Below are 144179 nucleotides of genomic sequence, written 5' to 3' on the forward strand. Positions count from 1 at the left end.
ATTGGAGCCGTTTTCTGCGTTTCCGCGTCCCTATGAAGTTCTAAACACATCACATCAAAGCGGACGCCTTATCATGTAATGATATGCTCTATATAGCTGAGACGCTGTGTCTCAGGGACCCCCCCTGAGTCATGAGAGACGGAAAACATCATCCCACGAAAGACACCCTTCCTCTAATGTGAAAGCAAAAAAAAAAAAAAAAAACATAGACGAAATAAAAGAATGCAAAAGCAATCACTTGCTGCTAAATGAACTATACATAGCAGCACAAGTTGCAGTCTCTCAGGAGGCAGTCCCATTTTACCTCAGTGAATCATGGAGTGCAAGTAAATCTGTTGTGTGTCAAGGGAAATAAACTAGTCAAGTCAAATGATGCTATTGCTTCAGTTTTAAAGTCATCCCTTTTCCTGATAAATAGGGCGATGAGACGCGGGAGCATTTGACCTTAGAATTTAAACTGGCACATCACACTACACACATTTTGCAAACAAACGAACACACGCACATGCCAGTAGAATCACCTTGTTCCCACTCATTCCACTCACATATATTCCCTTGTCAGAAAAACAGGTCCGAATTGAAAATTTCAATCACGATACATAAATTGGACATAAATATTGCTATATAGGCAGATCTTTCTTTGAGGTGATTGTTTCCTATTTCCTAACCTTTACCTCAATCACCACGATTGACAAGTATATTTGTCAATTCTGTTTTTTTTTTCCACGAGGGTGGGTGTTTCTGTTCCTCTGTGGCTGTCTAACATAGAAACAACTTTGCTGATGTGCAACTGCCAGTAGATGACAACAATGCCCCAATTTAGATATGAGAGAAACACAGTTTGAGAGTCCACTGGGAGTAACAGTAGGATTTTATAAATCTACCTTTTTTCTGCACTCTACAGCAACTGGTTCAATTAAGAGTGGCAAAGTATGGAGACATCATAACTTTTACATGATCCTCTCTCTCGGATTTAGTAACGTTCCTTTGTGTGAGCAAGGATAGAATCGGATGTTGGTTCAGCCTGCTCGCATCTTTTATTGAAAATAATGCCATAACAACCTCAGCTAACACGAGCTGCTGTTAGCGGCAATAGACACTTGATGCTAACAGTCAATTGATGCCCGCTTCCTCTAGTTCGTGCCATTACGGTATTGCAAGTAAGAATTGCAAATAAGAAAACTCACCTTATATGGCTGACAGATCAATCTTCCTCGAATGTTAAAAACATAAAAATCTAATGCTTATGTTACCGTTTATAAGAAGCACCCATACTGTTGGCCTTCATTTTCTGTAAAAAAAAAAAAAAAAAAAAAAAAGTGTGTCTTGTATTTGGGGAATTACAGTCGCTAAATATTTAAAAGAAAAGCATTATTTTTCAGACAAATTTCCAAGTACGTTTTCAGTCTAGTTTCCGAGTCTAGTTTCTGATTCTAGTTTCCCTTGCTTGCTGTGGTTATGTGTGTATTTTTGTGTATAAACACTTTCTACTTTTCCACAGCTATCTGCCTCTGGGTCCAAACTCTGCTCTTCACCTGATAGTAACCAATCAATATAACCCGATACAGTATCTGTCATCATTTGAAGAAGTTTTGATCAGTTTTGCTTGAACATTCCCAAGAGCGTCTAGGATTGATCCTCCTTTGAAAAAGAGGCTTTGGGGATTATTTAATGATGACCCATATAGAACCATCAGCCTCTTTACAGGCATTTTGGTTAAAAGACAGATTCCTGTGCTATTTGAGGGGAGTTTGAGGCTGAGCTGCGAAGAGCGGGACAGAACTTCCATGCTCTAACAGTACTGGCAGGTCAATGCTGCTTAAGTAGTGCTAATTCCCAGTGACATGTGGACATGTTTGGTACAAACCACAGACATTTATTCTTGGATAGGCACAGTGCTGACAGCTGAGTTATTAGCGTGGCTAGCATCACATCGGATAGAAAGCACTTCCCTTCTGGAAACATAAAATCAAAACAACCTCCAACTCATCAAACAAAATGGGATCACTGTAACTTGATGGGTGTACCTATTATAGTGGCTTGTAAGTTTAAATGACGAGGAGTTACTTTACAGTTTCCAAAAAATCTCTATGGCAACTGTGTGGCCTGGACATTGCCCTTTCTACAACACACGTGGAATAGATGGTCAGCGCAGTGATGGGCCGGTCTCCTTGGCAACATTGTACTATCCCACTAAATAACAACAATGAGGAGGGAACTATTTGCCTTCACCCCAACAACTTTACTTCCCAAGTGAAACAAGTAGCAAATATGTTGCTATTCTCTTCAATGACTACACAATGCCACAGGGTGCTAGTGGCAAAAATATTGGAAATAAAACTTTTCAATTGAAATGAATTCATCTGTAGCAGCAGGGGAAAAAAAGGTGAAGGGGGATAATAGCAACACATACATATATATATATATATATATATATATATATATATATATATATATATATATATATATATATATATATATATATATATATATATATATATATATATATATATATATATATATATATATATATATATACATACATACATACATATAAAGGAGGAGAACGCAACATGCAATTAGATGTTGGTCAAGCAGTTAAGAAAGAATTAATTTCTAAAAAAAAAAAAAACAGCTTTTAAAAAAAAACAATAAATTAAAAAATCATGCTGGGTGATGGAGATGCATATTGCTTGGAGTGCCAAAGGAAAAAGTGGAATCACAATAAAACGAGAACATTTTGAGGAACTCAGTAGAATATGACCGATACAATAATTTAACATCAATTATGAATGTGCACATAGTATTAAATGGTGTTTCTCAATCTTTATTCAATGATGCATCATCTATGAAATATTTGTTTAGCCCAGTACCCCTACCCAGTGCAAAGCCTTTTTGTATTTAAAAAAAAAAAAAAAAAAGGGTTGTACCATCTGTTTCTCATTTAATAAACTTTGGAACCTGCATATCATTTATTCAGTAAATGCAGCAGATAGAACATGTAACAGCATTTGTTACACCACTGTAGTATGCATACAGTGTTTTACAAAGAAGTTGCTATAATACAATTTAACAACAAGTTGCTTCACTTTGAAATTAATTTTCTCTTACTTTGAAAAGAAAAGTGTACTTTTACTGTTGTAGCAGTAAAAAATATTTAAAAGGCTGTATTATGGTAATTATTTTTTGGGGAGTTTTTAAATCATGTTACAATTTTAATTACTCACCATAAACACCCCCAAAGTGTTATTTTGCTTTGTTTACCCATCATACCTGCTCATTGTTTTGCTCTTAGCACCAGCCACATCCAATTGAAGAAAAGGAAAGGGTTAATGGTTAGATATAAAGCCGCTAAAAAAACAACAACAAAAAACTCATATTTCATAAGAGTGCAATAGGTAAAAATGTCCTCATTTGTGCATATACTTTACTATGAGACTCTTAAAATGCCATGATATAGCTCCTTCAAATCTGATGAGTTTATACTTAAAGAAACCCTGTTAAAATCTGCTTTCATTTACCCCCATTTGAGAACCACTGGTATATCGTACAAGAAAATGAAAAAAATATTTGTGCATACACATGATTTCATCAGTAAATACATAACGTTCATAAAACTCAAGAGTTCACTTCATGTTATTTGAAATGAGAAAAACACCTTTCATAAGAACTTAATGTAAACAAGCATCAATGAATGCAATGATTTTCAAATTGAACGGCTCCAAAGAAAATGCATGCAGGCACGCTCGGGATTTTTTATATAATTTTGGAGCATTACACACATACACACCAACTGCTAAATGTCTTTTGTATTTTCTATTTTACAAAAGTCAGCTTTGAGTTCAGGTAAAACAAGTCTAATGCTAATGTACCATATGAAATGTTGAAAAGTTGAAAACAAAGCTTCTTAGGGCAGCGATAACCTAGAAATGTGCAAGTATGTGTTTGTACTGTAGATTTAAAAGTAGCCCAAAGCCCCATGGTGCATATGTCAGATAAATAAGCCACCAAAAGGCTTTAAAAGAAGAGTGACGGGGCCAGAGGGTAATGACTGTTTAGTTTACATGTGCATGATAATGCATGGCCACTTTCACTCCCAGTGGGACGTTGCCCCCCCACCCACCCCCCTACCCCCGCCCGCCCCCCGAGGGAAGCCATATCACAAAGGTCAGCGACAATAGCCTCGTCATTCATGTGGTTGTCATAGCGACCGCACAGCCCGTTTAGGCCGCAAGGGTCATTGTTATCAAGGAATTCTCTGGGCGAAACTAATTGCTGCGTTTGTGGGTCTGGACTCAAATTTCCATCACGCTGATTAGGCACGATGTAAAGGAATGTGAAGCTGGAATGATCATCACAATCATCCTGGAACGCACGTTGATTTGACGTCTTTCATTTGGTGCCTTCACACTCACTCCACATTTTTTCATTTCTTTCCCCAGATAATTTAAGCATTTAATAAAGACCAGAATACTCGAAAGCCCAAAGAAATTCCACCATCTGGATGTCGGTCTTGTGTATCCTCTCGGATCTGAGTTTAGTATTGGCGCCAGCTGACTGTCACTAGCACGGCAAGGACAATGGAAAAAGTATGTGACGTTTGACAAAAATAGATCTGCAAAAGTTTCTTTTAATAGATGGATGAGACCGAAACAGCCGTGCAGTGTGTGGTCCTTCCTGTGATTTGCCCAGCTTCGTATGTTCAGCCATTCGGATCAATTAGGTTGTCGAAGACTCAGTGTTGTTTTTAAAGAGGCAAACTGGGCAGCAAGCATTATGGCACAATGGGAAAGACTCAGTAATTGATTATGTGTATCTGTGAATGTGTATCTCCTTAAGCATGGAATCTAAAAAAACAGTTGTGTCAAAAATAACCCAAATTAAAGCAATATGTTGCTTTGTGGGTTGGACATTTTTAACTTTTTGGTATAAATGAATAACCCGCTAAATTGTATCAGTCTTTTCTTAATTGACTCATTGTGGGTTATTTTTTGACTCATGATTTAAAAGTTGACCTCTTGATAAAGTGCTTAGATAGATAGATAGATAGATAGATAGATAGATAGATAGATAGATAGATAGATAGATAGATAGATAGATAGATAGATAGATAGATAGATAGATAGATAGATAGATAGATAGATAGATAGATAGATAGATAGATAGATAGATAGATAGACAGCAGAGAAAAATGAGTTTGCAATTACATTTTTGAAATGTCAACCACATTCTACTTGAAAGGTTACAAATTACGCTTCTTGTATTTCATGAAGAAACAGCTGCATTTTTGCATGTATAAAAAATAGTAAAACAAACACCGAACACTGATAAGGCGAATTAAAAGTAATGCAGCGCTTCAAAACAAAATAGGCCACAAAGCTGTCAAAATTACGATCAAAAGTAGGACATGTTTATCGAGCAATACTTTAATATACCTCTCAGGTGATTATATCCCTACACTGCTGTCATAAGGTAAAAAGGAGCCAAAGCCAAACGCAATTTGTTGAAACGTCCAAACATGCTGGCGGAGCTTACACTCTGCCAGCGCCACCAAGCGGCCACAGGTGGCGAAGCATTGTTTAAAAACTTACAAAAAACTGACTTGAAGCAATCTGTGTTTAGTGCGCCGAATGAATGCATGTCATTTTTCGACTCGCGTGAACGCAACTGTTGGATAACAGAATAGAAGCGAATTTCGGCAGCAATGTGTTAGGAAAAAGCGCAAAGGACGCAAAAGCATTCCAAAATTGCTTTTCTTACCTGGCGAGGTGGTCAACTCGCAGTCATTTAGGTGCGATCCACGCTGCGTGTCTTGTCACTCGAGCAGTGAAGAAGAACGAAGATGAATATGCATAAATCCTCAGTTGGTGTGGTGCTCGGGTCAGGAGCTCAGCCTCAGACAAAGTGTCTCTCAGCAGCAGAACCTCCTCCCGGACCACTTTGCTTCTATTTCTGACCCACGCAGGAGAGCGCTCCGCGCAGCATGACTTGAAACCGGACACTGCGCCGCAGACAATGTGCCTCCCCCCGGGGAGGGAAGGAAAGGGGAGGAGGGAGCCAAAAAGCGAGAGGAAGACAACTTTCCTTCAGCTGAGAGCTGGTGTGAGAGTGTAGTGCGCGAGGATCTGTGGGTGGATGATGGGTTCCTCCTCCTCTCCTCAGCAAGAAGGCGCAAGATCGAGAAACGTGGCAGCGGCGGACAGCTGTCCTGCAGGTGGACAAAGGAGGGCAGCTAACAGCCAACGGGAACCGCTGGAGCAACTGGTGGTCAGATGAATGTAATTTAGAAATATGACTCATAAAATGCAGCTCACACTGAAAATATAACACGAGCATTTTTTTCCCCACTTTTAGCTTCAGACAATGTTCTGAAAAAAACTTTTCGCACGTTCAAATTTTTTTTCAGCGAAAAATTCACGTGGTATTTTGTCCATTCCTTTGATCTTTACATCAAAGGCATTTCACATTAAAGGAAAAACATTGAAAGAACACACTAGGAAGCTGAAATTTCACCCAAATAGTGACAACAAGTTCAACATGGTGCTTTCACTAACTTATCACACTACCAGGATTGTGCTATCCCTTTTGAAAATACTGCAAGAATGATGTGGAAGAAAATGCCACCGCCCCCAAATTCAAAATACTCGCAGCCATGTATAAAACATACCCTAAATGTTAGGATCGAAGCCAGGAATTTTCAAACTCAACTTTTTGCGGCTGATGGATACAAATAAAATATATGTTTTCTAATACGTTTTAAAAAAAAAATGATAATCTTTGTTCCCGCGTGTAGAACACACCCACTTATGGTCTTTATTGATTTAAGAGTGTGTCATATATGAAAAATATGGTAAATGTTACAATATGTTGAATGGAAATGGAAATGCTAAATCTGAAATGTAAGAAATCTTGACTATTAATCATACTGTTCACAATAAAGGTGAAAAAAAATATGCCATCCGTGTCTGGTTTAATTATCTTATTGTATCTCAATGCACATTTTAGTCAGCAATTCCTGAACACAGATTGTGTAACATTATTTGTTTTATTTCTGTCTTGCCTGCTGAATAATTGCACCAATAATGACAATGCGCATCCATGTAAAACTTTATAAAGTAAAAGTGGAACACATTTTGCAAAGGAGTCACGACGGCAATTTTTTTGCAATAAGTTGGTTCCAATTAATTTGCTTTTAATTGGAAAATAAACAATTTCTCTTGCTGTCATAGCATCAAAAAGACTTGAATCAGACTTGCTGAAACCTGCAGAAATCATGTCAAATGTCTGCATGTCTGCCTTGTACCATAAACATCCAAAACATGTGTTAGACTTGCTCAAACCTGCAGAAAGCATGTCTGCATGTCTGCCCTGCACCATAAAAATCCAAAACATGTTGGTCATTAATGTAATCTAAAACAACTAAAATGAAAAACAAAGACTTTGGATTTTTTTGCTATTATTGGAAAATGGTGAAGTAGAAAAGACATGACTTGAGGGGAACGAAAACACCTAATGAGTTGAACCACACACTGCAGAATTTTTGAAAGGCAATGAGAATACATGAGAATGGCCGCTCACAGAGTGCAGACCTTCACCAAGGCCAATCACAAATCTCTTTCATTTTTGACAGTAACACAGAGAAATGAAAGTGCGTGTTGATCTTGCCATGTGAAACGTTTATTTTTCTATTCTGATCTTCACCAGTGTCTCGCACCTCAAGCCAGATTTGTGAAAATCACATAGCATTATTTTGATTTCTAACAACAAAAAACACAATATGCTAACAACCTCCATGCTGGCTCACTGGAAGCCAACCTTGAACCCTTTGTATAACTACCTTTTCTTTTTTCTTCTTTCTTTTTTTACAGAGTAGTTTTATCATCAAAACATTGGAGTCACTTGAGGAAAAAAAGGACAAATGATTGACAGCAGAGTGGTTTTTCCTTTTGTGTGACTTAATCATCACATCCTCCGTTCAATTACCTGTTTATCCCTCAGTGAATGGACTGCCATCAGGTTCCACAATCCAAAAGAGTCATACACACAGCTTTAGGGCTGCAACGCAGTGTGTGTGTGTGTGTGTGTACGTGTCATGCTGTGCACACCAGCCCGTTAATACGCTTCTTTGTTGGAGAAAGCAGTGCAAGCTGTATAGGCTACTTGGTATACACATATAAATTCAAATCAGGTCATTTTCAGTGGCAACTTCTTACATTATAGTAGAGCGGCAAAGTGAACAGCCTCCCCTGCAGTGTTCAGGTGTGGGTGAGCCACCCCCCACCCTCTCCCCTGCCGTGGGGCACAAGAGCGACGTAGAAATGCAAAATAATAAACATGTATGGTAAAATGCAAGGTGGATTTTAATATTTTAAAATAAACCTAACCTTTCATACATTTGTATTGGAAACATGTTACAGAGGCCTGAAGTTGAAACAGAACAAACAGGTATGAGCTCAGCAGTGGGTGAGTGGATTAGTCAATTAGTCCAGAGGTCCCCAACAGCAGGTCTGCGATCCGATGCCGGTCTGTCTTTTGAAATTGAAAATTGTTCAATTCAAGGATAACAAAGGAATGTAACATGTCCACTTAATAATCCACATTGATGGTGACTGATAGTGCTTCTTCATCAAAAAATAAAAATAATGTCAGATTATCCCATGTAATAAAACAGCATAAAATACACGATTGCAGAGCTTCTAAATTATATTTTGCCCCCCCCCCCAAAAAAAAGAGAAACTTTTCACCTTGCCCCACTCAACGTGCTATTTATAAAAATCATTTAAGTAGACCTCAACCTGTATTCATTTTAACATTAACAAAAGAAAAAGGTCATATAAATTAACTTTCAGCAACTGTAAATTATTTTTACAGCGTTTATATAGGTTATAGCTTACTCTAAAACAGAAAAAAATAACCAAGTGCATCAAAGTGCATCAAAGTGCCTGAAAAAAAAATCTTATTTTATAACAATTACATTTCACATGAAAAAAACAAAGCCTTTTCCCTGGGGTCATCCCCCGCCATCGAAAGAACGTCATTAAAAAAAAAAAATCTAAAATTCCATCATTAGTTCCTAAATGGCACATTTTAAGGTTTGAATTACTCTGAACGCGATATTTTTTGTCCATCACTCTTGGTTTTATGGGATTGTTAAAAGGTTCTCTTTTTTTGGTCACCCTGTGTGAATTGTTCTTTGACTGGGTTAACCCTTCCAGCAAAGGTCCCTGTGTCAGCTTAAATGGTCTGACAATCAATCAAGCAGAGTTTACAGATTTTGGAAATCAGAGCACACATGAGATGCACGGTTTTATAAAGCGCACTGTAACGTTTTCAGGTGTGTGGAATATATGGTACTTGCAAAAACACTGAAACACTTGCAGCTGTTTAAATGTACTGTTTATTTGTTGTGTCGTGTTTTGTTTTCAGCCAATGGCAATGGTCAAAAAGAGTTTTAAAAATCTATTATTAAATATATAAAAGTTATGTCTAAAATGAAAAAGTTCTTGCATAAAAGTTTGTGACGTGTAAATTTGATGAACTGTACTATAGCTAGCTAGCTAGCCAGATAGTACCGTGTGTATATTATTATATTCTGTAAATATGTTAGTGCTAAACATGCAGGCATGTTCAGTCCGTTACATACCAGTGCGGCTTATGGTCCGGAAAATATGTTATTTTAATATGTCAGATGTATTAGTCAAAAGTTATAAAATGTTTGCGTTGGCAGTTCCACGCCTCTGAAAACTTGACAAAACTATTATTCTAACATTAAGAATTTGTTGAAGAATAGTTGACAAAGTGGAACCATTTTCAAAATGTTTCGTAAATGAGTACCGTATTTTCCGCACTATAAGGCGCACCGGATTATAAGGTGCACCCTCAACCAATGACTTATTTTAAAACTTTTTCCATAAATAAGGCACACCGGATTATAAGGCGCACCCTCAATTAATGACATATTTTAAAACTTTTTCAATCACAAAATGGTAATACTCGAAGTAATAACAATAATAACTCAAATAATAACTCTCAAGAGCATAATAACTCAATGACAATATGACCAACCTTGTTCAACTGTAAACACACAACAGGTAAATCTTACTTTATCAGTTCATTCCCCATCTATGAATCCCAATCTCAATATTGATCCATATGTAAGGTGCACCTGATTATAAGGCGCACCATCAGCTTTAAAAAAAAAAAAAAAAAAAAAAAAAAAAAAAAGAGTCTTTTAGGTGCGCCTTTTAGTGCGGAAAATCCGGTACTTATTTTCTGAAAATACGATTCCATCCACATAAAATGATTTTGTTTGTGACAAAAAAAAGAAAAAAAATCACAGTAGGTTGAGCTTTGTGAACTGTAACTGCTCCCTTTAAGACAGGCCATTCGTCATGCAGCCTCTTCTCGACTTGTTCAAGCCTTGGGTCATCTCACAACTTGGAAACAACCGCTAGAGACATGAGAAACTCACCTTTGCTGACACATAGCAGTAAGTAAAATACACTCCCTTTCACGCATACTGTATGTTGACCTGCTGGGAGTGCTGAAGTTGATAAATGGGAGAAGAAAAGTAGTAGGAGGAGTGAGAATTGGGATGAATGAAGCAAGTGAAAACAAGGAAAATGATAAAGGCTATTCCAGCTGTGAAAGTGCACGGCCATATCTCATCCTCAGCTAACACGTTCAATGAACCATCCTAGCCACTACGCCGGGTCATCCCTCAGCCTCACCGTGGCCCTCCTGCAGCATCGGCCACGGCCTTGAGGGGTCCACACAGTCTACTTCCACTGTCACGCTCTGTTGAAGAAGAATTTGACAATGAGGCCATAACTGTCACTGAGTGGGAGAAAGGATGTGTGCCACCAGGGAAATGTTAAGCTCAGCGTAAAAAAGTGATTTAGTTAATTCATCAGAAAATTAAAAAAACGGCCATGTTGAAAGGAAAATTGGCCATATTCAAAACTTACAACAAATAATTGACACATTATTATCAATAGAATGTCAAATAAGTGTGAGACTGCCAGAAGTGTTTTCTGCATATGGACCACAGTACACTGGCGTTGCCTTTAAATATGTCATGCTTCTCCTGTTGGGTCATTGCTATACATCGCTCTACAAAACTACATTCAATCCATTAGTAAACAGTATCCAATGGTACGGTGTGCCAAACACATTTTAATCGTGGACCAACTTGTACTTGTAGTTTCTGACGGAGGGCCGTTATAGCTGTGAAGTCAAATAAATTTGAAGTGTGATCACGCATTTATCTAGTATTGAAATCAGATGCCAGTAAAATTGTTTAAAAGGGGGATTGGTAACAAAAAAGGATTGTTGTTTCCTAAAAAAATCTTTTTGAACTTGAAGACAACTTGCGAAGTTGGTATTTTAGTCAGAAACAAAGTCGTAATTAGCTTTTCAAGGGCCACATAAAATGATGTAGCAGGCCACTCCATCGAGTCCATCGTGGTGGAAATCATCTGATTGCTCCTGCTCACCGGGGTCAAGGTTCACTGATGATTTTTTTTTTTTCCCCCACAACCACATTCCTCAGAAAATAGTAGACATTCAATGTGCGTGTGGGAATTCAGAATCAACCTAAATTGCTTAATAACATTTACAGGTGTTATTGATTTGACCTTCTCTGAACTTTTGAATACATGTCCAACTTGCACTTCTCTAACAAGGAGCCTAACTGCAAAAATCGCAACATCCATCAGATAATACGTTTGCTGCTTCATCTCATATTTGCATCTAAAAGGCCATCTTTATCACGCTATTCTCTTTTTGACAATTTGCTTTTGGTCAATAGCAACTTATGCAACAAATACTAAAACACTAATATGTGCCTTCAAAAGTTCAGAGGTCAACTTTTGCATTCTGGCACATTTTAGGATTTCCTCAATTTCACCGCAAGTCTTAAACGTTTTTGTGAGTAGCGTAAAGTAGTAGTAGTAGTAAAGTAGATTTTTTTTTTAAATTTGTGCCACAATTGCGAGCGAGCAAAAATAGGTTTTGAGCACAGAAAAAAATATTGAGAGCGCAATGATAAGAGTTTGAGTAAGCAATGATGGATTTTGAGCTTGGAAAAAAAATCAAAATCTTAAAATCACTTGTTCGAGTTGTGTCTCCTCTGCAAGCTCAGTTCTACACACACGTTACAAAACTAGCCAATCAGAGCCCATAAAAGCATATTGACTGACAGCTTGGTATCCAATTTGATTGCTTTTTATGTTCACCCGGACAGAGCAAATGAGATCCTGTCAACATGGACTTGGGTAGGAGAAGGTGGACTTCTTTGGAAACAATGTATGGGCATTATTATTGTTATTATTATTGTATCAATTGATACCTTGACCTTGTTAGTTTTTGTACTTTAATGATATAAGCCCACCTTCTCCCGCTTGAGTCGATGTGACGCAATCCCATTTGTTGTTTCCGGGTGAAAACGACAAGATACTGTATATACATATTAGCCTTTGCCAGTCAGCCCCTACCCCCGCTTCCCAAAGAAAAAAGATTTTATGAATAGAAATTCAATTTAGTATTGTTGTTCTGCCCACAGTAATATTTGTTCAGAAATGTTTCCAAATGTTGTAGTTCTTTTGTTCTGTTTACAAGATAGTTCTGTTTACAATCACGTGCTTGTTCCATGTAGTTAGCTTCCGTTTTCTATTCTATTTTGAAGGCGCAAACAGGAAGTCGCCGTGTGTAACGGTAGCATATAGGCTGTGCTTAGAAAACAACGTGCGCAACTTACCTACCTCCGGCTGGACATCGTGTTTGTCTTAGTGCTTTCTTGTACCTCCGAACGCAATGGCTGTAAGTCTTGTATTTTGCAGTGTTATAGACATTGTTTTGGTTGAATGTATATGAATGTTAATGGATAATTAGCATATTAAAAGATCACAAACGTGTTCGTTTAGCATCGCTAATTGCTAGCTGACGTTAGCATCTATGCTAATTCATTTTCTATGGAAGTCATTTGTGACGCATTTATTTCGTTAGCAAAAGGCCAATGCTAATTTTGGTTGTTTTCAGTTTCACTCTGAATGTTCATGAACCCCCCCCCCCCCCCCACCCCCCAGTCACCCCAATTGTAATAAAAGGAGCAAGACGTTCAGCTACCTGGCTCATGAAACGAACGAGTTTGGCTTGCTGTAGAACAACGTTCACATACCACGTATATCCAACACGTTGCGATAAAAGTACAATTGTATTAAGTACACCAAAGCTTAAGTACAAAAATAATTGGGGTAGAAGTTAATCAACTTTGACTATAGTACTTCAGTAAAAGTGTTCATGTTTCTGACACTTGGGTGGAACGATAACAGTGAAAAGTCCTGTAACTCACTTGACAAACCCCCAAATAGCGGAAGATATTTGAGGAAATATGCTATTCATGATCACGAAGCTCTCCTCAAGGTTCTGACAACTATGAAAGTGTTAGAATGCACCCTGACTGTGTGACAAAGTGTTTGAGGGGCCTAGTCTTTCAGAAACAATGAATGAATTGACTGAATGACACAATGAACTTAGTCCCAGGGTGTCATCTTTCTCATTTTCTTTTTTGTTTTGTTCCTGCTAAAACTCTAGCTTGGTTATTTGTCTTTGTCCGTCCCCTTTTGCCCTGTGATGTAAACCTAAAAGAAGAGTCCCTTCGTTTTTCCATCAACATTGGTGAGAGGGCAACATTAAGGTCCAGAGAGAGAGAAAGATGAACTCGAAAACGTGAAATTCAATCATGTGAATTGAACGTTTGAAGGCGTGAGGTCTCTGCCTCAAGGGCAGTTTGGAGATTTAATTAATGTCAAAATGAGGAAGCATCCTACACAGGACAATCACATATGGGAACGCTTGAAACCCGTACAGGCTTTCGCAGTTCAACATAGAGTGCTGCCTTCTGATTTGTCTGTTTTAAGATAGCACATTAGTCATTTTAGCTTTATTGAGACAAAAGTCAGTTTAAGTGAACGCCAAATCGAACCATGGTTGAATAAGCAAAAATTAAAGCAAGTTCCCAAGACTTTTGAAACTCACAGTGAGGGAGAACTGGCACCATCCTGAGCATTGTAATCTTCTCAAAGCACATGCAGTTTAAAGGGCAGCAGCACTCAATTAAAAAATGTATACATTATTCATCAGCCCGATATTACTTGTGCCAATGTTTGAGTTTAAAATTATCATTTTGAAGACGATAATCTTAAATAATTTTTTCATGACAGGCCATCACAACCATATTTTTCTCCTTAACCTATGCAAGACTTCAAATGTTGTACCAGGCGGGGAGAGATAAAAGTAGTATGATGTGTAATAAATTCCTCACCTGTGTCTGTCTACACCTGCAAAAAGCAATTTATTCATTTCAGTGCCATTTTTAGTTTCATTGCAACATCATCTTTACATTGGGTTACTGGACCTTATTACATGTCGGTGTCATAACAAATTAATGACTTATGTTAAACCACATTTCTTATACAATGTATGTGAATTACATATGAAAGAGAGATAATTTGAAGTATGTACAATACTATCTTTCTATTTAAAAGTGTTTTTCTTTTTTAATCAAAATGACTTAACTCATTTCGTGTTATCTATTTTGGGATTCAACTTTACTAACATTTTAAAAAAGAAAGAAAAAAAACAACAGCAAATATGCACCTGTGTTTGAATGTGAGGACACGGTAATAACGTATAAATACGTTTTTGGAAGTGGATGAATTATTGATATCGCATGTTTAGCAGGTGTATAAAGAGAGATAGCTGATTGCAGAGCATACTCTGTTGCACAATAACTTTTCTGTGAATCCATAATACTACTTTTCTGGCTTGGTGACATGAGTAACAACAAAATATGCATACATTGGTTTAATAAGTCTCTTTAGATAGCACAGAAATGACCCTTGTATGTCAGGAGTTTACTGCCAAATAAAGAAAAACATAAAAAGAACCACCAAGACAGAAATAGTACACAGAATGTGCATTAAAGGACAATTATCACAGTCATTACCGGGGTATTATCATTTCCTATTATTCTCAGTAACGCAGATATCCCCTTTCTCCAAATGAGCCTGCAATATGGAAGAGGAACTCATTAGAAAGAATTGGAAATTCAGACATCCATCATTTGCACGCTCATTCCGTAGGGGCCAGCAGCAAAAGACGGTGACAGTTTTTGCCATTTTTCTCCTGAGAAACAAGCCACGTGGACAAGAGAAGGGGACATTTGGGTGATTGTTTTTGCACCACAACAGCTAAGTTCATTAAGTTTAATTAACACCGGTTTCAAGGTTAGAAGCCAGTGCTGCGGCAAGCAGTGAAGTCGAAGAAGTTGATTTGGCTTTTGAAGTAAACTAATATCTGTACTTTGGGGTGAGACAACTTCAATGACTCAGGAGGGAAAAATATTTCAGCATAGTCTACAACATTATTGCCCAAACCACAATCCTTGCAAAATTGGCTTCAGTTGGTTTGGTTGACCAACTACTAGACCAGAGGTTGACAACCTTGAAAATTCAGAAATGCATTTTGATCCGGATTGCCGCAAACACTTACATTACATCTGAAATGAAAATGCTTCTCATATGTATTGTGAACCTTTAGACATGACAAGATGCCTAATATTTATATGTATTTTAATCCCTTTCTTATTTACTTTAGCCTCACAGATAGCGATGCATTGTTTATGCTTTAGGCAAAAACAGTTAGTGCATTCCACAATTTCAATGTTAATACTCAAATTGAAGGTCAGACGGCTAGTTTAGGGACAGCCAGTTCAAAAATAAATGGTTTCCGTGGGACTAATGTTAGCACTTGGCCCACAACAAGATTATTGTTTTAAATGCACTGTTTAATATAAGTTTTGTATGCTTCATCTTGATACACATTAATCATAACTATTTACAGACTATTATTAACAGAAATTGTACAATGAAAAGTAGCTTGAGCTTACCTTGTCTTTATTGTTAGTTGCGACAGGGATCTTGCAGACAAGGTTTCCGAATGCTGGTGAACCGTTTTAGATGTCCCTCACAAAGTGCACCTAACTATTAAATTCTTCTTTCCTTTATTTCCAACGAACTGAAAGTAATGGACGCCTGTCCGTCTTGTGTACGGGTTGTCCATATTCAGCCTTTTGACTGCTGCATTCATCTCTGCTGTAGTAGATACTTACAACAGCAAGTAAATGTTTTGCCCCAGACCTTTCTCATCTGATAAAAATTTCAGGCTAAAAATGCATTGAAATGCACTTTACTCTCATTTTAACGTGTAAAATATTACTATTTTTAATAATTATATGTCTTTACAGTCCAGTCATTTAATCACATGACCTTGTTTACAGTAGAGCTCTGCTATCTCTTTTCAAATATTACAGTAAAACAGAGTGTGAAAAGAATGAGTTAAATGCAACTGTAAAAATGGAGGTGAAATCTCTTCGTCTTTGAACATGACCTTCGTAAGACACATCCTCCATTTCCAGGCTCTGCATGCTTGTCATCATTGGATAGGATGAAAGTAAATAGCCCGACACTTCCATCAGGGAGTGCTATATGGATAAATGGAAAGACTTCATGTGAAGTAAAAACGCCTATGAAAGCAAAAGGGTCCGTGCGTCATTGAAGATTCTTTTCTGTTTGACTTCAGAATGACATGCAATATTTATACATTAAATTAACAAAACAGCAATTTCTACACTGAGCCCTTAATTCTTTAAGGAATAGGCATTGAACTCCACTAATTGTACTGCATGTTTTACGGTTTTCCTGCCTCAACACACCTGATTCAACTGATTGGCTCATTAGGTAAATCAAATGACAATGGATAGTGAGACCTTTTATCACAAAAAACGACAGTGTATAGTAAGGCCTTTTGATTTCGCAAAAATTGACTATGTGAAGTTGTTTTTTGTTTTTTGCAAAATACGACCATGTATAGCTTTTTTTTTTCAAAGCAAAAAACGACCATGAGGGTTAAGGTTAAGGGTTAAAAAAGGGGTCAGTGTTAGAGGGTGAAGGTTTTCCAACAGTAAGGCTTGTATAGTAAGACTTTTCTTGTATAGTAAGACTTTTCTTTCGCAAAAAAACAGATGGTAGGTTTTTTTTTTCTTCGCAAAAAATGACTATGTATAATAAGGCTGGTTATTCGTAAAACCTTTTGATTCTTACAAAAAGAGCATGTGTAGTAAGGCTTTTTTTTTTTTTGCAAAAAAAAAAACAATCATAGAAAGGCAAATGACCATTTATAGTAAAGCTTTTTTTCACAAAAAAATTAGGATCTTCTTTCACAAAAAATCATCATGAAAAATATTTTTTTCTTAAAGAGACAGTGTGTAAGAATTTGACTTTTTTTTTCAATTTAAGAGGAATACATTAAATGATAGTAAATTTCAAAATCTTGCAAATGATTGTGTTCTTAATGACAACAGTATGTTTTACATATAATCATAGGTCTTGGGGGTAGCGCTTCTCTGGAGGCAGCCATGTTTGTTATAGTTACAGACAATGCTAAATGCAGCACTTGCAACACCTCCTGTGTAAATCTTACACACTTTCCCTTTAATCGCAAAAAACAATCATGTATACTGTACAAAAAAAGGTTTGCTAAATTATAGCAAGATTTTTTTTTTTTTTTCCTCATTAGGTAGCTCAGCAGAATTTTGAACATGAACCTAATCATTCGAATCAGGTGTGCTGAAGAGAGAAAATCGCAAAACATGCAGGACAGCGGCTGTCGGGGACTGAAAGGTGACACCTTTGCTATAAGGTTTAAGGTGAATTCTAATCGTTTGCATTTGAAATTAACCAATGACAATAATTTTGATTTGTGAATCACATTTCACATCACAAAAGGAGAGGGCGCTCGCGAGCATGTATGATTTTGCTGTTATGTTACAACGAACACTACCGTAAGACATGATGAGCTGTCAGGATAATGGCTTGACGTCATTATTGATTCTGCTCACAGCACAAATAAAATTATTGCTCAGTAAACGCACATATGGACGTCAAAGCAACTCCACGTGACAACCGCTTTGGTGTGAGGGACAATTTTATTTGGAGTCCAACAAATGTCAATCAATAAACAGCTTATTGGCACTCGGGCCTTCCAGCGCACACCAGACGCCACGGAGGAGCTCTGTCTCGACAGCTTTTGGTGAAAAAAGGAGGAGTATGCCCCTCCTGCAAAATCTTCAATGTCGACTCCCGTCATGTCAAGTACTCTCAAGTGTGACCAAGCCACTGGCTAAGCTAAAGAGTTCCGCAATATGTGTGTGTTTTTTTCTTTTTTTTAAAGTGACAATTGTGTATCTATGGTTCACTTATTAAAACAAACGTAGGCAGCCATTTATTTTTAAGGGTAAAAGTAAGATGGGTTTCTCAAAGGACTTTGAGATCATATTAAAGTATTAAAATAGTTAGTTCCTCCTCGCGTCGAGTGAGGTATCAGGTAGCGATAGATGCTGATAGTTGAATTTTTTCCAACCAAGTGACATGGTGGTTCAGACTGAAGTCCTATGACAACAGAATGGATATAGATCCATTTTAAGAGCCACATAACCAAATGGCCTGGGTAATTTCCGTAACCATTTGAAGTTTCAGGCAATTGAGTGGGTGACCCAATGCATTGAGTGTATTAATATAGATAATTATAAAATAAATACAATTTTAAAAAAACAGAAATTCACTATTTAGTGAATATCGAAATAGTGATATAGGTGGTTAGCATATCCACCTCAGAGTTAAAGGGACCGGAGTTCAAATCCACCCCGCTCCTTCCTGTGTGGAGGTTGCATTTTCTCCCCATGGGTTCTCTCTGGGCACTCTGGCTTTCTCCCACATAACAAAAACATGCATGCCAGGTGTATTGGACATATTAAGTTGTCTATTGGTGTGATTGGGTGCGAGATTTGTTGTTCGTCTCTTTGTGCCCAGCAATTAGTTGGCAACCTGTTGAGGGTCTCCCCCGCCTACTGCCCAAAGTTAGCTGGGATAGGCACCAGCAAGCCTAACACCCTTGTGAGGATAAGCGGCTATAGAAAATGGATGGATGGATATTTACTATATCACCCTGAAGTGAAAATCACAAAATAAATAGCAAAAAGTAAAAGCACATAAAAATAGCACAAAGATTTACAGCCACAAAAAAGAAAGCAAAAACACATTACGAAAGTAAAAAAAAAAAAAAAAAAAAAATGAAAAGCTTTTCTCTCTTTCCGATTTGCAACTCACTGCCGCCTAAATGTGCCAATAGGGGGTGCTCGGTGTCCACACGGCATCCATTATAGCACCTTCCTCTTAAAGGGACAACGTGCAATATTTAGAGGGGTGCATGCACTCTTCCGTGTCGGGGATGGACCGTACTTTGCAAGCGAGAGAGCGCACAAACACCCTGCCCACATAGGGCGCAATCTACTGTACAAACTTGGGCAAATGTGTGTCAACATCGGTTCGTTATCGCGGGCTACTAAATAAGGAAGCCATATATATATATATATATATATATATATATATATATATATATATATATATATACATATACATACATATATATATATATATATACACATACATACATATATATATATATATACACATACATACATATATATATATATATATATATATATATATATATATATATATATATATATATATATACACATATATGTATACATATATATACATACATATATATATATATATATATATAAATTTAAAAAAAAAATCATATTTCCACTTGGATTATTTCACTCTCTTCCAAGTGTATTTTTTTTTTTTTTTTTTTTTCAAAATTACACTGATTAGACTGGGATCAAAAAAAAGTCTTTGTGAGTAAGCGGTACTCCAAAAATTCCTGTGTTGGTGATATTAGATGAAAGTCATTGTAACACCTTTTGAAGCAGGCAGCTGTAAGTAAACATGGCACACTTCTACATATGTGAAGAATGATTAAATATTAAATACCTGGGGAAAAAAATCATTATTAATTTACATTTGAAGGAGATGTGATGAAAGACTCTCTGAAGATGAATTCGCAGGCTGACCATGTCCACATTTCACCTGCGTTTTACCATACCGAGGAACGTTTCTTATTACTTTTATTGAGCTTATTTAGCAACAGTTCCCAACCGCAAGCCGCTGTGAAGCCAACAAACGAATTAAATATGCTGAAGTCATTTTTATTTTGCAAAATGTTGTTCTTGTATTGCATCTTTTAGATTGTGCTGGTGTGTCAAGTCCTTTGTGTATAGTGCAATCACAGAATTTGTTTCCACACTTTGGTGTCCCTTTTGTCTAGAGAAAAATGAACTTTTAATGAATAGGGTAATTGCTGAAAATCCCTCCGCTCTCCCTGCCAGTGACCCATCGGCATTGAGGAAGTTGGCATTTTTTACCCATACCAGCCCATTCATTCACTCTCTCTCCTAACTCCTCCACAGAGCGTGAAGCATGAGATTGGATTTACAGTGTAATGAAATAAAGCACATTGTTCTTCGGCAGTGAGATTAGGGGGAGGAGGAATGGGTGGAATTACGGGCTGCAGAGTTGAGAAATCCTGGCATACAGGAAGGAAGCTGTGCCTTAGATCTGTGTTAACGTCACTCACGGCGGGGGTATTTGCTGTTTTGAAAAGGATAGAATAAAAGATGAGGCTAATATGATGTTGCAATGTTGTTTGCAAATCTTTGAAATGAAAAAGGCATAATAAGTAACTTTTGGTCGCCATTTATGCTTTCTGAACATGCATTCCATTTTCATTTCCTTTTTGGGCCACAAAATGCAAAGGTGAAATTGAAAGGTGAAGGCTTGAGCAATGACGAAGAATGCAAAGGCTTCTCTTTGTTGCCAACTTGCTAACTCTTTCGCAATATTTGAATAAAACGACTGTTTCTCGGAACACAAGTTGAGCTTTTTTCTTCCTCGTTTTCAACCCCCTTATTAGGGATGTCGATATAATATAACAGCATAACTCAAAACAGACCAATTTTTTCCACATATATATGTGTTGGAAAAACATTAATTGGAATCAGAAATTAGTACTATAATGTCATTTACAAGGCTTAAAATGACTATATAAACTATATATACTGTATTTAGATACATAAATAATAGATAAAATACCTCTTTCCATATAGTATGCATACTTTTTTGAGCGTTTGCACAGAACTTTGCAAAATGCACTTTTGTCAAGCATCACATAATTGAAACTTTGTTATCAACAACGAGGCTGCGTGGATCCTTTTTTTGGTGAACTTTGACGCATTATGAAAAGGACAAGATGGCTTGGCTAATTTCCTTATGGGTTCTTTCCAGGCACTCCGGTGTGAGTGACGTCTAGGTATGATTGGGTGCGTGAATGGTTATTTGTCTCTGTGTGCCCTGCAATTGGCTGGCAACCAGTTCAGGGTGTCCCCCGCCTAGCGCCCGAAGCCAGCTGGGATAGGAACCAGCAAGCCTGCGACCCCTGTGAGGATAAGCGGCTACAGAAAATGAATGGATGGATGGATGGATGGATGAATAATTAAGAAGCCCGATAAATTTAAAATGTGATCATCACACATTTGCCTAGTTTTGAAAAACTGTTCAAAAGGGGGACCTGTACCATAAAATGCTCGTTGTTTCTGAAAAAAAAAATGTAAAAGTTGAAGACAAATTGCAAATTTGGTATTTTAGCCAGAAGCTTGAAATCCTAATTAGCATTTGGCGGGCCACAAATAATGAGGTGGTAGGCCGGATCTGGCACCCGGGCCTTGAGTTTGACACCTCCGCATTTAAGGCAATATTAACGCTTGAACTTCTCTTGCAAGCATATGTCTGCAACCAAAATCAAAGCTGCCGCTATCAAACCTAGCGCATGCACAACACAATAAAGTATAATAACAGAAACAGCAGTTTGTGAAAATCATAAACATATGTGAAAGGTTGAACAAACACAGTTATTTCATCTCCCACGTTATTAGACACAATTCCTCATATCTGTATGTAGATGAATGAAAACAGAGACAGCGTAGGAGTTGACTCATCCATTCCAATTACGGTGATGGAGAGCTGAAGTGAAACCACTTATACGTGCGCACACACCTTAATCCCAAATCTAATTCCTGGCTGTCTGCTTGCAAACGCTCCGAAAGTGAACCCTGGCAGCGAAAGCGGGAATCACAGCGCAGTCAAGCTGATTAAGGGCCATCGATGGCGAAGTGTGGCTACGGGGCCATACGCACGGTCCAGCTGTAGATCTGTCAAGTGAGCATTCAATCCTACTAACCCGATCCACATGTTGTCCCGGTGATAGCTGCGATGGCAGAATTGGCATCCCAGGTGGAATTCTGCATGGACAATGTGAATGGGGCGGACTGGCTGTCATCGCTAGTGAAAGCGTACGTCTAGGTTGTAAAGTCTCTTTGAAGAAACTCCAGAAGCTCCCTGGCAGCTTCAGACAAACATCAGGCCTCAATATAGTGAACACCCACTAAAAAACAACAAATGGGGATCACTCTCAGTTTCTTTTCAATAACATGCAGTGATATTTGAATGCCCCAGATGTCATACAGCTAGGATATTAACAACCATTTTTTCGGAATCTCCCTTGAAGTTGCATCAAAATTAGCCTGCTGGTTTAATAAGATTTGAAAAGGAGTGAAACTGGAGAGAACATATACACAAAATAATTCTATCTATATAAAGCATTTTTACTCCCGATAAAAGGCAGCCAAGACTGTTGCCCAGCTTGTGAACATCACATGGCCATAATAAATAAATAAATCATTTAACCATTATAGATGGTAATACACATCACAGATACTGGAACAGCCATTCTCCATTTCAATAAAATCCCATTTCATCATTAAATCCAATATTGTGTGTTTGAATATGTATATGTATAATATAAATTGTATATGTGTGTGAGTGTTGGTGCGTACAGACATTTGTGTAGGTGTGTGTATGCGCTTTCACAAACGCTGATGTTGCTGGGAACTGTTTCAAGTTATTGAAGTCCATTTTGGCAATTCTACTAAAAGAACCTACTTAACGTTTCAACTTTAATATCCTAGCATCCAAATTGCTCGATTTGTAATCAAACTGTATGGAAATGAAAGATTAGTAGACAATTTGCAATATGAAAAGATGAATGCTACAAAACTTGAAATGCATTTTTTAAGGAGCTATTTTTATGTATTATATAAAAATGTTCAAGTAAATTAGGGTGTAACTAGAGTGCATATACAGTAGAATACGTCTACAACGAAATCATATTTGCAGCCAGAAATTTTTCACAAGATGGGACTTTTCGCATGTCTCGGACGTAAAAACATAAACGTGTCATGCAATCCACAATCTGACTGAAATTAAAAACAAAACCATCCAACATTTAAAAAAAGAAGAAATTGCCAAATCTACAATAATCATTCGTTTTCATACTTACATCAATTTCTTGCATAACGTCTTTCACTTTGCCTCATCCATTTTTCATTCTTATTAAAGTGTGTTCAAGCTTTACGCGTTCATGCGCTCCTCGCGTCAAATGACGCTATTTCGGTAAACACCGGAGTCCATGCGGAACGGATTTTCCGTAACGCGTACCTTCCAGGATTTCTTTACGGATGGAAAACATGGCGGACGAACGATTTCTTACAAACACCTTCATGATTCGTCTGATGAGGAATACCCTGATCTAAATACCGTAAAAGGCTCCACCACGTTGGGAAAAGAGGACTCTGTTTGGAACGTTTGAATCGACTAGGATTCTCTACCTCTACTATAGAGTAATGTTGTTTGTAAGCTGTAGAGTCAATATACTGCCACCTATAGTATGGGAGAATATTGTCTGCCGGGGGAAAGCTGCTCTGAGTATTAAGTGTTGCAAAATGCGTACCCGTGTGTCAAATACAAACCAAGCTAGACTATCGCTGCAGGCTTGTTTTTGCTATAGTGAATTTCACTGCAACACAAATACAGAAAAAAAAAAAAAAAAACATTTATTTATGCAACAGGGAGACTTTTCCTTGTATGAGGAAGTAAAGAGGGAAAGGCTTCAACATGGATGGATTTTTTTCACACTGGGGGTATTTTTGCACATTTCATTGAATAGGAGTTTTACTCTACAATATCAATATCTCAGTTTTCATTTTCTGAGGCATATTCCCGATTTTGTGAAAACGCATCACATATACAAATCGAAATTTACACCTCGGAGGTTCCACATAGTACCTGGACGTTAGTGTATGATGCATAAAATGGCTGTCACAATGCCCTGGAAAAATATGGAAATTGAAACAGTTGTTGCGTTTAAAATGTTGGCATATTCATCTTTCAATGGTGCATATCATCTACTAATCCCTTATTTTCATACACATCTATTACAATTTGAAACTTTTGGCAGCAGCAAATTGAAAGTCGAGACCTTAAGTAGAAGTTGATTATTTTCCCCCCCCTCCCAAAACTAATCTCTGTGACAACAGCCTGGTTTTGCAAAAACGCATCACACACGTTTTCTTCTCTCATCTTTCTACTCACATGTGTATTCCCAGACAGTTTTTGGAGCCAAAATGCTGACAGAGGAGTCTTGGCATAGATGGATGGATGGTTTGCTCCACAGACTACTGTGACAGCTGACAGGTGCTCCCAGACAACACCATTTCTCAGTTTCACCTTTCATCCTTAAGATGAAGCCACCAGACGATAAGTCACAAACTTTCAACTTTTCTATTTGGAGCTAAAACAAATTGACTCCGGGGAATAAGAAGGTGCACTTTTTCTATAATCGTACTCCACGATTTGGTGAGATATTCAGAGAAAAACAGGAACAACAGAACTATTAAGTCAAACTGCACATAATGAAAAAAAATTCCCTTCCTCAATCCATCGCCTCAAAAACTCTCAATGGTAAATACAAACAAATGACAAGCCCTCATAATATTTTTTTGACAGCTCGACAGTTAAAGCACTTCAGGAAACCACAGCCAAAAAATTCATTCTGACACTTTGAAAGAATTTCAATGACTCACCGATTAAAATGAAAAAAAGCAAAGCAAAAAAAAATTACGCCCACACTTCTTTTCCTGATCTTTGGATAACAGTTCATGGACAAATCATAGGAAAGAGTTTTATCTGCAAACCACAAAAGACTTTCGAAACCAATCAAGAATGAAAAGTAACAGGCAGCAGACACCAGCTGCCATACAAATGTGAGCTAATCAGTGAGTTTGCAGCAGAATCAATTCACCTTGCTGTTTATCATGCACACCCAAAGCCTGTTTTGATTTGTCTCCATCAAAGTGAATCTAGCAAATACATCAAGGCAAACACTACACAAATGCAGTTGATAACATACATGGCACATTCAGACAATTAAATATTGTACATATCAGAGTAATCACAATTACAATCTCGGGTTACGAATGTCACCTGACTAAAAACCGGTAATTGGCAAAATGGCAATCCCCTCGGATATTTTTTTAATGGGTGGATTGTGCTGCTTAAATCTTATTCCAAAAGCATGAGATGATGCAAGATGAGGAGGAAAAAATATGAAATTATACGTATTTTTCTGGAGTGGCCCTGTCTAATTGCCTACCATTGTATACAGCCAAGGTCTGCAAGAGGAAACAATGTAAATGAGCAATTCAATTTTACATGTGGACGTGGAGACCGCAATAATGTTGCAAGGTGCTCAATAAATATAGTCCATTATGCAGCTGCTTAGCATGATAAGACGGTATAATTAGTGAACAATTCTCAAGGATAGTTACCCTGCTCCCAAAATACAAATAATTTATAAGAAAACATCAACGACCCCGCGCCTGCTGATTTCACTAAATTAAATGTTGTATTATATGATACAACGTGCACATAAATAAGTTATTGCACTCGATTAAAAAGCAAGAGAATTTAGACTTATGCACAAGATTGGGTAAAAACAAACAAACAAAAAAACATCTACAATACAATATCATAAGATACTTGTTTCCCTCATGAATGCGTAACCAAAACGTTTCAGGAAAACGTAGTATGTTGGTATCTGTCATGTGTATTCAAAAGTGAGCAAGCCCTTCAGTCGATAAAAATACCAGTTTCAGGTATAAATGTAATAGTCAGTGGAGCGATACTGCCCTCTAGTGGAACGTTTACATAAATGCCTACTCTGTTTGTATGGCAGTAAAAACTGTATCATGTCCTGAAATTGGAACTTCAGCTGTTTTTACGTAGAATCACGGTAGAATGTGCAGGGCCGCTAGCGCAGAACCACATTTTTCATATTTTTGTGCAGGGACTGCTTTTATATGTATGTAAAATAAAAAAATAGTACTGACAATCATCAGGAACGAAAACGTGTAACAAACATGTAATCACAATCTGCTCCTTCTAAAATGGTCAAACAAAAGCAATAAAATAAAGTGTTATCAGCATCACATCAGAAAGTCACTAACAGATGTGAGTCAAGTGAACTGAGTCATTTAGGAAATAAGTAGGAAGTTAGTGGGCATTGAGCGACTTGTGCACTTGCCTTCTCTCATATTTTAGGATAGGCTTTGTCATCTATAATCAAAACTGTCAGTCGGTTTTAACTAAATTTTCAAACACTCTCGATTATACGGGGTCCTCGATTTACGTGGATCCGGTTTTAAGACGCGATGTAATCCGAATTTCAGTGTAAATCACCATACAAATACTAACTAAACAATAATAATACATATAGATTACTCTATACGTATCGCACTGTAAAAAATTATACTATTGTTCTGCCCCTTTTTGCCCCCATTTCGTCGGATAAACTTTCTTGCACCACATTTTATTTTGTAGAGAACTCTTGTTAAGCAACTCTTGTCATTTTCGTCTGCGTGCCCGAGCGTTCTGTGAAGTTTTGCGGACTTGCTGGCGGCCGGCAAGAATGGCAGTGGGGAGTCTTGGTGATCTAAACCGTCACCTGTATTACATCAACAAAACCCCAAAACGGAACATAGCACTTGAATGGTCTCTGTTGCGCGCAAAAACTTGTTCGTTGGCATTTATTAGTTTTTAGACTCCCTCTATGTATATGTATCACTCTAATATTTCACCTCTATGGTGATGGCCAGCTCCAAACATCCTAAGTCGAGACTGTCGTAACCCGAGGACCCCCTGTACTGCACATTAAAGCAGAATTGTCAACAAGGGTTATAGAGAGGGGGAATAAAACAAAACAAGAGGCAGACTTTTCAAGCAAAGTTTACTTTGAAATGCAATGAAATCAAATCCAAATCACATGGTATTGATAACGTAAATTGAGCTGACCAACCTGTGGTGAACTCTTACATACAGTAGACTATAAGACGCTGCTAAAATATTTTTGGTTAGTTTTGACATTTGCAAGTATTTCGGAAAAGAAAAAAAAAGTAATAAAAGCCCTTCAGCACTCAAAATATTTTTTTCATGATAGTCTTGAGTTCAAAAGTCAAAAAGTCGTCAGAATATGTTGCTGCAGTGAATATTTTGAGGAGCCATTTCATAATTGCTTTACCGTTGGCACAGAATCTTAAAATTACAGCTTTCCCACTTCAGTTCATGCAAGGATGGACTAAACAACCAGTTAGCGCCACAAATCACAGCTGGCGAATACCACTCAATAAACAGACCGATTGTGGCGGCACTGATGTTGGTTGCGGCTAACTGTATTGACAAAAGGCTCTCTAACGCCCCCTTGCGGGAAACACCTTGGCACATTTACCACCAGGGGGAAAAAAAAGAAATCACAGAACTTTTTAGACATTTAGAATTTCGAATGCACTTTTCCACTCAAAACACATTTGTTAAATGCGCCACCAAAACTGATTTCAATAAGTCGTATATAAAATATATAAATAGAGTGCATTATATGTGATTACATTTTTCTCCCCAATTTCAAGAGTTAATTGGTCAAAAGCATGCCACATACACATGGTTAAGACACCTGGGAACTGTTTTAAATTCATCCTTGTATAATAAAAACTACTGTATTGATATGCAGGCATCAACAATGAATTGTTTGTGTACAAAGGCAAACTCACGGCTGTGCCGATAATGCTGGACACTAATTTGGATGTTCTTTGATATTGTAATTTACCCTAGAATGAAATTCTCCAGTTCTCTACGGATTTGTTGTTGACATGCTTTGAAAGGAACCACTGTGACAAATTAGATGTCTTGGCCAAAAATGCAACTGAAGAAACAGGCCTGTGTTTACTAATTTCCCCAAACGAGGTTAAAAGAGGCGTGAAACGCGCTACACTCGGGCGATACTTGAAAATGCAAACACTATTTCCCTTCATGTGTCTTGACTCTGCAGGAGTTTTTGACATCAGAGCTGTCACGCTCATGGCTGCTACGGGGCACGTTTGGAGGCACGCGGGCTTGCTGAGGTCATCTGTTATGACCAAAATCATCAGATGCCTTCAAAGTAAGAAGAAGAAAAAAAAAAGACAAACCAAAGTGGGCTTCAAAAAGTCTGTGTCCACTGTGGCGCGACTGAGAGCAAGGCTGAGGTTTGTCCGTAGGAAGGCAGTATTTGGGAAAAGGCAAACGCGGCATCGGTATTCAACTAGACGGGTACGTTCTCAGGGTGCGGCTCTGTGGCGCTCGTCGGGCCTTCTTGTTGGCCTGCTTGGGACGGGGGAGACTGTGTATAAGGGGGCGGGGCCTCGCCGGAGCTACGGGAGTTCCCTCCCTCAGAGATGAGCGGTGTGTGATTGGAGGGCTGAGGCCCGTCGGGCTCGTCGACGTGGGCGCACTCGCTGTAGGGAGGCGGCTTCAGGTCGTCCTCTGAAAAAGAAAGCACAATATTGACTACAGTAAGTATTCCCTCCTCTGCCAAACGGAAATTCCCAAACCCGGAAAAAAAAACGTATGCATTAAGCTTCCTGTGACTATATTATATAAAAGATCAACTCCTTGCAACAGAACTTCCGGTATCCGGAAACTAATCGAAAGACCGCATCAGCGCAAACACAGGAAGTTCCCGCTTGATATCACGGAAAAGTGCCGTCTTCTCTTTTTTCAATCTAATATCATTGGATCCAAATTTATTGTTATGAGTTTGCCTGTAATTTTAAAGTTATTCATTTACATCCTGTAGATCATGGCGTCCATAAGAAAAAGAACGGAAACGACTGTGGAGGAGTGAGCGTGAAATGCATGTGATCGGGATGCAAAGTAAAAAAAAATCAGGAGACACGGAGTCGGAAAGACTCCAATCTACGAGACAAAGAATCCATTCTTGCTTAGTATCTGGCAATTTACCTTCTCAGAGGAAATAACTTGTGGTTCGATGCACAAGAATCAGCAGACATCAGTGATGATCAAAGGGACAATTTCTTGCAATTAGCAACGCGACTGTATGATATACAGGCAAACATTTTCATAAAGCAAGAAATGAAGCCGATTACATGTTCTAAATACTGCAATTTTTGTTTAATAACCAAGTTTTAGGCAATATATTTTGCATTTGTATTGCTTGTTTACTGTATTTTGTTATTGTACTAATTACACCTCTTAATACTAAGTCAATTGAGCACTGTAGTGATTAACTGTGACCATTTGAAGGCAGCATTGCTTTCAATGGCTAAGAAAGATGCAATTCGCCAGGCCAAGAAGAAGAACTGAAGCTGTGCAGCATAGATGCTTTCTTAACTTTTTCAGTTTCTGTTTTATTAGCGTAAGAGAAAAACTTAGCATATACTCTGAGGGCCCTGGTGCAATTAAATTGTGACTGTAGGGCTGGGTGATTAATTAAATAAAAACAAAAACATTTTGATTTTGTCTTCTCACGATCTTAAACACTTTATAATAGAAGAAAAACAATGTGCTGGTGTGGTGTGTATGCAAGTTCCTGACATTGTGAACATACCTTAAATGCACCATGTTACTTGCGACGAGCATGTAATGCGAATGTAAGAACACAAATAAAAAAAATGACACACTGTATAATTAAATAGGCCAAATCATAAAAGATCAAATTTTTAAAATGCTTTTATTCATGTTAAAAAGTTGATTTCTCACCCTAAACACCAAAAGGGTTATTTTTCTTCGCTGGTGCATTTCTAAGCATTACTTTCTTATTCTGCGCTCTTTGGTTTCTTTTTGGTTTCTGACTTCAGGAGGAGAGATTTGCAAGTAAACAAGTAAAGAGTCGGCCAAGTAAACATCAACGTTTTAGTTAGTAGTTATAACGTTTGAGAAAAGGGAATGTGGCAAACACACAGTGAGAATCACAGCTCGATTAAGCGACTTTTTACTTCATGGTTAGAAATGTTAAAATAAGAAATCAATTCATATTCCATATTTACTTTTTTTGTTTGTTTTATAATTTCACAAAATATTTGCACAGTGAATAAAAAGCCAGTTTCCTTCACCAGTTTCCTTCATCTCAATAAAACAACCTTTGTGACTTAAGTCAATTTGATCAATCTCGCCTACAAATATATATTTTAATTCATCACCCAAAATATTTCACAGAGCTCCTGCAGTCAGCCGAAGGACCCCACTTTGAGAACCACTGTTTTAGAGCAGTCGTTCTCAAGTGGGGGGACTAGTACCCCTGGGGGTATTTAAAGGAACTTCAGGGGGTACTGGAGATTTTAAATAAAACAAACAACAAACAAACATGGAAAAATCCTTTCAAAATAATTACTGAATTGTTTTCAGGTTCGACCTAACTTGTCACCTCTCGTTACCTGTCAAGTTAAAGATTTATTTTTTTGTGAACACATCTCAACCATTATCCTAAAGTTGAACATTTTTCTGTGGACACATTTATTTAGAATTTTTTTGTTTTGAGAACAGGTCTGGCACTTCATGTTGATAATTTTTTTGGGGGGATAAAGATTTAATAAGAATTAAGTTAATGATTTATCTTTGTGAAGAGATCTTTTCTGTCGTCCCAAAACTGGACTCTTATGTTGACTATTTTTCGGTGGACACATGTTTATTCTTAATTATTTCTTACTGAGAACAGGTCTGACACTTTATGTTGATTATTTTTTTGTGGACAAATATTTATTATTAATTATTACAGATCTCTACAGTAATCCCAAAAGAGGACGCTTTATGTTTAATATTTTTCAGTGGACACATATTTATTTTTATTTTTTTTATTTTGAGAACACTTCTGACACTTTATATTGATTATTTTTTGCTGATTTTTTTTTTATTAATAACTAACATATTTCTTGATAACAGACTTTTTCAATGATCCAAAAGAATACACTTTAGCGATGATTATTTTTTTGTGGATCAATAAAAAAATGAAGTTTAATAAATCAGACACTGATGGCATGTTCTAATTCTTTTTTTTTTTTAAACCCCAAAACGCAATGCACTAGTTGAGGGGTACTTGGCTGAAAACATATTTCACTAGGGGTAGGTCAATGAAAAAAAAGGTTGCAAACCACTGATTTAGAGGCAATTTTTTCTGAGTCTAGTGTGCCTCCCAGTGGACAATCGTGGAAGCGCGATGCAATGTCTTTAAAAATAGCTTAACGTGATGGGGTACTAAGAATTAAAAAAAAAAAAAATCAAAAGGGCCTTATTAGTGACGTGGTGCTAAGAAAAATGAAAAAAAAAACAAGAAGAATGTATTTATTTAGTCGTTCATTATTTTATTTTTTTGTACTAAACATGGTACACATTTCTTAATGTACCAAATATTCAATGTTTTGTTTTAAAATAAAACAGATTGTATTCAACTGTGAAAAAGAAAAAGGTGTAATTTTAATATTGTGATACCATGATGTTTTTGCTTAATGTTGTCATGAATCGTTGTCAGAATCAGATATTGGCTCATGCCTCGTCATGACAATGGCGTTCAAATTCATGTGTGGATCAAGTGTACTGATCTTTTATGTGAAAGCTGTATCGAGACAGGGCGTTGAATAAGTTTAAGGTGATAGTGAGCGTGGTACCTCCAGAGACTGCATCATATGGTGGTGGCATGTCCAGGTGGGAGAAGGATACAGCAGGTGGCAGGGCCGTGGAGGGCTCTTCTTGTGACAGGTCGTCAGGTACGCCGTACCAGCTTGGCCAGAGTGAGGTTTGCTGAGGAGGAGGAGGGGGGGGGTGGAAAGTCAACACATGGACACATTGCATCTGATGCACGCAAAGCAGTGGTTGTGAAGGCACGGGTATCAAACAAATCTAACATAAAGTTCTGGGGTTTTGGGGATATCTGGCCGAAAAAAAATTCACATAAAAAAAAAAAAGATTGAGAACAACTGTGTTAAACAATGTCAAACACACTGTATGTATCTACAACGAGAATACTTTTAGAAGATTTGCTGGGCTGGTTTTACTGCACACATTCGTCTCTTTATCTGCTGGTAATAATATCTTAAGTCTTTGTAAAACTTTGCCGGAGGCTGTACATTTGCAAACATAACAAGCCACCTTTCACTACATTCTTTTGTGAAATAACATGGTTGTCCTGTGCAATGATGTATACTTGTGAACATCCGTCAAACTTGACACAATATGTTGTATCTGTTGATCTTGACACATATTTGTATGTATTGGCATGTATTTAGAATACAGTACATTTGACCAACAAGGTTTGCATTTCCAAAAAACAAACAAACAAAAAAAAAAAGAAAATACAGTGATCCCTCCTACTTTGCGGTCTCAGATATCGCAGTCTCAGTACTTTGCGTTTTTTTCCAGGAAAAATAAAAACATTTCAAAATAAAATAATCATTTAAAAAATGTGCAAAAATGTACAAAAATTGAAAAAAGCAAAAAAGTACATTATACAATACTGTATTAACCAAATAACCAAATAAAGTAATATTAGTTAATAACTACTGTATGTTAAGAATTCTTCAAGCGTTAGAGTTTGTGACGTTTTTTAATCTTATTTTGAAATGCATGCTTTTTAATTTGTCGGGTCGCGTTGCATTTCCGTTTCCTGTTTTACGTTCTCTGTGCGTCATTCGGCTGGTTACGGTGATGTAGTGAATGACAACTTAAGCTCATATTTATAGTTTATTATCATTTATGTTGATAACGCACGCTACTGCCTATGTTTAGTAAGCGATGAGTGTTTATTCTGTTTATGTGTTCGTTTGTGTAGAGGTTGCACTTTATAGTTAGTATTTGTTGTTAGTTGTTGCTAACCCTCTAATGCCGGCTAAAAATACAGTAAAATCATAGATTAAGTGTTTTTATGTTAGTTGACTGACTTTAAGATTGTTGTTGATTTATTATTCAACAGATACTACATGATACACCATACATGAGCCAAAATAAATGTGAAGTTCAACGTGATGACTTGTGTACTCTTTCACTGGAGTCTTGGTGCAGATAACCAGTCCTGAGAACAACTTCTCAACAAACTAAGTAATATTAGTTATTTAATTAATATACAATAATGTTAATAAGGATAATGTAATGTCAAATATTAGGAGAAAGGAAATAAAATAGGCAAAAAATACAAAAAAAAAAGGATTGTTTATGGTTACTGCGGCTATATTGGGGCGTACATAGAAATCTAGGAACTGATACCCTACTTCGCGGGTTTCAGACTTCGCGGGGGGTTGACAGCCCCCATTAACCGCGAAGTAGGGGGGATCACTGTATCACTTGACTTAAAACTGTTGATAATCATAATCTTTGTCCAAAATTTGGTTTGACTTTGATTTTTGGGACCCTAATACAATTCAGAATCGATTTTTGATTCAAAACAATTTGATTCAATTCAATTAAAACATTTCTGCTTCGGTCAGCTTTGTAAGACAAAATAATATAGCTGTTAAATTATACAGCTGTTAACAGTATAAAATTAAATGAGACAAAAATAAAGTCTATATATATGTCATAAAAAGGTAGAACAAGATATATTGTCATTTCACAGGACATTGCACTACCAAAATGTGAAAAAGTATTGCCAAATCAGTTCCTTAATGACAAAAAAAAGATTTCTCAAGTGAGCAGCTAAATGGAGAGTACGAGCAAAGCATGAAACATTATTTAGCATAGACAGTATTTTCATTCATTTACATGTATGTGAGTAATATGTGTTTGTGTATCAATTTGGAGTTTGTACAATTTTGTATTTTATTTTGTTTTGTGAACATGCTGCTGATGTTTTGTTTGCTTTCTGTTCCATTTCAATATTTGTTCCTGGTTAGCGCAATTAATTCACGTGTGCGGGCGAGAGAGAAAAGTGCATTAGAGTGAGGAGAGCTGTCTGTGAGGAGGGAAAGAGGAAGAAAAAAAACAAAAAACAAAAAAACGATTGAGCGCTATTTAGGTCGCTGATCAAGTTAAGAAAAAGGCGGCAGAAACATACATGATAATAAAACGTGATTGGGACCGGCAATAGGGATACACCATTTTTAATGCTTATACAATCACCCGTTGCATTTACAGTCACGGTCGTGGGGCTTTTGTGCAGCGCACATGTTAGCAAAATGTGACGAGGCCGCTTTCAGTGAGCACGAGGCAGTTCAGTTTCCTCCAATGTTTGATTTTGTGCATCCTGTTGTGCAGGCTAGACTTTCTTGAACGGGCGACGTCCAACGTAGTATGGAAGCTAACAAGAAGCGGATTGATTTCTTTTTATCTAAAATTTCGATTTTGGGAAATTTTAAATCGATTGTAATTGTAGTAAATGAGAATCACGATTGTTGTGTGAATTGTTTTTTTTTTTTTTTGGGCAAACCCCTAATAACTAATGTAGATGGAGCTTAGGACAAACAGGAAATGCCTTAAACGAGTCACACACATAGCGGTGGTAAATGTTGTTCCTCAGACATAGTGAATTTGCAAAATGCGCTTAGCTAAAGAGAGTAGCAACCACCAAAAAAAAATTAATCGTTTTATCAGCGTTGTAAGGCAGACTGAGTAATTACACTGTGAAAGCCACTGAGGTCATCAATTCCTGGCATTTACCATGAAAACATAGCCCAGATGTGTAAAAGCATTTGTGTATTTAAAATCAATGGGATAAATGGAGTTGGGACTTACACTCTGTCTTTCGCACATTTGATGGAGGTACGCTCTCCCTCCAACAATGACGATCTGGGCATTACGAGGATTGCTCAGGTACGCGGCAAGCTGCCTCTGTCTCGAGCGGTACCAGCACACATAGAAGAAAATCTTGATGATGATGAACACGATGACAACTCTGTCATGAGGAGGAGGAAGACAAAGGTCACAATTATGATCAATCGTGATCAATATTGTAATTGTCTGTTCAAATTAGTATTTATACATACATATACCAGTACAGCTCCATCTTGGTGACGTTTCAATCATTGGGCATTGGCTTTCACAACTGATGAAAGATGTACTCAATTTCTATATGGAGATACCACTAGTTAGGCCAAATAAAGCAAGAAAAATTACATTTATGTAGTGTTTGTCACATTCAAAAACTATCACTAACTAACACATAGTAACCCCCACACACACCCTATGATGACCCTATGTAAGATTATAATTTCTAAAAATTATATAAGTATACTTAAATCTATTCTTTTTTTAAATTAACAAGAGAAAAGCAATATAAATCAATATTCAACAATTGTTTTTTTTGTTTAGTTGTTTCTGACAGTATTTATACAGGTTACAGCTTAGTTTAAAACCAGTGCTTCTCAATTACATTCCTGACTACGAATAAGATTATTATCTATAAAAATTTCATAAGTAAACAGAAACCTGTATTGACATATTTTGACATAAAAAAAAGAAAGAAAATAACAATATACATCCACTTTCAACAACTGTTAATTATTTTTTACAGCGTTTGTACTGGTTACAGCTTAGTCTAAAACAGAAAAAAAGCAAGTGCATCAAAGTGCCCAAGGGGGGCACTCTTATTTTATTGCAATTACACTTCACATGACATAAACAAAGCATTTCCCCTGGGGTCATCTGCATTTGAGAAGCAGTGGGTTAAAGTGACAGTATAGATTTTTAAATCATGAGTAGATCCAAAGTCAATATGTAACCAACTTCAGAAAGGTTCATAAACGGCACTTTTTTTTCCTTTGTCTTTTCATGTTCACAACCAAACTAAGAGCAATCTGATTAAGATAGAAAATAATAGAACAGAATTTATTTCTATTGTACAGCAGGTATGCAATTAAATGAGCACAGCTTTGGTTGGTGCATATGAATTGACCGAATAAATGGGCACGGCCAATATGTGGGGACCACGTGGTGAAAAGCACATTTTTCAAGGGAACGGAAAAGGATGAAAAACCAAGAAGCAGCGTCAAAGACAATGAAGCAGTGTTGGCTAATTTTTCATGCTATTTTCTATGAAATTCACAGTTTTGAAGCGTGAAATACAGAATAAAACAAAACATTCCGCCGAGAGAGTTTGATTTGCATTTCTCAAAATGGGGGTTCCCAAAACTGTATTTATAAATCGTTACGAGTCAGCAGTTGTTTGCACTACTGTTGCTGGTTAATATTTTGAAATAATGGAATGACAGAAAATTTATAAGTGGATGGGTAATCTGAGCATTTTCTGAGTATTTACAAGGACGATGACATTCAATGCCAATTTGCTTCAAATACAAGAAAAAGTGAGTTGCTGACAGAACGCTCACCTTTGGCAGCACTTTTGTGACACGGAGTCTTAGAAAAAAAACTATATATATATATATATATATATATATATATATATATATATATATATATAAAATACTCAACATCGACATAACTTTGCATCATAAAGCATGTGCCAGCTTCAGCAAGCTCTGTATTTTGCGGCATGTGCTTTACGATGCAAAACTTTGAAAAGAATCCATGGACTGAGTGCCAACTTTAGTGGCTTTATGTCTCTTCCCCAGGATCGTTTCAGACAGTTCTTCATAGTCCTTGTATATTTATGAGGTTCAAAGCACTCTCTCAAAGCACGAAAGCGCTGGTTCCATTGGCGATATGGAAGCTTTGTCAATAGATTGCACGGCTTGAATAAGGTCTATCAATTTATTAGTATAAAACTAACAGCTGAATACAAAGAAAAAATAGATTTGGCTACACTGTCGCGCAGTGTGTCACAATAAAGGTCTTTTGTTCATCATCCAGCTTATTAGCTTTTTTTCCCCCTCTGCTTCGCTGGGTGTGAACGCAAACTCATGGACCACACTCAAGATCCTTGGACTAGATACACCTGCTACCAGGAACTGGGCTTCTTGATTTGAAAGGGGCTTTTGTCTGATTTTTATGAGCACTGTAGCATTCAACCAGAAGGCAAAAATTTGACAGCATGTTGACAAGGATGAGTTGTGTGTATGACAATATTTCTCACTCGCTCAAGTAGCAAGAGCTGGCAATGTTGTCCAGGGAACTTCTGACCTTCTCAGTGCAATCACAATTCATACTATTCACTACTGTGACATCCCCTCACCAGATCACTTTGAAATGAAATCTTGTAGAAGACAAGAGAGTGAAAGATGAGGAGGACCTTCTCTTCACCCGCTAACCAGCCAGTGTAAAAAGTTGTACAAAGTTGGCCAAAGACGTGGGTTGTGGAGATTGTGAATTTTAAAGTACGACAAAGGTCAATAAATTTCACAACGGGCCACAATTGGTCCTCGATCCGTGGTTTGGACACCTTTCCTGATTCAACAGCACACAAAACTACTGAATCCTAGCCAATCCTTCTGGAACTCACCACGCATTTTGTAGACAGACCTAGACAAACACCACTGTGCATTCTTCAAGTTGATTGTTATTAAATAATATATTAATTTAGAAAAATATGTGAAAAATACAGTATAAAGGTTCGACGCTTAAAAGTAAAAATTAAAAACAGCTGTTGGGAACGACAAGCTAGCAGCATAAGGTAGCTGCCCAGCAAACGTTTGTTTAGAACAAATCGGATGGACTTACTTTAATGCAGCTTCATGGCATGAAAGTTAACCACACGGTGGGCCATCGTTTCCTGCGTCTTGTGTGCTGATGTGATGCTAGGGAAGCCCCAGGGAGCAGCAGAGGCTACGAAAACAGGCCACAAACACTAACAACCTATGTTTACCCAACCATTCCGACAAAAAACACCTGAAAATGGCCTAATTCCTTCGCATTTTCACTACTGTCCCGCAAGAACACTTATACTCACTCGACAAAATATGTACGGTTTTGAATAACTAACTCTTCTTGTAGTATTGCTTTAGCATTGTGTGTGAATCCAACACATCCCCGTGCCCACTTCCAACACCGCCCACTCAAGTGGGCGGGGTTTCAGTTGTTGCCTTCATGGATAATGGGAAAATACTCGTTTCCACCACAGGAACGTGCGTGAATAACTTCGTTTAAAGATGAAAACAATCTCGGCTGTTCATTCATTTTAAATCGTATTAAATGCACAAATACCCGCTAGGGAGATAACATTTTGGGTTGAAACTAAGACGTTTTAGAGAATGATCTTAAAGTGACGGTTAACAATCACGAGGGTGCTACATGATGTCGCTGGATGAACATAAAAATGTACATTAGTAAGTTGTATAAGATGCTTTTGATCAACTCATAACCCAATTCCTGACGTTATGGCAGCATATTAAACGATTATAAACACCAAACTGTATTTTCAGGAGACCAACAAGTTTTCCCATGAGAACGGTATATAAGTGTTAAATCCATTTGCCGTTTACATAAGCAGACGCTTTGTCGCCATCATGTGGCCAATTTTGGAATACAAGAATTTCAAGCGTCAGTGACTTAAGATAGTGCACTCAAAATAGAACAAAAAAAGCTGATTCCGAATTTACAAGATATTACTTTATTTTTCAGTGTAAATCATGTTACTCTTAAAGCTCATGCAAACACTTTTAATCATTAATGTTACATTTGTGTCATCAGCTATGTTCACATTTTCAACACATATCAAAAATAAACATACATTATCAATTATCAGACAGTGAAAACCTTCAGAGAAGTCCTCTCATTTTCTTGTTTGATAACGTTTTCATCGGTTATCTTCAACAATGATGGTCCTCCTTGGGTAAGTGTCTATGTCCACGAAAATGTAGCGAAATTCATATTTTCCAGTTTCAGGGTTCTGAAAAAGATTTCATTGATTAAAAAAAAGAATGCAATCTATGCTACAAAACAAAAATAACATTCCAAATAGTGTGGTCTATTATGGGCCATAAATTAGGTACAGGTGCATCTCAATAAATCAATTAACAGACATCATGGATCACTTCAGCTGCAGCAATTCAACTGAATAAAGTAAACCTCAGATTTACTAACAGTGAAACATTTCATGGTATTTTACAAATAAAAGGGTGGTGCTTGCAAGAATAACATAGAACTTACAGTGGCAAGAAAAAGTGTCTGAAACTTTTGAAACATCTGACATTTCTGCATAAAGATCACCATTAAATGTGATCTCATCTTTTCCAAAAACGCAAAGATGAAAAATAAGTCTGCTTACGATTGAAACACTCCGATAGCTGTAGGTTATTATATTTTTAACAATAACATGCAAACAGTGTGGGAGGGCTTATTCCTCCCACACTGTTTGCATGTTATTAACTGAACTATCACATTTAATTGCTGTTTGGTCACCCATTAGCAGCGATTACCTCAGCCAGACGCTTCCTATTAAAGTAGTTGCAGATGAGTTTGGCACATCGATCAGAATCAATCAATGAATCAAAAAATGCTTCAACTTGTTAGTCGTGCCACATCATCTCAATGGGGTTCAAGTCAGGACTTTTACTTGACTACTCTGTGACATGTATTTGGTTCTTCCGAAACCACTATGTAGTTGATTTACTTCTGTTTTGGATCATTGTCCCGTTGAAGCATCCATTTTCTTTTTAGCTTCGACTGTCTTAGGGATGGCCTCAGGTTCTCCTATGAAATATCCTGATGAACCTTTGAATTCATGAGTCCATAAGTAATAGCAAGTTGTCCAGGACATGAGAAAGCAAAACAGACCCAAACTATTCTGCTCCTTCCACCATGCATTAGGGAGGGAATGAAGTGTTGGTGAGGTGTTCCATTTTTCCTCTGCACATGGCATTGTAGTAATCCCAAACAATTTAACTTTAGTTCAATCTGTCCACAAAATATTTCGCCAAAGGTTCTGTGGGGTGTCTCAGTGCCTTTTTTTTTTTAAATAAAAATATCCAACATGCAGCATGTTTTTTGACAGCACTAGCTTTCTCAGTGTAGTCCACCAATGAACACTATTTGCCAGTGTTTTACATAATGTACAGAGACATTAGAGTGTGCCAATGATTTATGCAACTCTTTAGCAGTTAGCTTGGGTACTTTTTTTTGTACCTCTCGGGTATTCTTTGTTGAACTATTAGCATTCTTTTTGATGGAAGGCCAATCCTTAGGCACAAGGTGACAAATGCCAAACTCTATTTGTGGATAATTTCTCTAAAAATGGATTGAGAAAAATCCAGACTTCTGGTGATGGTTTTGTCATCTTTACACAAGTCAACAAATCGCTGGTTTTTAGAGAGCTCTTTTGATCAAGATATGAAACACTTCAGATATTTTTCATCAAGACATAATTCTTACTAGTTCTGTGTTTATAGCGGGTAAGGACGCTTTAAGCGACTTTTCATTGATTGGACACACCATGACTTAAATGATTAGAAAAAAAATCAATAAAAAACATGAATATAAATTATTAATTGCTCTCAATGTCTCCTTGGGCAGAAGGTTCGGTTACTTATTCCTTCTCATTTTACTGTTTGCATGTTACTCTCATAAAATTATGAAAACCTTTAAATTGTTCTGTAGTGTTAGACAAAGCAGACGCTGTGTGGTTTTGAAAAAGATGAGACCACATTTAATGGCGATTTTACGTAGAAATATAAAATGTTCATGCAACTGTAACTCGTAATAAGCCTTCAAAAAATGTTTAATGAATCCATGACATTTTTTAATTGAATTACGAAATTAAATTAATTTCTGCATGATATTCAAATTGAATGCTTCTCCCTAGTCAGAATAAAACGTTTTGATATTGAATGGATTCTCACTAAGTAATACAAACCTCTTTAGACTCAGAGTGCACTGTGCCTTTCAGTCCTGGTTCGGAACCTTCAATGTAAAACTTTAGTCTCATGTGCTTCAGTCCATCCTTTAGATACTCCATATGACTACAGTGGAAACATAAATTGACATTTATTGAACACTATGAAAATAGTATTCAGTGAACACAATCAATTTAGTGATGACATTCCCAACCTGACTTGCTGTCTTCTTCCTCGACGAGTCGTCTCACCATAACACTTGATTGGTTCTCCGAATGCGCCAATTACCTACATTTTAAAACAGCAACAACATAAATTGGTTGTATCCCACCTTTCGACTGGTAATGAAGCAAACTTTGACATGTGGTAATACATATATCAGTTATATAAAATGACAACGTTTTGGGTACCTCTGGGTCTAATCTGACTTTGTTGAAAGCTTTTCCGTATACTTTATTTGGACTGGAAGAAGAAAACAATTCTTGGAAGACTACATAGAGGAGACCACCTGAAACACACGCAAAAATTGCTTCCTAAATACTGACCGAACAAAAAGATGAGCTGCAAAGCATCTGCTTGTGACAGGATTTATTTGTTCCACTTACCTGTCACTCCAAGACCTATAAGTACAACAATCAAGTAGGTGAAATCTCGGCCAGCTTCTTTCACTGAAAAACAAATACATCTTTAGAAAAGATAACTGAGAGTTTCAAAGCTTCACTAGACAATCTGTCAAAAATGTAGTTTACCTTTGCGTGTAGCTGATGGCGTTGGGCTTCCACTCGGGTATTTGTAAAGTGATTTCTGACCACCGTCTCGCTCCTCGCTTTTGTTTCTTGCTCTGAAGTCAAGAGTAATACTTCTGCATGACTGCAACAAACAGCACGCAGGATTTTGCAGCCTCTTGTGGAAGGTCAGTCTCGAAATGTGGATGAACATATTGCGCGCTGACAATTGTGCAAACTGCATCGATGTTGGCTTTAAACTCCGACAAAGCAGTTTCGATAGTTGAACATACGCCATTATTACAATTAAATATCTTAATCTAAACGATAAACAAAAATTCTACTAATTTAAGTGTGCGTATACCTTCTATTTGGGATAAAGTGTGTCAACCTAATCATTGACGCATACATTTTACGTCACATCACTCACGCTAGGAATCATGGAAGTATGAGTCCTACTGGTGAAACGGGTGCCTTGTCTTTCCCAAATATTCTGTTTGAGGCAAAATTACTGTTTTTTTTTTCAATTGTTTTGCCCACAAAAAACTATTGTATTTTTAATGATATAAAAGAATGGAAACACAAAAGAAACAACGACAAAATCATCACATTAATGTTCCTAATGTGTACTGGATGTAATATTTAGTGCCTGTTGTACAGTTTGCACCTGGTCATGGCTGAAGAGTGAGATGCAAGGATGTGATGGGCAACGGTGACATTTTTTTCAAGAAGAATTTTTGGGAGACTGATAAACGAAAAAAAAATAATAATTTTGCTTCTTCCCATAGAGTGAGTTCCTGTGTTTATGGTTTATTTATAGTGTGTATGCTGTATTGGATTGCTGATTCCCAAGGATCATATATAAAAAGGAGAACACTATAAAAGGCTACATTGTTACTTAAATGAATTGATGACTCATCACAATAAATCAGTAAACATTTGTTTATTTAAATAATCTGTCCAGCATTTCTTTTATATTATCAAATGACTATTAAATAAAAACACAATGTAATGATAAAGAGTGACAAACTAACGGATTATAATGCCCAGAACAAATGCCAAGTAAATAAAGGGTCATTAATGAAATTCAACACTTCATTTCCACACATCAACCTCTCAACCTCAAGTCTTGTAATGTTAAGGTATTAGACAGCACCCTCCCTAGGAATCAAAATGACACATTTAATTGAAGCATGAAAATGATTTTTAAGAACCTGATTCTTAATTTTTTTTTCCCTTGATGAATAACTTTACATTAAAGGTATTCTCTGGTTTCAGTCATTTATCAATGTTCCATGGCTAGTTCATCCTTGCCAGATGTGGTCCACTGGTTCAGGAACAAACCACCTGTGTGGTCCGAAGCAAAGAAACCACTTGATGCTTACATCACAGACCCACCCACACCCATTAATAACATCACTCAAAATTACTTAGGCATATTAGTTCAGTGAAGTTTCACAAAGGAGAGAGACCGCCAAATGTTGTCAAACTTGGCAAGATGCAGAAGAATGATGCATCTGTCTGATGTATCTGTAGAGAAATGAAAACACCATTACTTCCTCTCCCTTCTTTTCTGGGCTTTACATGTTTTTTCATTTATTTATTTATTGTCAGGCCTGCTTTTGATAAATTGGGTGAGACTTATTTATTTTAATCTATATATTTACTGGCAGGCTGTTTGAATTTGAATGTTTGAATGCTAGAGACAAAGAAAGTGAAACCGAGTGGAAGAGAGAGTGTAGTGTGTGCATAAATTAAAAAAAAGTTAAAAGACAGTAAAGTACAAAATAAAGTGCACAATGCACAAAAGCTTTCAAGACACTCAGTTTTTCTAGATTTTTTTTTGTTCCCCTTTGGTTACGGATATGATGGAGGACATAATTCCATTTTCTTTTTTGTTTTGAATACCTAATGCAACACTGGTCAATTAATAGCACATTGAGTAAACAACAGCTTTACCTATGCCAATCCTGTTCTGTAGCTATAGTATATTATGATCAACTAGATCTACCATCAAACATTTGGTACAGTGCATTCGAAAAGTATTTGCAGCATTTTCCTCTTTCCCTATTTTGTCATCTTACACCCTAATTACAAATTCTATTAAAATAATCTCTTACCTGAAAATTCTACACACAATAGCTCTTTATGACTGTCTATATAAGGTCCCACAGTTGATCATGCAAGTCAGAGCACTAACACCAAGCATGAAGTCAAAGGAATTGTGTGTAGACCTGCAAGACAGGATTGTCTTGATGCACAAATCTGGGGAAGGATACAGAAACATTTCTGCTGCATTGAAGGTCCCGATGAGTGGCTTTCATTATTTGTAAATGGAAGATGTATGGAACCACCAGCATCCTTCATTCATAGAGCTGGTTGGTCATCTAAACTGAGCAACTGAAGAAAGGCCCTAGTCAGGAAGGTGACCAATAACCCAATGGTCACTCTGTCAGGGTTGGCTGCAGAATTCCTCTGTGAAGTGAGGAGAGCGTTCTAGAAGAACAACCACCTCTGCAGCAATCCATCAATGAGGCCTGTTTGGTGGAGGGGCCAGACAAAAGCCACTCCTTAGTAAAAGAAAAAAAAAAGTAAAAGGGACCTGAATGACTCTCACACCATAAGAAACAAAATTCTCTGGTCTGATGAGACGAAGACTGAAGTCTTTGGTGTGATGCCTTGCATCATGTTTGTCGGAAACCAGGCAGCGGTCATCACCAAGCCAATACCATACCAACAGTGAAGCATGGTTGTGGCAGTATTATGCTACGGGGATTTTTTTCAGCTGATGGTTGTGGAAGACTAGTCAGGATAGAAGGAAAAAAATACGCAGCAATATACAGTTATATTCCAAATGGAAACCTGCTCCAGAGCGTGCTTGTCCTCAGACAGGGAAAAAGGTTCATTTTTCAGCAGGACAACGACCCGAAGCACACAGCCAAGATCTCAAAGGATTGGTTTCAGAAACACTCTGTGAATGTCCTGGAGTGTTCTAGCCAGACCCCAGGCTTGAATCCAATTGAACATCTCGTGAGAGACCTGAAAATGGCTATGCGCAACTTTCTCCTACTAAAACAATACTAAAACAAAGGCTATGAATACTTATGTAAATGTCAGTTCTTAGTGTTATATTTTTTAATGAATTCAGAAAATGTAAAAAAAAAAAAAAATCACATAATGGGGTTTTGTGTAATTTTGAGGTAAGAGAATGATTACATAGCTTGGAATGAGGCTGTAACGTGGAAAAAAGTGAAGTGCTGTGATTACAAAACGAATCATCTTGCAGCTAACCTGTCTGAGGAAATGAAGAGTCTCCTCAAAGTGGATGACCAAAAAACTGGGGCACAGTCTATTTGAGTGGAAGCAACCATCCATTCATTTTCCATAATGCTTGTCGTAATAAGGTCAAAGGTCAGTTGAAGTTGACTTAGGGCTGTGCTTCTCAATTATATTTTGCCAAGCCCCCCCTGGGAAAGGGAGCCCCCCCACACAGACACACACTCGACACGCTGACTATACGTACAAGTATTATCTATAAAAATGGTATAAGTATACCTAATCCTGTATCCTTTTTAACATTAACAAAAGAAAAAAGCAATATAAATCAACGTTCAACAACTGTTAATTATTTTTTTACAGTGTTTATACGGGTTACAGCTTAGTCTAAAAAAGAAAAAAATAACCAAGTCCACCAAAGTGCCTGAAACTAAAAAACAAAACAAAACAAAACAAAACAAAAACAAAACAAAAAAAACGGGTTAAAAATTCTTATTTTATTGCAATTACACTTCACCTGACAAAAACAAAGCCTTTCCCCAGTGGTCATCCGCGCACCCCCTAGCATCACCTCAGGCAACCCCAGGGGGGCCCGCCCCACTATTTAAGAAGCAGTGACTTAGGGCAAGAATTGGATTGCACCCTGGACCAGTTGCTAGGAGTGAACTATAGTGAGTTATTACAGATTTTCAATTTACTAAGCGTCAAATTACATATGCATAGGAAAAATGTATACAGTATACAATCACACATGGCAGAAAATGAAGCATGCCTTTTATGTGAATCTTAAGCACATGTAGATTTGCTCGCATGTGTGTAAAGCATTAAGTACGATGGAGGTTTTAAACTCCAAAACTAATTTTACTATAGATGATCCCTGCCCGTGGCTGTTGTTTAAACTCATAATCCCAACAACCGGAAAGGTTAAACTTTTGATTAAAGTCAATGTGAATTGCCAAAGGATTAAAAGAAAAACTTCAACTCTCACTTTGATAGCGTATTCCATAAAGCAAACAAGAAACACATTTAATGTCTGTGAGACATGGGAGGCATGCATGACAGATTTACTGAGACAAATTGAACAAAACAACAAAAAAGGTGCTTTATTGTTATTGAATATTAATACTGATACAAAGCATCAATAAAACCAGCCCTTAAGTCTCGTTTGAAAAACGTTTAAAAAACATTTTTATTTTGTCTGAGTAGAAAGGTATGGTGGAATACAAAGACATTAAGCTTCCTATGGCGATTGCTAGGATACAGACAACATAAATATGGAAGAAAAGAGAGTCAAAGGGAAAAGATGATTTAGTTTTGGCCTTTTAATGTAATTATTTCCAGCTATTACCATGCAATGCTATTCATTTCCTCATTCTGGACTTTCTAATGTGTTAGTATATGTGGGGCTGGAAAATTCATATCATAAATAATGATAAAGAAGCATGCAAAAGTGCCTTGCATTGATCTGTTGGTATTGTCAAAATAATTCCTATTACCTTGATGTGTGTTAGTCGTATTCTTTTTTTTTATTAAGGAAACTATAAATCTACTGATTTGGATCATGCATGCTAAATTTTAGATCATATAAAGTTTGTCCTCAACGACAGGTAAATATCACTCTAAATTTAGTCAGAATATGTAGAAGACAATTGTTTTCTAGACTATAACAAATAATGGGATGAAATTCCTTCAAAAATTTACAACGAAGTATTTTCATCTGGTTCTTTGTGCTCATTCTTTGCGCACTTTTAGATATCTTTGTGTCAAAGTGTCCCTTCAGCCTCAGCATCCTGCTGGTGTTAATGTCCGCTCCACTTTGTCACATGTTTGGGGTGCCAGCTTGCGCTCACACCGGATTGCACTACTCTCAAGAAGTCTACATGATGGAGACAATATGTCACAATGGAGAACATAAGCGTGCACACATGAATACACAAACATAAACACACACGCGCACCTTCTCTTACGGATATTAAACAACGGCAGGCACACATGCACAATCTGATGGAAAACAACATTTGGGAATGAATTAGGTGCCTTTCTTTACCTCTTTAAGTCGAATAAATAGTTTGGATTTCAGATCTGATACGTATTGTTTCAGGATGGTTAATATGATATAGATTAGATTGTGCTGGTGTACTTTATGAAGTGTCTAGTGAGAATAAAATGTACTGGGAACATTAAATATTACACATGTAAACTACTTACACATACTTCATGACACAACAAATCACATGCAAAGCTACAAAATAATTGTATGCATAAGTATAATAACTCAAGTCTGACAATATTCTGACTAGAAATGACACAAAAAGTTGCAAAATACAGTTTGAAGTTGACTTAGATGTTCATAAAAAGTATTTGGAGTTTGTATGGTAGATTTGCATTCTGGACATTATTTATTTTTTCAGAAAACCTAATATTCTGTATGATTCTAAAGGACCTTTGGTAGCTTTGAGAATGATCTACTTAGGTGAAGAGCTTGAAATTGAAGTGCAGAGTTCTCTCTAGTGGCATGTACAGTATGTGCAATACATTTGAACTCATTCACTGCCATTGACAGCTTTAGAAGTTCAAGATCGATTTTTTACTCGGCGGGGATTAAACCTTTTAGTGAGTAGATACATCAAATATACATTTTTTTTTTTACTGGGCTGGCAGTGAATGAGTAAATGTAATAATTACTAAACCAGTTTAAAAAAAATCCTTTATTTTAGTGCAATGTTAATTTAAAAAATGCAAAAACTTACAATAATAATACTAAACATAGTTTGAGCGACTATATCCCTTATTTTTTTATGAATGCTTCGGCCTGGTTTACTTGGAGCATCACTTAATAATAATACACAGGATCTCATACAGTAATAGTGTGAACATGAATAGTTGTCTGTCACTATGGTTTTTCTCTGAATGAATGGAAACAAGTTCAACGCGCAATTTCAGTCCTTCTAGATTAAGTAATATAGAAATTGGATCAACAACGGGATGTCTGAAAAGTTGTTTTCCAATCTTGCGTGTCATTTCAAGCCAAAATATATTCATTTCTATCTATCTACCTATCTATCTATCTATCTATCTATCTATCTATCTATCTATCTATCTATCTATCTATCTATCTATCTATCTATCTATCTATCTATCTATCTATCTATCTATCTATCTATCTATCTATCTATCTATACTGTATACTACAAAAGTGGAAAGTTAGATACAGTGGTCTTAATTAATATACAGTCATTGACAGGGTATGAGAGAGAACATAATGGTGTCACTGAATGTCACTGTAAACCCTACAGCTTGCAAGCTTTTTTCTTTTTTTTTTTTTTTTTTAACAAAATGCTGCCTAGCAAAAATGGAACTTTCAACACTTTGAAAAAGCCCATGCAAAACTCAAACATACACAGGCTACTGTTTGTTCAGTACAAAAGAAAAAAAGGCTCTAAACATGCAGAAAACTTGAGCGTCTCATGTTCAAGCCAATACGCTAAAAGGGCAAAGATGGCTGCAAGCAAGAAGACCATCTTATTAAAATAAAAAAAATAAAAAAAAACACTAATGTAACATTCATCAAAAGCAAACTGTGGAAATGACAAAACACAACAATACACATCATAAAAACGTCTGCATTCAGAGGGCTTACCTTGAGATTGTCTTTTAGACCCTAGTTGTGTTGTACTCTGATTCATGTTTGCTCAAAGAGCCAATGAGGCAGAACCTGAAATGTCAGGCCTCGGTACTTTAATTTCACTTCGCATAGACATGTAACATTGCAATATGTGCTGGTGCGTTCAAACTCTGCATGCAAAATTGTTGTGTAATAAATAGGAATGAATCAAATAAGGAATAACTAACAAAAAATATTGTTGTTTTTTTTTTTTTTTTAGTAAATGTCAAACATAATGTGTGATTTTCTATAGCTTAAAAAAATACTGCTATTTCATTTTGACTTGAGGCACTGATTCTGTGAAGGAGGATGTCAACCCAAAACTTTTTTTTTTTTACAATATGTTCAATATTCCCTCATTACTCTAAACACAACATTCTGGATTCTATTGTGTTTGAGGGATATGAATTAAGGAGCAAAATCCAGCTTTTTTTTATCATCTCAGTGATGGGAAAATGAAGCTTCATTGAAGCACTTGTGATATTTTTTTTTACTTTTCTACATGGTGCTTTTGATGTAAAAATAAACATGAGTGCAGTGGAAATGTAATTTTCCCCTGGCTATTTGAACCAACAGTGTGATCTAAAGGAGTAAAAAAATATCACAAGTGCTTCATGAGGCCTTGTTCATCCATTACTAGCTGAAGGCTCAACAAGAGGCAAAGTGGCCACCTAGAGATGGAAAAAAATAAGTTGAGATCGCTGCTTAATTCATATTCCACAAACACAATAGTGATGCACGATTTCATAAGCATGAGTCCAACACATGTATTTTACTTCTGTCAAATTACATTAAATTTGATCATTTCTGGATTAGTTCAATGTATGATTACTTGTATGTGCTGAATTTATTCTACTTTCATTACAGTAAATTTAATTGTATTTTTTGGTTTTATTTTCATCTACTTCATTATGGAGTAAGATTGCTGTCAAAAAGCTAATGACCTGTGACTCCAAATCCATATATTGCAATTATAAATTGGTGCGTCACAATGTTTTTTTTTAAGAGATTAACTGCCACATAACCACAACAACAAATACGTAAATAATAAATAATATAAAAATATTTATTTGTAGTAAATTAATCTTGATTTTATACCAGGATCCTACATCGTTCGTGTGTGCATTAAGACCAATGCAAAGGTGTTTCGTTTTCAAATTAACTGCCATGCTTGTTTTTGCCAGCAGAGGTCACTAGCAGTTGCAGAAGTTTACCAAAATGACATTTTCCAATAAATTGGCCCTGAATGGCCCACATTTGAGCTTTACTACGTGCTCAAACGTTATTCTTAAGATTGAAACCTGTTGAGCTATTGAAAGCTTCTGTTTGGCGTTCAGTTCACATTCAATTTGGCTATTTTTCTGCTTTATCCATGTGTGGCGCGAACGACACGCATATTCATTAATGTTAAAACAGTAGAATGTTAGTGCCTTATCATGATTGCTTAACCTCAAAAGAACTCCCCCAAACAGGTGATCTTTTTATCTGTTATAAACATGTTTTGGCTGCTTGGAAGTGTTGGGAACTTGGCTCACGAATACAGGCTGCCAGCATCACATCAAGTCTCTTCAGCTGTCCCAACAACATTTCCAACTCTCCCCATGGGTGAACAGGTAGTAGATGAGCTTGAGTATAAAATGTTGGGCTGTTGTGTCGAGGGATCTTTTTCGTCTGACTCATTCGCAAGTTAGAGCTGCCAGTTGAGGAAAGAGGCCCAGATTTGCTTTTGTATAGTATATAATCGTAATTAAGACTATGTGTTTTCTTAATTACATAGAACGATTTAAAATGTTTTTATCAATTACCTTTTAATGGAGACTAAACAAACACATAGGAATTTATATTGGTGACAAAGCAAAATCCTAAACCCAAATTTCAATTGTAACTAGAATAAGGTTGCATAGCACATATAACTGTAAAGAACATTTTTGAGTTGACATGCCCCATAACAGTCAATTGGTTTATTCATGAACTGGCCATTTTAATGTTCAGCTCCTTGTTAGTGTATTGTATGAAATGTAATGAAACATAAAACAGTTGGACATGCTCATTCAAAAGTTGAAACTCTAAAGGTTAAAGTGCATTTTAGGGTCACTCTGAAATTCAACTTCAGGCCCAATATCCCTTTTTGTGAGTAAAGTAGGACGAGTAGGCAAGGGCAAGAAAAGATTTAAATATTTTAAAGAAGTGTTACGTAAGAAAAAAAAAAGACTATTTAAGAATAGCAGAGTAAGAAAAAAGATGAACAAAGGAGGATAATCCAAAGTAAAACCGGAATATTCCACAAGTAAAGTAGAGCTGGTGCTCTTCCCTCATCAAAAATCTATGGATACTGACCGCTGTACTGCCTTTTCGTGGCGTGAAAGCCGGTGGCTGGTGGTTGGAACTTCTTCCAGGTCGTCGTCCAGGTCGCATCCGTTGTCCGCCCCCTCTTGCGAGTAGCTGTGCTTCATGACCAAGATGCTCCTCCGGTTTGCCGCGCTGGGCAGCAAGGGCCGCACGGACATGGGAGGCTGCGGGAGGTCGGCGAGGAGGCCGGCGGCCGCCGCGTCCCGCGCGCTCAGGTTGCCGCGGCTCCCTCGCCCGCTGAGGGACAACTGGGATATGTGGGCCGAGCCCGGATTGGAGGAGGAGCCACAGTGGTGGTCGTGGATGCAGCGTGAGGAGGCACGACGGAGGGCGTGGTAGTTCTCAAAGTCTTCCGCCAGGTCCACGAGGTCTGCTGAGGCGGCGGCGGTGGCGGCGCTCCGTAAAGTGCACAGCTCGTAGTGAGGCGGCTCGAAGACCTCTTGAAACATGGTGGGGTCAAAGTCCTCACGCCGTAAGATGTACTTTTTGCGAGGCTGCTTGATTTGAACGATAATGGAGATGATGAGGAGGAGGAGAACAATGCAGCAGGTAACGCCAATAATGGTCCCGTTTGTGTTGTTCAGGTTGTCCAGGATGTTGGCTTTCGTCTTCTCTGTGCACCAACAGAAACATAGTAAGAGTGATTCCGAACATTTGATTCAACAGAAAATTGCTGTTTAAACCATAATTTTTGTTCATCTATCAATACCGGCGATGTACAGTCAAAGGCAGAACAGTTAAAGGGATATTTAATTAGCCACTTACAGCACTAAAAAGTTCATATTTTGTCTATGAATTACTAGTAATAACTATAAATGATAACTAAGTTGCTTTTCACATCCTATTAATACCTATTAAACACTCATTTTGCCATTTGATATTGACTGAAAACGACATCACCTGGGCTCAGGACTCAGGAAACGACAGCTCATATTTTTTCAGGGTTTGTCGTGCATGTGACATTCTCAAGCTGAGCTGTGATTGGTTGTTGCTTTAGTTGTGAACAATTGACAGTTAGAGGAAAAAAAAAAAAAGATATTTTTTGTACATGGGGCGGAGCTATGAGGTGACCAACTGTCTGGCCAAGCCAATACCTTGGAGAACATTTTGAGGATGGCATGAAGAAGAAAAACACTTGCATATTGAAAAATTTCTGGCTATGCACCTGATGAAAAATAGGTTTAGCTAGTTATTTTAAATTGGTGGTCAAATTAATTATAGACAAAAAAAAAAAAAGTTTTACTGCAGAAAATTGTAATTACTCCCTAACTGTAAATAGATGGAAGAAATTAAAATTAGTGTGTATCAGGTTGTACACATTTAACAGAATAACACCTTTTTCTTCAACTCAACATGTCCACATTTTACACTAAATTTTAAAGTATGCTCTGTATACGGTACTTTTGCAGCATTTTTATGATGATAAAGTGTAATGTAAAATATGATGCTTTACTCAATAAAGTATGAAAACTCCGGTTTACAAGAACATCATGAACATTAAAACAATAATATGTTATTCAATGGTGAAAAATAGATATATCTATTTCAAAATTATTGGTTGGTCCCCTAACTCAGTCACACTAAACCAGTAATTGATCGGTTATGTTCTATTTTGGAGTGTCAATTTGGCGTGGTGGCAATTTAGTAGCAGAAAGTTGACCTAAACCTTACATCTATTCAGATTACGTGGCCTCCGCAGTAGACGGCTGATCCAAAATGACATATTTCATTCATAAATATGTGAAAAGCACGCATTAAAACCTTTGAATCATTTCCATGGTACTTTTTGATAATACTACTGGTACAGCTCTAAGAGTGCATATGAACAATCAGAGGAGTGGGAGACCTCTCATGTTTTGATTAGGCAGATTTGAAGTCAACTGTGGCCAATCCCACAGCGGTGCAGCTCATCCTTTTGTAGATCTGCCGTTGTCTGTCACATTACCGCCATCAGGTATAACATCACCAAGATGTATTAACACATCTCACCTTTACATTGATTCTCATCCCAGGGGTACACACAATTCTGCTGACCGTTGCATACCAGTGTGTTGTTTATGCACATGTTACTGTGACAGAAGAAGGCATCTGGATCACATGGAGCTGAAAGAAGATATGGAACACCAAAGATGAACACTTGGACAGAAAGTGAAGAGATTAAAAAGCTAAAATGAAAAATTGTCACTTGCTCACGCTCTCCAAAAAACATTCTTTTTTTCACTTCAGTCCCTTCATTATTGACAGCACCAAATCTATAAGCTGCTTAAAAGTGTGCAAATCAGTTTATGGAAAGTCATTTGGGTTTTTCAAAGAAGTCTGCATCCCCAAAATCCATCTGTTGTTTGTTTTATTTTTTTTTGTTCCCCCCCCCGCCGTCATCTTCCAAATCTCTTTTACTTGAGTGTGGATTGTGTCATATAAGCTTTTTGTCATCATCCAAATTTTTGTCTGGAACTCTTTTCTCATCACCAGTAATCAACTTCTCAGCAAATCTCTCACCCTTGCCTCCTCCTTAGAACGGCCTTGCCATAATCATAAGACCACCATCTCATGACTCTGCTTGCCTATGATGTCAGCGCGAGGGCGGAATAACCCATCAAGTTGCCATGGTCATAAAATCAGTGTGCTAATGTTACAGGTGACATTATTATGGCGCAGCCTGACATAAAACCAAGGTGACCTTCTCATTTTGTCCCACCGTGTATTAAATGTAAAAATTACTTTAAAAAAATCCTCTTGTCTAGAATTGTTTTTTTGTTTTTTTTTTAATCCAGATATGGATCAACATGGCAACGCTCTATCACAAGGGTGTCCAAACAATTGCCCAGGGGCCATTTGCAACCCTCCATTTTTAACAGGCCCGCTGTATATAATAAATACAAAATTTGCTCCTAATATGTTTCTTTTACATGCTGTAGAGCAGGGGTGTCACTCATTTTGTCTTAGGGGTCGCATGGAGGAAAATCTATCCTCAAAATAATTCTATATACTGTATCTTCAAAACAATTAGTGTTATTTATGTGTATATTTTTGTTCTTCACTCTGGCCCAGTCCCAATTAACCCCCAAATAGCAGAGGTCAACTGTAAATACATTGTCAAAAAGTAAATTAGAAAAAAAAAATACAGGAAACTCCGTCCCCTATGTATCACAAGCTAGCATTTTTCCTTAAATTGGATGAAATGAGTGGAAATGTTCTCTGATCTTTTTTCCATTTGTAAAAAAAAAATACTATAATATACTTTGTGTGAAACACATAATAAATAAACAATTAAATACAATGAGACAAATATCCAGAGGAATGAAAATGCCTCCAAATCAGTGGTTGTAGAGTAAAACGTTTTTGCACGGATTCCAAGTGAACAAAATGGCGCTCTAGTGTCTCATTCTGGACACTTGCTGTCACCCAAACAATGCTATACGTTAAAAAATAACAATGAAGAAGTCATGACATTATGTCATGTACTGTACACTGGCGATATGTGATAACACCTCAGCTATAAATAAAGTAAATTTAAAAAGAAATTAAAGATAAAATACAATGAGGATCAATGCTAAATTTTCAGCAATTGCCCAGACGGTGATACCCGCCCATTGGGAATCTATTCAGGGCGATTGGATGCTAATGCTAACATGAATGTTCACTTACTCTTGCTTAAGCAATCAGCGAGCTACTTGACGATCAGCAAGCTATTTGGCACAAGTGACCAGGTTGACTTGTAAGTTGCAGTGCTAATCTTCGCTTTGTAAAAGTAAGAATTTTTGCATATTATAACCTCCGTTGTTAGGCAAGAGAAAACCTGCGAAGGAGGATTGAGTCCGTTGTTATCGAGTACTCTGTGAGTTGTGGCTGACATCAACTTGAGACGACACACCTGGTAACAGTTTTTTTCTGTTTCTTTCAATAAAAGAAATGATTGGAGAGTACCATGACTCAGTGTTGTTTAACACCTGCAAGGGCATTACGGTATTGTAGACAACTGATTGGTTCCGTCCAATTCATTTTTTTCAATGCTTCACAGAATCATTTTGCGGACTGGATTAAACGTCCTCAGGGGATGGATTAAAACCCCTTGCGGGCCTGATTCGGGCCCCTGGCCACACGTTTAAGACCACTGCTGTAGAGCTTTTGTGAATATGCAAACAAACTAGCAACACCTCCCTTCATAACACAGTAGTGACTGAAGATCAATAATTTTTAAAAGCAGATTATGGTTTCTTCCACTTTTGGATTCGTGCCAAGGTAGAAAATGTGAAAATATCACATGCATGAATTATTCCAAAGTAATTGATTAAAAAAAATAGTGAGCTTACTACAGACTGCTTTTGTTTTAGATCTGATGGTAGAGATGAATTTGAGATGTTGTTTAGTGCAGGGTTATCATTTTCTGGTGTAAAATCCCGAACTATTTGCCTTACAGAAAAATATATAGGTAACCGTTTAAAAAAACCAAACAAACAGAGGGATATCTAGTATAAAAAAATAATATGCAAATAAAATGATTGATTGTTTGACTGATTTGGGTGTGCTTTATAAATAAATGTTGAAAAAGAAAAAAAAAAACAATTGGAAGTGCCCCTGGTATGCTTCCATTATTGTAAATATAGGTCTATCAATTGCCACACCTCTGAACCTAATCATGTCTCATTGAAAAGTGAATACCGTACATATGTTTCTATCTTAAGAAACCAACCAAACTATTGCCACTAATACTTCTTCGCCTATTTATATTTTTTGGGAGGAAAAAGCTATTAAATTTTCATATTTTTACAAATTATGAGCAATCTTAGGGTATTTAGTCTCTGACCTATGAATATCTGTGAATACTCAAATATATCTCAAATATTCAAACATCAAATAAAATACCTAGCTCTGAGACTCTATCAAAAAGCTAGATAGCTCTCTGTTATCAACCAGTTGAGGAGGGGCAGTCTCTTTGCTTTTTACCACTTCTTGTAAAGCCGGATCTTGGTGAGACTCGTGAGTGATCTTCATAACAGTGCCCTTTTATCCACACATAAATGTGTCTCCGTCGATAGCAGAGGCACATATTAACGATAAAATTATTGGTGATAATTATTCAAGAGTTTCTGCAGAAAGAGCTTTTGGAAACACAAACAAGATCTTGGCAGCAATGCTCATTGACATAGCTGTGTGGGTTAAAAATGTTACACAGTCATTTTCCTTAATATGTTATTACCCAATTTAAAGAGGACTATTTTGCTGATTATAAGTGCATTACTAAATGACTACAACTGCTGTTCAGATTAGCTTTAACACTGTTACCGATTCCATGTTTTTGATACCGGACAGTTTCTTATGATGAATATTGAGGCTTAGTTAGGGTTTTTTGATGCCATCATTGAATAAATTCCGCAAACGAGAAATGAGTACACTGTCGACATTGCCTTTAACAATTGTTCAATATTATGTTTTGTCACTTGTTACTATGTGAACGTGCAAATGATGTATAATTATGAATGCCATCCACACAGAAGACCCTTTTCAGAACAATATGTTGTAGTCAAGATGTTTCAAGCGTGTTTTTTTACACAAACTATTTCATGCTGTGTATGTCACTGGCAGTTGAGAACATACAGAGATAATAATGGTTTCATGTTTGCATGTGGGAATACTTTGAATCTCACAGAAGCATATCAGTGGAGCCGGCAAATCTCCAAAACCACCTTATTGCGGGTACATACTTTTATTTTTCACTGTGCAAGTAGATTGGCGGAACATAAGATTTATACCTAAGGTAGTCTCAAGAAATATTTTTAGTTCATATTTTTTGTCATTTAAGATCAACTGGATGGTGATACAAGGTATTCTATCAACTTGTCTAAATGTGCCCACTTATTATTCATGAATCATGATCATTTCTGTATGACCATATTCACGCCTACATCATGTAACACTGTGAAGACAAGTCACTGAATAAATGAATGAACTGCTACTGATGTACATTTGCCACCACATTATTTATTTTATTTTGTGCTGGTCCAATGACATTGTTTTAACATAAAAAATATGAAAAGTAGAAGACTAAATTGAGTCACTTTTAGATATAGCTGTCCATCTACCAATCGGTAGTTGGTGATGCTGCTCAAAATACTGAGGCCTTAAGGCAGAGGTGTTGCCGTGACAACAGTGCCTCTAGGATCGACTTAGTGAAAAGGTGTCAAAAACTGGTGACACTGATTTCTCAACATCATCGCCTCCTTTTTAAATGATCTCATGTGCAGTAAGACCGCTTCAAATGCAGACTTTTAAATTATCCCATTATGGTATGTCTGGATTCGATTAGCTATTTAATGAGCTTGATGTAATAATACATAAATAGAATATTTTCTAAGAGCCATCCCAACAATGATAAAAATATGATGATCAAAATACACTACAGACACATTACAATTCTGCACACACACAAACACACAATAGCTCACATTTTCCTCTGTAATGAGAAGACCATCACAACTGCTAAACGGTCAATTCATAAAGTCACAATCACCGATGGGCAGTACTACCTATAATACTTCACACATCAGGCATCAAATATTTTATTTTGTTTGTGTGGCCATACGAATAACAAAACTAAATGAAACACCGGTTTTTGACGGTAACATCAGACCCGTAAAACTACTGAAACTACTTTCACATTGAAACCTATCAAATGCCTCTAGGGTAATACGACAAGAAATGTCATCATTTGACCTTGAGAGATGCACAAACTGGCAGAGAATTTGAATTGAACAGGATGACTAATTCTTAATATGTCTAATAACAATAAGTAAACAACAATAAACACACTCACACAAGATATATACAGGCGGTCCTCGACTTATGACTTGGATCCGTTCTCAAGACGTAACCTGAATTTCTGTGTGAGTCGGAACATGGTGCAAATAATAACAAAAAAAATCAAATAAAATAAATAGAATACTCTATATGTACTGTAAAATATTGTACTATTGTTTTGCCCCTTTTTGCCCCCGTTTCAGTGACGCCAATAACTTAACAAATGTGTTGATAACAGGGAAGAGTTTTCAATCTCTTTAGTCCTCCTCACCGAGCTTCTTCTGCCGTGCTCTTTCACTCGTGTTTTAAGTTCACTCAGTATCAGTCATTCAGCTCCTGGGCACTCCTACAAGACATGGATTGGCTCCCAGCTTGAACATCAACCAATAAGGGCAGGAGTTGTTATCCACTGCTGCCCTCTATGTTGCGCCGGAAGCCAATCATGCATCTTGTATGAGTACCTGTGGCATGTGCGTTGACAGTCAACTCGTCTTTGTTTGGCATGCAGAAAACCTTCACAGCCTGTCTTTCCTCAATATGTTTTTTTTTTTTTAAATGAAAAAAAAACCAAGTTTCCATTTTATAGAGTCTTACGTTCTTGGTAGGTCGTGAAAAGGATGCGGAAGCGGCTTTTTCGGCTGGCCTCATCTGCCCACATCCGAATGACACCGAGTGTCGACACCAGCATGAGGTCATTGGCCACAGTGGAACAGAACTTGCTCTTCAGGTCCTCTACCGAACTCGGGTAAGAAGTTAAGAATTTGGTTAAAAATAAAATAATTAAACAAGCAAACCCTTCACAAAAAAAACAACAAAAAAAAACATTACTTTCAACATTTTGTCAGTGAATATTATGGAAATCTCAACAACAAAATTCAGCTTTGCCGGTGGTTTTCCTTGCGAGTGCCCTTCTAGTTTGTTATCTTGTAATCACAGCTGAAAACTGTGGATCTCCAGATAAAACACAACATAGTCTTTAAGCCCACACTTTAATCATTCTTTATCTGACTTTAAGATATATTATCTTGAGTAAAGTAAAGCTGATTGAAGGTTTAGGAAAAAAGCTTTGCTCATGAAAAAAAAAGTGGTACGAGCAAATTTCGGAAAGTTATTTCTAAAATGAGTTGTTGAAAGAAAACTGATGGCATGCAGCCTTCTCAACAGATAACAGTCAACAATTATAATTACAATAATTGGCTTAATTTCCCTATCGGCGTTTGTACTTTATTTTTATCATGAATAATTTCTGTCATTATAAAAAACTAAAATGCACATCAAATATAATAGACCCTAAGGCAATTAAAGGTGGGTGGTGCAACATTTTAAAGTGCTTTGCGCAATAAAAGTCAGTAACCGATAAGAGCCACTTATCTTATCTTGACATCAAATATTATTACATTCTTCATCTCAGCAGAAAACACACATACTGAGAGCCTTTATCTTAAGATAATGTGATTAGATGGCAATTACATAGGCTCTACAAAACCATGATAAAACTCTACGTCAAACAGTCTTACCTGCCACCGTCATACACGGCTACGAAATTGCGCTTGCATTCATTGGAGTTGGCCATCTCATAGTCAAGGAAACGTAGGTAGATCTAGTTTCAGAAAGGAAGAAATAATAATACGCAGATCAGAAAATGATAGGCAGAAATTCTCTAATGTGAGACATACAATTATGATGGTGAACAGAGCATCTCAAAGACAATAGGGCTGAACAAAGTCATTACATCGAATGCTCATAATATAGCTCTCTAAATATTAACATTTCGCTACAGATGTTTCTACAATACATTTTGGCTTTACAAATGCTATGTGTAGATATAATCAAGATATAGTTTTGCGTGGTTGTATCAGATGCCACAGTAAGGTAATTACTGCTCCATTTTTGTTTTCTGAGGGGGTCAAACAAGTTGTGTCTATTTAGGATGAGCTATTTCATTCATTCAACTGAAGTTGATGATGCTCCTAGCAAATAATTGAGGCGTGATGCCTATTAGAGCCTCTGTCAAATCTGGGACGGACAAACTATTAACCTAAAGCAGTCAACGAATAACAATTATGAATTAGAATGGCAGGCAGTAGAGTGCAGACCTCCACCAAGGTGGAAAAATCTGTCACATACACTCTTACACTCACTAACCACACAAAAAGGTAAAAATTGAGTCGCTCACTCTCACCTTTTCAGCAGCAAATGACTTAAAAACTCAAATATGACTGGCGAACCCAATGACACCATCTTCCTACATCAGCCTCTGAGGCTCGTTCATCAAGACAAGATCGCCCAATCACATCTGTGGTTGCACTTGGCTGCACGCCGGAGTCGCCATCATTACGGTTAATGACTAGGGCCTCTCACCAAGTGTGACAGGAGAATGTGACACTTTAAATGCTCGAAGATGAAAGCTGCAGATGGGGATTTTTAATGGAGCCTGCAATATCAGCATGGTTTCACTAACATGATGACCAAGATGGATTTCAAACAATTAAAAGAAAAAAAACATTGCAGAGATGTTGCTGATACAGTAAGATTGTACTGTCACTCTCAAGAGACCCAATACAAGAGTTGCGGTTATTTAAAAATGCTGCCTTCATGTTGTTGAATTAATTCCTCTCTGCTGATGGTGTCAATCCAAGCAGTGCATTATTATCTTTGACAAAGCTCTTGTTCTGGATGCACTTTAGTTTCTACAGGCCAAAGTAATGCGAGGTGTTTTTCAATGCAAAGTTGCATCCATCCATACATTACGTATCTGTCTTGCCGATGGCGTGTACATTTCTAAAACAACGGCACGGAGTATGGGGAATTAAATTGCTATTAGTCCTTGAAGGCAGAAATGGATGATGGAAGAGCTTCAAAAGACATTTTCTCTCCCCTTTGGGTAAAGATGCCGTGTGGATTTTTAAGGATATCACATTTTAATGTTGTTGAAGTTTTAGCATTATGGATCTGAGAGTCGGAGCACGTTGGTTTCTCAGCAGGGTGGTCGAGCCCTTCAAGTGAAATGATGGTCAAAAAAAGATGCCACTAATAGCATGAGTACAGAACAACTATTTAATTTTAATATTGTTGTGGTTTACTTTTTATTATTAACTTATGATTAGGAGGTGACAGTGGAAAATACAATATTGTAGAAATAGTGCATTAAGTAAATTATTCATAGATAATAAGAAAAAGACCTATATTCACATCATACATCAAAAATTCACATCATAGGGAACAAATGTAGAATATTTAGTATAATTCCTGAATACATTCACGGTAGTTAGAGTCCATAAAGAAAATGTAGGCACAAATCAATCAATAAATAAATGCTATAATCAATTATCCGAAGAGTATTCATCCTACACTATCTTCATAGTCAGCTGTGTTCAATCCTACAATAACGTGAATGCTCATATCAAATGGTGATTTTCTACAAAGAGCCAAAAAGAGCTCCACGTCTCAAAATGATTTTTCGTGTGTATTTATGAATGCGATGACGGCGGGTGTCAAGGATATTATTTTACTTTTACACCATTAAGGCACCACCCTTAATGTGTCAGCGTGACAATGACAGATATGGTGTTATCCAACTTATTTTCTATACTGATGGTGCTAATATTAAATAAATTAGTGAAGCGTTGTCTCTGAAAATGAAAACTTGAGACATTGATATGCAGTATTTCTACACTTAATTCTCTTTAATATAACATGGGATACATGGTGTTAGCTCAAAAAAAAAAGACAACATTTACAGCAGTTTGAAGGTTGCCAGTTCAAAAACTAAAAGGTGCTTAAAGTTTGGGTGCATTCATCTTTCAAATGCCTGCAGCAACCAGTAACTTAGATAAAAGATACCATCCCAAACTGCTCAGGAAGTGTTAAATGACCGGTGGAGAGTAAATTCCAACAGCAGGTAAGAAGATAATCTGGGACTTTAAAATCTGAGGAAGGTAAACTTCTCAACAGATCTGTGTGTGTGATCTGATTTGTTTTTTGTGTCAATGAAAACATGATTTGCCATTAGGTGTGCCCTTGCGTTGACCAGAAAGTTTTGTCAAGGATATTGCACCTCAATAGCATTTGACCACCAAAAGAAAATAAAAATTTTGATGACATTTTAATGGTTTAACACATTTCTATTTAGATGCCATGAGTAACATGTCAACATTGCAGGACTTAAAGGTTCATGTTTAATCTTCTCCTCATACCTCCTATTTAATTTACAGGTACATTTTATGTTCAAATACATAAATAAATAAATAATTCCTAAATAAACAAGCATAAAAGTGGCCTTTGTGGTCATAGCTCGAGCATGTCACAGACTTATTTGCCACGTACGTGTGGGTGATGTGTCATCAACAGGAAGTAAACATCACGAGAATGATGGCATTGAAGAACAATCAAAATATAAACGTTTGACCTTACATTTTAGAATCTATGATTACTCAAAAAACATTAGAATAGAAAATTACTCATATGGCATTTCAAAACATTTACCATTTTTATGTTTATTTTTTATATGACGCACCATTCCCTCCGTGTGGGAGGGGCTCGCTCATCTAAACAAAACATTGAATACTGTCCTAACACAACTGTTGTAATGCGTGAATGAAATCATTCAATTAAAAGCAGGAATAAAGTCATTAAAAAAAGACACCCCAGAAATGATGATGAATTACATTTTGAATATTTGCTTGTTTTTACAGTATGCATAATGTAGAACCATGGTACAGCGTTGGTACTGCTATTTGCCCAACTGGCTTTGTGCTAAAGGGTCACATCATGGTGTTTATGGTTTTTATTGGTCGATTCGTCCATTCATTTGTCAACGTATTTGAGAAATGTTCAAGACTAGGAACTATGGGTAATTCTGTGGCAACTACCAAGGGACGCACTGGCTAGCTTGTCAGATTAAAGAACTCCTTAGCAATGGTGCACATTGTCTACTCAACTTATATTTTCATACATGTTGATTATAATTTTAACCTCTTGGCTATTTGGAAATGAAAGGCGATACCTGAAGGAGCTTGTTTTTGTAGAAATTCAAAAACGGACATTTCAGCCCCAAATTTGCCTTTTTGTCACCAACTCTAAACTAAAATCCTCAACATACGCCTACTTTTTATGAAAACACGTCACAAATAAGTAAGGGAATTACTTTTTTTTTCAAGAAGAAACATGCCAGTGGATTAAAAAGGACAATAGATGAGGAAAAATTAGGTTCAGATTGCATCACAAACCCAAATGACGGCAATGGATCAAATAGATACAATCACCAATTTGCAAGGCGAGAGATTGGTTCCAGCAGGAAAATAGGCTGCCTGCTTATTGATTCCACTGCAGCCAGTAATGAAGCAAAATCCATCACTGACTGGTGGAAGAATTTGTTCACACTTTTGCTAAATGCCCCATGTAATGGTGAATCCCGGCTGTTCATTACAGTCACAACCAACATCCATATTTCTGATGAATGACATGCATGTAGAAATGCACTCGGTGTCAGAAGCGGAGGGCAAAATGAGATGACTGACAGCTAGAACTATTTGGAGAAAGAGCGGAGTAGGTCTATAACTGGCTCACTAGCGTTTTTTTTTTTTATATTGGCACATTAGGATTGCAGGTGAGCTGGAACACATTATAGCTACTGAATAACTATTCAGTTAACAATCACAAAAGGTGATCAAATCGAGCAAATTATTGATCGGGAAGTACATGATTGTGCCTTCAGGGGTATAATTCATCAGGAGTGTGAGATTACCTTTAACAGCAGCTATTCTCTATTCTATTCTGCTCTGGGAACTAGCACACATACATTTAAACAGGACAAAGTTTTATTTATTGATTTTTTTAATCAATGCAGAAGTACATAATGCTCTTTTTATTAAACTGCATATTGCATGTTTTTAAGAGGAAGACTACGACAAATCCCTTTGCATCACTCTTGTGCTCCTCTGAAAAAAAACATGCTTCATTAAATCATATTAATTTTACTCATCCATTCTATTCCCACATTGAATTTCGGGTGTCCCTTGATCTCTCCGAAGTCCTTCGATGCAGATGATTAAAGCTTCTAGGATTGGATGTCATTATCTGCCATTGCTGTTCTTTCTGCCAAAACTGTGGTAATAGTATATCAGTACAATATTAGCAATGTGAGAAGAGAAATGATGTAAATGTCTCTCAGTGTCATATTGTGAGGGTCTTTAACCACTGAAAACTAGAATCTGAATTTTGTATTGTATTGTACTAAGTGCGCTACTTGATGATTGTGTAGTGCACAATATAAAAGAACATTCTCGCGAGTAAACAAGGGTGTATATGTGGCCTGGGGAAAAAGTTGAAAAGGAGCTAAGTAGCAGATGAAGCCATATGTCACAGTGGCACCAGTTATCATGCTGCAATACAGTAAAGTTTTGTTTTTAATGTTTTTATTTGAATGCATCCTATTCGGCTATATGGTCATCATAATCGTGAATGCTTTATTACTTTGCAACACTTTTATTATGCAGTGGGAGTTTGATATACTCACTCTTTGGTTATTTGTAGTAATTATTTTTTATTTGCATGGGAACTGATATTGATTGGAAATGCAGTTGGATAGGACACACACAAACAATGAATGAAAACAGTGCCGTTACATTATTTGGATTCTTTGTGTATTTTTTGATATAGTAAAGCAAGGCTTGCTGTGAGGCTGTGAGGCAATACATGGAGTATAGCAAATAATACAGAGAGGATCCCAAAGCTTTCTTCTTTCATCCTTTCTGGTCTCTTTCGTGTGTGAGACTCGGAGAACTTCCTCCGCAGCGACAAAAAAAAAAAAAAAAAAAAAGGACTGTTCTCAACTAGTGCTGGGCGATAATATAGATATATTGACAAAATACGTGTCTTGGAATAAGATGTTCGGTTTCTAATAAGTCATACATCGGTTTTGAAACATCTTATTTTAATTTTTTTTTTAAATCAATCCGCTCTCTCGGGCTTCCGCACAGTGCTCAACCCTAACTGCAATAATATCCGAGCAGCCTTACTGAGAAGTAGAATCTAATGTTGTGTTTAATTTAAATGGGAATTTTGAGATTCCAAGGTTTGTGTTGTTTCATTTCGTTGTGTTTCTTTCATATGCTCAGTCATTTTTGTAATATGAAGGCACAGAAGCGACCGCATCTCGAGGTTTCACTGTAATTTATATATTATAACAATAGCATTTTTCCTTGGTATTTGTTGCCCACCAGTAGGCTATTCTGTGCTGGCACATGTGGTAAAGTGCCACCTCTGTATTCCTACTACATTAGTGCCATCTGAATGAGTATTCTCAAATGCTGGGGACAGATTGACACAGTCAAGGGCATGCTTGAAATAAAAAAAAAATAACGTGGACGTGCTGCTTAAAAAAAAACAAAAACAAACAAAAACAAAGACATCTGTGTGCTCACAGATGTCAATGATGTGTGGCTTTAGACAAAGAATAAATAGACTTTGTCCATTCTAATAATTCAGTTTTTTCCTTTGTTTTTTTTTCAGTCATTGTTAAAATATATATGCCAATGGCCAGCCAATCTGTCAATCAGCTCAAGGCGCAATCCTGGAAGACAGGGGCACTCCTACAAGACATGTGATTGGCTCCCGGCGCAACAATTGCCCAGTGAGGACAAGGGTTTGCCCCTTCTGCTGACAGACAGATTGCCTGGCCAGTCAGCTGAGAACAGTAGTCAATCACAAACGAGCGGCTGAAAGGGACCAGCAAAGTGGAAAGAAAGCTTGCGGATCCTCTTACCTTTTGTAATAAATTGGAATTTCAAGCGTCATCTCTGCTTTTTAATCATTTTTGGTTAGCTACTTGCTTGACTCTAGTTAGATGTAGGGCAACTGCGGCTCACAGTGATCCTGACTACATTAAGACAAGACATGAAAACCAAATGGCATAACAGTACAGTTACTGTACAGTATAAGGTTTAATAATTTAAGATTTAATATGTGTACTGCAGTAGTTCAATGTCCGAGGAGTTCCCGTGGCATGTGCATTTACAGTCACCCCATCTGTCTGGCATTCAGGGAACCTTCACAGCGTGTCTCTGCAATATAGCTTTTTTTTGTTTGTTTCATGGAAAAAAATCTGCACTGCACTGAGGGCGTGATAGGGGAGGTGCGAAGAAGAAAGGGATCACTGTATATTCTTCTTAAAAAATGTATCTGGATCCAGATGATTTAATTTTGCAAAAAGAAGTAACTGACCCGACAAGAACGCCTTTTGACCCTCACAGAGGCAAGGTCCCCCTGTAGTCATGAAAAGCTACTTTGGGAGACTGCTGACAGATGCAGACAGCCCACATGTAATATCAAGGTTTCCTGATGCAACCCTCTGACCCTCTTTCTTAGTGCATTTGGTGGGAAGATGAATAAAAATGAATGAGAAAAAAAAAACTTTGTATGATCCTCACAGTAAGCCCTTCCTGATGAATACAAGCGAGGATAGGATAGGGAAAAAACAACCTTTAAAAGATGACAAGACTGATGTTCATCATTTTGGGTTACACATAAGTAGAAGTGCACTTCATTGAGTGGATTTTTAATGGCATCTTATCGGCAACATGAAAATGAGAAATATTACAAAGTTATCTGGATTAGCAGCGTAGTTTCACACCACGGTTTTAATGATGTTTAACTGAGATTTACAGGATAGAAAACAGATGGCTGGACTGATTGCTCAACCTTGGAAAAGAACTCATCTATAGTTTATATTCTGGTTATGGTTATATTGTAGATGACAGGAACTGATCTGGTTCGTGACAACAACTGTACCTCGTGAAATTGGTGGCGATTGGATGGCATGCCCGTGAAGTAAAGGTATTTACGAGGGCAGCTGGCTCACCTTGGAGCGCGGTGGTGCCCGGATGTACCATTTGCAGTCGACCGCTTCGTTGGCGCCAGCCTTCCCGTCTCTGGTGATCTGATGAGACTCGACGATACCTTCCGGACCGACCATGTCGTATTGACATGCTGAAACACACGCGAGTGCACACACACGTGCGCACACGCCAGTGACAGCAACCTCGTCAGGTCAACAAGTGAAACACACAACATTACTGGCATGAAAATGTCATCAGTGGTGCTAGTTATCTTAAAAAAAAAAACATTATTGACAGATTAGTGTACTTCATTTTGAAAGTACTTTGTTACTTAACTTATTACTGAATATGATCATTAGTATAATATTATAATATCACTGTTCATTATGAGAGAGAGAGAGAGAGAGAGAGAGAGAGAGAGAGAGAGAGAGAGAGACTACCTACAGGGGAGAGGCGGTGGTACTCCCAAGTCTGCAAAGTCTGGATCTGAGGAGAGAGCAGAAGAGGGATTCAACTTGAATGCATAATCACAAAAGTGGGATCTTGAGAAAGAAGACACTGTTGAAGACATTGCAACAGTAAAATGAAGGATTTCCCCCGACATTACATGGCTTATCAAAATCAATTTCAAAGAAACGGTGACCCCAAATAAAAGTTGATGCAGGCCAATTACAGGCCAATATTATAACAAACACAAACCGAGTAGGTTATCCTTTGCATCCATAAAAGTTTTTGGGTGAACTTCCTACAAGAACTCCCTACAAGATTTTGCTTCCTCTTTTTGGTTAACTTTCTACCTGATTTTGATTTATGAGATTTTTTTTTTTCATTTATCCAGAACACTTGCAAGGTCACCGATTTTGGACCTGAGATGCTGAGAGAGGGGCCAGACTCACAATCTGTGTTCTCCTGCAAAATGACAAACTGCTGCTCATTGTAAATTCATACCTCTTTCCGCAACGTTCTAGTTTAACAAAAGAAAAAAAAAGGGGGGGGAGGGGGTTAGTGTTAGAGGTATTACAGAAAAATATAGTGGTCCGCATTCAAAGTGGGCCAAACCCATACATTCCTCAGCCTCAGAGATTAGAGAAGTACAGTATCTGGAAAAGTCTTGAAAGTCACCTTGACGTTGAAGTTTTGAAGCAACATTTTGTATAATGTTGCAAAAAATTAAATCAAGAACCTTGGCCGACCTGAACGACCACCTGATTTTCTTCAGCCTCAGCAAGACTTCACCTGAGACAAACTTTGACCACTGCCGCTGTGCATCCTCTGTGTATACAGTATCCATCAATCCATCTATTTTCTAAAGCTCTTATCCTCATTAGGGTAGGGGATAAGTTGGAATCTATCCCAGAATCCTCTGATGTCATCCCTTTGCTGCTCACTAGGGTGCACACTTGTCTGGTATCTGGGAATTGTATTTCATGCGAAGGATCCAAGCTATGAATATTTGACTTTACAACAATGGTACTTTATCACACTGTAACCTTCTAATAGCAGGAATAAGAACAAATCCACTGTATCCCCAGTCCATTGACTTAGAGCTTGTGGTTAGCTCTCATGTGCACACACCCACGCACACAGAAAGGCATTAAATGTGGCTTGAGACGCTTGTAACGACCAGCCGAGGTCACTGTGGAAGAAAGGATTGATTGCACAGTAGGAACAACTTTGCCAAATGTCATGGGCTTTGTCTGTGTATGCTCAATCTTTTTTTTAAAGACATGAGTCACAATGACTGTAACGATATGTTTGAACATGAACATTGTGTGTGCTGCACATGAGGGGCTAGCTAAAAAAGAAGTGACTGAAGCAAACTGAGAAAAATCAAAGAGTAGATATTCTTGGCCTGACTTCAAATCTGGGACTACACCCCGAGGTGTGAAAGCTACTCCCACCATCGGAACATAGAAAAAATGGACACAACCACCATAATGCACAAGCAGTAATTGAAAGAATTGTTCATTGTAGTTTAAAGTGGCTAGCATGACAGAAGAGTGGTGAGTACGTCCGCCTCACACTTCAGGGACCCGAGTTCAAATCCACCTGGAGTTTGCAGGTTCTCCTCGAGCCCGTGTGGGTTCTCTCCTGGCACCCCGGGTTCCTCCCTCATTCCAAAAAATGAGCATGGCAGGTGAATTACACACTCTAAATTGTCTCTGGGTGTGATTGGGTGCGTGAATGGTTGTTTGTCTCTGTGTGCCCTGCAATTGGCTGGCAACCGGTTCAGGATGTTCCCATAGACAGTGGCAATAGGCAGCAGCAGCAGGCCAGCAACCCTAATGAGGATAAGCGGTTAAAGAAAATGGATGGATGGATGATTGGAGCCAAAAAATATTTGAATTTCCACCCATTTATCACAATCCAGGACATTATTTCAAATTAACAGCGAAGAAAATATAAAAACATTCTGATTCAATTACTCTAATAGGCAGAAATGTTCAGCGGTGGGCAGTCCTTCAGCACCGATGGACAGTCTATTGGCCCGTCATCGATGTACACTCGTTTTGCCGAAAGACTGATGAATGATGGAAACGCTCCAAAAAACAACAGAATAAGAATGTCGAAAATGTGTTTTTCATCCATTGTTGTAATCGCTGGGATAGACATTCTGTCAGTCCAATGCCCCCTTTTTACTGATAAAAACACAAGCCAAGTGTTTCGCCTATTTGATTATCATGTTGCTTGCTTCCATTAACTATAAACTGAAATTGCTTTATAGTCAATGACACTATAATGAATTAACTTCACTGAGCAACAGACCAGCACTGGGCACTGACAATTGTCTGACCTGCAAAAACGCCCATCTCTGGAAATATTTCTCTTTTTCAAAGTACAGGACTATCCCTACTTACAAACGCCTCGTTACGAAAAAAAAATATATATATTGTCTCTCATAACGAGAGAAAACACATGTAACATACCACTTTGGGCTGATAAATACATCTGACGTTAACCGTGTTAGCATGTCGTTAGCACTTTGGCAATGACATCACACAGGAAGTACTTCGCATGACTCCAAACAAAACTTAAGTAAATTTATATGCTCAAAATAATCCAAAAATAAATATTATTGCTCCTGTGGACTTGTAAATGATTCCTGGATCACTGGAAATGTAAAATATGAACATAAAATGTTTTATTTTGATTCAATATGAAAATAATCTGTGGTCATGAAGGGCTACAGAAATTTGAGAATATTTACTGCTGGGAAGCAGAAATTTCAACGATTAGACATTTTTAGATTAAAAATTGTCCTTAAATTATTAGCTGGGATGGATGAGTGAATCACTTGCCTCATACACGTTATACAATGTTACAAGTTATAGCAGTATGAAAAACAGTTGGAAAGTATTGTTTTAGAAAATCTAACTGTACTTAAAAAAGTGGCATGTGAAGATAGAGCTAAATGATGAGTTTGCGGCTCTATTTGTTTATATGTGTGAGGTTGCTCTTCTCGAAGTCTATTAGCCTCCTCCGAGATGTGTGGGTGCATGCAGCTGGGAGGAAGACGCGCATGAATGATGAGAAAATCAAAGAGGACGACAGTTAATGAAACAGCGACCTTCAGGTCATGTGCGCTGCTTGCTGCAGAGATTTATGATTGGTTGCTGGCATCACTTAACCCTCTGCCGTCACAAGGCCAAGGCACCTCGGTGGAATACATGCATGTGAACCAGCGCACTGCTATTCTTACATGGCAAGAGAGGTCGCTCCAAAGAGGATACTGTGCTTATAAATGTCCCTCGTGCCCCCCATGACCTTTTAAGAAGAGGGCTGCTGAATTTCAATCAGGAGGCCTCCATTTCACCATCAATCAATTCCTCTGCCTCTCTTTCCATTTTGATTGACTCGATGGATTCTATTGATTGATGGTTTATGTAAGATACGTGCAGTGGCCGAACATAGCAACAATGCGTGCCAAAATAAAATTGGAAAACAAATAAAAGCTACTAGACTTAGTTAAACGTAATGTATACAACCATAGGCCAACAACTAGGTTAAATTTATACTGTAGTTTTAAAAAGCAAGGTTTCCTTCACTAGTAAGCTCTTGTTTCTTTTTTTTTTTTTTTTTTTGGGGGGGGGGGGGGGGGGGGTCTAATCGAGGCACAATATGATTGGTTGCTCGCAAAATGGAATCAACAAGCAGCCACTTTGAACCGAATTAGACACCTATTGATTTTTTTCCCCCATCCTTCTCAATGGTCTTTTCTAAAAATAGCTCACCAGAGATGGGGTACTTTGGACTCTCAAAGAAAATTTGAAACAGATGAAGAATATTACCATTCATTAAATTGAACATGTCATACGTTTTAAATTTTCATCTTTGTTTTAGACTTGAAAGCTTCAAACAGAGACTGAAGCTGTAGCAAAATGGCCTGAAAGTAATTTCATGGCTCCCAATATACTCAGAGATTAACAAACTGGCACGATTAATAAACGTTTCATGCTTTGCCCATACTCTCAATTTAGCTACTTATTTTCATATCTTGTTTGGAATAAAAGTACTTAGGAATATTAATATTTTACATCTGGGCAACAGGTTTTCACACAATATTTTTGTACTGAAATGTGAAATGATAATGTACCTTCTTGTACCTTTGTTGAAATTTTTGTTTCATTTTATTTTATGTAATATAAAAGCCTCACAATTTATAGCTAGCCTCAAAGAGTAGCAGTTGTCCAGATGCTGCTATATTTGTGGAAAAAGGCATGTTATGAATCAAAACATAATAAATGTAAAAACAAAAATGAAACGTTGTCTCCCTTTGTTATTCTATCTTGCAAAGCAGACTGAAGTACTACAATAATTACTTGCACATCGAGAAATTGAAGCAGAAATCATTTTTAATTGAATGAAATCGAATAATTTTGAATAGAAAATCCTTTTTAATCAAAACTCGATTCTGAAACAAATTGGGGAACTCAAAAAAGGATTTCAATCAAATTGTGAGACAGTCAAGGATTCCCACCCCTAAATACATATCATGTTCCCCAAATAGCACACACTTTGAAGGGAATAAGGTAACAAAAGAGTGGCTAAAGCTGTAAACAGCCTACCCTCAGGGAGCAATACTGCAAACTGAGGGATTGCTGAAACAATCACAGAACTACACTAAGCATGGCAGAGGCAGCATGCGCAGATCTCACAGGAAATGATCACATATTGTTAAAAATAGGATCACATTGAGATTAAATTCACAACTACAAAATAACCATAAAATAAGTCAGTTAAAAATACAAGTAGGAAGAAAAAATATATATCTTTAGTACATTTTTAGCGCCAGCCCCACCCATTTTTGCATCTCTATGTTCTCGAACGCCTCGCCTCAGCACTGCCTTGGACTGCCTGTGCAGACTAAAGGCACATCCACATTATCCAATTAGTGCTTTACTTTTTTTCTCCTTTTGGAGATATTTTGCACCGAGTCGGCCAAGTAAACAACCTTTCATTTATCTGTAAAAAATGTCAGCGTAAAACATGACAAACTCGCAAAAATGTGTGTTTAGGAGCACACAGCTGGACAACCAGCAGGCATTTGTGATTATGTATTGTAAATCTTTGCCAATACAAGTGTAATTGTCATGACATTCCAAATGAAAGCTGGCACAATTTCCACAATTGCACCCTATGGAGAGGCCATATCTGTAAGTACACATTGGCTTTATTGTATATGAAAGAATCATGTCCAGTGGATGAATTTATATAGCACATTTATGCTGTATAAAGAATGCTACTGGGCTATTTTTTCTGCTACTAACCTAATTACTCATTTACATGTATTTTGACCTTCTCAATATTGTAACATCACAGTCATACATAAAGGTTTACACACCCAAGTTTATGCTTTTTTTTCAATATTGTTTTGTGGCTGATCAGCTTCAGAAGGGCGTTATGCACGGGACCGGACAGCCACACGGTGAGAGGCGTGGTTTCAACCAACAAGACACATTTCACTTGCTGGTTAGAAATGTTGCAATCAAAAAAAAAATCCCCTTCATATTTCATAAGCAATTAAATCGCCATGAGTCGAAGGTATGATTTAATCATTTTTCATATATTCAACCGTGGATTGTTTTAAATCCCATGATACAGTTCCTTTAAAAGAAAACTTTTGTTGTTGTTGTTGCCAAAATGCTATATAGCTCAACCCTAGCAGCGGCAGTGAGGATTTAGCAGTAGCGAGCCACCATTGCTAGCTTAGCGGAAACATTGTACCCCTTCTGACCTTTACTTTGCCAAACTGTTAGAAATTAGATGCACATTATACTTCAAAAACCGGACCTGAAAGAACGACAAACAAAAACATTTTCAGTGCAAAAAGGGCATGCACAGTAAACCAGATTTTTCTCTTTCAGCACCACCGCATGTTCTGACATCTGGACTGCGTGTGTACGTGTGTGTGTGTGTACTATACCATTCTATTCATGCATCCCTGCATACAGCTCCTTCCCTCCACTTGTGTGGAATTCAGAGCACATCCACACATTGCCACACCCTCTGCTCTCCTCATAAACCTCAGCTAAGAGTGTAATCTTCTGGAGCTTACCGTATTTACCCCTTGAAACAGTGGAAATGCTCTCTTAAACGCCAGGAAGACAGATTGCCATGTTGCCATACAAGCACATATAAGCAGAGGCTAACATGCATTTACAGGGAAATATGGTAAATGTAGAAATATTCAAAAGCACTGTGTAAAGCCTCCAGTTGAAAATAAACAGCTTGCAGCGCAACACCATGTTTACAACGCTCACAGCATTGCAGAGTTTATTCATGTTAGCAGCCAGACATTTAAATTATTATTAGGCACTGATTAACTAGCTTTGCGACGTGTTCATATTTTTAAGTAAGCAGGCAGCAAAGTAAATTCCTAATAAGCACGCCTTCCCAGTGGTTTAGTAGTATCACAGGCAAAACACAATGTTTTATTAATGAGGCACTCTAACTGGGAATTGAAAAGCGCCAAAGCTCCACATCTGAATGAATGAAAGTAAAAAATACAAAGTGTGAATGAGTCTCAGGGTTGGCAGTGTGTTGTAATATCCCAGCAATCTCTCTGATACACACAGAACTCAATTTCCCTGTGGCCCCATTTCCTCTCAGCGGCTCCGCTGTGACATTTAAATAAGCATCTGATTAATAATGTGTGCTTAAGTGGTTGATCAAGCTAATAAAGTGCTATCATTAATCACGGCAGGTAGGACCTCGTGTGAAGTTCAGCAGACATCAAGGGAACATGAGACATTGAGGAGGAAAACGCACAGGTAAGAAGAACTGCATGCATAAAGTTCTTAATTCATTCACTGCCATTGACGTTTATAGACGTCAAAGATCCATTTTTACTGGGCTGGTAGAAAAACAGTTAAACCTCCAAACTATGCACATCATCCATTCAAAACATCTGCACAATGTCATCCTTTATAGGAGCAGGGTAAAAAAACATTAGCATTTGTAGACATTAGAATGTTAAGTAGTTGTAGTTTAGATCTGCACTCTTTCATGAAGAAAAGAACATGGACACAAGGGTCGTGCCCCCCCAAAATCTATTCTTATAGGAATCGTGATTCTCATTTACTCCAATCAATATAATATGCTCCTATATCGGTATTATTTTTAAAATGAAATCGATACGCTTCCTATCGGCTTCTGCAAGCTGGCACGCACGACGCACAAGTGGATGCACAAGCAATGGAGGAAATTGAACCGTCCTCTTTGAAAACAAGTCAGTCTTTTCGTGTTTTGAAAACTAATGTGATGCACAAAAGCCAAGAATTTCACTTTGCTGCTGGAGTAGGACCGTCAAAGATCTGCTGATTGTGTAAGCATTAAAAGTGTCACGCACGCATGTTAATTAAATGCACTAACCAAGAACAACTATTCAAGAAGAAGAGAAAGCAAATTGTCTGCAATCAACGCAACACAAAACTTCAGCATGTACACAATATAAAAGAAAACAAAATGAAATGAAAACAATGAATGCTCATTCCAAATGACAAAACCACAAACACAATATTTGCATACATGTAAATGAATAAAAAAAAAACTGTCTAAACTAAATAACATGTTACAACTGTGACTGATAATGCTCCCAATATGCTTGCAGTTGCACACATTTCATGCTTTGCCCATACTCTGAATTTAGCAGTTAAATTAGGAGTATGGGCAAAGCATGAAACGTGTGCATCTTTTAACATTTGTTTTGTCATAAATATACTGAAAAATATTAATAGTTTTCATTTGGGCAACAGATTTTCCGCATAATATTTTGGAGCTGTGAAATGAGAATGTATCTTGTGCTACCTTTTTTAGCTATACATTTGCACTTGTTTCATAATGTTTTATTCTATAAAAGCTACAAAAATCATAGCTGGCTCCAAAGAATAGCAGTTTTCTACTTGTTTTGGTGAAAAGTGCACATTCCTTACAAATCAAAATTTAATAAAATGTAAATTAAAACGAAGTACCACGATGAATTTTTGCAACTTTGAGGCAGAAATTATTTTTAATTGAATGGAATTGATTCGAATCGAAAATTGTTTTGAATCAAAAATTGAGAATCAGCTCAATCGAATCAGACACCCCAAAATTGGAAGTGACTCGTGAGACAGTCATAGATTTCCACTAATATACAGTAGTAAGAATATTTTTATTTCCTTATGACTGTCCCTTCGTTCATCCAACCACATCCATTCTAATTTGGAAATATTTCCCCAGACTGCTTATACAATATGAAATCTCTTACTGAGGGTGTGAAGCTAAATATTTACATATTAACATTTACTTTGAACAAAGTTCCACAGAAATAACCAAACATAGAATTTTTAGGGGAGATTTGGTTTAAAGTTGTAAATAAGTATTTATCAAGCTTTCTGATTTGTAGCTGATCCACAACCGTCTTAGCGCTGCTCTGGTGTCCAAACTAAGGCCCGAGGGCCATTTGCGATCCACTATCCACAATTCGGCGGCCCACGGCATATACAAAAAAATGCATTTTGACTTGGCACTCAATGCTATCGAAAAATTTTGAAAAACCGGATAATGGAGGCAGTGTTAGAAGAGTGAAAATAATCCTGTTTTGCCTCATCTTTAATGTACACAATTATTTGCTTGCTTAAAGTAATCATAAAAAAAGATAAACATTTCCCTATCATATATCAGATTTTCTTTGTATGCTGACAAACGCTAAACACCTCTGTTATGAATTGTGCCAATTTGCCTGATGTATGACTGGAAACATAACTTAACTCCGATTAAACATTTTAATATAGGCTTTGATGGATGAGAACCCTACTGAACAGGTTGTATGGAATTGGTTTCGGATGAGGATCTATTGCAGACTGATTGGACTTAATGGGTGTCATGGCCAGTTTGTTATTGACTAACAGTGATTAGGAGACACAATGTTGCACTAAGAGTGCCATTGACTATCAATTACACATTGAAACACATGAAAATACAAGAGACAAACCACAGCTGGTGACATTGCAGTTACATTGTTTTAGGTATTCACCAAGGGGAACTAAAGCCATTGTTCTTCACACTTGCATGGATGCAGGGCTTGACCTTGGACTGTATTGAAACGATCATAACGGTAACACACCCTTGAGCCCCAAATGCACCAGTGGGAGTTTTGAATCAGCTTGGAGGGCGGCGTGTCATAGAATTTGATCGCTGCCCTTGTGTGTGAACTTACGCTTCAGGTGATGCATTATTGATCTTTATAAGAGAAGCGGCTATGATACTGTTCCACATTTGTTAAGGTGAATAGTTGTAGTTGGACTCAGGTGCAAAAAATGTGATCGGGACATGCTTAATGGTTGGTGATTTAAAAAAAATGTTTTTTTTTAATTTTCACTGAAGTATTTGTTGTGACAAAATAAGATTGCATGACTTGAATCAGTCATGTGAAAAAAAATGAAATTGGCAGTTTGATTAGATACAAAGTTGAGTTGAATTGAGTTTGAAATGCAATATTACAATATTTAAGTGCAATAAATTCAATCTATCATAATCTCAGTTTTTGTTTGGGTGCCTTCTGAATGTGTAAATATAGTAAAGTGGACCCCTGTGTTACAGCAACTCTGGCTGCGATGTGGAATACTAAGTTTTTTCATCCCTTCTTTACAATATTTTCCCGGCTTTGTGAGGAAAACAACTGTCGTGGCCCTAGGGGGTTGGCTGTATTTGTGTTGTTTTGTCTCCATCTGCAGGCGTTTTTAGGTAATTGCACTTATTTTCTGTTGCATTCTAACTGCCTTGGTGTGCGTCTCCTCACAAAGATGCTGGTCAGCTATTGGTCGGCCTCACTCGTTTCAATATGGCTGAATGGAAAAGCTTTGTTCTATCGCGAGTGATTACAAAACCATATTTATAGTGTATTTTACTGCTTAATTCAAACTTGAATGGGTTAGCCATGGATCCCAAGATTGCTAAGGATGTTTAAGAGAGAAGTACGAAAATGATTTATATGGAAACGAAGCTGGGGATAATCAAGAAATACGAAGCTAGCCTAGCCTAGGCTGCCCTTACTAGGGAATATGGGCATAACAAGTGCCACTCAAAGGTAAATAAATCCTTTCTATATTTTTCATTTATGATGTTTTCCGATTGTAAACATGTATACTAGATATGCGTATCACTTACTATACTATTTTTGTACTAATTGTTAATATGTATGTACAATTTGGATGTTTTTACCTGGTATTCTAAACGCATTAGCTATTTAACATAGGTTTGGATTGCCCAGAATACGGTGAATTCGCCTTACGTGCCCAACCGCGGAATGGATTAATCTCGTAACACAGGGGCCCGCTGTAGTTAGTGTTATCATTAGTTGGGATTTCCAGATCATGACCACCTGATCGGAAATCGGTTGAAATCAGTGCAAAAGAATGAAGTAAAGAAACACTTATATTAATTATTTTCATTTAGAAGGACTATAAAAGTAAACACATATTGCCAAAAGAAGATATTGTCAAAGGAACAAAAAATATTTGTCCACAATACATAACATGGCAACATAGCCCAACACAGTAGAAGTAAACACAGCCAGTGGGGAACCTTTAAATCAGGGTTGCTCAATACGTTGCCCGTGGTCTACCGGGGAGCCACCTATCTAGATGTAGTAGAAATAGAAGTATGGGTACAGCCAGAAGTAGACCAGTGCCTGATGAATTACGGACCAGAAAAAAAGTCAAATGTCACCCTCTAGTGGTGGTCTAAGGTTGGACAAAATTACACTGATGGCCTGACGATTAAAATTTTGCCTGGCTTCAAAAATTGATGGGCGAATGATGACAGAAAAGGGAAGGGGCTCTGATGAATTTCGGACCAGCAAAAAAAATGTAAGTTGCCCACTTCTGATGATTACTATAGTGCACACAAAATGTGAGCTTTTTGTGGTTTTGGAGGACAGTGGGAAGACTCACATTCCACTTCGTCAGCCATTACTTACGGCGATGTGTTGACGATTGGTTTATGTGTGTGTGTGTGTGTGTGTGTGTGTGTGTGATCTACTTTAGGTGTGTTTCTCCAACTAGTCCATTGATCAAGTCCTTAAACGTACACTTCTTATGCCACCTTGAAAGCTCTTGGGAAACACGACCAAGGGCAGGAAGCAGACCAAGAACCACCACTATACACATTCCGCTTGTAAGTATTGTTACACTGCGTCGGGGAGTAATGTATGGCAGAATGACATTTTTTTTCAGTAGGCAAGAGAAAAGGTGTCTTGGGGACCAACATCCTCGAGGAGCACTTAGCGTCTTCGCTGCATCACAGGTGCTTCTGTCTAAGTGACAGACACATTCCATCCAACTTCTATTTGGGAAGCCATGCAATAAATCAACACAACATCACCGCTGGGCCACTTATTACAGCGCACAAGTATGTGGCAGTGTAACTGAGGGAGACAATGCGACAATAAAGGACATTTCCGCAAACAATGGCTGAGCCTTGATTGCTTCCTCAAGATTGCCTTTCATCTCACTGTCACCAGAAGAAGAGGGGAAACAGACTCCGCTTTTCAATTTTCCAGGACCAGGGGACGAATCAGAGGCTCAAACATGTCTGTGTCAACTATCTGGATCAATTTGACCAGCTGGAGTGATAAACTGCAGCCAAATCCATTTTAGCTCGCAGCCAATGCACTCATGCATAGATTTTGGGAACGTCAAATATCTTGATTGCTACTTTGGTAAAGTAATACTTAAGGGGCATTGATTTAACAATGTATATTTTAAGTCCGATTTAAGAATGTGAGGTAAAATACGAGAAAACATTCAAGCAACTTCAGACAAATGGCATGCACTGCTGTTCTGTGACCACCAGAGGAGCTATAAGCCACAAGTACATTTTTATGTAATGCAAGCTGTGGGAAATAGAGTTACAGCCACATCGACATTTATCATAGCACAACTTAAGCAACCGCTGCCTTGAGTCAAGGAAGTGGACTACACCCACGACTGATTGTTAGCCAATCGGAGTACACAAACATCCGAATTGATATTCACACCTTTGCCCTATACTCACAGAAAAAAGAGGGGGAACATGCCAGCATAGAGAGAACATGCCTCACAATTACGATTGTTGACCTTATAATGTCATGATCCATATTGTGTTTTCCTTTTAAGACAGACATCAGATCATATGTTGTATCCTGCTGAAACTCTAATTCTCTCTAATTGTGATTACTGTTTTTTTAAGTTCACATGTTGTATTTTTAATTCCCTTACATTAGTGTTATTGTGATTATTTTCAAACAGACTATTTCCAAGTTACTATTATAAAACATAACAAATGTCTTATGGCGATTCCAACAGCCTCTAATACCACCAGGCTTAGTAAAGTGGACCATCGGAACCATGAAAAGATGCCACTGAAGTGAGTATTTTCAGCACTGCCAAAATGAACTAATTACAGTGGACTATAAACCCTAGCGAGGCTAGCCTACCGTAGCCTAGCCTAGCCTTTTTCGTATTTCTTGATCATCTCCAGCTTTGTTTCCATACTAATCATCTTCTTACTTCTACCTATAACATCACTAGCAGTCTTGGGACCCATGGCTAAATAATTAAAGATGAAATTAAGTACTATAATACACCGTGGTGGCCTCTTAGTGACACCATGATGCCGACCAATATCAGACCAGCATCTTAGTGACGCATTGCAGCGCGGGCAGTTTGACGCAAACAGAAAATGAGAGCAATTTTCTAAAAACGCCTGAAGAGGGAGGCAAAACAGCACAGTCAAATCCACAGGTCATGACAGTTGTTGATGCGGTAAAGCGGGAAAAATGCCGTAAAGAGGCGATGAAAAAACTATTCCACTTCGTAACGTGAAAAAAACGTAAGCCAGGGATGTCATATCCCGGTGGTTCACTGTAACTGGCAAGTAATCAACCATCAAATTAACTTACCACTATTTAAAAATCGAATGATGGATTACAGCTATCGTTTAATGTGAAATTGGCCAAATTTTCTAATTACAGCTTCTCAGCAGTAATTATTCTCTGATTTGACAATAGTCTTATTGTTTTGTGTTTAATCAAAACGTATTTTTACTTTGGAAAATGATGACCGAAGCGGATTTTGATTTCAAAATGTATAGTGAGCACAACACCAATCCCTCTTATGTGCCATTGCTTTACACTAAACAATACTAAATAAACAGTAATTGTTAATAAATAGTAATTGGGAGAAAATTGATTTGCAATGCATGTTAATGCAAAATGAAATTTTATCAGATTATTTGATGATTAAATTAAAGAAACAATGATATAATCAATTCTAAATAAAAAAAAAATCATAATGCTAGCGCTAGTGCTGATTGTAAAATATAAATAGTAAAGTGATGTGTCAATCATTACTCAAAATAGCACAGACAGGAGACGATACCACATTTAATCTTGCAAGGTTAAAATAAACTTTCCTAGTTTACTTTTTAATGAGTAAGCAGTGCTGTTTCCAGTTCCGCAGTCTATTTCCTAAACAGTTAGCCTGTTTAATTTACCCAAATGATCTTGATTGGAAGATTGAGGAATTGCGTGCCAGTCAGAAAATTATGTTTTGAGGAATTGTGTGCCAGTCAGAAAATTGTCTTTAGAGTGAGAGTTATCGTGAAGGTGGTGCCAAGTGATTCTGGCCATTTTGTTCATCATTCATTCTGTGTCAAGCAAAAACAATTATTGCATAAATTTGACTGAACTTGAGAAAAACAACCAATTCACTAAGTTAAACAGGATTGTATAAATTGCTTCCTCCATAAATAAGCTCTGTAATGCAATCATGGCAGAAGGATGAACAAGAGAGAAAATAAATTTGAACTCACTCTCTATTATGTCTTAAATCACAGTCAAGTAAAATTCCAAGGTGGAGACCTGATGCATTATATCTAACGCTATTATTGGTAGCTTTATACTTATTGGTTTGGAGCAGCTTAATTTCCAGCAGGACCCTTTTGATCACAATTCATCAAAATTCACAACATAGCTGTCTCCAAGAAGAGGTGACACACACGCACACACACTTTTTATTTATGGTGAAATGAACTCAAATTGCTCCGCAAGGAAAAGGAAAAAACAACAGCTTCCAACGCCTTCAACACTGGTGAGGCGTTTACTAACTGCTCACAACGTGAGAAATCTGACATACACTTAACTTAGCACGTAACAAATGTATAACTTACGGATATAAACATAAGAAAATATGAAGAGTTAACAAAAAATGAGATTTTTTATGTTTTGCTTTAGTTTTTATTAACGTTGCCAAAGTGTGTGTGCATCTTATACACAGTAATATGGAAAACACCAGAATTTGACCCCAAAATTAAAGGTGTGTCTTATACACAGGTGCATCTTATGTTTGGAGAATTACGGTAATTCCCTTTAAAATGATACATTAATCATTTGAATGTTACATAATACATTTCGATGTTTTTTAAAAAACATTTTCAACACTTTGGCATATTCAGCTTTTAACTGTGCACATGGTCTACTGATCCCTTCTTTTCATACTTTTTGATTACAGTTTGAACCTTTTGGCCACTGGGAAATGCAAGTCCAAACCTTATGGAGGTTGTTTTTGTAGAAACCCCCAAATGGGCAAAAAACATTTTAACAATTAGAAGAATCTTGTGCCCAGTTTTTCTATCATGAAAATCTATTCGAATAGCACACATGTTTATCCAAAAAACGGAACTGTGTGTTCAGTATCTGAGTCTAACAGCCAAGAAGATCTATTGCTATAGGACCCATCATTACTCTGCTTTCATCTACCTGGATTGATATCTCTCTTAACTGAAGCACCAGCAGCCTGAAATCAATACCATGGTATCAAGATAGCAGCAATTCGAAAGCTGCCGCGCACTCTTACAACATACAGCCTTGCTCTGTGACAAATAAGGTATGGAATGCGCTGACTGATTCAACCGTTTGTTCAACCTTAAGGTGCAGTTGCACAATCCAGCGACACAATCAAACATGCTGGTGACTTTGAGATTGCTTCAAAAGCCCTAATTGATGGAGACACGTAAATACACTAGAGCTCTGTGCACTGACACTTGATTAAGTCCTCGCTGGCACAGCGGCAAACATGAGGATGCGCCACACTGGGCATTAATACATCCTTCTTTCCTTCTCACGCCCCAGTCACAATATATTCATGTTCAAGGAGCCCTCAGCATGACAGTTGTTACTGAGAAGCTGAGACGTGCTCATCATGATCAATAATCAAACTTCACAACAGGGCAGAAAATAACTGTAAAAAAATAACAAAGCATCTATAAAGGGTTTCTTTCAAAATGACAAATAAAATATGGGTCATAAATCCAGCTCAATCTCAAGACACAGGACAGTGGATGAATAGCGGTAGGAAACCTGAAAATTTGCACGGAGTCGATTTGCATGCATGCTAGGCCGTTTCCAGATGTTCCATTTTGGCACGTCTTCATCATGCCTGCGCCTATAAAGGCACAAATAAAGCATCTTTGTCCCCCTTCTGTTGGTATCCTGACTTCAAGTAGGAGCAGCCACTAAACTGAATCCATAATCAATCTCAAGCAATGGGCTCACTGTGAGAGTGCCCTTGAGGGCTAATCTATATGTGTACCTTGTGCTTAGGATGGCCATGAAATATAGCGAATCCGGGCTTGGATTCTTGGAGGTGTCAAGGAAAGCTCATTTTGGACCTCATTCATATCCTGTTTTCTTTTTTTTTCATCTAATGGTCCTAGATCCGTTTGAGGTAATCTTTATTGAAAAAGTGCAAAACTACCAACTACCTGACCCTTGTATGACACTGAACTTACATGTCTTCTTTCTTTCTTTTAATAAAAAAAGTGATTTTAATCTCTGTGTGTAGAAAGGCAATATTTGTTCCAAAATGATAACCAATGACAGCCGATAAAAAACAAACCTCTGTCACTGCCTCAGCATTTTTCACCTGCAGCACAATCACTTGGAGTCTTTTTTTTCTTAAATCAGGAAAATCAGGAATTCGTCCCTTCAACTATTTTCTACAGTGCTTGGTATATATTACGAGCACATGAACATGTTCAATACATGGGATTTTACGTAACACAATTAAATTACATCACCTATGTAATGTGATGTGTGATTAGAGGTGCACGCGATTTCAAAGAGATAAATGATATATTTTACTTGATCAAACTCCTAATTTTGATTGTTCTTTTGCAACCAAAACCCTCCAAAACATCAGGTAGGTAGATCTAATATTAATTTTCAGACATAAATTACATGAGACAAGATGTCTCAGGAGATTGAGTCCACGAAACAAGACAATTTTGAAATTTTCACTATATTTGGCAGCATTTTACCAACACAAAACATTGACAGAAAAGCACATGTCAAAATCAACAACCAAAAGCAAAAAGATCTGTGCACAGGCTTTCCTCTTAAATGTGGCTTTTCCATATACGATTTTTTGTTTTTAAAAAAACATCAATACTAGTCAAGCCCTCCATCTGGAATAAGCAGCATCCTTTAACTGCTGCAGTACTGTATTTTCTTTCATGATAATATTGATATTGCTACCGGTTAAAAATAGTCCTTTGAGTAAACCATAATTAAAAAAAAAATGAAGTTGAAAAAGGAAGTTAAAAAACAGAGAAGTACATATAGCATAAACAACAACTCTAGTGAGTCCTCCCCCAACCCTAATCAGAATTTGAATTGTTCAAATTCAAATGCTGCACAACCCTAGTTTTTTATTATGTCCAGGTTGATCTTCAATTTATTCTAAAAACATGGAAAAATACAGTTCAGTTTGAATTGTATAGTATAAAACTGATTGGCTACAGTTTGACTGGCGTGCCATGCTGTTCTTTATTTTTGTGATTTAGTACAATATACAGTACCTATAATGCGAGGTTGTACACACATCTAGTACAATGAGCAACAAAGTATTATCCTCTACTGTGTGCAAACTGTACATGACACAGTGCCACAATGCAACATGTATAAATGCTTGTGCTCTTTGTAAAGCACAACAACTCAGAATTGATTTTTCTTCATAATCCGGATGATTACAGCAAAAGATTTGGTTGCTTAAATCCCCTCAAAACAATACAAACCTAGTCTGTCTGCCAAATCCACTGTATGATATCATTTTATTTTTGTTGTTTTTATATTGTTCAATTAAGGTAGGAGTGCTTTCGGGACATGTAGCCAACCTTTGCATCCAGAAGCAGGACTTTTGTCAAGTATTTAATCTTTGACCCTTTTTTGTAAAAAAAAAACAAAAAAAACCCACAGTATTGCACTTGTCTTGTTTGTATTCTACTTTAGAATACTGTAGATGCGTTTTGATCATGTGCGAGAGGGAGCGAGAGAGACTATCAAAGTGTCAGCCTACCTCATGTTCTGTCATCCTTTCACCGTTTCATTCCAAAGATGGACAGCTTCTGTTTGACTCTCCTCCTTCATCTCTCTGCTTGAATCCATCACTTCAAAATGTCAAATGAACCTGCTTGGTTTGACTAACTGTCAGTACTCTCAGTAATCCAATCTATCATTAATGTTACAAATCTCTAATCTGTATCTGATTGTCAATCTTTCAGAAATCCTCTTCCTCAAAGGGGATTGCAGAAATAACCTGCCAACTACTAAGTTAGTGGAACAAACAAAGTATTTATTTTTGCCACCTGACCTTCAAACAATAGTAGTAGAGGTGTAAAAATAGTAAGTTTGCAGTTTTACAGCAGTAATGTGGAGTGTATCATCACGTAGCATGCAAGTGTCCTCATTTATCTCAAATCAATTGGAGGCCTCTTGCATTTGCAGCTTTAAGCATGGATCAGACCTACTTGGCAGGAGGACGTTGGCCTGCCACACTAACACAAAACGGATGCTCGCCAAACGCTAGCCCTTGGCGTTTCCCTGCAAGGACACCACAACATGCTTTATTATACGCAACAAGTCTGTAGGTGTTGAGCATTGGTATATAAAGATAGCAAGATGTGACCTCAAAGTCACCCTCTAACACTTCTTACTCTCGATACAATCACTCATTATCCTTTAAGCGCATGCATTGTTTCATGGGTTAAATCTAGCACTTCTGTGGAAATAAGTGAAATAAATACCATTTATGCTGGACACAGCACGATGAGCCAAATGACAAGATTAATACTGGTTAAGCTCTCAGCTAGAATATTACACAACAGGTCGGACCTCTTGCTCAAAAACAAGAACCACTTCTGGGGGCAAAAACATCTTCATATATTTGATTATACCATGCACGACTGTTGTGCGTTTCTAACAATTAACTTGTAAGTATTAATCTCTTCTAATGTTCTGAACGAGTACCCTTTTCCTGGAAAGAAAACATGTCTTCAAATTTTGATCAGCAATCAAAGTTAATTGATTAATTTACAATTAATCGATTATCAATTTAATGGACAACTATTTTAATAATCAAGTAGAGCCATTAGAGCCATCGTTTGAGATCAAATGGTTTAAAATTCAGCCTCTCGACTGTAATCATTCATTGATTTTTGTAGTCTTTCATGGAAACATACGATATACTTTTATGTTTAAACAAATGAAGACATTTACAAACATTTGATTTAAAACAATAACCGAACCAGTAACCCAATCAGTTTCAAAGTTGATGGGTGCAATTTTCATTTGATATCGTGTAATTGTTGTTTAGCTCTTTTTTGATTCACTAAACAACACTAAATAATAAACAATAATTATGAAAAAATGACTTGAATACACTTATTCAAAATAAAATTCCATTTTTGTATTACTATTTGAAAAGGTTATGGGTTGAAAATGGTGAGCAATAAAGTAATAGTGTGAAAATTACTTGGTGCAACATTGCTACTGTAAACTTGAGAAGGGGAAGGGGGCTTCTTGTCTGGGTAAAGCCCTGTGCCCTAATTCTGCTGTCTAAATAGCTAAATACTAAAGCTAAATGCTAAATAGCCCAATACAACAGGACCAGTGTGTAGTCAAGTCTCTCTTTATTCTTTTCCTCAACTCCAATTCAATCCACGTCACTCTCGCTATTATCCACATCACGCGTCACTCTTGCTCTGCTGCACCTCTCTCTCTTGCACACGTCAATCAAATGCATTAACAAATATATCCATTCAAAACAGAAAACAAATGTAAATAAATAAAAACACCATACGTACTAAATAACATGTTACATTACTTTGGCACTTCAAGGGTTAAGCGACTGACAAGTGCATTGTATCAGTAAATATCTGTAAAATTGCTACGACGACGCTGTGTGTGGGTTGTCTGCACTTTTACTAGATTAGCTGTTCTTCACATTTTTATAACATCATAAACTGTGTGTATTAAACTGTCAGCTGCAGAAAAATCTTCAGCATGAACTGGAGCTCAACTTGTAGGATAACACAATTTGAATTTTTTTTCGCTTTTTTTCAAATTAATTAAAAATAAAGAACCTGGAGGAATACAGTGAAAACTGCAGCCTAGTTATACGTGTAACAATACTCAAACAGCATCACAAGTGGCTCATGCAGTGAGATGATCACAGAAGAGACAGAGAGGATAGAAAATAGATAAAAAGATTGGCCAAACGACAGACGGGCTCAGGTGATGGAAAGTAATTGGCACTCTGTATTTGACATAAATGACTAAATGTTTAATGTTGATCTGAGGACACATATCAAGGTGTGTGTATGTGTGAAACTGTTGATGTCATGACAAAGTAGCTTTGTGCAAGAAATTATCCTACGGCGATGATTCATAGCCTTTTCTGTCTGTGACAGCTTTGTAGTGGAGCACAGTCAGGAGTTAATAGACCCAAGAATTGCATAAAAAAAAAGGAGTTTAGCTTGACATTGCCATTGCTATTTACAGTGGTGCTTTGTGTGCCTTGGATCATATTAAGTAGTATTTTTCAGGATTTGTCCCTGTCGTACAGCTGCAAAAGCCAATTGATGAAAATATTAAAAAGAACCCTCAAAATGATACAATGATGTTCTACACCAATACAATCCCCAATAATAAACATAGAAATATAATCATTCCCAGACAGATAGATCCTAGAACTATAATAAAGCACAGGCAAATAAAGCGCGTTTGTGTGATGACTGTATTACAATTGTACTGTACAATTGTAATGTCTACAAAAGAAATCTTGCGATACTTCATTTCATATGGTAAAAAATAGCTTAATATGTGTTGTACCTAATTTTACATAACAGTATGAGATGGTTGTTGCATGTCATACACAAAGGCGGTAAGCTCATCATATCATGAACACCTATTTGGACTTAGTGTCCAAAGCCAGGTAGGCGATCGCTCAGTGTGCCAATCAAACTGAGGCAGGATCAACTTTTATGTAAATCACTCTTTCAGTGACCCACGGAGAATGTGGAGTGCAATCCTAATAATGAATTCTTTTTTCCATGGCTTTACAACTGAAAGTGTTTCGATAGGGATAGAACGTCATTTACTGCTGACATGAAAGGTCCATAAAAACAGCACAGCATCTTAATGGACACGTGCATAAAAAGACGCGCTTTATGATGGATTGAAGTTTGTCCACAGCTATCAAAAGCATGAATATAGATGAATATACAGAATGAATTATTTTGTGAGTCATAAATGTAATGGAAATGGGGAGGAGGATTACGACTTTTCAACAGATTTGTGCTTGTAAGGGTGTGTTGGATGTGTTAGATAGACGCTTCTGCAGCTAAGCAATTCTATAATTTATTTTTACAAATCCATGGCATTGTTGCGATTCCAAGCTCATGACGTTAACTTATTTGTCAGGTATGGACAACGTGTGCATGCATTTCAAACAACTTCCAATCCTAAACCTAACCCACCAAAAATCATTATAGGCTTGAAATAAGCACTTTCACATCACTGCTTTTCAGACAAATGTTGAGCCTCATGTAAACACATGGATTCGCTAATTTGAGGATTGCCGTATTTCTCTGAGCGCAAGTTTTACTGCAATTTGGGTGACTTTTACAAAAACGCAATGATAAGTCTACCCTGACTTTATTGGTTACACAGATCATGGCTGCCCAATTACAACACATGGTGTGTGTTATTAAAATGCAATAATTACTCTACTTTTAGAGGTATTTCTACATCTTATAGCCATAAACATATTGTTGCGGGGGGGCACAGGACTGTGACGCAATTTATGCATGCACGTAGAGGCAAATGCTTCAAATGATGTAGCAACAATAAAATGATTTGAAGTTTCAATGCTTTATTTTTTGACATAGCTGAATATTAATTTGTCTAAAAGTCATTCCCAAAAATTAAGGCCAAAAGTATGGGTGCATCCTATAATCGATAACTTACAAAAAAAAACCATACAAATATATATACTCTTTTTTTTTAAACCATTATAAGAAGACTGATCCGTCAGCCATATAGGGCGAGTTTTGAACCACAGATGTGCATTTATATATCGACTGTATTCTTACTGACAATAATGACCGTAACGGGTGGACGTCAGTTGGCTGTTAGCATCAAGTGCCTGTTGCAGTTTACAGCAGCTCGTGTTAGCTGAGATTGTTACGGCATTATTTTAAATAAAAGAAGCAAGCAGACTGAACCACCATCCGAGTCCATCCTTGTTCACACACAGGTATATTATTAAAACCGAGAGGATTATGTACACTCAAGAGATAGAGAACACGGAAAGGATAGCCATTTGACTTATTTATTAATTGTGGTCTTTTGGCATATCTACACAATCACAAACAAGGTGGAACATGGATGCTGCTCAACTTTGGATACGTATGGTAAAATGGACTCAAACCATTTTGAAAGGAAAAGGAAAACCAACAGCTTTGAACGCATTCGACATTACAGTCCGTGGACTGCTTAAAATGTGGAAAATGTGAAACACACTTATCTTAAGCCGAAACTAATATATAACTTATGGATATGAAAACAAGAAAATATGAGGAGTTCACAAAAGATGAAATTTATTCTGTTTTGCGATAGTTTTTATATCGTTGCCAATGTGTTGGTGCGCCTTATACATGTTAACTTAACATGATAACTTAAAAAAATTTGACCCCAAATGAAGGGTGCCTCTTATACATGGTAAACATTTTAAGCCTTTTACGTGACATGATAACTGTAATAATATTTGTAAAATTAATATTAATATTTAAATAACATCATATGTTGTTGAAAATTGTTCAGTAAAAAATCAAAACAAAACATTACTTAAGGTCCCTCAGATTAACCTGCAGAAAAAAATGCTCGAACTGCTCAGCAAAAAAAAAAAAAATCAACCCTTGCACCAACCCAGATGACAGATGTGATTTTTTCTTAATACCATTTCACAGCTCAGATTTTTTCCTCATTCAAGATGTGGTCAATTCAAACTATATGTACCGGTACTCTAAAATCAAAATGTGCACAATCATTCACCCACAAAACCGCAAAGAAACAGCATATTTTCTCCTTAAATGTTGTTTTATTGCAGCACACTTTTCACACTTTTGAACAGTTAATCATTAGTAAGTAGAGCAAACCCGCAAGAGGACTGATAGATACTGTCGAAATTTTGATGTAACAAAAGTGCTTTGAACCAAATTTGAATTTGTACATGTTATGTGATTTTTTTTCATCTCACCGGCGTATTTCACCTTCAACACATTAGACGGACGAGTGTGACGGCATAATAACAAGGTAGCTCAACACAGCCTAGGGTAAACAAGCGGGGAATTGGATGGAGAAGATAACGTAATAAGACATCTAGGATCTCGTGCAAAAAAGATTGAAACACATTCCGATTTTAGACACCGTTAAAATGGAGTGATGATTATCTCGGCGTACACACGAGCAGGTGACTCTTTGAAATGTGCAGTTGAAGTTGCAGTGAGCATCATCCAAATCAAAAGAGGGATGAATGATTCCCTGAGATGGTCCTACTCAAACACAAGGGCCCATTCAGCGATCGCTACTTTCTAAATTGAAAAGAGTATTTATACCAACTTAGGGATCGGCCCTTAATTGAAGCAGTCATGCATCAGTTGGGTTACATAAAGATGTCTGCTGGAAAACGAGGGAGATAAGCACATCCTTTCAAGAGATTTTTAATTTTCTCAAATTGGCTTTTTGGGTCTGGTCGACAGTGTGGATGTGCCTCAAATACACTGCTGTGAGAGTTTTAATCAGATATCAGAAGGGGTATTAGTAGGAAAAAGAGGTCGATTCAGCTGGAGGTAATGAAACCTTGCATGCTTTGTTAGTGCGGGATAATGAAAGTGAGGAGGAAGCGCAAAACAACCAGAAATGTGAAGTAAAAATAAATATATCTTGAATTCTGCTGAACATATTAGTATTTTCAATGTCGATGGAAACTTGACATGAAATGAAATGGAAAAAGACAAAACCCACTCACTTTTAATGTTAATACAACAAAGCAAAGAATAGCGAGACTTCATTCAGAAGTCAACACTACAATACATTGAAAACAAAAATTATGAGTCGTTAACTTTGTGTTAATGATAATAATACTACACCCATGATAAAATCTATTATCCATAGAATCGTATAAAAGGCCGTAGGCATAGCTGATTCCAAACTGATTCTTCCTCATGTCTGATTTTTTTTTGGCTGCTTGTTGACACTACACTGCAAAAAAGCAATTTTAAGCAAGTAAAAAATGCTTATATGCAAATTATTCTATTCTTTTGCTTAAAAGGGTAAATATCTCGTGAAGCCAAAAAAATCTTAAGAAAAAATGCTTATTTCAAGATATCAAATTTAGCATTTTCTTATGAAGATTTCTTTGCTTAAAACATTCTTATTTTTTTCTCATAACAAGATAAAAGATGATTTCGAAGTAAGAGCAAGACCATTTTTCTTAATTTAGGAAATTATAGCGACAATAAAATCTTTTACAGTAATTGTGACAGTGGTACCAGCAACTAGAGGAGTGCTCGAAAATGCATGCCGATGCCAGTGCTCTAGTGCAGTGGCTCTCAAATGGCCGTCCTACCACCCCTGGGGGTACTTGAGTGATTTCAGAGGCAACTCGAGATTTTAAATGAAACAAACATGCAAAAATCCTTTCAATAAAAATTATTGACTTAATTGTTTCAGAAATATAACCCTAACCCTAAGTTCATAAAAGATTTACCTAAGTACATTTATGTTCTGCAGTAATATTTGTCTTAAATGTGTATAGCACCAGGACTTCACATTTTAAAAAAAATGGGATGACAGTCCTTTGCGGTTATTCACTTGTCAGTCGGTCCCCATTAACTGCAAAAAAGGAGGGCTCACTGTACCGTAATTTTGTCATTTTAATAAGACACACCATGTCTTTTAATTGGACAGTCATTTGTGCAACCACTAACATGCAAAATCCCCCTGAAGTGTCGCAAAAAAGGGGCAGTCGACATACACGAGGTCGACTTGTACACAGAGAATTACGGTTTATAGATCCAAAAAGAATGGAATCCAGTTAATACTGATCAAGTGAGAAAAATCCAAGCATAACAAATTAACAGCGGTGAAGCACATCAAAATAAGTGGAAGAGTGACATATTTAAAACACACAAAGACCAACGAGGTCCGTGTGCATCAACTCTATGCATGACATCTTATTGGTTAGAAATAAATACATTTGCTTTAAGGCACTCCCAACAGTTTATACCCCAACAGAAGTACAACGGCTTGACAAACAGCATATCAAAAGAAACCCAGCTTGGAGGCTAAAAACCTCTATAAATTAATATTTAAGATGAATCAAAGCTACCCCTCTTCACATGCTCTATTCTAAAACATTTTCTCTGCGAGCAAGTTTTCCCAAAGCCTCTCCTTAAAAGCAGGGTACGATAGAAATCGGGGACTTTGACTGGTTTCCACATCACAGCTCACGTCTAATTTAGGCGGACAAAGGAGGTTTTTAGGGGTGGCTTAAATACATTTAAACCCCAGATTCATTTGTTCAGTCTTTATTTCAGTGAATGATGACCCTCCAAGTCAGTTGCGGGGTTGAGGAGATTAATGCGCCGGGATGTGTCATAGCTGAGAGGATGGCCTTTTTGGCAGATGATGACTTTGTTTTTGTACAAATATTTTTGTGGGAACAAGCAACAGAAACAGAATAAAACACAGGCAATATATTGAAATAGTGGCAGAAAAGGTGGCAGTGACTACATTAAAGTACCACCAAGAGAGCCACATTTGTCACCTGAATGAGAATCAGCATTGGCTTTATTGACCAAGTATGAAAAAACATACAAATAATTTATCTCAAGTAGTTCATCTTTTAAGATTCAAGGCAAAAACATACGAGCCGGTTGATCCACATCTCAACGGAATTCCACTTTTAGCGCTATGAGAAAAGGATACTTGCCTGTATATATCAGGTAAATGATGACCCTACAAAACATTTTTGACAAGAAGAAGTGTGAATTTGGATGCTTCTTAACGAATTCTTCTGAATGGGAAAAAAAGTAGCAACTACATTGGAAATGATTCCTCAGCTAAACATTTTTGGTGAAATTTGCAACACACCATCCATGTGTCGAATAAATTATTCAGACACACAAAAAGTGTCAAACAAAATCTGTTCTGTGAAGTTTGACATGCGCTGAGGTCTATTTCACTTGATTGAAAATGATTTAATGTCAAACATTTGTGTGCAAACCCACTTTAACTGTACAGTCAATATTTAACACTGGTTACTGTAACTTAGCTACAAAGCAGTGGTTTCTAAAGTGGGGTCCACGGAACTCCGGGGATCATTAGCTGCAGGGTGTCTGTGAAATAATTCGGGTGTTTTGGAACTGATTTAGTTTGGCAGTTACAGATTTGTGCTTTGTTGGGTCTAGTCTTTGTTTTTTGGCGCTATCTCTGGCCACTGTTGATTGTGCATTTTGTGGCGGGGAAGACCGTTGCTGTCGGTGAGTTAGTTATTCCTTCTCTTTGTGAGATTTGGCCCATGGGTGTATATGAGTTGTGTTTTCTTCTTTGGAAAAGTGTCATTTATGCTAATATTTCCAAAATGATTTGTTTGTTGGGCCAACTAGTGACTGTGGATAACATGCTTGCTAATATTTATTTTTATCTTCAGCATATTATATGTGTGTTGCCTTGTATGTGTTTAGCTCATTAGCATTTTCGTTTGTACTAGGTATTCCTTTTGGTAAATGTTAGCATATGCAAATTTTGCATTTGCATTGATAATCATACTTGCATCGAATTAACATTTTGTATTGAAATGAATATAATTTGCAATTCAGTTATATGATTGAATTAATCCATGCAATTTGTGCACATTTAGTAAGTAATATAATATTTGGATATGGGAATTACTGGAGTTAAATTTGGTGTATTTTTTTTCATTACGGTTTTACAGCATAAATGAGTGAGAGCTGTACTACTGGCACAAGTAAATTAAAGAAAAGTTACAATCATTTGGTGTTTGCTGTCTGTGCACTTAGATAAAAGCCATTGTAATATCTAGGAAGGACATAACATTATATATACATACATACATACATACATACATATATATATATATATATATATATATATATATATATATATATATATATATATATATATATATATATATATATATATATATATATATATATATATGTGTTCATTTTATTTAATGTAAAATTGTAAAAGTAAACATGACTCTTCAATAAAGTAATCAATTCGACTGGTTTTATATTTTTTTTTTTCAAAATGTAATAATTTTGAAATTTGTCAAATTTGTCTACAATTGCTTGCTAACGAGGCGATGAAGCCATCAGAGATAAAACAGCATTTTATCTTATAATGCTGTTTTTGACTAAATAATTGGCAGCAAACTTTTTGGTGGATTTGTTATAAAGAGGCATGACATTTGCTATTTTTGTTTTCAAAACTTCAGTATAGCTGAAAAGTAACACATACACTTGTCAAATTCAATATGTAGCTGAATAAAAAATGCACTTTTGTTTGGCTTAAATTATTGTTAATGTTTTGTTTTGTTTTGTTTACGCAACCATTTGAAATAAGGGTCCCTTTGAAAGTCCCAGACGCCAAAACGATTGAGAACCCCTGCTAAAAAGAATAGCCACTAATGTAAATTATATATTACACTAAATATTGGTTGTGGAATTTGTTCAATGCGATGAATGATCAGCCATTAAAATATATATTTTGAATAAACATTCACAGTGCAAAACAAGATAAAGTCAGCAAGTCTCCATTTGAAAAGCAAGCAAAGAGAGCGGAAAGCGCTTTCCAGGAATGTGCCTTTCATGGGAGGTTGTTTTGAACACACCACACACTGTTAGAGGCTGTTAGTTGGCTCGGAACTGCAGCTCTGTTTTGCATGTTATGGTCAGAGAAGCCTATTAGAAAACAGAAGCCAATCAGCCAATTGGTGTTCCTTTATAGACGGTGGCGAGAAAAGCCCACGTCAGCGAGATGATTATTCAAATAAAAGCCCTGAGGGAGACATGGAGCAAGGCACATCCTTTCATCAGCTATCAAGACAGAAATCCTGCTATTCCACAAGTCATTTCATTCTTTCATTTTGATCTCTTATGCCAAGCAGATAATTCCCTCTAGCATGTGCACGTTGCGCTACCGTGGCTGGTTTTTGTTCGTTTCTTTCAGCTCTACTCCTACATGTACATTTTCCAGCATAGGGGAATAATAAGAAGCAGCAGCAATCGCTGTGTGGCCACGTGCATTGTATAGCGGCACTGTGATTAATCGTGCTTGCCAAATGGAAAATGAAAAGCCAGCTCGGCTGTACTGCTTGGACCGGCTGTTGGCAAGAGAGAGTGAGAGAGAGAGAGAGAGAGTGAGAGAGAGAGGGAGAGAGAGAGAGAGAGAGAGAGAGAGAGAGAGAGAGAGAGAGAGAGAGAGAGAGAGAAACATCTCATGTGATTGACTTTGCTGCCTTTTTTAACGGGTGTGTGTGCTCGGCAATTTACCATAAAGATTTCAGTCATCCTACTCTTAATTGACTATGTACACTCATTGGGACCAGGGCCGTAACAAACATGTGCTTCTGTGCCTCAATAATCCCAGATGGAAAGACCCTTAAAGGGGAAGAGGACCGATTGTCACCGAAGGTCAAGGTGCCACTGCAACACTTCCAAGGCAAAAAGGTCCAAAACATAAACAGTGCACAATCTGTTTTACACCTCCAGGAGAGCAAAAGTGACAGGCAGCTTCCTGACAACCAACAATAAGCACTCAAATGGATATGGCCTTTCTTGTTTGGGCTGTTTAGAAGTGACAGGTGACAACCACCAAGCAGGATTTCTCAGAATTTGAAAAATAGTCTTGTTTTCCGGGTCAAAATTCAGCATGCGAAGGTCTGAACTTTGAACCAAAACCTGTGGACTAACCTCCACATCAGTGTGCTGTGGTCTTGTGACCTAATGAACGCATATTAGCCTAGCTGACTGATGACTGGCATTCGTGAGCCTTACATTATTTTTGATGTGACTCCAATTTATTTGTATGCATAACCAAACACGATGTGGTTTAAATCTGCACTACACACCCTTTCATTTAAATGTAGCTTTTAAACACATGGGATATATGAATTTGAACTCAACACAACTTTCATTGTCATAATAAACAATAAATCCTACTTTTACCATGAATTCTACTATTACTATAGCATATTCTTGAGAAAATATTTATTAAGGTAGGATGCCTAACCCTAATGATACATTAAACATAATAAATGAATACATTTAAATTGAGTAAAATTTACATATAAACAAATATTGGAATACATTTGCATGCAACTGGTTGATTTTGTGTTAATTTTCCCCCAAGGGAATATTTAGTTAGAATTTCATTCAAAACAGATACAAAATTCTCAATGAAGTGACATGTGAAAAACCAGTATTTTGGCTTCCTTTTCCTGTTTTATCAATCTGAAATGTGGTAAATGACTCGCATTTAATAATAATCCCATCATGGTGTGGCCACAAATACTAGCATCATGCTCCCTGCCGCAAGACAAAAACTGGCCATTACCTATTGGATTAGCCGGATGCCAAATGTGATTAAGGTCCCTCAGGAATCGGACATTTGCTCTTAGATGATAAGCTGGCAATGTGGAGTCCATGCTGCTGCCAAAACTGGGATGGAAGAAAATGGGGGAGCAAAGTGTGGATAATGAAAACCAAACATTTATCAACTCTGTTACTTTTTCTGTAAATTATCTTGGAAGGGAATTATGCCACAGCAGGAAAAAAAAAAAGTCATGTTTATCCACTTAAGTCCAATGCTTGAGAAGCAACACACACATCTCTGTCTCAATGCTGCTTAATAAAGTCACAATATAAAAGTGAGACTTAGCAAAATGAGAGCGTGAAGATCCACCATAGTGATAAGTTAATGAAAACACAACCAACACTGGGCTCAGAGATGTTATGCCTGCTAGAAAAAAAAACAAAACAACTAAATACACCAACAAGCTCATTTCAAATGTAGTTGTGAGAACAAAGGGCAAACAGAAAGTGTGTGCACTGTGCAATGTCGCAAATGCTACATGGATAAATAGTAGGTGGCTCCATTGTGGCCATTTGGGTTAGCAAAGGACAGCAGCCAAAATCTGTGACAGATTGTGCAAGCGCACAAAGTCAACAAACATATACACACAAACACACACGCGTGTACACACATCCCGATGTACAGACTGATATATATGAGATGTGCATGTGGTAGATACACAGCTTTTTACCCAAGATACACACAAACAAGAGCACAAATAAACCCCAGCAACCACATTGGTTTACATTACCTGAAGCTACAACAGCGGCATCAGTCCACTACTGGGAAAAAAAAAATAATAATACCACAAACACACAACATCTGTGGCTGAACAGCAGGCCTGGCTAACAAACCATCACAGAGGAAGGTGGCGGGCTAAACCTCTGACTGATGTGAAGGATAATTGGTGGGGAGCAACTCAAAGAGCCAAAGGAAATAAATATTAGGCATCTAATTCTGGATGGTGAGTTAAGTTCCATAAGGGTGATAAATGATGACTGGATTTCCCAGGAGTGAAGACTCGTCATCTGATAAGGTAGTGAACATTCGAGACTGCGTTTTAACAGCCGAGAGCAAGGGAGTGAGGTGTGATATGGGAGCATGATGGGAAAGAGTCAGATAAAGTATTAATGCAGCTGTGCTAAAAAAAAAAAAAGGTAAGGTTGACTCACTGTTGTGAACTGCTGTCTCATAACTGTCCACATAGACAGCACACAGACTATATATATATATATATATATATATATATATATATATACTGTATATATATATATATATGTGTGTGTGTGTGTGTGTGTGTGTGTGTGTGTGTGTGTGTGTGTGTGTGTGTGTGTGTGTGTGTGTTTCTTGATGTAGGATCAAACAATAGAAAATTTGATTTAAAATCTTTGCATCAGAAGATGAATTACCATCTGGTGTGACCTGGCTGTGACAAGATTTGATCTTATATTCAAATACATTTGGCCAAATAAATTAAATCAAATTTGGAAACAATTTTGATGGTTAAATTGTTTTATTTTCCCAATGAAATCAGTAACACATCAACATTGCAGGATTTACAAGTCACTCAATATGCACTGCTTATATTATTGGGCAAGGAGGCTGCCTTTGTAATGAGAATAGTTATATTTTCATCTTCAGGTTTCATTTTCTTCTCATAGCTCATATTTGATGAACATATTATCCCAAATAAACAAGCATGTAGGTGGAAATTTGTAGTGATAGCTCCGCCATGTTGCAGACTTGAGAGGTTTCAAACTCAGATTCAGAGGTTTCAAAATGATGACATTCAGGAGCGAGCAACATATGACATTGTTTTTCATTCCATTATTAGAGTACACAGCAATTAACTGGCAACCAGTCCACGGTGTCCCTTGACTACCGCCAAAGGACTGTTGGGATAGCCACCAACAAGACAGCAACCCTAGTGAGGATAAGCGGCTACAGATGGATGGATGGATGGATAATAGAGTACATGATTACTAAAAAAAACATTGCAAAACTAAGTAACTCATGTAATTGAGACCATGCATACTGCACACAAACTTGCTCAACGTAGAGGACTTTTGCAAAAAAAAAAAAAAGTTTAGATTTAAGTATTAGAAGTTTGTCTTATTTTGCTTTAAATATGATTTGAATGTATAAATTTCTTGCACAAAGTTGCGCAATCCTAGAATGCCAGGAAAGTGACGGCATTCCAGTATGCAAGGGTCAAATCACAGTGGCAATCTCAGTCTAAGTAGCTCTTAGCCATTAAATACAAGATACAAGTTTTAACATTTCTCCCAAAAAGTCATTATCTAGTAAACAAATTCAGAGAGCCATTGCTCTTTACTTGTAGTGTATATGATGAATGAGATGTGGTCAAATGTCAAAATTTATTCTGTGTAACATCTCTGTAAATGTGTTTTTTTTTTTTTTTTAAATCAATTACTCCAGAAGTTGAACACCATCTGCAACACAATAATGGTCCCTAGTGGACGTGATTGCTTATTGAAGTCTAGTACCAGAAGAATGCATTAAACCAATGTACTTACATGTTGTTGCTTGCACGCTAGGCATTGTGGTGTGTGTTTAGTAGAGATGGTGAGATTAAGCCACATAAAACATCAAAACTTTCAGTCAACTGCTGGCATGTTTATCAACACTTCATTAGGATTCATTTACTCTATGACGCCATCAAGAGTTGACTAAAATGCACCACAAGCTAATTACTCCCAAAAAAAACAAGTGATAAGATCACTTAAAAAGGGAACGTGCTTGTGTTTGTATTAGTGCTTGTGGATCAATAAGAGAATTACAACATTGATATTGGTTTTTGCAAAGTTTTTCCAAAGTGAGGCGGTTTCATTTCTTGGTGTGGATATATCCTGTTTTAGAAAAATGTGTTTCCACTCAGAGCACATAGATGATGCTGGTGTTGAAAAATAAGTGAGAGTCAGTGTGAATAAATTAGGGAAATTATGTCGTTGCCGTTGCTAATACTGCAGTGGATCTTCAAAATGACACAAGCTGTGCGGGGGACTCCATCGGGTTTTCAGTGCCTTTTATGGTTCACTTTGAGTTGTGCACTCCCATTGCAGTCTTTGTTTTGAGGAGTAATAAATCAATTTGTGTCGAGGAGTAATCAATCAGTATCGCATTTTCTGCACTATAAGGCGCATCCTCAATTAATGACATATTCTAAAACGTTTTCCATATGACAAATTTCATTTTTTTTTCAATCACAATATATTAATACTCATAGTAAGATCTCATACTCATACTCATAAGAATAACTCAAATAATAACTCTAAACTCTCAATAGCATAATAACTCAATGTCAATATGACCAACCTTGTTCAACTGTAAACACACAAAAGAAACAGGTAAATCTTACTTTATCAGTTCATTCCACATCTATGAATCCCAATCTCAATATTGATCCATATATAAGGCGCACCTGATTAAAAGGCGCACCATCAGTTTTTAAAAAAAATTAAGGCTTTTAGGTGCGCCTTATAGTGCGGAAAATACGGTAATCACTGTCATAAAACATTTAATTTACATACATGCATCATGTTAAATGCAATCCCCCTTTTTTTAGGGGAGCAAAAGAGAATCCAGCATCAAAATCTTTGCAAGGAAACCACAGTTATTGTGATGTCAGACTGGCGTTTTGATTAAAGAAACAAAAATAAAATGAAACATTATTCCACTTGGTGGTTGTATTGTCGTAAATAGTTGCACGACTCGTTCTCATCATGGATATTGAAGCTGAAATCAGTTTAGTTGACACGCAGTCTAACCACTAAATCAGAGAACTGCTTTCTGAATCAGTCATGGTACGGTGCTTCAGGAAGGTATGAATTAGGGTTTTAATGTGCTTTGTCATAGGTTTGCTACCTTGTTAGGATGTTTGAGGTATTGATAAAAGGGATGACAGAAGCACAGTTATTTGGCTGACCAACAAAAAAAAAAAATGCCCATTTCTGAACATCACATATATAAAATGGGAAACCCAATTTAATCATAAATGGTAAATGGAGTGCGATCAAATAGCGCTTTATCTACACTATGTGGTTTCCACTGTACTGTGTCCACCAGCATATTAATATGTATATATAGTTTCCATGAAATTATCTCATAGAAGTTCACAATGCTGTGTGAAACTAATTGACTTTGATCAACCACCAGATTCAGTGCTTGAAGCGGTGCATGCTTCATTATTTTGTAATGTGCTTCTGTGATACCAACAGGATGGAAAGCCACTTTTGAATTACCACATTTCTCTGAGTACAAGTTGATCTCGACAACCCTGCCCCCATTTTTACTTCGATTTGAGCAAATTTTACAAAAACGCAAGTATACCACTGACTTTAATGGCTACATATATCATGGCTTTACAATTAAAACACATTGTGTGTTTTATTAAAATGATGAAATTACAGTACTTTTAGAGGCATATCTATATCATATATTGAGTGGTGGGGGGGGCAAGACTGCAAGGCAATATACGCTAATGCAAACTAATGTTGCAACAATAAAACGATTTGAAGTTTCAATGATTTATTTATTTTTTTGACACAGCTGTATATTAATTTATCTAAAAGCCATCCTCACTATCTGACATGCCAAATAGCTCCTTACATTAACTCACGGATATCCTGTTCTTCCTCCTTGGGAAGTCATCTGTGGACCCGTCCAATTTGTTTGAAATGGAGGTCTTCGGAGATGATTTGCTGATTATCTTACTTGGGATGTTTTTTACCGAAGTGATGACTGCTGTGAGATAAGAACATGGAAGTTTGCCCTCCGCTGTTTCTCCCCTCCCACCTGCTGACATGCATGCTGACTTCAAGCATACATCCACGGGCTGAAGGAGACAAGTCAAGCAGTATTTACCTTTTCATATAGGAGCAGCTTTCTTCTTCTTTTTCCTGCCACCTTCTCCCAACTCAGAGAGGGGGCAAGATGTTGAGATGGTGATGATGATTTCAACGCCCTCATTCGGCCCCGCGCTGATTGACCATTGCAGGATTTTTTGTTGTTATTGGGATGGACCGCCTGACCGGACTGTGGGGAGGTTCCTGCCCAATGGCTTCACCTGCTGTCAAGACGTCTTTACACTTGACGTTTTCTGCCTAATTTGGCACAATATGTTTATTTGTATTTGTCTGTATTTGGTACACGCAGCATCCACTTCAACCTGTTGAGTCTGGAAGGGGACTCCTCCCACCTGTAGTCCCTTCTGAAGGTTTCTGATTTTCCCCAAATTGAGTTTTTGAGTTTTTCCTTCCCCTTCTGGGAGCTTTGAGCAGGGAATGCTGTTGTGTACTAATGATCAAAAGAAGTCTCTGTACGACTTATTTTTTGCAAAAGAAGTCTCGATATGACATTTTCACCTGTGAAGCCCTTTGAGACTTCGGTGATTCAGGGCTATACAAATAAAATTTAATGATTTGATGATAATGGGTCAAACTCTGCCCCAAAAAATATTCACGCAGCCTCGTTGTTGAGAACAAAGAGGCTATTTGCGATGTTTTGTGCAAACACTCTCAAAGGGATGCATACTATATTGAAAGAGAAGTATATATTAAAGAACATTTTAAGACTTGTAAATGACATGATATTACTTAATTCACATTCTAATATGGGGGTTGAAAATTAGGATAAAAAACCTCAACTTGTATTCAGGGAAATATAGTAGTTATATTGTAGTTCACATTTATTGCAGATGAGATTATGTGTAATGGCAATAAAACAATCCAAGGAAAATGTTATGGATGAGGTGTGCTGTCCACAAAGCAGGAACCAATGGAGGATAAAGAGGTAGTGTTTACTGACTATTCTGTTTGGGGTTGACAGGAGCCCCCACACCACAGCTGCAGGTGGTGTGCCTGCAATGTTAACTCACCCCATCGGTTTCCATTTGCTAAAAACCGCAACAGTGCTGAGCGAAGGATGTCATCAGATGAGCGACTTTCTCTATTCGTCAGCGACTATCCATCTTTTTTGTGTCATGTGAGGTTGATGAAGCAAGTCTGCAATATTTTCCCATTGTGCTTTTTCTTTGAAAAGTCTTTTTGCCAAAACCATTCAAGCTGATAGCATTACTTCGGGGAAACTGCATTACACATGAGGAGCATGCATAAACTGCTAGTAATGAAGTACTACACAATTCCCCCATAGAGGAATGAAACAAACCGTGTGGACCTCAAATCATCCAAAAAAAAAATGGTGGGAAGTTCACAATAATAAGGAAACAACTTGCAAAGAATGTGACTGCAATGGTAAAAAGGAGTAATCACAAAAAACACCGGAACAAACGGAAGTAGTTTTGTAATCAGATGTGATTCTGTATAAGGGACAAGAATATACTGTAATCATCCATGTCTGAGTGGTATTGTATATGAGTTGTGATTAAATTTCACATTTTTACAAATAAACATCTTAATTCTTTTCCTGTTCCTGTTAGCTCTCTGAGCGTGGAAATTGTGTCATCACTTTGTCAATCAAGCAGCTTGTTGGATTTGAATGGTTTATGCAAATAACTGTTTTTATTCACAGAAATGAATCTTGCCTAGCAACAAGTTGAATGACCGAATGCGAATCAATCAGAGCTCTTTTCTTTAATTATCATTATAAATCCTGAGATATTTTTAGCAGTGTCATTAAGCACGAAATGTAGCCAACCATTTTTTCCCACACAGAATAACACCAAGTCAGATTTCAGTGAGAGCTTGGCAGAATATCCCAAAAAGGATCAGGGGGTAGGGGGTGGGGACTTCTGTGTCCATTTCTACTTAGGAATTTAATCCAAGTCTTTTCTGTGAAGCTGTACTCCAACCACCCTTGGGGCAGGGTAAATGGAATTGTGCTCCTTACACCAGGCCACATGTATGTAGGACAGTGTTAAGAGGAGAAGTACAAAATTCAGTTTGCAAAGAAAGATCTGTTTTCATTTGCAAAAATACAGAACTCTCTTGCAAAATGTGATTATGCAAATTATACAGCTGTACCTTGTAGACATAAATTCTAATGCACTTAGTTGTAAATGCACTGTAGGAAGTAAGCAATATAACGCTTTGTCCATTAAAGTGATGAATACATACTGACTCGATTTAGATCCACGTATTATTACACCAGGTATACGATGGAAATAAAAGCAAAAGTGACCGGTAACTTTACTTTCTTTGGAGTGGCGTTGCTGTGGTCAGCACCTCTACAGAGTGAGGAGTCAATTTCTTCGATTCAATTTTCAATTTTCCAGCTTGAGCCTATCAAGGTCCAATCTTATGGTCCCAGCCTCTTTATGATAGTCTCATCCATCTGTAATCCTAACTGTAATTCCATTCATTTTATTCCGTAATGATTCACAGTCCAGACAGAGCTTGCTGTGATTCCAATAAACTAATAACATTACGTCTTCATCCATTTCTATATCTTGTGTCCTCGTTGGGGGTCATATTCGAGCTGGAGCCAATCCCAGTTAACTTTGGGCGAAAGTGGGGTACACAAGGCACATGCACACCTTGGACTCAAATCACTTTCCTGGAATGTGCCAGGTTGGACTCCCTCTAAAATGAGATGGTTCATCTGAAGGGGTTGATCCAAAATAAATAAACCTATCAGAGCACCAATAAAATACCACACAAACACGAGAAAAACATGAAAACTTGAGAACAACCAACATACAGAGCTATGGTAAGGAAAACAAAAGAATAATATGCAACCCACCAAATCCTATGCCCAAACAGTAACCAATCATCAGTAACCAAGCATTATATATATATATATATATATATATATATATATATATATATATATATATATATATATATATATATATATATATATATATATATATATATATATATATATATATATATATATATATATGTTCCTCAACTGTTCAACAAAAGTCTTAAACACATGAGTTAGTTCAGTAAATTTACATTTTGCCTTCATTCTTCAATAAACCGGTTGTGAATTTTATTGACTAGTTTAATGCCATCAGTTGGAGGTGCCCAGAGGTGGGCACTTTGCCAGCTGTTGTTGGAATCATCGAGATAGACATTATGTCAGATGTCCCTTTTTCCTTACTGAAATATAAATCAACTGACTTTATTGTTTATCTGCTATATTGCTGCATCTTTTGGAGTACAAACTGCAATCAGCCTTCAATAAATGTGACAATAATCACTTTGCAGTACCACCAAGCAGTGGAGAAATGTGTTCAGTTGAGTGAATTGATTAGGTTCATTTAATTCATTTAATTGTCATTCATGGCTGTAAGACACCTGACTTTACCAGAGACTTAGTTGCAGTTGCTCCCTGTCTTAATCCTGGTTTCAGGTTTCTTGCTTTTAAGAGCATTCTAGGATGCATTTCAAGTAACCAATGAATGCAGACCAAATTTACATTTTTTTCACATTGGCAAGATTTGCCAATGTTTTTTTATTCACTAATTCACTAATTGATGACATTTTTAATAAATTCAACCTCGGCAATACTTTGTTTCACTTGTAGTGTATGTGACAGATGAACTTTAGACAAATTTAGATAAATGTTACTGAAAACGTCTTCTATTGTTGTAGGGCAGATGAGAACGACATTGACCATTCCAGAGTTATGTGAAGCCTGATAATGTCAACTAATGATCATGATTGTTAATTGGGCTCTCGTGCCTGAATTAAACATCATGGTGTATTATATCCTAGGGTTAAACCCTTTGGCTGGCTTTGTTATCATGTTACACTTATATTAATGTGTCGTGTTTCAGTTGCAGTGTAACTGTAGAATCACAGACACTTTAAGTGTGAGTACTAAAACAGAAAAAATAATTTGTAAGAGTGCAGACAGAAGTAGAGCAGCGTCTGACAAATGAGGGACCAGAAAAAAAAAAACAAAAGTCAAATATTGCCCTCTAGTGGTGGTGGAAGTTTGGGCAAAAATACACAAACAGACTGATGGACCGATGATTACAATTTCGTATGGCTTGAAAATATGACAGACCGACAATGATGGAAAGGTGGCGGGGCTCTAATGAATAACCAGTGTCGGATCAGCAAAAAAAAAAAAAAAAATGTAAGTTGCCCACCTCTAGATGTGCCAAACAAAAAAAAATTGGGCTAGTTTTAAAATCTAATTTTAAAGTCAGCTAAACAGTAAAGTAACATTTGCAAGGTAACTGTATTCATACAGCTTATGGTGATTACTACAAAAATAAAGTGAATTGTGAAAAAGGCTTCTTTCTTTTTTATCATCAAACTACTGAAAACAGTAAAAGGCTGAAGAGGCTCGGGCTGTTAAATGAGCAAATGGACGAAAGGCGAGGATATTTCTACAAAATTTACATACTACAGATGTTAGATCACGCTACACCATTAACGGGATTTAAAAAGAAAATTTACAACCTACTACTAAATGATGCATGGAGCAGGTAAATATTGATTATCTCGATTGATGCAAACAAACAGTTTTCAGGAGAACAATTATGTATAAGTATGCTTGCAGGATGCAGAGCAATGGAAAACATTTGTTTTAATGTGTTTCTTTTATAACTTAGGTAGTAGAGTAAGTGCAAGTGGTTAATGGCATCTTACTGCCTTTTTCTCCTAATTCATCTTACAAAGGCAAGCTGTGAATTAAAATGGTGAACAAAGCTTCAGTAAGTGTCAGACGCTGATCAACATTCACTCAGATGCGTTTCAGGGACGGCAACTGAAAATAAGTGTAATTGCCTAAAAATGCCTGCAGATGGAGACAAAACAAGACAAATACAGCCAAGCCCCAAGGGTCATGACAGTTGCAAAACAGGAAAATGTCATAAAGAGGGGATGCAAAATCTCAGTATTCCATGTTACAAACTTTAAAATAACGCAAGTCAGGGATGTTGTAACACAGAGGTCGACTCTATTTCCTTTCCCCATTTGTTTGCCCCACACACTCAAACACACAAACATAGAAACGCAGACACACACGCACATATTTTTTTGATGACCGGACGATTACTTGGTAAATGAAGGTGTCAGTTAATAAACTACTGGTAATGCATTTCCTAAAATTTGGTCAAAAGCAATGAAGTGTAGTCATTTGATTGGAACTCTGCAGAGGACTCTCAACTCTGTGCCAAAGATACGAAATGACAAGTCCCATAAGTCTCTTATAGTCATTTGACACATAACTCTCACTTTGCAAGTCAATATCAAAAGAGCATTTATGTATTCCCGGATGATGATAATATGACTTTGGTGGCGTGTCTGCACAACATCAACCCCAAGCCTTTCGCTAAACTGTGCCTAATGTAGGTTGAATGCTATGCAAACTAAAAACAGAATAAGACTTACTATATATGAGCTACTGTGTCCAAATGTATGATGTGATATCCATCATCCATACCCACTGGGTTCATGTCACCACCATGAGAGAGGAATAACCACCAAACCTCACAGGGACCTTCAAGGTAATGCTCTCTTCTCGTTCCACCTGGGTAGTTTTATTCCCACTAGCATGGATCTGAGTTTTAAGGTTACTGCTTAGCTATTCTTCATTGATACAATTTTGCACTTAAATTACCCCATATTAAAAAATACTGTTGGATTTGGACCTTGGTATGTTGGAAAGCCAGTCAAGTGCACATCAATATATATTAGCACATCCACCTCACAGTTCAGGGACCCGAGATATAATCCACCTCGCTCCACCCTTCCCGTGTTGAGTTTGCGTGTTCTCCCCGAGCCTGTGTGCATTTTCTCTGGGCACTTCTGCTTCCTCCCATATTCCAAAAACATGCATGGCAGGTGTATTGGACATATTAAATTGTCCTTAGGTGTGATTGGGTGTGAGAATGATTGTTCGTCTCTCTGTGCCCTGCAATTGGCTGGCAACCAGCTCAGCGGGTCCCCTGCCTCCTGCCCATAGTCAGCTGGGATAGGCACTGGCAAGCCTGCGACCCTAGTGAGGATAAGCGCTTTTAAATCTATTTTGCAAAGGCCCCCCTGGGAATAATAAAACATTTGCTTTTTTAATTTTATACTTCTATGTGGCAATGAAGAGTGAATTGAAGGAACAAAACATTTTCACAACCCCATCCAGGTTTTAAGCTTTTTGCCCTGACTTCTCTTTTGCAACTAGACTTCAGGAATAGAAAGATAGAGGGAGAACAGTCTGACCAGTCCCAAGAGCACTCAGCCAATGATACTATATAGCCAATGAAAAGAGACAGGCAATCAATAATTCTACACCAGGCAGAGCTCCTAGATGACATTTGTTATTCACTTTTGAGGCGTGCAGTAACAGAAACAAGTGGACTTACAGTACCTGCCGTGAAGTTATAACTGGCTGAAAATCCCACAGCCTCCAGTTCGCCATCTGTGACAAATTTTATCCAAAGGTACCGGCCGCTACTCCTGATATCCGGCGGGCTTTGTTGACCGCAATAGCGTCCGAGCATGGGGGAGAAACCGAAAGGTCCATCGCGAACCTCGATGTTGTCGAATTTACATTCCCAAGAGGACTCGATCGAGTAGTGCTCCTCAAAGTGGAGCTCGATGCATTGCCTTGGGGGTGCTGAAAGACATAGTGGCGAAATGAAACTCACCTTGTTTCAACTCCTATGCACCTTGGGGGGGTGAGTCATCGCTAAAACAATCGAGAGGTTTTACCTTCAAGGATGTACACGCACTCTGTATCTGGTGGGTATTTGTTTGGGTAATTGGGAGAAGTAAAGACACCTCCTTCTGGTTCTTTCAGCCACGTTCCACACTGACCAGCTGGCTTCACCCCAGAATTGTTTTTCACTGAAACACGAATTTCAAAGGTCATTAGAAAACCTAAAACTACCTGAAAAGCAGAAGGATGTAACTTTGAGAAGCAATATCGTCGTGAAAACTAACACAAATTGTTCAAGATCACAAACCCTATTCCCCTCATTACTAGCACAAGATGATGCTTAAAAAAATGTTGTAGGTGGTTACCTGATGTATCTCTCTTGGTTGCACCAGACAAGCCAAGTAGGAGAAGACTTGCAACAACTGGAATGAGAAATATAGCTTGGATGGAACAATGTCACCTCCATGTGTTGTTCTTGTTATTACCAGTTCCCCATTCATCAAAGTGTTGATTCAGCACAGAAAACATCCTGGCATTAGGATGAAATTCAACTCATACATTTTAGCCAGCAGTTTAAGGAAACGATTTTGGTTCAAAAAAGGTGTTGAACTGATTTGCATTTTAGGGAAAAACAAAACACGCAAATGAGTATTTTTATTTTGTCACTTACAAGTGGTCCAACTAACAGAAAAAAAAAGATATTCACTAACCGTGATGGAAGCTGTGTCCATGTACCATGTCTGTTCCTTTCACAAACGGCTGCAGACTCAACTAATTCCATTTAGATGTGGAGTACTTGAGGAGAGAAAACAAGAGGTGAGTTTTAGAGGATATCCACGCTGAAAAATCACTCATCCTTTAAAACAAATCTCCTCATTGCAGTCAATAGGGAAGAATGTGACAAAAAACTAATCTCCGGTTTCATACAAGACCCAAAACAGTTCTAGTAGCAGACACTTGCCCAAATTCCATCCAAACGTTTCCAAACCTCTTTGGTGCACTGAAAGGATTAATAGTTCCGTCATGAGCCCAGCTCTAATCACTCCACCTTTGCGATCTTCTTTTTGGAAAAGAACACATGAGTCAGCCTTGTGTTCGTCCTCTTTGGTCCCCTCATCAGGAGGAAAAGAGGAGGAGGAGGAAGAGGAGAGGCTTCAGCAGCATGGAGAACTGCACGAGGCTCATCTCCGCATCCTCAGAACGTCGACGCCGTTGTGCGTAAAGATCCTGCGGGAGGGGGGGGAAATAAGTTGTTTTTCTTAGTGGATTTGGTGCCGCTGCAGAAAATCCAACGATGTTGAGTGTGTGCATCAGTGTGCTGCTGCACTGTGTCAAGTGAGAGTCTCCGCAACCAAGCGGAGTTCTCGTACCACCCCCCACCTCTGTTCCCATCTTCTAATTCCTCCTCCTCTAGCGCACACGTCCATTCACAGAAGACCAATGCGCCACAACCCTCAAACTCGCACAGCAAAAACTTGCAAATCAAAATGTATACGGTAAAGAGGATGGTGTAAGAGCTGAGGTTGGGGGACTGGCGCGTGTGTGTGCGTGTATCCTTGTAAACTGCAGAAGTCATCTCAAGCAGGCGCAGAATGAAGAGGTAAGCAGAAAAATGAGCCAAGGCGATGGAAAAAAGTGTATGAACGAGTAAAAGATGGCAAAATACTGATGCTTAACAGATGGTTTGAAAGAGAAGACGAATGATACACGAGGGGGTCACCAATCTATTCAAATCTGAGAGTCAAGAAGTCCACTTTTAAGTCCTGTTCCAGTCACAAAGGTCAGAGTCCAAGTTGAGTCTGAATCCATAAAGTCCATGTCTAAATGAGATCAAGAGTAAACACAATTAGAACAATTTCATCATGCTCGACACACTTCTTCGATGGCAGGGAACCCTTTGATTTTTTTTTTAAAACTATGTGTCCAGATAAAAAACAAAAACTATTTCTAAAAACAAAGTTCGATTGGGTGCCATGTCCGAAATTGTCTTATAGAATCTGCAGACCGCTTCATGTTTGTTCGTTTCAACAGATGTGAGGCTAATGCTAGTTTTTGATTGTTGGTAAATCTAATTTCATATGCCCACTGTTGGCTGACACGACTAATAGAAAAATACATCGTACTTTGTCACTTGCCGTCATATATTATATGAAAATCCTGATTTTGTATTTATTTTAGAGGAGCACATACATTTTCGGAAAAAAAAAAACATGGATGAACATTAATGAGTCCATAAAAACATTCAATATATTGAAAGTAAAATGGCTAGGTGAGACAAAATGTGGAATTTTTTTCAGTTAGGAGTTTTAGTTTAGTTAAGAGCAGTAAAATGGCCTGGAAAACAAATTGAGTTTTTGGGGTTCTTTATATTTGAAGTTTTAACTCTTTTAGTGCAAATCTGAAAAGACAACCCCTCATGCAAGCTGATTTCAAGCATTTTGACACATCTTTCAAGGCTGACAGAATATTGTGTTGTATGATTATGTAGACATTGGTGGAACCGTATGAAAGACTGGATTCCATTTTTTTACAGCGAAAAAGAAAGTAAGATTCTACCTTGTTCTGTTCTTTAGTAATCACTGTTTGAAAATAGTAATTTGAGTGACACCAAGCAATTTTGGACAAAAGGAGAAATGAGCTTTTTGTGAAAACGTGTTTTTGGAGTGATTTTGACATCAAATATTTTTTAGAAGCATCTGATACATTTCAACAGTCCTTCGCTTTGATAAAACATGGACAAAAACAGAAAAAAAGTGTTTTGGATGGCAAAAGAATAGTTTGCGTGTTTATAGAACTACATTCCAACAGTGCTCAATTGGCATGATTTTAAGAGGAGCGCTGGCCATGAGTTTCATCTATCCGTTCATTTAAAAAAAACATTGTTGATAAAAAATCTTGTCACTGACACACAACCTAAGTATTTTACCAGACAAAAGTTCTCGTCCGCAGCACTGAAACAGTTACCAGAGCAGTCTGGTGGTCTGTATGAGAGTGTGCATGGACAAGTGAAAAAAAGACTCTTAAGGCTATAGCGGGAGAAACTGCTGGCTGCTCTGAAAGCTACATCATCCTTCTAACTAGGTATGTAATATATGTAATATCAACAGCGGGCAGAGGCGGCGCCAAAAGTTTGCAATGTCGCAATCTCGCAGTGGCTGAGACCATGCTAAATATTGTGCTGACAATGCTGCGCTATCGTTAGCTTAGCACAGTAACTACGGTTCAACAGCTGTTAAGTGAAGTAAACGCGCTGCACATACCAGTTGTCCCAAGTTCTCACTTCCGCCTTTCTGCAAGCCAGGTGAGTGCTCTTGCTTGGCTCTGTTTTGTATTGAAAGCCCAGCTGGCCGTGTTGGAGCTCTCACAGTGACCGCAAAGCGGCCGGCATGATTCATTCCTGCCCCCTGCGTGAGCTGTTGAATGTTCATGAAGTTGATTGGCAGTTGCGACGCGAAACACGGAAAAAGTAAAAAAAAAAAAAAAAAAAAAACACGCGCAAGGCGAAATTTCGCTTCTCGTAACCGCGCGCGGCCATTCGCGTCCATCGCGTTGCCCGACGTGCATTCGCGCCCAGTCACGCGAACTCCATTGACTACAATACAAAACTCCGCTTTTTCGCCTCGTTCGCGTTCGGTGTGCACGTACCATTAAACTAAATCATCTCCAAAACATTGCGTGCAGCCCACGTGGCCCGGTACCAGTCGATCCACGGACCACTACCGGTCTGCGGACTGGGGGTTGGGGACCACTGCTTTAGGGGACAGGTCCCGAACCAACAGTGGCCTGGTGCCCGTCGGTGGATTAACTGGAACAATTAAGGCCGCATGGGTCGCACCCAAAATAATGATGTTTTGGAACTGATTTAATTAATCCTTTAACAGTTCATTCATTTGTGCTTTGATTGGTTTTGTCTTTGTTTTTTGGCGCCACTCTTGATATTATATTCTGTATTGAGGAAGGGCGGTGTGGCTTCAATTGAGAGCAGTCACTGTCAGAGTGGCCAACAAGTGTCTGTAAATTGGACTTTCATCGTAAGAATGTTGTCATTTATGATAATATACCCAAAATGAGTTTGTTTGTTGATCCAACAACATGTGAATGTGGATAACATGCTAGCTAACGTTAGTTCTTAACTTCAGCATGTTATAAATTGCCGCCTTGTATGCATTTCGCTCGTTAGCATTTTTGTTTGTGCCAGGTATTTCCCGTAGGTATGTGTTAGCATATGCTTAGGTTTTGCATTGATAAGTACTCGTTTGCATCTAATTAACATTTGTATTGGAATGAATAGCATTCATAATTCATTTAATCAATGTAATTTGTGTACATTTTTATAACCCATCGTTCCACAGTAAAAATCTCAAGCGTTGACCGGTCCATGGTGAGAAAAAGGTTAGAGATCCCTGCTTTAGGGGCCCACGTTGGTGACCCCTACAATACATGACATGGAATATGCATAGGCTCATACACTAAATACTTTCCTTTGCCATTTCCTGAGAGTTCAAATAAAGCAAGTAGACATTCTATATTTTTTGGGCCATTTTTGGAATATGTCTCTGGCCATCCAGTGAGTGCAGTGGCTCTCCCACCAGATGCCAAAGCTGATCAGAGGGGGCAGAGGGAGTCAGGGGCTCCAAAAATAGGACTTGGCACCCAGCAGACAATATCCATCTTCAGATATATTTACAGGGACTGCAGAAAATTGCTCTCGCTCTCTATAATCTCCATTTCTCTTCCTGTATGCTAATTTTACTCGTTAGCATTCACAGAACACTATGTATCTGCTTAAACTAACACATTAAATGAACTAGTTATGACCACAGGTGTGTGTGTGTGCATGTGCGTGTGTGTGTGTTTTAACAACAAATGCTTTTCCCCTTTCTGGGAGGAAAACAAAAGAAGAAACAACCCAAAAGCAATCTGTTCACACTAATATGTAACACCAGCTCAATAAAACCACATTTCTAGGCCCTGGGGTGCTTACAAAGCCAACAGGTGCCACGCTAACCTTTTAACCAAACAAAGAAAGTCAATTCAACGAAAACGCACAAAAACAGAAATTGTGAAAAAAGGAGAAAAGAAATCCCACTGTATGTGTGGGCTGATAATAAATTGGAGTTATGGTTTCGCTCCCAGGTGTCATACATAAGGCTTGGGGCCAAGATCCAGTCTGCCAAACCATGAAGTCAAATCATACACACCCACTTCATGAACCTTGGCTGAAGTGTCAAAATTGCAAATTAGCTTCACTTTAATTTACATTGAGGATTTGCAATCATTGTTCCACAATTCCCATTTTTAAACAAATTCTTTAAATGTGACATATACAGTATATAGTGATGCAATGAGCGTTTACAGTTATAATGGCCCTCTGAGGGAAACCCTAACTACAATGAGCTCTGCAAAAAAAAAAACAAAACAGAGTTTGACATCTCAGATCTTGTGGTTTAGTGCCTGCAAAAGCAACAGGTACTTCTCTAACACCTAACCATCACAACATTTTAGCCTCATAAGCTGGAAGAAAGGTATGTTCAGAAAAGGCACACTAGCAACAAGGAGTACGTTGGAATCGCATGAAAACGCATGGACTGACTGAAGTGGCAAGTTATCTCAAACATTCTTACAGTTGATGTAATAATGCTTTCATCATGAAACAATTACAGTCTATCGTTTACGTTATCGTTTACGAACATTTACAATAGGTACTTATTTCTTAATTGTGCCATTTAAAGAGAAAGCCTCTTTTTTTAGCCATTTTTAGCATCAAAAAGTTAATATTTTGTCTATAATTTACTCTTTTAGTACCAGACACACCTTGTCAGGTTCACCTCATAGAAATTTGTGAAAAACTATCAACAAAGAAGGAGAAAAGGAATTCATTTCTGCTCCTGCATGAGGAGAACGTAGAAGGACTGCACAAATGCAATTCTAGAGCGTTCTGAAGCCGTCTTTCTGAACCCTCTCTTTTTATTTGGTTCAAAGGTGCCTAGTTTACGGGAAGGTTCCAGTTCAAAAGGGCAAATGTGCAGCTACAGAGAGAAGCACGGCCGGAACCCAGTGTATTTATTCATCTATGTGTGTGCATGTGGAGGTGGAAGATTAGTACTTGTATGGCACAGCATTTCATGAAGCAAGACATTCTGCAAGATGTTTTTAATCACAAGTGATGTGACATCTGTCTACGGTTTGAGCTTGGCCAAACTTGTCACAGAAACCTTCTCACAGCAAAGCATTTCTTCATTGCAAGCAGTTATATTGAACCTTCTCACAGCAAAGCATTTCTTCATTGCAAGCAGTTAAATTGAACCTTCTCACAACTAACCATTTTTCATAGCAAGCACCTATATTGATCGTAGCAAATACATAATCACTATATTTACTATTATTCCAACACTCCTTTTGCCTAATACTTGAAATATACAAAACATAGGTAAGTACAAGGAAGAAACCGTCTGGACTTGCAAAACTAAAATTACATCTTTGGTATAGAATGCGTTACTTTGATGACTAAATTAATTTGATGTACAATTAGTATTTTCAAAAACATTGATCATTGTTGTCGACTGAAAATTACATCACATAGGCTAAAATCTCAATCAATCACAGTTCAGTTCATAATGTCACATGACCAACTTGTGAGCCATGATTGGTCGCTACTAGATACTTGAGCACAGGTGTTGTTGAGCAAATTGGGTTCTTAAAGATATTTACTACACATGATTGTAATAATTTAGTAGATAATTATAATTATTTATAGACAAATACTGATATTTAAAGAAGTGATGCATAAGCTATTAGGTTTATTTTAAAACTCATTTTAAATCAGTCTTCATTATTTTTGTCTGAAGATTTTCTACAAGATTTTTTTTAGATAAACCAAACCTTTAAATGAATGTTTGTCAGGTTTATTTCTTCCTATAAAATTGATTAAAATCAAAATTGTCCAGAATGATTTGAGAAAATTGAGATTTTAGTTTTTGAACATATACCACACGCATTACTGACATGTTTTCTCTGAAAACCTATTAAAGCAAAAGATACTATCATTTCCACAATTGGGCTATTTGGCAGAACTTTGAAGAAAAAACAATAACATTATTGGCCATACAAGGGAATAGCAGAATCACACATATGGACTGATAGTGGAGTAACTTTCCTGGTGTCTGATGCATGCTTATTAGGAAGCAGGTTTTGCTATAACATCTAGATAAGAAGCCACTATTGGACATCAGAGGCCAGCAGAAAATAATGTGTGGAAAAAGCACAATAACACCTCCTATTATTTCCTAAAACCATTATCATAATTACATGCTACCCCTGAGGTTAACCTGGCAACACTCACACACGTGTCTGGTTTGAGGGACACTGCACAGGTGGCGTGGTCACTTTGTGAACACATGAGGGAGTAGGAAATCTCAGAACTATTTTCCACTAATTTATTAGGCTCTGACTAATCTGAGGCAAAGACTGATTTAATGGACTTGGGATTTAGTCCACCACCACCACTTTCCTCAGCTTTCTTCATATTGTCATAGCCTTTTTAAGTTTTTTAAAGAGTAGTCAAGAATAAAGGTTATTTACCGTATTTGTCTGAGTACAAGTCGACCTTATAATTCGACTACCGTCCTTTTTTTTTTTAACTGCAAGTTGGGTGAATTTTCTTTAAAAAAAAAAAAAAAATATATATATATATATATATATATATATATATATATATATATATATATATATATATATATATATATATATATATATATATATTATATTTAGTGGCTTTAGACACAAATGCTGAAACTAATGTTGCAACAATGAATTGATTGGAAGTTTCAATTTTTTTTTTTTTTTTTTTTTACATCGTTGAATATTAATTTGTCTAAAAGCCCTAAAACTCTTCATCAGTATCTGACTCCTCCCATTGAAATCCTGGACGTCCTCTTCTTTCTCTCGTCATTTGTTCAAACAACCTCGTTACAGTTTGTTTGAAATGGTCTTGATGAAATGATTTGCTGATCATCTTACTTGGGTTATTATCCCAAGCTTTCTTGACCCAAGTGATGAGTGTTGTGAGATCACAGCAAGGATTTTGGTCAGTATGTATTAAGATGAAGCATAGAAAACTCGTGTTAAACAGTACGTTGAACACAATAACAATGATGTAGGCTAGCTGCTAACGTTAGCCCCACCGAAACCATCTATTTTTGAAACACCCCTAACCTACCTGCCGACTTGTTCAAGCACACGTCCAAGGGCTGAAAGTGACATGTCAAGCCGTCTTTTCATTTTCGGAAAAAAAAAAAAAAATCAATGCAGCCTTGTTGCTGACAACAAAGAGACAACTAGGCGGTGCCGGATGAAATTGCAGTTTTGCGATGTTCTGTGCAAACACTGTGAAACAGATGCATATTATATCTAATTAAAGGTATATACTGTGTAATAATTTTAAGTATTATATATGACATGGTATTACTTATTTTGCATCAATGTTATTCATGCACAGACATGTAGAAAAAAATGTTCTGTTTTGACTTATGGGGTTATAAGTCAATTCCCTCCCAATATGGGGTTGACAATGATGGGAAATTCGGAGGAAACTTGGAGGAATTCAGTATAATTTTTACAGATGCGTAGAGCAGAGCCATAGGTGTGGTTAAAAAAAAAAAGAACAAACCATACAAAAGTAGTTCAAATGTGTTTGTAACATAATTTACCATATTAACATAGCACTAAGATTCTTGTTAGCTATTAAACCAAACATTAAGGCTTATTTTAGTCAAACCCTCACAAAAAAAATATTAAGAAGAATGATGATAACATTACAACTATCTCTCTGCGACATTGCAAACTTTTTTTCCTGACCGTAAACTGCCATTATGCAGCTCCAATGAGCCTCGGTAGCAATATTTGAAATGGTCGGTTCTTTCACAGTATCTCGTAGTCAAACATTGTTGCAACAAGGGGGTCAATGTGACCACTAGCCAGCTTGGAATATGAGCCTTTCGATATGCTACGTTAGCTGGCTGAGTTTTGGCAGCAGAGAGCCTTTATCCTGGCTCAGCACCTGAATCGAGTGGACCAAACGCAATTTGACTTTTTGTGCTCAGGTGTCCTTGTTAATAGCTGATTTGGGTTGAGTGTGAAATTTTTTGTTCGATGCATTCCTCTGAAGCAGTGACACTTAAAGTGTCGTGCATCTGCCACTCGTGGAACATTGACTCTCCCTAAAGGCACATGAAAAAAATTGCTGAAAATAGGAACATTTGAAAAAATAAGATAAAATATATTTGCAAACACAATCAAAGATATTTAGAGGTAAACATATGGAACATAATTGGGGGGATGAAATTCAACAAATGTTATTTCTAAGTACAATTCATTTTAATTGAATGTTAGTGTAATTGAAAGAACAGTGTTTATATTCAAATTGCACATAAAATTACACTATAAAATTATAACATCATAATATAATAATATAAAATTACATATATAAATAAGCAGATAAGCAAAAGCATGGATTTTAATGTTGGCTGTTATGGTGGTAAATGTAGGGTTACCAAAAGCAGTATTTCTTTAGATGATATTTGACATGGTTCTTGGTTCACTATTCCATCAGGTGGTTGGGTTAGTAGTGGCGATCTTTACTTGATTGTCTCACTGAGGAGGCCAGCACAAGTGCAGTATTTCTCATGCTTCTGGAAAATGGGAGGCATTTTTTTTCACCACAAAAAACGTTTTTTTTGTGTATATTATCCATAATGCTACTATACATAATGATACTTTCTCAATGCATTGGTAGGGAATTCAACAGTTGTAGATGGTGATACGCTTTGATTAAAAAATATACAGGTTGTCTTATTAAACACATATTACTCATGTATTCAAATATCATTATTTGTTCAGAGTTTGTGAAAAGGTCAGTGTAAGAAATGATGGTTGAATGAAAGGCAGCTGCATGATTGGGGGAGTTGAACAAACCTGTCACACTAGAAGGATTTGGACGAGGTGAACTGCTTCTCCCTTCATACAGGATGTTTTAACTCAGGTTGTGTTTTTTTCCTCCAGTCTCTCTTGTTGATATATCTGACCGTATTTTTCCAAGTGGAGATATTTTCCTTCATTTTCAACCTCTATGTGGGAGGGATTTTTAACTGCATTACTCAAAGCCAGACCATTTTTTCTACATATCTATGTTTGAATAGCATATATATATATATATATATATATATATATATATATATATATATATATATATATATATATATATATATATATATATATATGTAGGATTTGGGCGGGAGAAGGTATACTTTTTATTATTTTTATTTTTTTTATTATTATTTTAATTATTATTGCTGTATCGTATCATTTGACAGAACTACCTTGTTCATTTTTGTACTTTAATGATATAAGCCCACCTCCCCCTGCCCAAGTCGATGTGACACACTCTTATTTGCTCGTTCCGGGTGAACACAACAAGCGATGTCATTGGATACCAAGCTGTCAATCAGTGTGCTTTTACTAGCTCTGATTGGTAATCTTTGTGGCACAAATGTGGGAAGGTTCTTGCCCAATGGTTTGCCTGCTGTCAAGTCATCATTGCACAATATAGCACAATATGTTTTCTGTAATCTATATTGTGTACCTGTATTTGTCTGTAATGTGTATCTATTTGTCTGTATTTGGTACATGCAGAATCCACTTCAACCTGTGGGCCTGGAAGGGGGCTCCTCCCACCTGTGGTCCCTTCTGAAGGTTTCCGATTTTCCCCAAATTGGTGTTTTTGAGTTTTTCCTTCCCCTTCTGGGAGCTTTCACAGGGGATGCTGTTGTGTACCTTACACCTTACACCGGAAAGATGTCTCTGTTTGACTTCTTTTTTCTCCAGTCTCCACATGACCTCTTTTCATCTGTGAAGCCCTTTGAGACTTAGTTGATTCAGGGCTATACAAACAAAATTTGATTGATTGATTGCTCAAAATATTTTTCGCTCGCTCAGTTTTATTTTCTGTGCTCAACACTTTTTTTTTTTTGCACGCTCGCACTTGTGGCAAATATAACTCCATACTGCCCCCTGGTGGTAGGATGACTGAAAGTGCTTGATTTGACATGTACGTAGCTGGCTTTTTAAATGTTAATATCACAGAGGATCAGTTTAACTAAATAGCAGCCAATATCTTGATCACAATTAAAATGTAATTAATTGTGCAGCCCAACTTCAAATCATTTTATTATTGCTAGATCATTTTCAGTATTTGCCTCGCAGTCCTGTCTTGCTCCCGCCCCACCCCCTCACCCCGAAAACGCAATACTTCTGTAACTTAATATACGATGTAAAAAAGCCTAAAAGTAGAGAAATTACATCTTTTAATACGACACACCATTTGTTTTCATAGGACATTCATGACCTATGGAACCGCTAAAGTCAGGGGTAGACTTAAAGTCAATCGTGTTTTCGTAAAATTAATCCAAACTGCAGTAAAATATGGGGGGGGGGGAGGGGTCACCTTGTGAGCAACGTCGACTTGTACTCTGAGAAATACGGTAAGTGAAGCTTACCTCTTAGTGATTCAAAATTTCATATTTTTTGTGTGTGTGTGGTTCTATCACAAACTATCACACAAAATTGTGAGAAATAGAAGAATTCAAGCATCAGTAGTGGTATTGATGAATATTCAACATACTCATTGTGAAAAGAAGTTGGATCAGTGCATCTCTAATTTGATGACTTAATGCTGAATTAACTCTACATTCATAAAGGTTCACATTCTGTCTGTCAGTCACGTCTTGATCCACCCTGCAATTAATCTGAACCCAGAAGGGGCATCTGCCCCTTCTGTGAACCAGCAACTCTGCTGGGCTCTGTTCTCTTGTTCCCCCCTTTTTTTCCAAGCTTGTTCTGAATGGACAGAAAATGTGAAATGTCACTTCACGGGTGTCCTGGATTTAGGATGGCGTGCCCTCGATGATCTGATCCATGTCCTACACACTTGGGTTAAACTGACTGTGTAATTGGTGATTTGACCTCATTAGTTACTTGGCAGGGGGTACAGCAGCCACCATGGGATGACAAAACACTGCTGATGGGGCAAGATGGTGTGGCCACTGAGACCCAGTTTTGTTTGGGCAAGCACTGAGAAAGTGAATACTAAGTCGCTCGCCTCCAGCATCGTGCATGAAAATGTCACAGCACACATTTTGAAACCGCAATGAATGCAATTTACTTTCAATTTTAATGCATTTAAGCAAAGGGGGGGAACGTAACGGCAGTTATATTTTTGACTTGATTTATTGAACATATACCGTATTTTCCGCACAATAAGGCGCACCTAAAAGACTTAATTGTTTTTTAAAGATGATGGTGCGCCTTATAATCCAGTGCGTCTTATATATGGATCATATCATGTGTTGAATGCATAAACTGCTGACTTCTCTGATCATTGAATTGACATTCCCTGGAGCACAGCTCTATCGAGTGGATACATAGCAGAATGCAATTGCAGCCCAGGTTACCCCTGTCGCTTTGTTTCCATGCGCCTTATAATCCGGTGCGCCTTATATACGGAATAAAAACATAGGTCATTCAGTGAAGGTGCGCCTTATAGTGCGAAAAATCCAGTAAACACATTACCAAGGGAAATAAAAAGAATGAAAATTAAAAGAAAGAAATCATCATAAACAGATATCACAGTTCAACACAGTTTACATGTACATAAAGAGTAAGAACAAATACAAACATGTATTGAGTCCTACCTCTTGTTCTCTAAATATTACTTGCCATATCCAGACATTAGGTTAACCCTTTACTGGGCACAGCGGCCACTTTTGGCAACAGCCATATCTTAAATTCTAACGTAACCCCAAATTTCTCTAAAATCTTGAAAAATCTTGCTTGTTTACCACTTAAAAATAGAAAAAAATGTGTTTATTAAAGCCCGTTTTTTTCCTATTGTTTGAAAGTGGCCAACTGTAGTGTTAATTATATATATTACTGGTATGTATCAGGATTAAAACACAATAGCAATAACAGTTTTGAAGTAGGTTCTCAAGTCAATGTATTTTTATTCTTCTTAAACCTCTCCCTAAACACAGCGAATGATTCACATTTTGTCAGATCCATCCCTAAATATTACATAAACTACCACAGTTTACAGACACACGTTTGCTCTTTGTTAGTTGGCAGTAATAACGGATTACAAATACTGTATAAAGATTCCTGACTTTAAATGTCCTTGTAAAATGCCTAGTTGGCTTGTTGACCTTTTACACATGGACCGACACTTTTAAACACTGTCATTTTCTCAGCTAAAAATATTGCAGCTTGTACTGTTCTCCATTTTTGTTGGTACATTGCACTCAATTTTACGGCACTCAAGGATGTCACTTTAGAAAATGTCACTGGTAAATAATGCTTGTCTCTGGAGGAAATTCTATCTTGAATAGAATATGGGTAAGAAGGAGTCCAAGCTCACACACAGCTTTTTCTCCCCCCCAAAACAATGTAGGCACATGGATAATAACCCTGGAGGCCTGTCTATACTCTGCATGGACGCAGAAATGTGTCTGGAGGTGTCTCGTTCATTCTTGACTGAACATTTTATACTGCATGAGAACTGCAACCCCCCACATCCACACTGCATGACATGTGACGCTGTCTGCACAGAATATTTCTTTTGCACTTTTCCTGATTTCTTTTTTGTCCTTTTTTTCTTTATGTCCTTGGACACCCAGCCTTTTTGTTTTCCTCCACTGTGTTAGTGTGTATATATATATATATATATATATATATATATATATATATATATATATATATATATATATATATATATATATATATATATATATATATATATATATATATATATAAATAAAATGCGTCACAAAGCGTCACAAAAGTAATGCACAAAAATTTACTCATTACAAATCAAAGTAATGCAATTTATAACATTTTTAGCCTGAAGGTAGTGTTGTTTTTCCACCCAAATTCTCCAAAAACACTGCAAGATCAGAGAAGTTCAAGGCAAAATGTTTTCTTGCTGTTGTTAGTATTTTCTACAGCAGCGATGAATGCGGCAGCAGCAGACGACAGGTTGACTATATTGAATATGTAGACTAGATGGACATACGCCTATTACTTTCAGTTCATTAGAATTAAAGACAAGAAGAATATCTTAGTTAGGTGCACTTCATTTGTGACGTCTAAAGAATTGTATAATAAGCATATAATTGTAAAGTTTAAATAAGATTATTTATGCCAAGAACTGTTATATATATATATTTTTTAATAAAGTTGCAATAAATACATTAAATACATTTGTTCACAATAGTGTTAAGGTTGGCTTTAAACATCCAAACAGATCTTCAAAATGATGCAATGAAATATTTTTTTCTTGATAGAACATTAGAAAATTACAAACATTCATTCACTATACTTAATGGAAAGATAAGTGTTACCTATATTGTTTCTATCATTAATGTTAAGTTTTTCACGACAGCAAAATGAGTCTGAATGCATTTTTTCAATATTTATTATCATGTAGCTTTGTTAGCAATATGACAAATCTGACCAGAAATGTTATAACATTACAAAATATTAGAAATAAAATAACACAGAACAAGAACAAAGAGCGATATGGATTCATAGCAGAAATGTGGGCCTGCCCAAGTGTCGCAATATGGCACTTAATTAAATTATTCATGTCACAGATGGGCCCCGACATATTGCGTTTCTCTAAAATCATAAACACTGTGGACTGTATATTTTTTGTCCATTATCTGAATGTATCAATTTCCTTCACCACCACTGTCCAACATATTCATTCAGTGTAAATAATAGCTTTGATGAAAGCAAATTGGGGATGACATTGAAGCCTCCCAGTTCAGAGGTTAAGGATTCATATGAAGGCTTTGGCCTTCCCTTGTGGATTTGGCTTGTTATCGCTGTGCTTTTGGAAATATTCTCTATTGAACATATGACAGACAAAATTGCTTAAATTGACCATTAAAAGTTTGACAGAGCAGGGCCTATCGTGCTTAAGGTGAGACTATTTACTAAATTATCAGGTTAGTAAATTTAATGTGATGGAGCTGTATTTTGCTCCTAGTGCTTTGTAGTTAACGGTGAAATAAGAATATAGGCGCTGACTTTTCTGTATAATTCTCCTGTGGTGGCTTCTTTGTCAACTTTATGGCCATCAGGCATGTTGGTGTTATCTTCTCATTGCAGGATCTGCCAGCAATGCTGGAACAGCGTGGCTGCAGAAAAGAGCAAATGTACTCACAAGGAAGAAAATGAAGAAGAGGATGGGGGGAAGGGCAAAAGAGAGCAGAGAGATGATTAATGATGACTGGAGAAAAGATGGCCAAGGTGGTTAGTGGAATTAACAGAGGCTTAGCCAGCAGTGGGCCACAGGGAGTAGAAGACTTTTCACTGGCCCGTACTCACTCAAATATAACTTTTGTGACGACGCGGTTGTGTATACTCATGCACGCGTGACGGTAAAATTAATTAATATTTGTGGCCAAAAAGAGACTAATGGCTGTTCAGCCTCTGTACATCGTCACTGGGCCTGGGACAAAAAGGTTTGCAAGATTTAATTAAACACACTTCGCACATTGTTTATGTATGTACAATGTTGGGAGGATCCTACTTTATGGGATTTTTGAGTTCCCATTAATGGCCATTGCAGTGGTTTTCCAGTTCCTATTAACCACGAAAAACCAGGGGATACTGTAAATTACTGTACATTTAAGAAAAGACAATTGTGAAGTTGCTGAAAAAACAACAACAACAACCATGAGGCAGATTTGCTGACCATGAAGGTCGACATCATATTCAAATATGACAATACAAATAGCTACAGGTATACCAGATAGCCGACATCTGCTCATGAATGGCAATAATGAAGAATTATTACAAAGAAAAAAAGTGGTTCCATGACTAAAATTCGCCATTGAAAACAATTCCACCTCTTATCCATCCAGAGCATGTTGAAATTGTAACCCAGCATTACATGCTACCTCCCTTAGTGTCAATTAAGTAATCATTATTACCTTAATTGCACAGTTCTAAATTTGGATGCCATTTGATGTATTTTATGAGGTACCAGAAAATGTCCTATAAGTAATATGTGCATGCTGTGATGTTTTGATTGTTTTAAGTGTGCAACAACTTAGTTGATAGTGATGGATGTCCCTTCAGCGCTTCTCACCATTTCTTCAAACTACTTGGAATAATCAACAAATTGGAAGGGACAAACAATCAATGGACAGAAATCTCTTCCACGCACGCATTAGGAAATCAATGATTTTAATTTTGCTACAAGACATACTTCTGGTAATGGAATCAATCTCCTCAACACTCAAGCGGAGCTGATCTTAATGACAGGAGACACTTCATGCGGATGAAGTTCTACGTGTGGATATTTGATTGATGATAGACTGGCTCAGTACTATTCAAATGTTTTCTCGCCTTCTGACAAATTTGAAGGGATCCAACCCTTTTTTCAATTTTAAACAGAGTTTGTATATTTTCTATCTTTTTATGTATAAGTTAAGGGGGCCGTTGGATGAAATAACGAATATAGTTTATCTTCAACTAGAAAATGTGCAATTCCTGAAAAAATTGCGTGTGAACGCCGATGGGAGAGGCGTTGAACGGTGGAATGATGAAATGTTTGAATGGCTTGAATCAGTGAAGTATTCTGAATATTCCAAAGTTGGAACGGTTTGAATAGGCCAAATAATGTAGAAGATAAAAGGGAAAAAGTCAAATTGTGGGAACATTTTGATTTATGGAAAGAGGAAAATGGATACACTCGTGGAATGGGGGAATCAGGGGAATCGATTAAAGTTGGAACGGTGTAAATCGGATGAGTAATGGCAAAATATTGGTGAGAACAGTGGGAATGAATGCGGAATTATAGGTAATAATGTTAAAAATAGTTATGAATTAATGGAATGGGTCAATACTAATAATGATGAAATTGTGAAAGGAATGAATTGAATGATGTATATGTGAAATAGGGAAGCTTCAAATGTGAAATGTTAAATATGCCATTGTGAATTATTATAGGTGAAAAATATAGAATTAGGGGAAAATATTAATATTTATGAATTATTGGCATGATGGAAATGGTCCCTAAGGTGAAATGAATGAGTTAAATGTTGTAATTGTGTATTGGGAAAGCATAATATATGAAATGTTAAATCTCCCACTGGAAAAGATTATTGGAATATTGAAGTGAAAATACGCCATTATGAGAAATATTAGAATGATAGGAATGATCCATGAGGTGAAATGAAAGAGTTAAATATTATGAATGTGAAATGGGAAAGCTCAAAATGTGAAATGTTAAATCTCCCATTGGGAATGAATGGGGTATGCTCCCATTGAAAATGAACTGTGAAATATTAAAGGGTGAAAAATATGGAATTATGGGACAATATTGGAATGTACAGTATGACTAACTGGAATGATGGGAAAGATCCCTAAAGTGAGATAAATGAGCTAAATATTGAAAATATGGAAATGTAAAAGCTGTAAATATTAAATTTAAAATCACCCAATGTTAAATCAAAGGGATTTTTGGCGTGGAAAACAGGGATTTGTGGGAAAATTCTGAATCATGAAAATGTAAAAAATACAAGTAGTCATTGCACAAATAATAGAAATGATATGAAATTGGAACGGTGTGAATCGGATGAACTGGGAATTGGTTGAAACGCGTCAAAAAGCGGGCGGAATAAAAAAAAGGAATAACATATTTCACATAAATCACACAATTAAACCAATATTTACGAATTCAACACATGGCTACTTGTTTTGAAATCAGCTGCTGATGCCATTTTTGGACGTTGGATCTTGCACAAACATCCACTGACAATTCCCTTGAGATAACACCGACATTTATATTATTCCTCAGCAGGAGGTCCTCAGCCACAGCGACGAAATAAGACTGCTCTGCAGAACACCATGGCCAGCAGCAGGATGGATTTCTGCATTGTGGGATTGTGAATGTTTTCTGAAGCTCTCTATCTTCCCCATGCTCTGCGGGCGCCTTTTACACCAACAGAAAGGACCAATTATCACACCGGTCTACGCCACTCACAGACTCCTAGCTCAGTGGGACTCATGGCGAAAGTGCTGGACCATTTGAGACACACTTCCTCGGTGAGAAAATTGATCGGACGATCTTTCCCAACTTGTTCTGGGGAAAAAGCTCTCCCTTCATTGTTTTTAATGGCAAACCTTAACTTTTAGGTGCACATTTTGTGTTCAATTGGACCCGGGGGCCAAATTCGGCCCGTCGTATCATTTTATGTGGTCCGTGAAATCAAATCATGAAAATTTACATGACCCTTGCTGTACTCTGTTCCAAAATTTTAAATGAATAACATGTGTTTGTTTAAATGAATAAAATGTGTTTGTTTTGTTGCAATAAAATCAATAATAAATCAACAAATTGTTATGTTTTACACCTGATTTCATAAGTACTAAGCCACTGATTTGTTGTATATAGTAAGAATACTATGAGAGAATTTAAAATTGATTTGGTTTTCCTCATCATATTGGCCCAATAATGTAAATTGTACCTATAAAATGGCCCACGACAAAAGTGAGTTTGACGCCCCTGAATTGGACAATGAAGTTCCAACATTGAGCCTTAGTTGCCTTCTTCCACACTGACCTAATTGCAGAGAAATATTTGTTATTTGCAAATAGAACATTTTTTTTTAAATCTTAAGACTCTAGTACTTTTAATTAACATGTTATTAGTGGGAAACTAATCTAATCTTAATCTGACTGAAAGTTCAAGGTAGAACCTTTTGTGGGATGTTGGACTCAGGAGGGTCCAGTGTATCCTCAAACACATCATCCTTGAAGTAGGCATCAATGGGATGCCATCTAAAAGTAGGAACAGACAAAGAGCGATAGTAGACGGACATCAACCGGCAGAGATCATGTATGTCAAAAAAAACAATTTCGTTTGTCAGTGGAGAATACCATTGGAAACATGGGACATGATGCAAGAGTGTTGCCTTGGCAACCACCCGACTTGAATGACCACAAACAACCTAGTATAGACATTGATACAGCACAGCGTACACAGTGTGGTGTTCGTTCCCAGCATTCATTTTCTGCAATAAGCAGCTATCTAATATGATTCTTTCAGCAGGTCCTGATAGAATTTACCTCAAGATTGTCAAAACACACAGTATGTGAATAATAAATACAACCTGGAGGAAAAAGCTCAGGAGATGTTCTATTACATTTTACACCATCGTAAAAGGGATTAAAGGGAAGTTGTGCAGAAATCAGCCCGAAACATCTCATCTAGGTGACCTGATTAGACTCTGAGGAATAATCATATCACATTAGAGAGAACAATAACAAAACCGGCAGGGCTCCATTTGATACAATCCTCAGAAATGGCGTTGTCACAATTATTTTGGGGGAAAAGCAACTTGCAAGGCCATTAGCATATGTTGCCCCAGACATTTTATTGCCTCTGCGAATGTATTTCATTGGCCCAGCAGATGTTTCAGTGGCTATCATCAAAGAGATTTATGCAAGCTGATTACAGACCGAGAGTTGGCAGAATGAAACATACATATTCACACCCAAAATGGACCTGGGGTCCATTTGGAGGCAAAGACATTACTGCGGCCTTTTGGTCAATAGTTTATCCTAAACAGACTTCAGATACTTGGGAGCAGATTAAGAAATGTTTGCGTGCACAAGCTAAATAAACGTGGAAGATTATCTACTTAAGGGCACACACCCAGGGCCGTTTTTTCAAATTCTAGGACGAGTATATGTAAAAAGATGAAAATTCTTGCTCATTGGATATTACCGTGTTGGTGTTAACAGAAAGGTCCAAGGGGGCCAGATTTGGCCCGCCACATTATTTCGCGTGGCCCGTAAAATGCTGATTTGACTTCAAGTTTCTGGCTAAAATACTAAATTTGCAAGTTGTCTTTAACTTTTAAAAATTCTGGGGGGAAAATAAAACTAAGCATTGTTTTTGTTTTTTTTTGTTCCCAATTTCTGCCTCTGATTTCAAAACAAGGATTATTTGACTTCACAGTCATATTGGCCCTCTGACAGGAACTATAAAAACAATGTGGCCTACTATAACAATGAGGTTGACATTCCTGTTGTAGCTTATCAAATCAGTAAGGCCAAAAGCCAAATACTTACTCTAAGAATTTATTGATCCTTCTATTATTTTGTCAAATAACCAATGAATCAAATTTAGGTGATCCATCCCTTTATTGAAAAAGAGAATATCTTCTCAAATTGACAGTGCAGAACCTTAAACTAAGGTTTTTCTTGAACTTTTGATTACTGGTTTGGTCCAGAACATGTCAGAAAATTTGTAAAACAATAAGTTAATCTTTGGAAAAGTAGACATTTGTAAATATCGATTTTTATTTAACACAAAGGTAGTCAGTATGTTTTCACAGAGGACTAAATATATCAAAGAATATTTACTGTTGAGAGGCTGAAATTCTGAAGATTTGGATAACTGAGGTCTCTAAATGACTAATCGATTATCAAATAGGAATATCAATCATGTTGACTATCCATCAGTTGTGGACTAATTGTTGCACCTCTATATGTCAGCAATGCAGATTACTGTAGGTGTGTCACAGTTTTACGGTCCAGAGGGAACAAACGGACTATTGCAATTCAATTTTTGCTAGGCTCAGGAAGACATTAATTAAATGCACCTGGTTCAAATTTCAGTTTTACAGGCCCAACAAAACAAAGTAGTAACTTACATCTGTGCCAAAGTCATTGCCCTGGTTCCTGGTTCCTGCTTGTATTGATTTTATGATGATTTTATTTGATTTGAAAAGCCTGTGTGGTCTCCCGTTCCTACATCGGTGCCTGCTCCCTCAGGTCAACAGTTCTGTGCTTTTTGCTGAAGATGTTCAGAAGACAAAGAGTAAACTTTGAGAAGTTTATATATTTTTAATTTCTGCCCATACAGACGGCTTTCTTCCCCATTTCTAAGTATTATGCTCAAACACACACATTTGGGGGCTTTTAACACTGCTGGGATGTTCCCTTTTTTGTTTGTTTCATATTTTAGTATCACAAGTGATTTTTTTTTTTGTTAGTTCGCTTTTTATATTTTTTTCACATGGTGGAATCATATTTATTATTCTCTGTTGTGTTTTAACCTTAGTGCAGTGCTGTGTACACAGCACTTTGTTGGTTTAAAAGTGCTCAATAAAAAGTACAGAAATAGAGTGAATGGAGCGAGATCAAGGATAAAATGTTTTTTTTTTATTATTATGTGGTGCATAACGTCTTAAAATCTTGCAACACCTTGAGGGGGAAGATTTGCACTCAACATATTACAGTGTTTCAGCTGGCAGCCAGTTTTTCAAATTTCTTCTCGGGCTTGACTCTGCAAGCAATTTACCCAGAAATGTGTCCAACTTTAGGCACTGTTGAAAATTTCATCTGATCCTACGACGCAATTACATGTTTTAACTAGAACCTACATGGAAGTGATATTCATATATTTATTTGTATGATTGACATCATGAAAATATAGCTACCAAGGAAGTTTTAACAACATCACAACACTGTCAAGGCCAACTTGAAAATAAACACACCACATAGTAGATGGGCGACGTAATAAGCTTTCGTTTGCCACTGTTGTGGAGGAGTGCATCTCCGTTTACATTGCAGAGCTGCCAATGTCTATTCCTGCCACAAAAAAAAATCATAAAATCATCTTCAATCACTGATGAAAGAGATATCGTGTAAGATTTAGACTGTTTTTCATTACAGACAGCAGGAGGTGCTGCAGGTGCTGCATTTACCATTGTCTGTAGCTATAACAAACATGGCCACCTCCAGAGGAGTGCCACCCCCAATGAAATATAATTTAATGATAACTTGACCTATGATTATATTTAAAACATACTGTTTGGTCATTAAGAACATTAATTTGCAAGTTTTTGGAATATACAATCATTTAATTTATACCTTTTTAATGAAAAATGGTCTAAATCTAATAAATTGTCTCTTTAAGGACCCTAGTCAATTATCCTATCAATGTATAATCTGGCACATATCTCCAGCACAAGCACATGATGCATGTGGTATATTCAAACACAGTTGAACATTTCAAACTCAGAAAAACAAGTCGATCAATACATTAAACTATATATTTTGTCTGGGCTTCATATAAATCTGTAAAAGTGACATATCAAGATGAATGATACAGGTTACAATAGTTGCATACTTAATTAAAATGTGTGACCGTCTACTGTAGTCACTTCAATTTCTCTGGCACAAGAATACTAATTTTGTTATATTGCAGAAATTTGTGGTTGATATAAATGACAGATATTTAATTTTATGCCCTTGCATATGGAAATTAGTCACTTTGCAGTTTTGAGTTGTCAGTTGAGTGCTGCAAAACAGCAAAACTCAATAAGCACACTCAACAAGACCTGCTGTCAGCCACAGCTCACATGCAGACACTCACATGCAGATGGTAATTTAACATTACTGAATATTTTGGCTTTCATTTGTATGCAATCATTTGAAAAAAATGCCACAATGATCTTGTTGTTCTGTTAATCAAAACTGGCAATTTAACACCATTTCGATTTCTGTCTGCTGTGTGGAAATTTCAGAACCTCATCAAAGAATTACCTGTTTTATTTTAAATTGTTCCCACAATAGGGGAAAGGTGGTGTAACCGTATCAAAAAAAAAAAAAGGCAGGACCGATGCCTCCAACACTATTAAAAATTAAAGCCTTGTAAGAGCTATTCATTTGTATGAAAATATGTTTCACGGGCAGCATGTGAATGAACAGCATTTGTTCATATAATCTCAATAAATTACCCATTTCATTTTCACACATTCCCACTATCTGTGCATTTCACTGACATTACATGTCACAATTCCGCCCCCATTGCAAGCTTTTCCCTCACTCATATTTTCACCGGTGCCCACAAAGGGCTGGTTGGATTTCATGCGGTGTGACACATGTGCACCGCCATCCCACGCGCCACCGTCTCCAATTTCCGCAAACATGCTGCTTAGCTCGAGGCTCCAAAGATTCATTCACACTAGTCCAGTCAGGATTGTGAGTGTTTGAGCGTGTGTAGCCAAAGTGTGTGTGCATGTGTATGTGTGCATTTGATGTTCTTCCTCGGCACATACTCCTCTGAAGGCCACATCATTAGAGTAAGAAGGATGTAATTAGTGAGTTCATGCATAGTAAACAGCAATCTTACAGCAACTTTGAAAAGCAGCAAGCTGCCGCTGTCACTTGCGGCCAATGCTTTGCAACTAATGTCCAGAAGGTTGTACCAGGGTGATTAGCTATCAAAGGCAGAAGTCGGGGAATCCTTCTCCCCTTTATCTTTTTATTAGGACATGGATGATTACAACAGAAAAGTGAGTTAGTATTTGTGCAGTTTTGCTTGGTGCTCAAAATGTATTAATTTACTTTTTAAATTCTCCATTTGCAAATGGGGTTTCTATAATTTTACACCTTGACAGGTTTGGGACCTGTGAGAGTCGCCTTTGGACCAGAGAACCCCGTTTGAATGCTTACAACCCTTTCAGTTATGGTTTGCGTGGTTTGTTTGGGACCCAGTGTTATTAGTCCAAGGGAGTAAGAGGTAAATTGTCTGTCACTGTAGTGAAAAACGTAAACAATTTCCTTCTCACCTTCACGGAGCACAGCCTCGAGAGCCAGTCCAAGCTGATTCGGTAAACAAACAATTATCAAAGACATAGGAAGACATGGGACCTGTGTGCTTAACTTTATGAAAAACAAGGAGAAAACTATTACATGAAGCATACAACATTAAGCATTAGTGATTTCTGCGTACCAGTTATGTGCATCCCTGTTTATAGAGGACTGATAGAGGGTTTCCTGAAGTGTCTGCCCACTCTTGTGTGAAATAATTCATCTGCTTCTCAAAAAATGTACCTGTGAGTTTTTCACTTTCATCGATTTGTATAAAAACTGCCACAAATTGAGTTTTTGAGCTGCCCATGATCATTGTTGCCAACTCCCCAGCAAAGTAGGTATTAGGTGACCTAAAAGGTCTTTGTCAGTCACCAAATGACATCATCGCCTATTTTACATACATGGCAATTTACATGTCATTGTAATGGAGAGAATAATGGTGTGGCATTATGGTGTGGGAAAGGCAAAACAAAAAAACAAAAAAAAAAAAAAAACTGAGTTAAACCATACTATCCAAAATGTGTTTAAAACCACCAATTAACTCTATTCTGTTTTTATTGTTATATTTTTTGCTTTTGAAAGAGGCCATCGCTTCTCAAAATACTTCATGACTTCAATATTTTGTCTGGATCCATATTATCTAAATCAATCTTGTCCTGTATTGTTAAATGAAGGAACATCAAACTTATTCAAAAGACAATATAAGGGACTTTGAAGCTCTTCCTCTGATTTTTCTTCATCTGGGTTTGGGACGCACATTTAAATCTGGACTCGGAGTGATGAGGGTCTCCTCTCTGCACCAACTGCTACTGGGAGGTCTGCATATGACTGACCTTTTCTGAGCGCTTTGGGACAAGTGAGAGCTCACTGCAGCACTTACTGCTCATTAAGGACAGCATTTGCAGAATGAGATGTCCTGTCATGTCAGAGTTTCCAAAACACCAGAAAATACCGCATACATCCGAGGGCAGGAACATAGATCGATCGGTAAACAGAGAGCGTTGCCTTTCGGCTCACCTTTTTCTTTACCACGACAGACCGGTACAGTCTGCATTAGAGCAGACGCTGCACCGATTCGCCTGTCGATCTCTCGTTCCATCCTACCCTCACGTTTGAACAAGACCCCAAAATATTTGAACTACATTATCCCCAACACAGAGAGGGCACTCCACCATTTCCCGACTGAGGACTATGGTGTCAGATTTGGAGGTGCTGATCTTCATCACAGCAGCTTCACACATGCCTGCAAACCACTCCAATGAGAGTTGGAGGTCACGGCCTGAAAAGGCAACAGCACCACATCATTTGCAAATAGCAGATATGCAATGCTGAGACTCCCAAACCGGACGCCCTCAACACTTCGACTGCACCTAGGGATTCTGTCCAGAAGGGTAATGAACAGAATCGGTGACAAAGGGCCTCATTGGAAACGGATTCGATTTATAACTGGCAATGCGCACTAAACTCTGACATCAGTGTTACAGGGACCAAACAGCCCATGTCAAGGTGTGTGGTACCCCATACTCCCAGAGCAACTCCCACAGAGAACCAAGAGGGACACGCTCAAACGCCTTTTCCAAGTCTACAAAACAGATGTAGCGAACATGGGCTAACTCCCATGCACCCTGGAGGATCCTGCCCAGGGTGTAGAGCTGGTCCATTGTTCCACAAGCACACCGCTCCTCCTGAATCCAAGGATTGAATTCTTGTGAGGAATGATAAGCTATTTACCTTCATTAGTGCAGTAAGGCAGTGTTTTCCATATAGTACAGGAAAGCTTTCACAACACATCCGTGAAATGGCTGTCACACTATATCCTATATACAATTGTGAATCCACAAATAGGGCACAGAGTATTATCAGAGACAGCACATAACCATAGCGAACAATTTTCAAATGTCTCCCATCTGGTAGACACGACAGGCGCATTAAATCCACAAAGGCTAAAAAACAGCTTCCACCCACATGCCATTAGACTTGAACATATGACATTGCAATTTGTTAACCATACTGGCCATTAATTTGCCTTAGCAATTCTGCTCACTTGAATGTTTACATCAAAAGTTTTTTTAAATTTTATTTTGGTCAGATGGCATTTTAGGAGCTTTTCGTTGCTTTTTTGGGAGCTCTGAGGATGCCACAGTGGATATGTGAAAGCCTCTTTTACTCTTTTGCACATTACAGTACATAGTGTATATAGTTTTGTATTGACAGTAACGTAACTATCATCACTGTTAAAAACAAATACACAGTTCAATAATAAAAAAAAGTCATTGCAGTCAATATTTGATTGAAAATGAATTTAGAGGGCCAATGTGTACGATTTAGACTGGTTTTCATTAAAAAGGAATACGTTAAATGTTTATAAATTTCAAAAACTTGCAAATAAATGTGTTTTTAATGACCAACAATATTTTAAATATAATTGTAGCTCTAGTTATCATTAAATGATATTAAATGGGGGGGTGGCACTCCTCCTCGAGGCTGCCATGTCTGTTATAGCTACGGACAATGGTAAATGCAGCACCTCTTGCTGTCCATAATGAAAAAATGGTCTTACACAATGTCCCTTTAAGACCATATAAAATCAGATCAATATAAGTTTTTATCCTAACTCCTGTGGTAGGTTGACACATTTGAATAAATGCAAAGCAAATCATTGGGCCATATTTATAAGCGCAAAATGTGTCATCAGCTGCTATCATTATATTGACAAATGGCCTATAATTTGAAAGACTAATACTCTGCAAAAATATTACAAATAATGAGCATTGACAAAGTGGTTACTTATTGGCTTGAATACTGTATCGCTAATAATGAAAGCACAGCATTAGCAGACCTCTCAGAATGGTCCAGTGCAGTTTAACACTACTGGAATTACAACCACAATAATAAAAAATGTTTTGAAACTAAAAACTCATTTTGACAGCTTGGATAAAAGCAAAACAAAAGATAAGACACACAAATACATTGACATTAGTAACTCAAAATGAAACAAAAATGAGGCATGTCGTCCTATCTCTTTAAGACATTCAGACTGTACTTCTAACCAAACCCTTCCCTTGTTTATTACATCTGCAGGCTTGTGTGGAGAGGGAATGTCATATTATCAAAGCAAAGTTATTGAGGCCACAAGATCTAGCTCGGTGGGGGGCACTTGGACTTTATGAGTGCCTGTGAGCATACTCAGGCACTTGTTTATACATTTTAAAAAAGCACACAGACGCAAATATTATTTAAGATAGTAAATGATCGAGACTGAATGTGCAACAAAGAATGTTTAGACAGTCTTAGGTTAATTTATTTACTGCTCACTTTTTTCTCTTTGACTTAAGAAGTCAAACTGCCTGAGAGGATTCATATAAGACCTTGACACAAAAATCAATCGGCAAGATAGGGAGAAGGATGGCTTGCCTTTATAAAACACTTGTGTACTATTGTACTGCCACTAAAGACTCACACAAAAGTAAGCATGACAAACAGAGAAATGCTGAAAACCAACCAATAGTAAGACTTGACAGCATTACTGTTGTGTGTCTGCCCTTCTCTAGTGGTCCTACTTTTCATTTATTGTAGGGTTTCCATTTTGTTGCATTAGGGGCAGAGTCCACAATTTTCATCAGTGGACTATTTAAATGCAGATCTGGGCAAAGGACTTTGTCGGCTGATTCTTTGGTTGAATTTCTTGCTGTATTCTTAATACCCTTCCTCTGTTTTCTTGGGCCTTCTTAGCTGTTCGTAGTTTTCTGCTGGCTTTTTTGTTGATTTGCGTCTGGCATTATCCATTCCATTCCAACAAGTGTCTGTTCCTCCTTTTTTGTATTTTTATTTATTTTTATGTTTTTAATTTATTATTTTTTTTTAGTATTACCTAATTTCAATGACCTGTCTTTGGCCTTCTTTGTTAGTTACTTCATATTTGGTCATCTTTTTCCTGATACTATGTTGTACGTAGATTTTCACGATTGTTCATGCTCCTTGTGTTTGTTAAACTGATCTATTATTTCAGTTTGTTCTGATGTCGGTGTAAATGAATTGCTCACCGCATAAGTTACATTTTGTTCAGGTAAAATTAGGCCACTTTTTGACATTTCTCATCAATAGGCTGAATATTAATTCCCCCCTTCAGATTCAATGATTAAATGAAACTTTTTTTGAATGGAAATCCATTAGCCGTACCATTATGTATTAAGGAAAATGTAATGAATGTCAAAATGGTGAATATCTTGAAATTTCTTGCTTTTAATTCAACAGCAACTTTTTAGCATGAAGGGGAGGAGCTGCGAACATTTGATGTGCTTCAACTCTTTGAAAATTGAGTCCAGTGCTGACTCTCATGTCAGTACAGTTCAGTTCAGACTGTATTCTAATTACCAAAACTCGGTCACAGTGTTATGATTCCATACTTATGTAGTCAAAATATAAACATCTCAACACAGACAAAATGAAAAACATTTCTTCAAATCTTTATCACTTCTCTGTGCCCTTCTACATCACTAGAAATAAAGAGTTATTTTAGAGTGCTGTGACCCTCATTATGTTGAATCAGCGTCACCCATGAGACTGTCATTGAAGCACATACACACCCACATGGACATTGACGCTCCGAAAGCGCATGCTAACTACCTCAAAGGCCAAAGAGAAGGCCACATTGACAAGGCATTCTTATCATGCACTGACCTTGACTTACATTTTCAGCTCAGCTTCAGTCTAAAATCTCTCTATGAAAATGACTCATTGATAAAGAAACAACTATTTCTGCTTGATGAATGAAGCAGACAAATCACTGTATGTAGTGCCACCGATGGTGACAATTGTCCACCGTCGGGACATTACTTCTTCTATTGTGACAGTCCAACACTCAACATGCTCAGGGCCAAATCCATAAAGAAAGAAAAAAAAAACTGTGGCCATTGATGCATTTCATTCACACCCTGAGTTTGCTCTGTCTTCACAATGAAATCACAAAAGATACTGCGCGAATGACAAACCAGTGCAAACACATCTATAAAGTTTGACGGGTTGAGCGCAGTTTGTCGGTTCCCCCCATGATTACTAGACAAGGCAAAGATAAATGCTTGCTTTGCAATGTGCCACAACCATGGCCATTAGGAAGAGACTCTTTCACTCAATTCACCAGTTTAAAACTGCCTACTCAACCTAATGTCATTTTTGCCCTTTCTCCAATATATATTTAATTTGTTTATTAATGTATGTATTGTTTTATTCCACTTTTTATTGTTTCATTGAACATAATATAAGAGAGTGTTCTTGAGTGCCAAAAAAGGCACATTTAAATTACCGGTATATGTAGTATTATTATCATCATTATTATTAGATAGATTGAGATTAGACAAGCTTTGGCCTCTACCTGGAGGTGTGAACGAGACTGCCAGAAAACTGTTATCAAAATGGGTCCTGCCAGGAGGTTGAAATGGGACTGCCAGAAAACTGTTATCACGTGTCTTCAAAATTCACATGGAAATATAATGGCTACTGAAACCTCAGATTTTGGAGAGTATGGACATAAGGATTTCCTCATTAAGCAACATTTATGTGATTGTGAGCGCCTTCCAGAGCACGATGATGTTCGATGACGATGATATTCATTCTTTTAACATTTATTAAAATTGTTGCATGATCATTCTTATCTTTACAACAGTTTGATGTGGGTATGTGAAGTTTTGTAACAGTTTGTCATTGTTTTCTGACATTACAGACGATCATTGGATGTCCGTGCACACTTAGGCCTTCAGTGATGTCGTATTCGAATAAATACCCCTCATAATACCATCATTTATGACACCACGGCTGGAGAAATTGTGTACAGAAGCACGTGCATGCATTACTGGGCATTGCATCAGCTTAATCGTGTACAACACAGGCTATTTTCCAGGGCATTTATTCATCAATAAACCTGCATCAGCAATTAAACCTTACCACTACATGTGATACTTGATATCCACTAATTGAATATGAATGAAATAAATTACAAAAACATATTAAAAATAATAAATAAATACAATTCTTGCATTCACCAAAATGGCTGTCCCCCCCAAAAACACTTATTTCAATACAAAATCCATTCTTTTTTGTTTCCTCCAGAAGACTTCAAAGAATTGCGTAACATTTTTCTCTCCTTAAGTCTTTGTGGGTTCAAAAATCGAAAAGATATATTTGATTTTTTTACTACAGGTCCCCGGGTCAGGCTCTTGCATGAGCTATACCATTAATGCAGCTCAATCAAGCTACATCGTCCAATCACAGAGCGCGTACATGTCTCATTCAACTTCTAGCTGGCCTTACTGTTGCCAACTTGTGATCGGATTGGCTATCGCCGCTGTCCATTAACTACAGTACATGTGCTTATTCAATTACAGTGAACAGACACCTGCCCTGTTGATTCTGAAGGCCTCGGCCAGATTTCACACTACCTGGCCACACAAGTTAGCTGAATTCTGATTGGATTAAAAACTCTAACCTAAAACGACAACACTGGAATCAGCATAACCAAATGGATATAATATGACACAAAGAGAACAGAATATGGGGAATAATTATATTTAGAAAAAATACATTTAAAACGAAATAGAATTTTATTAATATAATGATATCAGGTTATGTTAGGCCAGCAGAGAAGGCCTTGCAGGCCCTGCAGGCTCACAGCTGCAGACGATGCATTTTTACATGATGTGTTAAGGTTCCGTTGAGAAGCAAAACTTTTAAACCAACTTTAGTTATTTGTTCTTACAAAACTGCCTTTTGCAATTTGTGTCAGTGAGTAATAAACAACAACAAATAGAACATTATCATGAGGCTCATTTACATGGACGACAGCAATTTCTCCACCAAATATATGCACGTTAGCTCATCTAAATATGCACAAATACCACTGACGCACGGAGATGCATTGCGCTTGGCATCTTAATTAGTGGCTTATTTCACCATCTGTGCATGCTTTGTGACTTAGACACTTTTTTTGCTCCATTTTTAAGGGTTAGGACCTCACAATCTTTTGTTGAATTTGGCACTCAAGTGTAGTGCTCATTTGGCACAGGTCGCCTCATTAAAATAAACGAACATATGTTTTTGTTGACATATCAACTAGTGTTAACGTTCTCATTTAGTTTTTTTTTCTTATTTTTCTTCCTGAAGGAACTGTTATACCTACAGTAGTTAAATACCCCGTTTGAAAGTGGTTTCATTGGTATGATTCCATTAAGCTCCAATCCTGGATAATAATCGTATTTAACACATGACCTTATTATGAACCTAAGGTGCTATTTTTTGGGAAACTTTCAAAGGTCCAATTGCTTTCTCAACTTTCTCTTTATTTGGAAATGAAAAATGTTTGGACTTGTTGGCCAAAAGTATTGATATTGCACTGACAAACTCACTTTATCTCGCAAAAGGGAGAAGATGGAGAAGGAAGATGAAAAGTGAAGTTACTTGTGTGAATGGGGGAGACACTAGCTCATCATTAAGAAATTAAATGGTAAAGAGAGAGTTAGGAATTGCAACTAATTGTTAGAGAGATGTTATTCCTTTGTTGCTAAAATGTTGTTGAGCACGGCAGCAATCCCACCATCTTCTGAGCGTTACTTTACTCCACTCCTTCTCAAATAGTCGGGTGGGCCCCCCAGATTTTAACTAAACTGTAACCTGTAAAAACAGTTGCTGAAAGTTTATTTATAATGCTTTTTTTTTTTCTTTTGCTGTTAAAAACAATACTGATTCAGGTATGCTGATGCAATTTTTATAGATAACAATTTTATTATTGTCAGCATTGAGAAGCACTTGGTCTACTCAAACCCCAGCTATGCTATAATGGAAATAATGAGTAATTAATATTAACTTTACAAATGAATTTTTTCTTCTCTTTAACCATTGGTTATGACCTTTTTTACGAAAATTGAGAGAAAAAAAAAGGAAGAAATATGCAATGATGGAAAGTGGGTTTTGGTCAGCAAGACCATTTGGATGATGGAACCCTTATTGTGCATGACATGGGGAACATTAACTAGTTACAGCACACGTGACAAGCAACAATGTTTGGGTAACTGACCGATGAATGACGAATCAGTAAAAAATTGTAAAATGCCCACCTCTGGTGGTAAATGGAACGTCGTTTATATGTAGCACTTACAAGGCCGTCACAGCGCTTTATAGTTGACTTCTCATTCAGCTACTGATGACGCAGCATTAAGAGTAATTGGTGGCTCAGAATTTTGTTCAAGGATACTTTGACATGGTTGCCATGGCCAGAGATCAAAACCCTGGTGATTGCAGTCATTACGAATTTGTGAGTAAAATAAAATGATGAACTGTTAGAATGATGATCGCAGTTTGGTTTGTCTTGGAAAAAAAAAAGCAAAACTGACAATGACATTAGGGGGGCCAGGGCACGGACGAATATTGAATGACAGACCAGCAAAATGAGTAAAACATCCCCTCTGCATTTTATCACTGGATTTGTTTCTAACGCCCATCTGTTCAAATTAAAAACTGGACATACACTACAGAGTAACGCTGCATGGCATGTAGGATTACACAACTAAAGGCAATCTGCAGCTAGAACAGGAAATGAACACACAAATCCCTGCAAGTCATTTCTCCTCTTAACGATGCCGATATGTCTTTGTTTTCATCATTCACTGCAAGATGCAAACCAAATAAATGGCTGTGAGGGCTGCTGGCTGATGACAAGGCAAGGGCTAGATTCATGGTGAACCCTTTCAAGTCATTTCTGGTGCATTAATGTGAGCAGGTGGCCATTTCCATGCCCCCCCTCAACACCACCATTCCTCACAGACAAAAAGCATAGGAGCCATGTAGAGTGGCTGAAGAGTAAATATATAGATATGTAGATATTTTTGATGACTACCCTATTTATCCTTTTGTTTGCATTCATCCTGCTATAAACAAATAAATGACATGGTTGAATGGACGGGTCTGACTGTAACAGTTTAACCAAACATTCTGTAAAAGCAGTGCCAAAAAAGACTAAGGAATGTGGACATGAGAATAAAAGCACATGTTTACTGCTTATGATAAACCCATAAGCACGAAAGCACACCAAATAAGAATGAAGGCAGAAGAGTTGCTTGTGGCCTTTAGTAAGCAAACCATTAAATTCCAAGTGGCCAAGACACTAGATTCAAGGATGTAAGGATGTATTCAAGGATGTGGCTCCATATACATGATGTAAAGTTATGGTCAAGGTGGTGAGTTGTGTTTGTATAAGTATTGGGGTTATTAGTTCTTTTCTTTACTGAGCTTTTGTTGGGTTTTGATTTGTCTTCATGTTCTGGATTGTTTGGTGCAGTTTTGTTTATGTTCTTAGTTCATGTTTCTGTTCTTCTCAGATCAGTGTCTTGTTAGTGTGATTGCTTCCACATGTCCTCGTTAACCTGCTTCCCTTGTGTCGGCCAATCAGCTCTCTGCTCCAATTGTGTCTTGCCCAGGTGTTCATTGTTGTCTCGACTGTTTTGAGTATATTTAGTTTCCTGTTTCTAGTGAATTCTTGTCAAGTCTTTGTGTTGTTGCAGTCACCGTGAGTCCCTCATTGTCCTTTTTTGACATTTTTTTGTCATCTTTATATTTAACTTGAGCAAACACAACCTGTCTGCCTCCCTCCATTTTGGATCCACCCCTCTCCCACCATGTCTGCACATGACAAAAATACTGAAAAGAAAGACCTAAAATCAATCAGGAGATGTTGATGGAGATGATGATGTGCTAACAAGGCCCAATCATGCCTAGCTTTTGAGAACAGGGCATCCTCAGGGAAGTTTGGCCGTGAGCTCCCTGGAATTGGAAATGGCAAAAATGAAATACCTTGACCTTCCTTGTTCATGGTCATAGTACCTAAAGGAATAGTTCCATAATTTGTAAAGGAGCCTAGACTACCATTAAGTGGCCTTTTAGGTGAGTGATTCTGTCGGACTTTCAACATGTGGAGCTATGGAAGAAGTCTGTTGCTTGCAATTATGGCACAGATTTGACCCAACCAAACGGTGCCGAAATGCCTCCCTCAATCCACTGGTGTAGATTTTGTTCCAAGTCCGTACTATAACAATCATCTTTTATCAGGTCTGGGTTTATCTCCAACAAGTGCAATAGTCCTATGTAAGCTCCTACAGTACATGGTACATTTTAATATGAAGACATGTACCGTTACACCATTATTTCATATCCACTTTAATCATCTTAAACTGATGGACTTTCTGCCAGTGTTACCAGTTCATTTCGATATTGGTGTCAAAAAAAGGTACTGCCTGCTCACCATCAGCTCTTCTGCCTGTTGTCAGTGTCTTTTCCTGCTTATGCTCAATGTATACACAGTACTGTTGTCACATGTTGACACAACACAAAGGGCTTCACTATTGTACATGTAAAACGCAGAGGATAGTGAGAAACGCAATTTTGATTCCTTTGTATGTTAAGCACATATGAAAAAAATTGACAATAAACTTGACTTTGACACCTCTGCATTTGATTTAATATCACATGTACAAAGACGGTTAGCAATCAAAATTGCCATGTTCAGTCACAATCTTCCCTAATTTAGGATCACAAAAAACTATTGCTATTCTGAACAGCACATTTAAAATGTAGTTACCAATAATGTTTAGTAATCCATATTGTCACTGAGAGGATGTCTGCATTTCTTTTGTAAATTGCTTTTTATAGGACTACCCAAGGCAGAGCTTAAGTGCTGTAGGTTGATAAACTCAAATCCAAGTACTGCATTAGCCAAGAGGAGCCGCTAATCTCAGCACTGAAACATCAGCCTTTTGTTAAGTTCGTACCCTTTGATTTGCTGCATGCTGTCACCCTCACTATTCTGGATATGAATGGAGCACTGTTTCCTAGTGGTGATCAGGGATGCCTCACAGTCTGGAATTTCTGCGCTCAAACCAGTCTTCCTGTATAAAAGTGTCATCGTCTTCCTGTCCTTATGATTTTTCTGTGGATTCCTCACAGATTCTAAAGAAAATGCATGGTTTGTTTAAGTCTCTTAATTCTACACGAGCATCTGTGGATGGTTGTTTGTCTCTTTGTGTCATGCTCTTGACAAGCAACCAGTCAAAGGTACACCCCGCCTCTCTTACAAAGTCAACTGGGATAGGCTTAAGCTTACCCAAGACCCTGATGAGGAAAAGCGGTTTAGAAAACTCATGAATGGATGAATAGAGTTCTTGAGCCAAGGGCGTACTCTATATGCTATTATAATATAGAATTCATGTGCTGTATATACAGTACTAAGCTACCATGATGAGCAAAAAGTATAATCTGTGCTCATATGAGACTGATTGTGTTTAACAAAAAAGTTATTATTTATGGTATAAGAAGAAAAACTCACTTCCTATGTGGAGTGGCTAGAGCTGTTCCAAATGAAAGAATCATCCCACGGTACAAGGCAGCGAGCCAAACCCAATGTCTGTTGGCACTGCCTTGCTTTAAAGGGGCAGTGTGTATGATCTAGACCATTTTTCATTAAAAAGGAATAAATTAAAAAAATGTAAATTAAAAAAACCTGCAAATGAATGTGTTCTTAATGACCAACAGTATGTCTTAACTATAATCATAGGTCTCGATATCATTAAATTATATTACATGGGGGGTGGCACTTCTCCGAAGGTGGTCATGTTTGTTATAAATACGGACAATGGTAAATGCAGCACCTGCAGCACCTCCTGGTGTCCGTAGTGAAAAACGGTCTAAATCCTACACACTATGCTTTTAAGGATCCCCCCTTGTCATGTTTCACAAACTGGAGACAAAAGGAAGCTTCTATTAAGCCTGAACTGAATAGCGCTTCAAATGTAGCGGTTAAACTTCTACAAAAGATTTATAGACATATAAAATATATCACCGTCATATGCATTTGCAAGTTACCTTGACAAAAAAAAAAAAAAACATGGCATCAGATTGATACAATATTTAAAATAGACTAAGGGTGACCAACGACACAGCACCTGCCAGACAAACATCTTTGAACTTTATCTCTCAGGTTTCACCTTATGTTAATTATTTGTTATAAAAAAAATAGGGTAGAAAAGTACAGAAGTATGTCTAATGAGGTGCACTTGATAAGTCACACCTATAGATAAGTCAATTTTCAACGAACGTAACATGCAGAATCTCTTGACTGAAGCAGACACGCTAACCACCAATCCATCAGCACATTGCCCTGTAATCTTCCATCGTGGATAGATCTACCAATGGGATTTAGTTTGTGTAGGTGTAGTATTTAGCAAAGATCAAATGCTTAAGAGAAGGTGGAGAGAAGAGGAACACCTGATATGATCGCAAATGGTAAATGGACTTTCACTTATATAGCGCTTTTCTACCTTAGGTACTCAAAGCGCTTTACACTAACTAGTCATTTATCTACTGATGACGCAGCATCAGGAGCAACTGGGGGTTCAGTGTCAGAAGGACACTGAGACATGGTCTTGATGGTCGTGGCATCGAACCCACGGCCTTTTAGCTAGGAGACGACCACTCTACCACCGAGCCATGCCGCCCCCAAATATTTTTGAAATGTTGAACTTTCTTTATGTGGTTCTTTTGACAATTTATAGTCATGATTATTTTACAATGGACCAGGTCATAAAGAGGCAGTTAAACACAAAAAAATTGAATTTGTCCAGGGGTCATCATGGACAAGAGCTACTTTGAACAATTTTACAATGTATTTTTATTGGGAACTAATTGTCTGGAA

The 144179-nt window shown here is 37.4% G+C and overlaps 4 protein-coding genes across 8 annotated transcripts in view; all 4 read right to left on the reverse strand.

Moving 5' to 3' along the window:
- sema5a (sema domain, seven thrombospondin repeats (type 1 and type 1-like), transmembrane domain (TM) and short cytoplasmic domain, (semaphorin) 5A) overlaps positions 1–6074 on the reverse strand; it is a 154757-nt gene extending 148683 nt beyond the window's left edge. For 2 of the 3 annotated variants that reach the window (XR_015863594.1, XR_015863595.1), the window contains exon 1: positions 5761–6074. The gene's annotated coding sequence lies outside the window, so the exon portion shown is untranslated. The remainder of the gene's footprint in view (positions 1–5760) is intronic. The other variant, XM_088401723.1, reaches the window with a different exon arrangement.
- Positions 6075–27187: 21113 nt separating this feature from the next.
- Positions 27188–38171, reverse strand: LOC148407705 (uncharacterized). Its single transcript, XM_088441858.1, has 5 exons — positions 37845–38171; positions 35216–35297; positions 34965–35124; positions 31910–32042; positions 27188–28772 (listed from the first exon to the last, which is right to left on the reverse strand). Exons 2-5 carry the CDS (start codon positions 35233–35235, stop codon positions 28552–28554), a joined length of 534 nt encoding a protein of 177 aa, XP_088297984.1. The 5' UTR covers positions 35236–35297; positions 37845–38171; the 3' UTR covers positions 27188–28551.
- A 546-nt stretch (positions 38172–38717) lies between these two features.
- timm21 (translocase of inner mitochondrial membrane 21) lies at positions 38718–42103 on the reverse strand. Its single transcript, XM_088402187.1, has 6 exons — positions 41704–42103; positions 41560–41622; positions 41365–41462; positions 41169–41242; positions 40975–41080; positions 38718–39012 (listed from the first exon to the last, which is right to left on the reverse strand). Exons 1-6 carry the CDS (start codon positions 41975–41977, stop codon positions 38920–38922), a joined length of 708 nt encoding a protein of 235 aa, XP_088258313.1. The 5' UTR covers positions 41978–42103; the 3' UTR covers positions 38718–38919.
- Positions 42104–42607: 504 nt separating this feature from the next.
- neto1l (neuropilin (NRP) and tolloid (TLL)-like 1, like) lies at positions 42608–109040 on the reverse strand. Of its 3 annotated transcripts, none has more exons than XM_088402090.1 (13): positions 108708–109040; positions 108430–108514; positions 108085–108141; positions 107773–107907; positions 107429–107677; positions 67048–67089; positions 66627–66754; positions 59284–59366; positions 58361–58506; positions 52958–53071; positions 50957–51581; positions 48596–48670; positions 42608–43209 (listed from the first exon to the last, which is right to left on the reverse strand). In XM_088402090.1, the coding sequence occupies exons 2-12, from the start codon at positions 108455–108457 to the stop codon at positions 48610–48612; spliced, it is 1668 nt and encodes a 555-aa protein (XP_088258216.1). In that variant the 5' UTR covers positions 108458–108514; positions 108708–109040; the 3' UTR covers positions 42608–43209; positions 48596–48609. The 3 variants fall into 3 exon arrangements, with proteins under 3 accessions (XP_088258216.1, XP_088258215.1, XP_088258217.1); XM_088402089.1 differs by having other exon boundaries at positions 108681–109040; XM_088402091.1 differs by lacking the exon at positions 48596–48670 and having other exon boundaries at positions 108430–109040.
- Between the last annotated feature and the right edge of the window lie 35139 nt (positions 109041–144179).

Source organism: Hippichthys cyanospilos, chromosome 19 (assembly GCF_059441005.1).
Source record: "Hippichthys cyanospilos isolate Australia breed blue-spotted pipefish chromosome 19, RoL_Hcya_1.0, whole genome shotgun sequence".
Lineage (NCBI taxonomy): Eukaryota > Metazoa > Chordata > Actinopteri > Syngnathiformes > Syngnathidae > Hippichthys > Hippichthys cyanospilos.

Bases quoted from the DNA above. Each gene is read 5' to 3' on its own strand.
- LOC148407705 (XM_088441858.1), bottom strand. From the start codon at position 35,235: ATGGAGCTGTACTGGTATAT. The intron at 32,043-34,964 runs GTAAGTCCCAAC...CCTCCTCCTCAG, and splicing joins AAATGTGCGAAAGACAGAGT to CAAACCTCACTCTGGCCAAG. The intron at 28,773-31,909 runs GTACCACGCTCA...TTTCTTTTTCAG, and splicing joins ATATGATGCAGTCTCTGGAG to AGGACGACCTGAAGCCGCCT.
- timm21 (XM_088402187.1), bottom strand. From the start codon at position 41,977: ATGGCGTATGTTCAACTATCGAAACTGCTTTGTCGGAGTTTAAAGCCA. The intron at 41,463-41,559 runs GTAAGTGGAACA...CGTGTGTTTCAG, and splicing joins TATAGGTCTTGGAGTGACAG to GTGGTCTCCTCTATGTAGTC. The intron at 39,013-40,974 runs GTTTGTATTACT...AATCTTTTTCAG, and splicing joins TGCACTCTGAGTCTAAAGAG to AACCCTGAAACTGGAAAATA.
- neto1l (XM_088402090.1), bottom strand. From the start codon at position 108,457: ATGGTACATGGACACAGCTTCCATCACG. The intron at 66,755-67,047 runs GTAGGTAGTCTC...CGTGTGTTTCAG, and splicing joins AGTACCACCGCCTCTCCCCT to CATGTCAATACGACATGGTC. The intron at 48,671-50,956 runs GTCAGTATCCAT...CTGACATTTCAG, and splicing joins CACGAAAAGGCAGTACAGCG to GTTCTGCCTCATTGGCTCTT.